The 135043-nt window shown below is 57.4% G+C and overlaps 7 protein-coding genes across 11 annotated transcripts; 5 read left to right on the top strand and 2 right to left on the bottom strand.

The window, feature by feature from the left end:
* Positions 1–50076: 50076 nt before the first annotated feature.
* On the top strand, positions 50077–52045 carry LOC133628959 (maestro heat-like repeat family member 5). Its single transcript, XM_062019462.1, has 6 exons — positions 50077–50245; positions 50650–50805; positions 50981–51082; positions 51376–51478; positions 51725–51778; positions 51866–52045. Exons 1-6 carry the CDS (start codon positions 50078–50080, stop codon positions 52000–52002), a joined length of 720 nt encoding a protein of 239 aa, XP_061875446.1. The 5' UTR covers position 50077; the 3' UTR covers positions 52003–52045.
* A 6097-nt stretch (positions 52046–58142) lies between these two features.
* LOC133628955 (uncharacterized) lies at positions 58143–65293 on the bottom strand. 5 transcript variants are annotated; one of them, XM_062019404.1, is made up of 12 exons: positions 64930–65293; positions 64651–64844; positions 61872–62059; positions 61399–61546; positions 61127–61314; positions 60901–60987; positions 60295–60409; positions 59358–59513; positions 59130–59231; positions 58884–58986; positions 58639–58695; positions 58143–58363 (listed from the first exon to the last, which is right to left on the bottom strand). In XM_062019404.1, the coding sequence occupies exons 3-9, from the start codon at positions 61910–61912 to the stop codon at positions 59175–59177; spliced, it is 792 nt and encodes a 263-aa protein (XP_061875388.1). In that variant the 5' UTR covers positions 61913–62059; positions 64651–64844; positions 64930–65293; the 3' UTR covers positions 58143–58363; positions 58639–58695; positions 58884–58986; positions 59130–59174. The 5 variants fall into 5 exon arrangements, with proteins under 5 accessions (XP_061875388.1, XP_061875389.1, XP_061875384.1 ...); XM_062019405.1 differs by lacking the exon at positions 64651–64844; XM_062019400.1 differs by lacking the exon at positions 64930–65293 and having other exon boundaries at positions 64781–64918.
* Positions 65294–65330: 37 nt separating this feature from the next.
* Positions 65331–69476, top strand: RPL27 (ribosomal protein L27). The gene is made up of 5 exons (XM_062017961.1): positions 65331–65410; positions 65529–65611; positions 65748–65917; positions 67773–67883; positions 69385–69476. Exons 2-5 carry the CDS (start codon positions 65531–65533, stop codon positions 69431–69433), a joined length of 411 nt encoding a protein of 136 aa, XP_061873945.1. The 5' UTR covers positions 65331–65410; positions 65529–65530; the 3' UTR covers positions 69434–69476.
* A 287-nt stretch (positions 69477–69763) lies between these two features.
* Positions 69764–73010, top strand: IFI35 (interferon induced protein 35). Its single transcript, XM_062017177.1, has 9 exons — positions 69764–69912; positions 69991–70086; positions 70224–70382; positions 70983–71096; positions 71392–71536; positions 71740–71873; positions 72059–72248; positions 72469–72575; positions 72751–73010. The coding sequence occupies exons 1-9, from the start codon at positions 69898–69900 to the stop codon at positions 72940–72942; spliced, it is 1152 nt and encodes a 383-aa protein (XP_061873161.1). The 5' UTR covers positions 69764–69897; the 3' UTR covers positions 72943–73010.
* On the top strand, positions 72967–82157 carry LOC133628700 (uncharacterized). The gene is made up of 6 exons (XM_062017175.1): positions 72967–73152; positions 74414–74594; positions 76647–76750; positions 77705–80539; positions 80795–81003; positions 81433–82157. The coding sequence occupies exons 1-6, from the start codon at positions 72967–72969 to the stop codon at positions 81500–81502; spliced, it is 3585 nt and encodes a 1194-aa protein (XP_061873159.1). The 3' UTR covers positions 81503–82157.
* Positions 82158–83108: 951 nt separating this feature from the next.
* Positions 83109–92260, bottom strand: VAT1 (vesicle amine transport 1). Its single transcript, XM_062017178.1, has 6 exons — positions 91904–92260; positions 90212–90419; positions 89711–89881; positions 89533–89622; positions 88383–88624; positions 83109–87335 (listed from the first exon to the last, which is right to left on the bottom strand). The coding sequence occupies exons 1-6, from the start codon at positions 92231–92233 to the stop codon at positions 87234–87236; spliced, it is 1143 nt and encodes a 380-aa protein (XP_061873162.1). The 5' UTR covers positions 92234–92260; the 3' UTR covers positions 83109–87233.
* Positions 92261–101113: 8853 nt separating this feature from the next.
* RND2 (Rho family GTPase 2) lies at positions 101114–123760 on the top strand. The gene is made up of 5 exons (XM_062017973.1): positions 101114–101268; positions 101376–101463; positions 116717–116826; positions 121312–121446; positions 122277–123760. Exons 1-5 carry the CDS (start codon positions 101167–101169, stop codon positions 122523–122525), a joined length of 684 nt encoding a protein of 227 aa, XP_061873957.1. The 5' UTR covers positions 101114–101166; the 3' UTR covers positions 122526–123760.
* The last annotated feature ends 11283 nt before the right edge of the window (positions 123761–135043 follow it).

Here is a 135043-nt window from a genome sequence, read left to right as displayed (position 1 = left end):
GAAGTACTTCCAATGAGCTGGGCAGAGCTGCAGCTTGCCTCAGGGAAACTCTGTCCTTTAATAAAGCTGCAACAACAGGCCCAAACCCACAACGTCCTTTAGACATGGATTCCCCGGTGCTTCCCCTGCTCTCCTGTGATATCTCCTATCATTCTTCTCCTGCAGAAGCACCAGAGGCATCCATTTCTGCTCAAATGGACACTATGTGAAGATTAAACCCGGTGTATCTTCCCTTGTCATGACACTGCCATTTATTTCTGTTTGCCGGTGTTCTGGTTTAGCAAGGAGCAGCTTTTGGCTTAGTAACAGGGGGAGCGAGTTGCACTGAAGACCCGGTAAAGAGTTTGCAGACTCTCCCCCCCGGCTCCTGGGTTCACACGCACCTCCGGCCCGGCTGGGCCAATCTGGCGCCTCTGCCAGCACTATTTAGGGGAGGGGAATTTGAAGTGCTGGTGGGAGGTGTCAGAGCGATACAAGGTGGAGGCGACCATGCGGGCCCTTCAGCCAGAGAAGGAGGAAGGAAGGAGAAGCAATAGACCAGAGACCCCTCTGCAAGCCGTGGCGAGAATGCAGCTGTGCCCCTGCAAGCTATGGAGACCCATGGCAGGACCGAGAGTTAACAGCAGCTCCGTGTGAGTGAGCTGGGACGGGCGAGGGACTGTGTGGGGAGACGGCCATGGCCCAGGCCGTGTTGGAGAGCCTGCGGGCCCAGAGCAGCCCCACACGAGAGGCAAAGAGGAGCTGCAGCCTTTGGGATAAGTGCGCGTTGGAGCAGCCCACGCAGGGCTGCCCTGTGTGTGAGTTACCCCAAGGACTTGCAGGGAGGATGGGTGCGGAGCCCACCTGTCCTGAGAGGAGGGACAATGGGCAGAAGCCATCGGGAATAGACTGCCTGAAACCCCCACTCCCCGCCCTGCCCACCCCCCAACTGTTCAAGGGGGGACGAGGTAAAAACCCCGGGATCAGGGCTCGGAGCCCGGGAAGAGGGGAGGTGTGGCAAGAAGGTGTTCTTCAAAAGGCTGGTCGGACTCTTCATTGTTGTATTCCTGTGTGTTGTTTGATCTTGGTTATGTTTTGGGTTTTGGGGGTATGTTTTAGTTGATGTTGCATTACATTATTTCCTGTTTTCTTCCCCAAACCCAGTAGCCTGCTCAGTTTTGTCCTGCACCTGAAGCGGCAATTAAGCTCTCCCTGCCCTTGAGTAATTCTCAGCCTCTTTGGTACTCCAGGCTAATCATGCTCTTTGTTCCCTGATGGGCCTAAACCACATCTCCTTAAGACTTTCCTTAAAAAATGGGTTTTTCATACAAGAGGGACTAGAAACTGAGCCAAGGCATCCTGCCTGAGAAACTGTGGAGAGCAGTTCCAAAGAAATACACCCACCCAGGAAAACAAAGACTGCAGCGTTTGGGAGTGTTTTGATTGGTTCACCTTTTCCTATCAAGAACTGTACAGCTGTGAGAACCCAGGCACTGGGCAGCTCTGTTACTGTAGCACAGACAGCGTACCAGATTTACCACAAAAAAAAACCCCAAAAAGCAATCTGGGGCCCATTTCCCTTCAGAAACGACCAGAATTCTCTACCTGGAAACACCAGGCGTTTCCAAACCTATTTGCAGCAGAAGCTGCCGTGAAAAACAAGAAAGGGAAAGATCTCAACCAGCATCTTTGTCAATGTTTTCAAGAACATTTTTAAGCAGATCCCAAAGTTGCCACTATGCCCCCATTTCGCTGCCCTTGCCCTCAGTTTAGACACTCCCTGGCCAAGTGAGGCTGCACTGCAGTTTGGAGTAGGCCACTGGGCAGACCAGCAGAGCCAAAGCTCCAGAAGACATCTGTCGTGATCGTTTCAGGCCTTTAGTGAAGCCCAGACATTTGTGTTGATCCGGTTGATGGAGAGCATGCTCTTTTAGACCAAGATGACACACGACACAAACAGTGTGTGTGTATGGGGGAGGAACAGATTTCCCCTGAAAGGAACTGAAGAACGAGAAATGAGAGTTTCATGGGAAATCAATGAGTCTTCCCGCTGGAATTTCATGTCATGGATTCTGCGGTTCCTTTGGAGGTCTCTCGTCAACCGTAGAAAGCTTGGCAAGTATTGAACTGCAGTTATGAATTGGAGGCCTCTTGTGTCCTCCTTTTTCCCAACAAATGTCACCACATTTCCATGGGGTTGTTGTGAGGTTTTTTTTCCCTGAACATGAAGATACCATGGAGCAGCAAAGCTCTTTCCAACTGCCCTGAGCAAAGGCCAGCGGGCTGGGGGTGAGCCAGAGCTCGGGATGGGGCAAAGCCAGAGGAAATGTCCCGCGCTGACCCCAGCGGGATTCCATGCCCTGAGGTGTCCTGCTCAGCAACACAAGGCAAGAGGAAGAAGTCAGTACATAGTCATTTGTCTTCCAAAGCACCTATGGACAGTCCTTCTTCCCAGGAAGGGACTGGGCAGCAGGAGTTGTAGAGAAGCACAGAAGGAAATCTTCTTGTTTCCTTTTACTGACACAGTCACACAGAGTGTCCCTCATGCTGCAGCCCACGTGTGGCCTCGGGCTCCATCGGTGCGGGTGGGCGCTGGGGCGGGAGAGGGACTGGGCACCAGCACCGGCTGTGAGCACAGCCGAAGGCTGCCCCTGTGCTCAGGGCCTAAAGCGCCACGTGCAGCACCCAGCCCCTCCTGCCCCTGCACACAGCCTGCGCCCGAGGCCCAGCAGCCCCATGCTGAGGGTCTCGCCCGTCTTCTGTGGCCACAGCAGCCCTCAGGCCCCGAGCCCCGGGGCAGCCCCGAGCCCAGAGGCAGAGCCGGTGTCCTGGCAACGGCTGCCCAGAGGGGAGCCAGAGCCCCGCACAGCCAATGGCAGTGAAGGAGGCGGACACAGCCGTGATTGACGTGTGAGCGGCAGCCAATCAGAGGCAGAATTGCTTCAGAGGAGGGCGGGCCCATGGCAGTGACAGCCAATCAGAGGCAGAATCACCTCAGAGGAGGGCGGGCCCAAGGCAGAGACAGCCAATCAGAGGCAGAATCACCTCAGAGGAGGGCGGGCCCAGTCCACAGCAGTGACAGCCAATCAGAGGCAGAATCACCTCAGAGGAGGACGGGCCCAGGGCAGTGACAGCCCAGCGCCAACTGGTAGCCAGTGTCTCAGGGCTACCAGGAGCCCTCATGGCCGACCAACAGCCCCTGCCCCAGTGACATGACCCTGCTCTGCAGCTGCTTAGCACGGCTGCAGCACCCAGCCTGCAGTGTCCGACAGGACAGCGACGGGACAGGGCAGGAGGAGCCCAGCGAGGAGCCAGCAAGTGCAGCCTGCGTCTTTCGCCGGCAGCCCCTGCCCTCCCCCCCCCTTGGCCTCATCCCGCAGGATGATTATGAAGCTCCTTGGCTGCTCCAGCATGGCCTGGCAGGGCGATGGGGCTGGCCAGGAGAGCAGCTCCTCACAGCAGCCCCAGAAGATGTTCCTGGTGCAGGCCCTGCAGTTGGGTGAGAGAGGGGCCCTGCTGCTCTGGGCAGGGCTGGGGCCGGGCAGCACACCAGGCTTGATGCCAGCAGCACGGTTCCCCGGCACGCTGGCAGAAGGGGGTCCCGTGGTGGCTGGGCACGGCACTGCCCGAATGCTGGGGCTGCTCAGGGCCTGGAGCTGGCCCCAGCACAGCCTGTCCCGAGGCAGGGGAGAACAGGGGACACCCAGCTGCTGCTGCGGGGCAGAGACTAGCTGCAGGCAGCGATGTTGTGGGACAGGGCCCTTTCCTGCCCTGACTACAGCCCTGCCTGCTTTTCTCCTTTCTTAGATGCCTCCTGGCTACCCGTGTACAGAGAGGAGCAGGAAACGCTGGACTTCATGTGGGGCTTTGTCAGCAGCCCAGGAGAGGTAAGTGCGGCCTTTGCCAGGGCAGGAGGCTGTGCCAGAGGCTGCTGCCGGGGGCTCTCCTGCTGGGCTGCCAGAGGCACGCTGGCTGGGCAGAGCTGCTTCTCCCAGCTCTCCCACCCAGCACTGCACGCCCAGCGCTCTGGGCCTGCTGACTCTGGGTGCCTCCCTCTCATGCTCCCTGCTTGTCTCTCTGCTGCCAGGATGAGGAACAGAAGGTGAAGTTCCTCGACAGCGTCCGCACCCTGTGCAGAAGTGCCAAGGCACGTGGCCTGACCCGGGGCCTGGATGTCTTGTGCAACAGCTGCAAGCTGGCAGAGAAAATCAAGGTGAAGGGACAGCCAGTGGCTCTGGGGAAGGGGGCAAGGACCCCTGGCCCTGGAAGCTTGTGAGCACAGCACTTGGGCAGGGTGAAGGGCTGGTGGCACTGGGTGCTGGCAGCTGCCCGGTCCCATTGCAGCTGTGCTCTGCAGGCACTGCTGAAAGAGGAGTCCTGGACCCAACTGCAGACAGCGGTGCGGCAGGAAGCCATGCTCGCCCTTGCCGAACTGAGGTACCTGCCCACCCGTCCTGGGGGGGCCCTTCCCCGCAGCTCCGTGTCTGCCTGCACCAGGCCTTAGGGTGCTGCTCCCAGCCCCAGCGTGACGACCGGCCCCACTCTCTCTCTCCTTTGCAGCTTGGTGCAGGGGGTGCCGGAGGACCAAAAGGAAAGCCTCCTCAACGCCTGCTTCAGGAGTGTCTTGAGGCTTCCTGCACAAGAGGAAATGCGGGACCTGGACACATCCCTCTACAACAAGGTGAGAGCTGAGTGAGCCATGGGAGCCCTCTGGGCTGCTCTGTGTCCACCCCATGCTGCGACAGGACCAGAGATGCGAGGCAGGGCAGGCTGGCTCTCGGCTTTGCTTTCCCACCCTCCTCCCTTCGGGCCCTTCCTGTAGGCTGGGCCACATCGTCTGCCCCTGGGGCTGTTCTGGGCACCGCCAGGCCCCGCTGGGCCTCCTGGGGGTGAGAGGAACAGCAGGGAACACTGCCACTACTCTCTGTCTCCCTTGCAGACCCTGGAGGCTATGGACACCATGCTGGAGACGATGTTGCGCAGCTGCTCTGCCTCCAGCCTCAGTAAGGAGCTGCAGACCATCTTCCAGGTCAGAGCTGTGCAAACGGGGGCCCTTCCCTGCCCTGGAGAGAAGGGATTGTCCTCTCTCAAGTGGATGGTCCCCACAGCAGTGCCATGGGACTGGGAGGGAGCGTGCTGCAGGCAGGGAGCCCACCTCCCTTGGGTAGCCTGGGGCTGCCCACCAGGCTCTTCTGCAGCACAGTGGCTGTAGAGGGTGGCGCCTGTCTACTTGCCTGGGCACAGACTTGCCCCGGGGGCACTTGTCCCAAACCTGCAAGGGAACCCAGGGGCAGGAAGCCCAGTACAGGCTTTGCTCGATATCTGAGGAAGCCTTGATGGGCTGTGCGTGTCCAGCCCAGGAGCTGAGCAGTGCTGCTTCTGCTGGAGGAGGTGTCTGCTCCCAGGGCACACCAGCAGCCTCTCTCTCTCTCTCTCTCTTTGCAGACGCTGCTGCCTTTCACCAGCTCCGACAGAGCTGCTGTGCGCCAGAGGACCGTGGGGCGGATCTATGTGCTGATCCAGTGGCTGGCCAACTCTTCTTTGCTGGAGGTAAGGACCAGGTTGTCGCCAGCCAGGCCATCTCCTGCTCCCTGCACCCTGGTGCAGCCTGCAGTTGAGAGGCGCCTGTGCAGCGGGGCTGGGCACAGGCCTGGGTGCTCCACCAGCCTCTGTGCTGAAGCAACAGCAGGTCTTGGCCTCTCCGTTTCCCATGGGCTTCTATCCCCAGCCCCCTTCCTCCTCGCCAGGAGCCAGTTCTTCCCCCAGTGCGTGCTGGGTGGCTGTGCCTCGGGAGCATGGCGGGAGCCCAGGCCTGGCAGCTCTCCCTGCGCAGGGCTGCTGCCCAGCCGAGCTGCTCTGAGAGACTCTGACTCTCCTGCATCCAGCCCTGGGCACGCCCTGGCTGGGGTTCAGGGCTTGAGTCGCAGGCAGGTGCCTGCCCTCAACCCTTCTTCTCCTTTGCCGCCCTTGCCCAGGCTGCTCAAAATGAGGACGGACGTGCCCCCTGCAGCAAGACCCAGATCCCAGTCCTTGGACAGCTGCTGGGACGTCTCCTCTTCCTCATGTCGCTCAGGGAAGAAGAGATCCGGCATCTGGCTTTGGAGGCTCTTTGCTTCCTGTTTATACTCAACTGTCAGCAAAAGCGTAAGAGGAGCTGTGGTGGGCTGCGTGCCTCCGCACACCCTGTGCCCATTTCAGCCTTTGTTGAGCTTGCTGCCGAGGCTGCTGCTGGGCCTTGGTGACTCTTTTGTGTTGGGCTTGCTTTTTAGGCATGGACCTGCCAGCAGGTAACACCAAGCTCCAAGAGGACTGGGCAGCTGAGGTCACCTCCTTGCGCTCTTCGCCCAGCATCAGTCACATCAGCAAGGTACTGGGCTGCTGGTCCCTTACTGAGATGCTCGTCCACGGCAGCAGCGGGGACGCGTGTGAGCAAAGGCATCCAGCATCAGTGGGGCTGACCTGGCCTCGCTGCCCCTGCTGAGAGGGTTTCTGCCGTCCCTCAACAGGGACAATGCCAGGGCTGCACTCCAGCGTCCCCGCAGCAGCTCCAGCCCTCTGGCCACCAGCACGCCCCAGCTTTCTGCAGCAGCAGCAGGGAGGGCACTCAGTGTGACATGTCTTCGCTCCCTTCCTTCTCCCATAGGCCTTTGGAAAATACCTCCAGCCTTCTGAGAAGTCTGACGTCTTCCTCGCCATCATCAATGTGCTGGGGAACGTGAACATCTATGAAAAGGAGCTGGGCAGCAGCGTACTGGATACGGCCCTGACAGTCCACGACTTCTGGCATGTGAATGTAAGTGGTCTGCGGCTGGACTGCCCTGCCCTTCAGCCCTGGCAGGCCTTGCTCCTTGCTCCCTTGCACCCAAAGCTGGATGTCTCGGGCACCTGAAGCCACCTGCAGGCAGCAGAGAGGGATTGGAAGGGCAGCCGAGGGAATGTCTGCACAGCAGCGACAGCATCCCCCTCCCCCGTGTCTCCTCCAGGTGCCAGAGATCGTCAGCTGCATCCACAAGAACCTGGGACGCATCCACACGGCACCAGCCCAACAGAGCCTGGACTCTCTGCTTCTGCACATGAATGACAGGAACCCCAAGGCTGTTGTCACGGCGCTGCTGGAGATGCCTGCATCAGGAGACAGGTACTGGCCCCAGCAGCTATGTTCCCTCCCCAGGGCAGAGGGGCTGGCAGACTCCCTGGCTGCCAGAGCCAGGCAGGAATACTGTGGGACAGCCCCTAGGAGTAGGGCCCTCCATTCCCCGACGCTTTCCAGCCCAGGATGGCATCCAAAAGTGGCCAAGCCAGCCCAGATCCCCGCCAGCACGCTCCTCCCAGCCTCACGGGGCACAAACCCCTCCTCAGCCTGCTCCTGCCACCTGCCCAGGCCACCCCGAGCCAGGGATAGGGGCTACGTGCCACGGGGCTGACCCGGGCCACGCTGCTGCGGCCAAGGCAGCCCTGCTGACGGCACGCTTGGCCTTGCAGCAGCAGCATGGCCATGTGGGAGGTGATATTCTCTGTCCCGCAGACTCTGCGGAAGGTTTTGAAGGAGCTCCACACCAGGCTCCGGAACCAGCAGTCCAGGCTCTTTGGCAGCACCTCAGACGACACCTGGATCGCTTGCTTGGCTGTGAGTTACCAGCGGAAGCCCCAGTGCCCTTGTCCTCGGGGGGAACCATGAGCTGCACGCGGCGGGGAGCCCCGCCAGCTCTGCCACTCTCTCCTCACTGGGCTTTTTTCAGCTGCTGGCAGAGGACCATTTCAAAGAGGCGGAGTTTGCTCCAATGTACAAGGCCTGGCTGTTCCTGCGGCACACCAGTAGCCCTGCTACTCTTGCACAACGTAATGGGTCAACTGAAGAAGAAGGAGGCTGGCCCCATCGCCGTGCAGCTGGCCAAGCAGCTCCTGCCCTTCTTTGCCGAGGTAAGGCCAATGTGGGAGCCTGAGCTCCCGCCGCAGATGGGCACCGGGCAGCCACTGCTGCCCTTCAGACCAGCCCTGCCAGCGGCACTCACGCCAGGGCCTTCTCCTCCCCTCAGCCTGTCTGTGGGGAGCTCTGCCCTCCCACGCCTGGTGCAGGCAGTGTAGGGCTTGTGGAGACTGGGAGAGCACACGGAGGCACGGGCATTGCCCGAGGGAAACCTGTCGAGGGGCCTTGGATGAGCCCGGGGCCGTTCAGCCCTGCAGCAGCTGCAGCTCTGGCGCTCAGCTCCCGGGCGCAGAATCCCACCCTGCAGCAGCTCCCCGCACACCAGCCGTGCTCACGCTTCCGCTCACGGTGGCCAGAGCAGCTGTTGCTCCAGTCCAACCGTGTTTCTCCCTCCCAGGGGCTGAGTCGGCTGAGAGAGCTCTCCATCAGCGTCTTCAGAGACCTGATGAAGATCGTGACAGGCAAGCACAAGAGCCAGATGAAGAAGAAAGTGCGAAGGGGCTTAGTCCCACTCCTCTTCAGCATGAGTGACCAAAGCCCTCCTGCCCCTGCACACAGCCTGCGCCCGAGGCCCAGCAGCCCCATGCTGAGGGTCTCGCCCGTCTGCTGTGGCCACAGCAGCCCTCAGGCCCCGAGCCCCGGGGCAGCCCCGAGCCCAGAGGCAGAGCTGGTGTCCTGGCAAGGGCAGCCCAGAGGGGAGCCAGAGCCCCGCACAGCCAATGGCAGTGAAGGAGGCGGACACAGCCGTGATTGACGTGTGAGCGGCAGCCAATCAGAGGCAGAATCACCTCAGAGGAGGGCGGGCCCAGGGCAGTGACAGCCAATCAGAGGCAGAATCACCTCAGAGGAGGGCGGGCCCAGTCCACAGCAGTGACAGCCAATCAGAGGCAGAATCACCTCAGAGGAGGACGGGCCCAGGGCAGTGACAGCCCAGCGCCAACTGGTAGCCAGTGTCTCAGGGCTACCAGGAGCCCTCATGGCCGACCAACAGCCCCTGCCCCAGTGACATGACCCTGCTCTGCAGCTGCTTAGCACGGCTGCAGCACCCAGCCTGCAGTGTCCGACAGGACAGCGACGGGACAGGGCAGGAGGAGCCCAGCGAGGAGCCAGCAAGTGCAGCCTGCGTCTTTCGCCGGCAGCCCCTGCCCTCCCCCCCCCTTGGCCTCATCCCGCAGGATGATTATGAAGCTCCTTGGCTGCTCCAGCATGGCCTGGCAGGGCGATGGGGCTGGCCAGGAGAGCAGCTCCTCACAGCAGCCCCAGAAGATGTTCCTGGTGCAGGCCCTGCAGTTGGGTGAGAGAGGGGCCCTGCTGCTCTGGGCAGGGCTGGGGCCGGGCAGCACACCAGGCTTGATGCCAGCAGCACGGTTCCCCGGCACGCTGGCAGAAGGGGGTCCCGTGGTGGCTGGGCACGGCACTGCCCGAATGCTGGGGCTGCTCAGGGCCTGGAGCTGGCCCCAGCACAGCCTGTCCCGAGGCAGGGGAGAACAGGGGACACCCAGCTGCTGCTGCGGGGCAGAGACTAGCTGCAGGCAGCGATGTTGTGGGACAGGGCCCTTTCCTGCCCTGACTACAGCCCTGCCTGCTTTTCTCCTTTCTTAGATGCCTCCTGGCTACCCGTGTACAGAGAGGAGCAGGAAACGCTGGACTTCATGTGGGGCTTTGTCAGCAGCCCAGGAGAGGTAAGTGCGGCCTTTGCCAGGGCAGGAGGCTGTGCCAGAGGCTGCTGCCGGGGGCTCTCCTGCTGGGCTGCCAGAGGCACGCTGGCTGGGCAGAGCTGCTTCTCCCAGCTCTCCCACCCAGCACTGCACGCCCAGCGCTCTGGGCCTGCTGACTCTGGGTGCCTCCCTCTCATGCTCCCTGCTTGTCTCTCTGCTGCCAGGATGAGGAACAGAAGGTGAAGTTCCTCGACAGCGTCCGCACCCTGTGCAGAAGTGCCAAGGCACGTGGCCTGACCCGGGGCCTGGATGTCTTGTGCAACAGCTGCAAGCTGGCAGAGAAAATCAAGGTGAAGGGACAGCCAGTGGCTCTGGGGAAGGGGGCAAGGACCCCTGGCCCTGGAAGCTTGTGAGCACAGCACTTGGGCAGGGTGAAGGGCTGGTGGCACTGGGTGCTGGCAGCTGCCCGGTCCCATTGCAGCTGTGCTCTGCAGGCACTGCTGAAAGAGGAGTCCTGGACCCAACTGCAGACAGCGGTGCGGCAGGAAGCCATGCTCGCCCTTGCCGAACTGAGGTACCTGCCCACCCGTCCTGGGGGGGCCCTTCCCCGCAGCTCCGTGTCTGCCTGCACCAGGCCTTAGGGTGCTGCTCCCAGCCCCAGCGTGACGACCGGCCCCACTCTCTCTCTCCTTTGCAGCTTGGTGCAGGGGGTGCCGGAGGACCAAAAGGAAAGCCTCCTGAAGGCCTGCTTCAGGAGTGTCTTGAGGCTTCCTGCACAAGAGGAAATGCGGGACCTGGACACATCCCTCTACAACAAGGTGAGAGCTGGGTGAGCCATGGGAGCCCTCTGGGCTGCTCTGTGTCCACCCCATGCTGCGACAGGACCAGAGATGCGAGGCAGGGCAGGCTGGCTCTCGGCTTTGCTTTCCCACCCTCCTCCCTTCGGGCCCTTCCTGTAGGCTGGGCCACATTGTCTGCTCCTGGGGCTCTTCTGGGCACCGCCAGGCCCCGCTGGGCCTCCTGGGGGTGAGAGGAACAGCAGGGAACACTGCCACTACTCTCTGTCTCCCTTGCAGACCCTGGAGGCTATGGACACCATGCTGGAGACGATGTTGCGCAGCTGCTCTGCCTCCAGCCTCAGTAAGGAGCTGCAGACCATCTTCCAGGTCAGAGCTGTGCAAACGGGGTCCCTTCCCTGCCCTGGAGAGAAGGGATTGTCCTCTCTCAAGTGGATGGTCCCCACAGCAGTGCCATGGGACTGGGAGGGAGCGTGCTGCAGGCAGGGAGCCCACCTCCCTTGGGTAGCCTGGGGCTGCCCACCAGGCTCTTCTGCAGCACAGTGGCTGTAGAGGGTGGCGCCTGTCTACTTGCCTGGGCACAGACTTGCCCCGGGGGCACTTGTCCCAAACCTGCAAGGGAACCCAGGGGCAGGAAGCCCAGTACAGGCTTTGCTCGATATCTGAGGAAGCCTTGATGGGCTGTGCGAGTCCAGCCCAGGAGCTGAGCAGTGCTGCTTCTGCTGGAGGAGGTGTCTGCTCCCAGGGCACACCAGCAGCCTCTCTCTCTCTCTCTCTCTCTTTGCAGACGCTGCTGCCTTTCACCAGCTCCGACAGAGCTGCTGTGCGCCAGAGGACCGTGGGGCGGATCTATGTGCTGATCCAGTGGCTGGCCAACTCTTCTTTGCTGGAGGTAAGGTCCAGGTTGTCGCCAGCCAGGCCATCTCCTGCTCCCTGCACCCTGGTGCAGCCTGCAGTTGAGAGGCGCCTGTGCAGCGAGCCTGGGTGCTCCGCCAGCCTCTGTGCTGAAGCAACAGCAGGTCTTGGCCTCTCCGTTTCCCATGGGCTTCTATCCCCAGCCCCCTTCCTCCTCGCCAGGAGCCAGTTCTTCCCCCAGTGCGTGCTGGGTGGCTGTGCCTCGGGAGCATGGCGGGAGCCCAGGCCTGGCAGCTCTCCCTGCGCAGGGCTGCTGCCCAGCCGAGCTGCTCTGAGAGACTCTGACTCTCCTGCATCCAGCCCTGGGCACGCCCTGGCTGGGGTTCAGGGCTTGAGTCGCAGGCAGGTGCCTGCCCTCAACCCTTCTTCTCCTTTGCCGCCCTTGCCCAGGCTGCTCAAAATGAGGACGGACGTGCCCCCTGCAGCAAGACCCAGATCCCAGTCCTTGGACAGCTGCTGGGACGTCTCCTCTTCCTCATGTCGCTCAGGGAAGAAGAGATCCGGCATCTGGCTTTGGAGGCTCTTTGCTTCCTGTTTATACTCAACTGTCAGCAAAAGCGTAAGAGGAGCTGTGGTGGGGCTGCGTGCCTCCGCACACCCTGTGCCCATTTCAGCCTTTGTTGAGCTTGCTGCCGAGGCTGCTGCTGGGCCTTGGTGACTCTTTTGTGTTGGGCTTGCTTTTTAGGCATGGACCTGCCAGCAGGTAACACCAAGCTCCAAGAGGACTGGGCAGCTGAGGTCACCTCCTTGCGCTCTTCGCCCAGCATCAGTCACATCAGCAAGGTACTGGGCTGCTGGTCCCTTACTGAGATGCTCGTCCACGGCAGCAGCGGGGACGCGTGTGAGCAAAGGCATCCAGCATCAGTGGGGCTGACCTGGCCTCGCTGCCCCTGCTGAGAGGGTTTCTGCCGTCCCTCAACAGGGACAATGCCAGGGCTGCACTCCAGCGTCCCCGCAGCAGCTCCAGCCCTCTGGCCACCAGCACGCCCCAGCTTTCTGCAGCAGCAGCAGGGAGGGCACTCAGTGTGACATGTCTTCGCTCCCTTCCTTCTCCCATAGGCCTTTGGAAAATACCTCCAGCCTTCTGAGAAGTCTGACGTCTTCCTCGCCATCATCAATGTGCTGGGGAACGTGAACATCTATGAAAAGGAGCTGGGCAGCAGCGTACTGGATACGGCCCTGACAGTCCACGACTTCTGGCATGTGAATGTAAGTGGTCTGCGGCTGGACTGCCCTGCCCTTCAGCCCTGGCAGGCCTTGCTCCTTGCTCCCTTGCACCCAAAGCTGGATGTCTCGGGCACCTGAAGCCACCTGCAGGCAGCAGAGAGGGATTGGAAGGGCAGCCGAGGGAATGTCTGCACAGCAGCGACAGCATCCCCCTCCCCCGTGTCTCCTCCAGGTGCCAGAGATCGTCAGCTGCATCCACAAGAACCTGGGACGCATCCACACGGCACCAGCCCAACAGAGCCTGGACTCTCTGCTTCTGCACATGAATGACAGGAACCCCAAGGCTGTTGTCACGGCGCTGCTGGAGATGCCTGCATCAGGAGACAGGTACTGGCCCCAGCAGCTATGTTCCCTCCCCAGGGCAGAGGGGCTGGCAGACTCCCTGGCTGCCAGAGCCAGGCAGGAATACTGTGGGACAGCCCCTAGGAGTAGGGCCCTCCATTCCCCGACGCTTTCCAGCCCAGGATGGCATCCAAAAGTGGCCAAGCCAGCCCAGATCCCCGCCAGCACGCTCCTCCCAGCCTCACGGGGCACAAACCCCTCCTCAGCCTGCTCCTGCCACCTGCCCAGGCCACCCCGAGCCATGGATAGGGGCTACGTGCCACGGGGCTGACCCGGGCCACGCTGCTGCGGCCAAGGCAGCCCTGCTGACGGCACGCTTGGCCTTGCAGCAGCAGCATGGCCATGTGGGAGGTGATATTCTCTGTCCCGCAGACTCTGCGGAAGGTTTTGAAGGAGCTCCACACCAGGCTCCGGAACCAGCAGTCCAGGCTCTTTGGCAGCACCTCAGACGACACCTGGATCGCTTGCTTGGCTGTGAGTTACCAGCGGAAGCCCCAGTGCCCTTGTCCTCGGGGGGAACCATGAGCTGCACGCGGCGGGGAGCCCCGCCAGCTCTGCCACTCTCTCCTCACTGGGCTTTTTTCAGCTGCTGGCAGAGGACCATTTCAAAGAGGCGGAGTTTGCTCCAATGTACAAGGCCTGGCTGTTCCTGCGGCACACCAGTAGCCCTGCTACTCTTGCACAACGTAATGGGTCAACTGAAGAAGAAGGAGGCTGGCCCCATCGCCGTGCAGCTGGCCAAGCAGCTCCTGCCCTTGTTTGCCGAGGTAAGGCCAATGTGGGAGCCTGAGCTCCCGCCGCAGATGGGCACCGGGCAGCCACTGCTGCCCTTCAGACCAGCCCTGCCAGCGGCACTCACGCCAGGGCCTTCTCCTCCCCTCAGCCTGTCTGTGGGGAGCTCTGCCCTCCCACGCCTGGTGCAGGCAGTGTAGGGCTTGTGGAGACTGGGAGAGCACACGGAGGCACGGGCATTGCCCGAGGGAAACCTGTCGAGGGGCCTTGGATGAGCCCGGGGCCGTTCAGCCCTGCAGCAGCTGCAGCTCTGGCGCTCAGCTCCCGGGCGCAGAATCCCACCCTGCAGCAGCTCCCCGCACACCAGCCGTGCTCACGCTTCCGCTGACGGTGGCCAGAGCAGCTGTTGCTCCAGTCCAACCGTGTTTCTCCCTCCCAGGGGCTGAGTCGGCTGAGAGAGCTCTCCATCAGCGTCTTCAGAGACCTGATGAAGATCGTGACAGGCAAGCACAAGAGCCAGATGAAGAAGAAAGTGCGAAGGGGCTTAGTCCCACTCCTCTTCAGCATGAGTGACCAAAGCCCTCCTGCCCCTGCACACAGCCTGCGCCCCAGGCCCAGCAGCCCCATGCTGAGGGTCTCGCCCGTCTGCTGTGGCCACAGCAGCCCTCAGGCCCCGAGCCCCGGGGCAGCCCCGAGCCCAGAGGCAGAGCTGGTGTCCTGGCAAGGGCAGCCCAGAGGGGAGCCAGAGCCCCGCACAGCCAATGGCAGTGAAGGAGGCGGACACAGCCGTGATTGACGTGTGAGCGGCAGCCAATCGGAGGCAGAATCACCTCAGAGGAGGGCGGGCCCAGGGCAGTGACAGCCAATCAGAGGCAGAATCACCTCAGAGGAGGGCGGGCCCAGTCCACAGCAGTGACAGCCAATCAGAGGCAGAATCACCTCAGAGGAGGACGGGCCCAGGGCAGTGACAGCCCAGCGCCAACTGGTAGCCAGTGTCTCAGGGCTACCAGGAGCCCTCATGGCCGACCAACAGCCCCTGCCCCAGTGACATGACCCTGCTCTGCAGCTGCTTAGCACGGCTGCAGCACCCAGCCTGCAGTGTCCGACAGGACAGCGACGGGACAGGGCAGGAGGAGCCCAGCGAGGAGCCAGCAAGTGCAGCCTGCGTCTTTCGCCGGCAGCCCCTGCCCTCCCCCCCCCTTGGCCTCATCCCGCAGGATGATTATGAAGCTCCTTGGCTGCTCCAGCATGGCCTGGCAGGGCGATGGGGCTGGCCAGGAGAGCAGCTCCTCACAGCAGCCCCAGAAGATGTTCCTGGTGCAGGCCCTGCAGTTGGGTGAGAGAGGGGCCCTGCTGCTCTGGGCAGGGCTGGGGCCGGGCAGCACACCAGGCTTGATGCCAGCAGCACGGTTCCCCGGCACGCTGGCAGAAGGGGGTCCCGTGGTGGCTGGGCACGGCACTGCCCGAATGCTGGGGCTGCTCAGGGCCTGGAGCTGGCCCCAGCACAGCCTGTCCCGAGGCAGGGGAGAACAGGGGATACCCAGCTGCTGCTGCGGGGCAGAGACTAGCTGCAGGCAGCGATGTTGTGGGACAGGGCCCTTTCCTGCCCTGACTACAGCCCTGCCTGCTTTTCTCCTTTCTTAGATGCCTCCTGGCTACCCGTGTACAGAGAGGAGCAGGAAACGCTGGACTTCATGTGGGGCTTTGTCAGCAGCCCAGGAGAGGTAAGTGCGGCCTTTGCCAGGGCAGGAGGCTGTGCCAGAGGCTGCTGCCGGGGGATCTCCTGCTGGGCTGCCAGAGGCACGCTGGCTGGGCAGAGCTGCTTCTCCCAGCTCTCCCACCCAGCACTGCACGCCCAGCGCTCTGGGCCTGCTGACTCTGGGTGCCTCCCTCTCATGCTCCCTGCTTGTCTCTCTGCTGCCAGGATGAGGAACAGAAGGTGAAGTTCCTCGACAGCGTCCGCACCCTGTGCAGAAGTGCCAAGGCACGTGGCCTGACCCGGGGCCTGGATGTCTTGTGCAACAGCTGCAAGCTGGCAGAGAAAATCAAGGTGAGGGGAGAGCCAGTGGCTCTGGGGAAGGGGGCAAGGACCCCTGGCCCTGGAAGCTTGTGAGCACAGCACTTGGGCAGGGTGAAGGGCTGGTGGCACTGGGTGCTGGCAGCTGCCCGGTCCCATTGCAGCTGTGCTCTGCAGGCGCTGCTGAAAGAGGAGTCCTGGACCCAACTGCAGACAGCGGTGTGGCAGGAAGCCATGCTCGCCCTTGCCGAACTGAGGTACCTGCCCACCCGTCCTGGGGGGGCCCTTCCCCGCAGCTCCGTGTCTGCCTGCACCAGGCCTTAGGGTGCTGCTCCCAGCCCCAGCGTGACGACCGGCCCCACTCTCTCTCTCCTTTGCAGCTTGGTGCAGGGGGTGCCGGAGGACCAAAAGGAAAGCCTCCTCAAGGCCTGCTTCAGGAGTGTCTTGAGGCTTCCTGCACAAGAGGAAATGCGGGACCTGGACACATCCCTCTACAACAACGTGAGAGCTGGGTAAGCCATGGGAGCCCTCTGGGCTGCTCTGTGTCCACCCCATGCTGCGACAGGACCAGAGATGCGAGGCAGGGCAGGCTGGCTCTCGGCTTTGCTTTCCCACCCTCCTCCCTTCGGGCCCTTCCTGTAGGCTGGGCCACATCGTCTGCCCCTGGGGCTGTTCTGGGCACCGCCAGGCCCCGCTGGGCCTCCTGGGGGTGAGAGGAACAGCAGGGAACACTGCCACTACTCTCTGTCTTCCTTGCAGACCCTGGAGGCTATGGACACCATGCTGGAGACGATGTTGCGCAGCTGCTCTGCCTCCAGCCTCAGTAAGGAGCTGCAGACCATCTTCCAGGTCAGAGCTGTGCAAACGGGGTCCCTTCCCTGCCCTGGAGAGAAGGGATTGTCCTCTCTCAAGTGGATGGTCCCCACAGCAGTGCCATGGGACTGGGAGGGAGCGTGCTGCAGGCAGGGAGCCCACCTCCCTTGGGTAGCCTGGGGCTGCCCACCAGGCTCTTCTGCAGCACAGTGGCTGTAGAGGGTGGCACCTGTCTACTTGCCTGGGCACAGACTTGCCCCGGGGGGACTTGTCCCAAACCTGCAAGGGAACCCAGGGGCAGGAAGCCCAGTACAGGCTTTGCTCGATATCTGAGGAAGCCTTGATGGGCTGTGCGAGTCCAGCCCAGGAGCTGAGCAGTGCTGCTTCTGCTGGAGGAGGTGTCTGCTCCCAGGGCACACCAGCAGCCTCTCTCTCTCTCTCTCCCTTTGCAGACGCTGCTGCCTTTCACCAGCTCCGACAGAGCTGCTGTGCGCCAGAGGACCGTGGGGCGGATCTATGTGCTGATCCAGTGGCTGGCCAACTCTTCTTTGCTGGAGGTAAGGACCAGGTTGTCACCAGCCAGGCCATCTCCTGCTCCCTGCACCCTGGTGCAGCCTGCAGTTGAGAGGCGCCTGTGCAGCGGGGCTGGGCACAGGCCTGGGTGCTCCGCCAGCCTCTGTGCTGAAGCAACAGCAGGTCTTGGCCTCTCCGTTTCCCATGGGCTTCTATCCCCAGCCCCCTTCCTCCTCGCCAGGAGCCAGTTCTTCCCCCAGTGCATGCTGGGTGGCTGTGCCTCGGGAGCATGGCGGGAGCCCAGGCCTGGCAGCTCTCCCTGCGCAGGGCTGCTGCCCAGCCGAGCTGCTCTGAGAGACTCTGACTCTCCTGCATCCAGCCCTGGGCACGCTCTGGCTGGGGATCAGGGCTTGAGTCGCAGGCAGGTGCCTGCCCTCAGCCCTTCTTCTCCTTTGCCGCCCTTGCCCAGGCCGCTCAAAATGAGGACGGACGTGCCCCCTGCAGCAAGACCCAGATCCCAGTCCTTGGACAGCTGCTGGGACGTCTCCTCTTCCTCATGTCGCTCAGGGAAGAAGAGACCCGGCATCTGGCTTTGGAGGCTCTTTGCTCCCTGTTTATACTCAACTGTCAGCAAAAGCGTAAGAGGAGCTGTGGTGGGGCTGTGTGCCTCCGCACACCCTGTGCCCATTTCAGCCTTTGTTGAGCTTGCTGCCGAGGCTGCTGCTGGGCCTTGGTGACTCTTTTGTGTTGGGCTTGCTTTTTAGGTATGGACCTGCCAGCAGGTAACACCAAGCTCCAAGAGGACTGGGCAGCTGAGGTCACCTCCTTGCGCTCTTCGCCCAGCATCAGTCACATCAGCAAGGTACTGGGCTGCTGGTCCCTTACTGAGATGCTCGTCCACGACAGCAGCGGGGACGCGTGTGAGCAAAGGCATCCAGCATCAGTGGGGCTGACCTGGCCTCGCTGCCCCTGCTGAGAGGGTTTCTGCCGTCCCTCAACAGGGACAATGCCAGGGCTGCACTCCAGCGTCCCCGCAGCAGCTCCAGCCCTCTGGCCACCAGCACGCCCCAGCTTTCTGCAGCAGCAGCAGGGAGGGCACTCAGTGTGACATGTCTTCGCTCCCTTCCTTCTCCCATAGGCCTTTGGAAAATACCTCCAGCCTTCTGAGAAGTCTGACGTCTTCCTCGCCATCATCAATGTGCTGGGGGACGTGAACATCTATGAAAAGGAGCTGGGCAGCAGCGTACTGGATGTGGCCCTGACAGTCCACGACTTCTGGCATGTGAATGTAAGTGGTCTGCGGCTGGACTGCCCTGCCCTTCAGCCCTGGCAGGCCTTGCTCCTTGCTCCCTTGCACCCAAAGCTGGATGTCTCGGGCACCTGAAGCCACCTGCAGGCAGCAGAGAGGGATTGGAAGGGCAGCCGAGGGAATGGCTGCACAGCAGCGACAGCATCCCCCTCCCCCGTGTCTCCTCCAGGTGCCAGAGATCGTCAGCTGCATCCACAAGAACCTGGGACGCATCCACACGGCACCAGCCCAACAGAGCCTGGACTCTCTGCTTCTGCACATGAATGACAGGAACCCCAAGGCTGTTGTCACGGCGCTGCTGGAGATGCCTGCATCAGGAGACAGGTACTGGCCCCGGCAGCTATGTTCCCTCCCCAGGGCAGAGGGGCTGGCAGACTCCCTGGCTGCCAGAGCCAGGCAGGAATACTGTGGGACAGCCCCTAGGAGTAGGGCCCTCCATTCCCCGACGCTTTCCAGCCCAGGATGGCATCCAAAAGTGGCCAAGCCAGCCCAGATCCCCGCCAGCACGCTCCTCCCAGCCTCACGGGGCACAAACCCCTCCTCAGCCTGCTCCTGCCACCTGCCCAGGCCACCCCGAGCCAGGGATAGGGGCTACGTGCCACGGGGCTGACCCGGGCCACGCTGCTGCGGCCAAGGCAGCCCTGCTGACGGCACGCTTGGCCTTGCAGCAGCAGCATGGCCATGTGGGAGGTGATATTCTCCATCCCGCAGACTCTGCGGAAGGTTTTGAAGGAGCTCCACACCAGGATCCGGAACCAGCAGTCCAGGCTCTTTGGCAGCACCTCAGACGACACCTGGATCGCTTGCTTGGCTGTGAGTTACCAGCGGAAGCCCCAGTGCCCTTGTCCTCGGGGGGAACCATGAGCTGCACGCGGCGGGGAGCCCCGCCAGCTCTGCCACTCTCTCCTCGCTGGGCTTTTTTCAGCTGCTGGCAGAGGACCATTTCAAAGAGGCGGAGTTTGCTCCAATGTACAAGGCCTGGCTGTTCCTGCGGCACACCAGTAGCCCTGCTACTCTTGCACAACGTAATGGGTCAACTGAAGAAGAAGGAGGCTGGCCCCATCGCCGTGCAGCTGGCCAAGCAGCTCCTGCCCTTCTTTGCCGAGGTAAGGCCAATGTGGGAGCCTAAGCTCCCGCCGCAGATGGGCACCGGGCAGCCACTGCTGCCCTTCAGACCAGCCCTGCCAGCGGCACTCACGCCAGGGTCTTCTCCTCCCCTCAGCCTGTCTGTGGGGAGCTCTGCCCTCCCACGCCTGGTGCAGGCAGTGTAGGGCTTGTGGAGACTGGGAGAGCACACGGAGGCACGGGCATTGCCCGAGGGAAACCTGTCGAGGGGCCTTGGATGAGCCCGGGGCCGTTCAGCCCTGCAGCAGCTGCAGCTCTGGCGCTCAGCTCCCGGCTGCAGAATCCCACCCTGCAGCAGCTCCCCGCACACCAGCCGTGCTCACGCTTCCGCTCACGGTGGCCAGAGCAGCTGTTGCTCCAGTCCAACCGTGTTTCTCCCTCCCAGGGGCTGAGTCGGCTGAGAGAGCTCTCCATCAGCGTCTTCAGAGACCTGATGAAGATCGTGACAGGCAAGCACAAGAGCCAGATGAAGAAGAAAGTGCGAAGGGGCTTAGTCCCACTCCTCTTCAGCATGAGTGACCAAAGCCCTCCTGCCCCTGCACACAGCCTGCGCCCGAGGCCCAGCAGCCCCATGCTGAGGGTCTCGCCCGTCTGCTGTGGCCACAGCAGCCCTCAGGCCCCGAGCCCCGGGGCAGCCCCGAGCCCAGAGGCAGAGCTGGTGTCCTGGCAAGGGCAGCCCAGAGGGGAGCCAGAGCCCCGCACAGCCAATGGCAGTGAAGGAGGCGGACACAGCCGTGATTGACGTGTGAGCGGCAGCCAATCAGAGGCAGAATCGCCTCAGAAAAGGGCGGGCCCAGGGCAGTGACAGCCAATCAGAGGCAGAATCACCTCAGAGGAGGGCGGGCCCAGTCCACAGCAGTGACAGCCAATCAGAGGCAGAATCACCTCAGAGGAGGACGGGCCCAGGGCAGTGACAGCCCAGCGCCAACTGGTAGCCAGTGTCTCAGGGCTACCAGGAGCCCTCATGGCCGACCAACAGCCCCTGCCCCAGTGACATGACCCTGCTCTGCAGCTGCTTAGCACGGCTGCAGCACCCAGCCTGCAGTGTCCGACAGGACAGAGACGGGACAGGGCAGGAGGAGCCCAGCGAGGAGCCAGCAAGTGCAGCCTGCGTCTTTCGCCGGCAGCCCCTGCCCTCCCCCCCCCTTGGCCTCATCCCGCAGGATGATTATGAAGCTCCTTGGCTGCTCCAGCATGGCCTGGCAGGGCGATGGGGCTGGCCAGGAGAGCAGCTCCTCACAGCAGCCCCAGAAGATGTTCCTGGTGCAGGCCCTGCAGTTGGGTGAGAGAGGGGCCCTGCTGCTCTGGGCAGGGCTGGGGCCGGGCAGTACACCAGGCTTGATGCCAGCAGCACGGTTCCCCGGCACGCTGGCAGAAGGGGGTCCCGTGGTGGCTGGGCACGGCACTGCCCGAATGCTGGGGCTGCTCAGGGCCTGGAGCTGGCCCCGGCACAGCCTGTCCCGAGGCAGGGGAGAACAGAGGGCACCCAGCTGCTGCTGCGGGGCACAGACTAGCTGCAGGCAGCGATGTCGTGGGACAGGGCCCTTTCCTGCCCTGACTACAGCCCTGCCTGCTTTTCTCCTTTCTTAGATGCCTCCTGGCTACCCGTGTACAGAGAGGAGCAGGAAACGTTGGACTTCATGTGGGGCTTTGTCAGCAGCCCAGGAGAGGTAAGTGCGGCCTTTGCCAGGGCAGGAGGCTGTGCCAGAGGCTGCTGCCGGGGGATCTCCTGCTGGGTTGCCAGAGGCACGCTGGCTGGGCAGAGCTGCTTCTCCCAGCTCTCCCACCCAGCACTGCACGCCCAGCGCTCTGGGCCTGCTGACTCTGGGTGCCTCCCTCTCATGCTCCCTGCTTGTCTCTCTGCTGCCAGGATGAGGAACAGAAGGTGAAGTTCCTCGACAGCGTCCGCACCCTGTGCAGAAGTGCCAAGGCACGTGGCCTGACCCGGGGCCTGGATGTCTTGTGCAACAGCTGCAAGCTGGCAGAGAAAATCAAGGTGAAGGGACAGCCAGTGGCTCTGGGGAAGGGGGCAAGGACCCCTGGCCCTGGAACCTTGTGAGCACAGCACTTGGGCAGGGTGAAGGGCTGGTGGCACTGGGTGCTGGCAGCTGCCAGGTCCCATCGCAGCTGTGCTCTGCAGGCGCTGCTGAAAGAGGAGTCCTGGACCCAACTGCAGACAGCGGTGCGGCAGAAAGCCATGCTCGCCCTTGCCGAGCTCAGGTACCTGCCCACCCGTCCTGGGGGGGCCCTTCCCCGCAGCTCCGTGTCTGCCTGCACCAGGCCTTAGGGTGCTGCTCCCAGCCCCAGCGTGACGACCGGCCCCACTCTCTCTCTCCTTTGCAGCTTGGTGCAGGGGGTGCCGGAGGACCAAAAGGAAAGCCTCCTCAAGGCCTGCTTCAGGAGTGTCTTGAGGCTTCCTGCACAAGAGGAAATGCGGGACCTGGACACATCCCTCTACAACAAGGTGAGAGCTGGGTGAGCCATGGGAGCCCTCTGGGCTGCTCTGTGTCCACCCCATGCTGCGACAGGACCAGAGATGCGAGGCAGGGCAGGCTGGCTCTCGGCTTTGCTTTTCCACCCTCCTCCCTTCGGGCCCTTCCTGTAGGATGGGCCACATCATCTGCCCCTGGGGCTCTTCTGGGCACCGCCGGGCCCCGCTGGGCCTCCTGGGGGTGAGAAGAACAGCAGGGAACACTGCCACTACTCTCTGTCTTCCTTGCAGACCCTGGAGGCTATGGACACCATGCTGGAGACGATGTTGCGCAGCTGCTCTGCCTCCAGCCTCAGTAAGGAGCTGCAGACCATCTTCCAGGTCAGAGCTGTGCAAACGGGGGCCCTTCCCTGCCCTGGAGAGAAGGGATTGTCCTCTCTCAAGTGGATGGTCCCCACAGCAGTGCCATGGGACTGGGAGGGAGCGTGCTGCAGGCAGGGAGCCCACCTCCCTTGGGTAGCCTGGGGCTGCCCACCAGGCTCTTCTGCAGCACAGTGGCTGTAGAGGGTGGCGCCTGTCTACTTGCCTGGGCACAGACTTGCCCCGGGGGCACCTGTCCCAAACCTGCAAGGGAACCCAGGGGCAGGAAGCCCAGTACAGGCTTTGCTCGATATCTGAGGAAGCCTTGATGGGCTGTGAGAGTCCAGCCCAGGAGCTGAGCAGTGCTGCTTCTGCTGGAGGAGGTGTCTGCTCCCAGGGCACACCAGCAGCCTCTCTCTCTCTCTCTCTCTTTGCAGACGCTGCTGCCTTTCATCAGCTCCAACAGAGCTGCTGTGCGCCGGAGGACCGTGGGGCGGATCTATGTGCTGATCCAGTGGCTGGCCAACTCTTCTTTGCTGGAGGTAAGGTCCAGGTTGTCGCCAGCCAGGCCATCTCCTGCTCCCTGCACCCTGGTGCAGCCTGCAGTTGAGAGGCGCCTGTGCAGCGAGCCTGGGTGCTCCGCCAGCCTCTGTGCTGAAGCAACAGCAGGTCTTGGCCTCTCCGTTTCCCATGGGCTTCTATCCCCAGCCCCCTTCCTCCTCGCCAGGAGCCAGTTCTTCCCCCAGTGCGTGCTGGGTGGCTGTGCCTCGGGAGCATGGCGGGAGCCCAGGCCTGGCAGCTCTCCCTGCGCAGGGCTGCTGCCCAGCCGAGCTGCTCTGAGAGACTCTGACTCTCCTGCATCCAGCCCTGGGCACGCTCTGGCTGGGGTTCAGGGCTTGAGTCGCAGGCAGGTGCCTGCCCTCAGCCCTTCTTCTCCTTTGCCGCCCTTGCCCAGGCTGCTCAAAATGAGGACGGACGTGCCCCCTGCAGCAAGACCCAGATCCCAGTCCTTGGACAGCTGCTGGGACGTCTCCTCTTCCTCATGTCGCTCAGGGAAGAAGAGACCCGGCATCTGGCTTTGGAGGCTCTTTGCTTCCTGTTTATACTCAACTGTCAGCAAAAGCGTAAGAGGAGCTGTGGTGGGCTGCGTGTCTCTGCACACCTGCATCAGCCTCTGTGCCCATTTCAGCCTTTGTTGAGCTTGCTGCCGAGGCTGCTGCTGGGCCTTGGTGACTCTTTTGTGTTGGGCTTGCTTTTTAGGCATGGACCTGCCAGCAGGTAACACCAAGCTCCAAGAGGACTGGGCAGCTGAGGTCACCTCCTTGCGCTCTTCGCCCAGCATCAGTAAATCAGCAAGGTACTGGGCTGCTGGTCCCTTACTGAGATGCTTGTCCACGGCAGCAGCGGGGACGCGTGTGAGCAAAGGCATCCAGCATCAGTGGGGCTGACCTGGCCTCGCTGCCCCTGCTGAGAGGGTTTCTGCCGTCCCTGAACAGGGAAAATGCCAGGGCTGCACTCCAGCGTCCCCGCAGCAGCTCCAGCCCTCTGGCCACCAGCACGCCCCAGCTTTCTGCAGCAGCAGCAGGGAGGGCACTCAGTGTGACATGTCTTCGCTCCCTTCCTTCTCCCATAGGCCTTTGGAAAATACCTCCAGCCTTCTGAGAAGTCTGACGTCTTCCTCGCCATCATCAATGTGCTGGGGGACGTGAACATCTATGAAAAGGAGCTGGGCAGCAGCGTACTGGATGCGGCCCTGACAGTCCACGACTTCTGGCATGTGAATGTAAGTGGTCTGCGGCTGGACTGCCCTGCCCTTCAGCCCTGGCAGGCCTTGCTCCTTGCTCCCTTGCACCCAAAGCTGGATGTCTCGGGCACCTGAAGCCACCTGCAGGCAGCAGAGAGGGACTGGAAGGGCAGCCGAGGGAATGGCTGCACAGCAGCGACAGCATCCCCCTCCCCCGTGTCTCCTCCAGGTGCCAGAGATCGTCAGCTGCATCCACAAGAACCGGGGACGCATCCACACGGCACCAGCCCGACAGAGCCTGGACTCTCTGCTTCTGCACATGACTGACAGGAACCCCAAGGCTGTTGTCACGGCGCTGCTGGAGATGCCTGCATCAGGAGACAGGTACTGGCCCCGGCGGCTATGTTCCCTCCCCAGGGCAGAGGGGCTGGCAGACTCCCTGGCTGCCAGAGCCAGGCAGGAATACTGTGGGACAGCCCCTAGGAGTAGGGCCCTCCATTCCCCGACGCTTTCCAGCCCAGGATGGCATCCAAAAGTGGCCAAGCCAGCCCAGATCCCCGCCAGCACGCTCCTCCCAGCCTCACGGGGCACAAACCCCTCCTCAGCCTGCTCCTGCCACCTGCCCAGGCCACCCCGAGCCAGGGATAGGGGCTACGTGCCACGGGGCTGACCCGGGCCACGCTGCTGCGGCCAATGCAGCCCTGCTGACGGCACGCTTGGCCTTGCAGCAGCAGCATGGCCATGTGGGAGGTGATATTCTCTGTCCCGCAGACTCTGCGGAAGGTTTTGAAGGAGCTCCACACCAGGCTCCGGAACCAGCAGTCCAGGCTCTTTGGCAGCACCTCAGACGACACCTGGATCGCTTGCTTGGCTGTGAGTTACCAGCGGAAGCCCCAGTGCCCTTGTCCTCGGGGGGAACCATGAGCTGCACGCGGCGGGGAGTCCCGCCAGCTCTGCCACTCTCTCCTCACTGGGCTTTTTTCAGCTGCTGGCAGAGGACCATTTCAAAGAGGCGGAGTTTGCTCCAATGTACAAGGCCTGGCTGTTCCTGCGGCACACCAGTAGCCCTGCTACTCTTGCACAACGTAATGGGTCAACTGAAGAAGAAGGAGGCTGGCCCCATCGCCGTGCAGCTGGCCGAGCAGCTCCTGCCCTTCTTTGCCGAGGTAAGGCCAACGTGGGAGCCTGAGCTCGCACCACAGATGGGCACCGGGCAGCCACTGCTGCCCTTCAGACCAGCCCTGCCAGCGGCACTCACGCCAGGGCCTTCTCCTCCCCTCAGCCTGTCTGTGGGGAGCTCTGCCCTCCCACGCCTGGTGCAGGCAGTGTAGGGCTTGTGGAGACTGGGAGAGCACACGGAGACACGGGCATTGCCCGAGGGAAACCTGTCGAGGGGCCTTGGATGAGCCCGGGGCCGTTCAGCCCTGCAGCAGCTGCAGCTCTGGCGCTCAGCTCCCGGGCGCAGAATCCCACCCTGCAGCAGCTCCCCGCACACCAGCCGTGCTAACGCTTCCGCTCACGGTGGCCAGAGCAGCTGTTGCTCCAGTCCAACCGTGTTTCTCCCTCCCAGGGGCTGAGTCGGCTGAGAGAGCTCTCCATCAGCGTCTTCAGAGACCTGATGAAGATCGTGACAGGCAAGCACAAGAGCCAGATGAAGAAGAAAGTGCGAAGGGGCTTAGTCCCACTCCTCTTCAGCATGAGTGACCAAAGCCCTCCTGCCCCTGCACACAGCCTGCGCCCGAGGCCCAGCAGCCCCATGCTGAGGGTCTCGCCCGTCTGCTGTGGCCACAGCAGCCCTCAGGCCCCCAGCCCCGGGGCAGCCCCGAGCCCAGAGGCAGAGCTGGTGTCCTGGCAAGGGCAGCCCAGAGGGGAGCCAGAGCCCCGCACAGCCAATGGCAGTGAAGGAGGCGGACACAGCCGTGATTGACGTGTGAGCGGCAGCCAATCGGAGGCAGAATCACCTCAGAGGAGGGCGGGCCCAGGGCAGTGACAGCCAATCAGAGGCAGAATCACCTCAGAGGAGGGCGGGCCCAGTCCACAGCAGTGACAGCCAATCAGAGGCAGAATCACCTCAGAGGAGGACGGGCCCAGGGCAGTGACAGCCCAGCGCCAACTGGTAGCCAGTGTCTCAGGGCTACCAGGAGCCCTCATGGCCGACCAACAGCCCCTGCCCCAGTGACATGACCCTGCTCTGCAGCTGCTTAGCACGGCTGCAGCACCCAGCCTGCAGTGTCCGACAGGACAGCGACGGGACAGGGCAGGAGGAGCCCAGCGAGGAGCCAGCAAGTGCAGCCTGCGTCTTTCGCCGGCAGCCCCTGCCCTCCCCCCCCCCTTGGCCTCATCCCGCAGGATGATTATGAAGCTCCTTGGCTGCTCCAGCATGGCCTGGCAGGGCGATGGGGCTGGCCAGGAGAGCAGCTCCTCACAGCAGCCCCAGAAGATGTTCCTGGTGCAGGCCCTGCAGTTGGGTGAGAGAGGGGCCCTGCTGCTCTGGGCAGGGCTGGGGCCGGGCAGCACACCAGGCTTGATGCCAGCAGCACGGTTCCCCGGCACGCTGGCAGAAGGGGGTCCCGTGGTGGCTGGGCACGGCACTGCCCGAATGCTGGGGCTGCTCAGGGCCTGGAGCTGGCCCCAGCACAGCCTGTCCCGAGGCAGGGGAGAACAGGGGACACCCAGCTGCTGCTGCGGGGCAGAGACTAGCTGCAGGCAGCGATGTCGTGGGACAGGGCCCTTTCCTGCCCTGACTACAGCCCTGCCTGCTTTTCTCCTTTCTTAGATGCCTCCTGGCTACCCGTGTACAGAGAGGAGCAGGAAACGCTGGACTTCATGTGGGGCTTTGTCAGCAGCCCAGGAGAGGTAAGTGCGGCCTTTGCCAGGGCAGGAGGCTGTGCCAGAGGCTGCTGCCAGGGGCTCTCCTGCTGGGCTGCCAGAGGCACGCTCTCCCAGCTCTCCCACCCAGCACTGCACGCCCAGCGCTCTGGGCCTGCTGACTCTGGGTGCCTCCCTCTCATGCTCCCTGCTTGTCTCTCTGCTGCCAGGATGAGGAACAGAAGGTGAAGTTCCTCGACAGCGTCCGCACCCTGTGCAGAAGTGCCAAGGCACGTGGCCTGACCCGGGGCCTGGATGTCTTGTGCAACAGCTGCAAGCTGGCAGAGAAAATCAAGGTGAAGGGACAGCCAGTGGCTCTGGGGAAGGGGGCAAGGACCCCTGGCCCTGGAAGCTTGTGAGCACAGCACTTGGGCAGGGTGAAGGGCTGGTGGCACTGGGTGCTGGCAGCTGCCCGGTCCCATTGCAGCTGTGCTCTGCAGGCACTGCTGAAAGAGGAGTCCTGGACCCAACTGCAGACAGCGGTGCGGCAGGAAGCCATGCTCGCCCTTGCCGAACTGAGGTACCTGCCCACCCGTCCTGGGGGGGCCCTTCCCCGCAGCTCCGTGTCTGCCTGCACCAGGCCTTAGGGTGCTGCTCCCAGCCCCAGCGTGACGACCGGCCCCACTCTCTCTCTCCTTTGCAGCTTGGTGCAGGTGGTGCCGGAGGACCAAAAGGAAAGCCTCCTCAAGGCCTGCTTCAGGAGTGTCTTGAGGCTTCCTGCACAAGAGGAAATGCGGGACCTGGACACATCCCTCTACAACAAGGTGAGAGCTGGGTGAGCCATGGGAGCCCTCTGGGCTGCTCTGTGTCCACCCCATGCTGCGACAGGACCAGAGATGCGAGGCAGGGCAGGCTGGCTCTCGGCTTTGCTTTCCCACCCTCCTCCCTTCGGGCCCTTCCTGTAGGATGGGCCACATCGTCTGCCCCTGGGGCTCTTCTGGGCACCGCCAGGCCCCGCTGGGCCTCCTGGGGGTGAGAGGAACAGCAGGGAACACTGCCACTACTCTCTGTCTCCCTTGCAGACCCTGGAGGCTATGGACACCATGCTGGAGACGATGTTGCGCAGCTGCTCTGCCTCCAGCCTCAGTAAGGAGCTGCAGACCATCTTCCAGGTCAGAGCTGTGCAAACGGGGTCCCTTCCCTGCCCTGGAGAGAAGGGATTGTCCTCTCTCAAGTGGATGGTCCCCACAGCAGTGCCATGGGACTGGGAGGGAGCGTGCTGCAGGCAGGGACCCACCTCCCTTGGGTAGCCTGGGGCTGCCCACCAGGCTCTTCTGCAGCACAGTGGCTGTAGAGGGTGGCACCTGTCTACTTGCCTGGGCACAGACTTGCCCCGCGGGGACTTGTCCCAAACCTGCAAGGGAACCCAGGGGCAGGAAGCCCAGTACAGGCTTTGCTCGATATCTGAGGAAGCCTTGATGGGCTGTGCGAGTCCAGCCCAGGAGCTGAGCAGTGCTGCTTCTGCTGGCGGAGGTGTCTGCTCCCAGGGCACACCAGCAGCCTCTCTCTCTCTTTGCAGACGCTGCTGCCTTTCACCAGCTCCAACAGAGCTGCTGTGCGCCAGAGGACCGTGGGGCGGATCTATGTGCTGATCCAGTGGCTGGCCAACTCTTCTTTGCTGGAGGTAAGGACCAGGTTGTCGCCAGCCAGGCCATCTCCTGCTCCCTGCACCCTGGTGCAGCCTGCAGTTGAGAGGCGCCTGTGCAGCGAGCCTGGGTGCTCCGCCAGCCTCTGTGCTGAAGCAACAGCAGGTCTTGGCCTCTCCGTTTCCCATGGGCTTCTATCCCCAGCCCCCTTCCTCCTCGCCAGGAGCCAGTTCTTCCCCCAGTGCGTGCTGGGTGGCTGTGCCTCGGGAGCATGGCGGGAGCCCAGGCCTGGCAGCTCTCCCTGCGCAGGGCTGCTGCCCAGCCGAGCTGCTCTGAGAGACTCTGACTCTCCTGCATCCAGCCCTGGGCACGCTCTGGCTGGGGTTCAGGGCTTGAGTCGCAGGCAGGTGCCTGCCCTCAGCCCTTCTTCTCCTTTGCCGCCCTTGCCCAGGCTGCTCAAAATGAGGACGGACGTGCCCCCTGCAGCAAGACCCAGATCCCAGTCCTTGGACAGCTGCTGGGACGTCTCCTCTTCCTCATGTCGCTCAGGGAAGAAGAGACCCGGCATCTGGCTTTGGAGGCTCTTTGCTTCCTGTTTATACTCAACTGTCAGCAAAAGCGTAAGAGGAGCTGTGGTGGGGCTGCGTGCCTCCGCACACCCTGTGCCCATTTCAGCCTTTGTTGAGCTTGCTGCCGAGGCTGCTGCTGGGCCTTGGTGACTCTTTTGTGTTGGGCTTGCTTTTTAGGCATGGACCTGCCAGCAGATAACACCAAGCTGCAAGAGGACTGGGCAGCTGAGGTCACCTCCTTGCGCTCTTCGCCCAGCATCAGTCACATCAGCAAGGTACTGGGCTGCTGGTCCCTTACTGAGATGCTTGTCCACGGCAGCAGCGGGGACGCGTGTGAGCAAAGGCATCCAGCATCAGTGGGGCTGACCTGGCCTCGCTGCCCCTGCTGAGAGGGTTTCTGCCGTCCCTCAACAGGGACAATGCCAGGGCTGCACTCCAGCGTCCCCGCAGCAGCTCCAGCCCTCTGGCCACCAGCACGCCCCAGCTTTCTGCAGCAGCAGCAGGGAGGGCACTCAGTGTGACATGTCTTCGCTCCCTTCCTTCTCCCATAGGCCTTTGGAAAATACCTCCAGCCTTCTGAGAAGTCTGACGTCTTCCTCGCCATCATCAATGTGCTGGGGGACGTGAACATCTATGAAAAGGAGCTGGGCAGCAGCGTACTGGATGCGGCCCTGACAGTCCACGACTTCTGGCATGTGAATGTAAGTGGTCTGCGGCTGGACTGCCCTGCCCTTCAGCCCTGGCAGGCCTTGCTCCTTGCTCCCTTGCACCCAAAGCTGGATGTCTCAGGCACCTGAAGCCACCTGCAGGCAGCAGAGAGGGACTGGAAGGGCAGCCGAGGGAATGGCTGCACAGCAGCGACAGCATCCCCCTCCCCCGTGTCTCCTCCAGGTGCCAGAGATCGTCAGCTGCATCCACAAGAACCTGGGACGCATCCACACGGCACCAGCCCGACAGAGCCTGGACTCTCTGCTCCTGCACATGACTGACAGGAACCCCAAGGCTGTTGTCACGGCGCTGCTGGAGATGCCTGCATCAGGAGACAGGTACTGGCCCCGGCAGCTATGTTCCCTCCCCAGGGCAGAGGGGCTGGCAGACTCCCTGGCTGCCAGAGCCAGGCAGGAATACTGTGGGACAGCCCCTAGGAGTAGGGCCCTCCATTCCCCGACGCTTTCCAGCCCAGGATGGCATCCAAAAGTGGCCAAGCCAGCCCAGATCCCCGCCAGCACGCTCTTCCCAGCCTCACGGGGCACAAACCCCTCCTCAGCCTGCTCCTGCCACCTGCCCAGGCCACCCCGAGCCAGGGATAGGGGCTACGTGCCACGGGGCTGACCCGGGCCACGCTGCTGCGGCCAAGGCAGCCCTGCTGACGGCACGCTTGGCCTTGCAGCAGCAGCATGGCCATGTGGGAGGTGATATTCTCTGTCCCGCAGACTCTGCGGAAGGTTTTGAAGGAGCTCCACACCAGGCTCCGGAACCAGCAGTCCAGGCTCTTTGGCAGCACCTCAGACGACACCTGGATCGCTTGCTTGGCTGTGAGTTACCAGCGGAAGCCCCAGTGCCCTTGTCCTCGGGGGGAACCATGAGCTGCACGCGGCGGGGAGCCACGCCAGCTCTGCTACTCTCTCCTCGCTGGGCTTTTTTCAGCTGCTGGCAGAGGACCATTTCAAAGAGGGGGAGTTTGCTCCAATGTACAAGGCCTGGCCGTTCCTGCGGCACACCAGCCTGACCGTGGCCTCCCTGGCGCTCACCGGCCTCATCACGCTGTCGGAGAGAGCAGAGATGGTGAGCGGGGCTACGGCCAAGGGGAGGCACGTGGGCAGCCGGGGGCTGGGCCGGAGAGTGAGGTGGTGACTTGGCCTTGGCTGGCGGTCAGGAGGCGGGATGACCGCTCCAAACGCCCTCTGGTCACGGTGGTGCCCGGGGGCTGCCCGGGGAGCTTCCCAGGCATGGAGCTCTTCACACCAAGAAAATGCTTTTTCTTGTCCAGGCCAGACAAATGCAGGCCTTGCTGCCAGACGTGATGCAGCTGCTGCGGGCTGCCAATGCAGAGCTCCGGGTGAAAGCCCTGCTGCTCTTGCACAAGGTAATGGGTCAACTGAAGAAGAAGGAGGCTGACCCCATCGCCGTGCAGCTGGCCGAGCAGCTCCTGCCCTTCTTTGCCGAGGTAAGCTCAACGTGGGAGCCTGAGCTCGCGCCGCAGATGGGCACCGGGCAGCCACTGCTGCCCTTCAGACCAGCCCTGCCAGCGGCACTCACGCCAGGGCCTTCTCCTCCCCTCAGCCTGTCTGTGGGGAGCTCTGCCCTCCCACGCCTGGTGCAGGCAGTGTAGGGCTTGTGGAGACTGGGAGAGCACACGGAGGCACGGGCATTGCCCGAGGGAAACCTGTCGAGGGGCCTTGGATGAGCCCGGGGCCGTTCAGCCCTGCAGCAGCTGCAGCTCTGGCGCTCAGCTCCCGGGCACAGAATCCCACCCTGCAGCAGCTCCCCGCACACCAGCCGTGCTCACGCTTCCGCTCACGGTGGCCAGAGCAGCTGTTGCTCCAGTCCAACCGTGTTTCTCCCTCCCAGGAGCTGAGCCGGCTGAGAGAGCTCTCCATCAGCGTCTTCAGAGACCTGATGAAGATCGTGACAGGCAAGCACAAGAGCCAGATGAAGAAGAAAGTGCGAAGGGGCTTAGTCCCACTCCTCTTCAGCATGAGCGACCAAAGCCAGAGGGTGGCCCAGGTAGGGGTTTCCAGGCCAGGCAGCGATGCAGGCAAGACAGCCTCTGATGTTTGGGCTGGGTATGCCCTGGCTTCCCAAAGGCAGGATGACCCCAGGAACAAACCCAAGCAAAGGGGGATGCTCGGTCCCTTCCCCAGGCCGGGAGCCCGTCTCCCAGCTTCTGCTCTTCTGCAGGCCTCTGGAGATGCCCTGGTCACGGCAGCAGAGCTCCTCAGGTGGAAAGGGCTCAGACGCCTGGTGCAGAGTGAGGAGACAGACAGGATTGGAGAGTTCTTGGTGAGGACGGCCCCCAAGCCCCAGGACCCGTGCTGGATGAGGGCTACCCCCTCCCCAGCTCTGGGCCGTGGGCTGTGCAGCTGTGCCTGGCCTGCCCTGCTGCAGCCTGGAGCCCACAGCCTGCAGTTACATTCTTAAGGGTGCCCTGTGTGCAGGAGCAGAGACCCTCGAGCTCCCTGCGGGAGGGAGGGAGGGGTCTCGGCAATGTGGGGGTACTGGCAGGAGGCTCCGCTCTGGGCAAGCAGAGAGACTGTGTCACGTGCCCAAACGCTTCTGTTCTCCCCAGCTGGTGAAGGACAAACGTGGGACTGAAGGGTACCTGAACCAGAGCCTGCCGTACCTGCAGGATCCTCAGGCCCCGTTGCGAGACGCGGCCGTCAGGTTCATCGGTGAGCCACAGCCCCCGCGGTCCCTCTTTCGGGAGCCCAGCCCCTGTCCCTGATGCTGTGCTGGTGGCCAGGAACCACCCTGGGCCGCTGGCCGTGGTGGCCGCCTTGCTCAGTGCCGGCCGCTGTGGTCCCTGGGCTTCCCCGGGGCCAGCCCTGGGACAGGACGGCAGGAGGGGCAGGAGGCCTGGGGCAGGGCCGGGAGCTGCGCTGCTGGCAGCGGGAGGTCTGACCATGCTCTGTGCCTAGGGCTCGCCGGACTGAGGGGCCAAAGCCAGGAGAAGATGTCTGAGGTCCACAGTGGTGAGTAGGGAGCAAGGTCTGGAGGGGATGCCTGGGGGCCTCTGCAGACACGGGCCTTCATCTGGGCTCTCTTGCTTCCGCTCACAGCTCTTCGTCGCGTGACTCTCGAAGCCAACGAACCCGCCATCCGGTCCCTGGCGCTTCAGACCAGCTTCAGCCTGAGCTCTGCGAGGGAGCCCTTGAGATCAAGAAGGAGGCTGGGAGTGCTGAAGTACTTCCAATGAGCTGGGCAGAGCTGCAGCTTGCCTCAGGGAAACTCTGTCCTTTAATAAAGCTGCAACAACAGGCCCAAACCCACAACGTCCTTTAGACATGGATTCCCCGGTGCTTCCCCTGCTCTCCTGTGATATCTCCTACCATTTTTCTCCTGCAGAAGCACCAGAGGCATCCATTTCTGCTCAAATGGACACTATGTGAAGATTAAACCCGGTGTATCTTCCCTTGTCATGACACTGCCATTTATTTCTGTTTGTCGGTGTTCTGGTTTAGCAAGGAGCAGCTTTTGGCTTAGTAACGGGGGGAGCGAGTTGCACTGAAGACCCGGTAAAGAGTTTGCAGACTCTCCCCCCCGGCTCCTGGGTTCACACGCACCTCCGGCCCGGCTGGGCCAATCTGGCGCCTCTGCCAGCACTATTTAGGGGAGGGGAATTTGAAGTGCTGGTGGGAGGTGTCAGAGCGATACAAGGTGGAGGCGACCATGCGGGCCCTTCAGCCAGAGAAGGAGGAAGGAAGGAGAAGCAATAGACCAGAGACCCCTCTGCAAGCCGTGGCGAGAATGCAGCTGTGCCCCTGCAAGCTATGGAGACCCATGGCAGGACCGAGAGTTAACAGCAGCTCCGTGTGAGTGAGCTGGGACGGGCGAGGGACTGTGTGGGGAGACGGCCATGGCCCAGGCCGTGTTGGAGAGCCTGCGGGCCCAGAGCAGCCCCACACGAGAGGCAAAGAGGAGCTGCAGCCTTTGGGATAAGTGCGCGTCGCAGCAGCCCACGCAGGGCTGCCCTGTGTGTGAGTTACCCCAAGGACTTGCAGGGAGGATGGGTGCGGAGCCCACCTGTCCTGAGAGGAGGGACAATGGGCAGAAGCCATCGGGAATAGACTGCCTGAAACCCCCACTCCCCGCCCCGCCCACCCCCCAACTGTTCAAGGGGGGACGAGGTAAAAACCCCGGGATCAGGGCTCGGAGCCCGGGAAGAGGGGAGGTGTGGCAAGAAGGTGTTCTTCAAAAGGCTGGTCGGACTCTTCATTGTTGTATTCCTGTGTGTTGTTTGATCTTGGTTATGTTTTGGGTTTTGGGGGTATGTTTTAGTTGATGTTGCATTACATTATTTCCTGCTTTCTTCCCCAAACCCAGTAGCCTGCTCTGTTTTGTCCTGCACCTGAAGCGGCAATTAAGCTCTCCCTGGCCTTGAGCAATTCTCAGCCTCTTTGGTACTCCAGGCTAGTCATGCTCTTTGTTCCCTGATGGGCCTAAACCACATCTCCTTAAGACTTTCCTTAAAAAATGGGTTTTTCATACAAGAGGGACTAGAAACTGAGCCAAGGCATCCTGCCTGAGAAACTGTGGAGAGCAGTTCTAAAGAAATACACCCACCCAGGAAAACAAAGACTGCAGCGTTTGGGAGTGTTTTGATTGGTTCACCTTTTCCTATCAAGAACTGTACAGCTGTGAGAACCCAGGCACTGGGCAGCTCTGTTACTGTAGCACAGACAGCGTACCAGATTTACCACAAAAAAAACCCCCAAAAAGCAATCTGGGGCCCATTTCCCTTCAGAAACGACCAGAATTCTCTACCTGGAAACACCAGGCGTTTCCAAACCTATTTGCAGCAGAAGCTGCCGTGAAAAACAAGAAAGGGAAAGATCTCAACCAGCATCTTTGTCAATGTTTTCAAGAATATTTTTAAGCAGATCCCAAAGTTGCCACTATGCCCCCATTTCGCTGCCCTTGCCCTCAGTTTAGACACTCCCTGGCCAAGCGAGGCTGCACTGCAGTTTGGAGTAGGCCACTGGGCAGACCAGCAGAGCCAAAGCTCCAGAAGACATCTGTCGTGATCGTTTCAGGCCTTTAGTGAAGTCCAGACATTTGTGTTGATCCGGTTGATGGAGAGCATGCTCTTTTAGACCAAGATGACACACGACACAAACAGTGTGTGTGTATGGGGGAGGAACAGATTTCCCCTGAAAGGAACTGAAGAACGAGAAATGAGAGTTTCATGGGAAATCAATGAGTCTTCCCGCTGGAATTTCATGTCATGGATTCTGCGGTTCCTTTGGAGGTCTCTCGTCAACCGTAGAAAGCTTGGCAAGTATTGAACTGCAGTTATGAATTGGAGGCCTCTTGTGTCCTCCTTTTTCCCAACAAATGTCACCACATTTCCATGGGGTTGTTGTGAGGTTTTTTTTCCCTGAACATGAAGATACCATGGAGCAGCAAAGCTCTTTCCAACTGCCCTGAGCAAAGGCCAGTGGGCTGGGGGTGAGCCAGAGCTCGGGATGGGGCAAAGCCAGAGGAAATGTCCCGCGCTGACCCCAGCGGGATTCCATGCCCTGAGGTGTCCTGCTCAGCAACACAAGGCAAGAGGAAGAAGTCAGTACATAGTCATTTGTCTTCCAAAGCACCTATGGACAGTCCTTCTTCCCAGGAAGGGACTGGGCAGCAGGAGTTGTAGAGAAGCACAGAAGGAAATCTTCTTGTTTCCTTTTACTGACACAGTCACACAGAGTGTCCCTCATGCTGCAGCCCACGTGTGGCCTCGGGCTCCATCGGTGCGGGTGGGCGCTGGGGCGGGAGAGGGACTGGGCACCAGCACCGGCTGTGAGCACAGCCGAAGGCTGCCCCTGTGCTCAGGGCCTAAAGCGCCACGTGCAGCACCCAGCCCCTCCTGTCCCTGCACACAGCCTGCGCCCGAGGCCCAGCAGCCCCATGCTGAGGGTCTCGCCCGTCTGCTGTGGCCACAGCAGCCCTCAGGCCCCGAGCCCCGGGGCAGCCCCGAGCCCAGAGGCAGAGCTGGTGTCCTGGCAACGGCTGCCCAGAGGGGAGCCAGAGCCCCGCACAGCCAATGGCAGTGAAGGAGGGGGACACAGCCGTGATTGACGTGTGAGCGGCAGCCAATCAGAGGCAGAATCACCTCAGAGGAGGGCGGGCCCAAGGCAGTGACAGCCAATCAGAGGCAGAATCACCTCAGAGGAGGACGGGCCCAGGGCAGTGACAGCCCAGCGCCAACTGGTAGCCAGTGTCTCAGGGCTACCAGGAGCCCTCATGGCCGACCAACAGCCCCTGCCCCAGTGACATGACCCTGCTCTGCAGCTGCTTAGCACGGCTGCAGCACCCAGCCTGCAGTGTCCGACAGGACAGCGACGGGACAGGGCAGGAGGAGCCCAGCGAGGAGCCAGCAAGTGCAGCCTGCGTCTTTCGCCAGCAGCCCCTGCCCTCCCCCCCCCTTGGCCTCATCCCGCAGGATGATTATGAAGCTCCTTGGCTGCTCCAGCATGGCCTGGCAGGGCGATGGGGCTGGCCAGGAGAGCAGCTCCTCACAGCAGCCCCAGAAGATGTTCCTGGTGCAGGCCCTGCAGTTGGGTGAGAGAGGGGCCCTGCTGCTCTGGGCAGGGCTGGGGCCGGGCAGCACACCAGGCTTGATGCCAGCAGCACGGTTCCCCGGCACGCTGGCAGAAGGGGGTCCCGTGGTGGCTGGGCACGGCACTGCCCGAATGCTGGGGCTGCTCAGGGCCTGGAGCTGGCCCCAGCACAGCCTGTCCCGAGGCAGGGGAGAACAGGGGACACCCAGCTGCTACTGCGGGGCACAGACTAGCTGCAGGCAGCGATGTCGTGGGACAGGGCCCTTTCCTGCCCTGACTACAGCCCTGCCTGCTTTTCTCCTTTCTTAGATGCCTCCTGGCTACCCGTGTACATAGAGGAGCAGGAAACGTTGGACTTCATCTGGGGCTTTGTCAGCAGCCCAGGAGAGGTAAGTGCGGCCTTTGCCAGGGCAGGAGGCTGTGCCAGAGGCTGCTGCCGGGGGCTCTCCTGCTGGGCTGCCAGAGGCACGCTGGCTGGGCAGAGCTGCTTCTCCCAGCTCTCCTACCCAGCACTGCACGCCCAGCGCTCTGCGCCTGCTGACTCTGGGTGCCTCCCTCTCATGCTCCCTGCTTGTCTCTCTGCTGCCAGGATGAGGAACAGAAGGTGAAGTTCCTCGACAGCGTCCGCACCCTGTGCAGAAGTGCCAAGGCACGTGGCCTGACCCGGGGCCTGGATGTCTTGTGCAACAGCTGCAAGCTGGCAGAGAAAATCAAGGTGAGGGGAGAGCCAGTGGCTCTGGGGAAGGGGGCAAGGACCCCTGGCCCTGGAAGCTTGTGAGCACAGCACTTGGGCAGGGTGAAGGGCTGGTGGCACTGGGTGCTGGCAGCTGCCCGGTCCCATTGCAGCTGTGCTCTGCAGGCGCTGCTGAAAGAGGAGTCCAGGACCCAACTGCAGACAGCGGTGCGGCAGGAAGCCATGCTCGCCCTTGCCGAACTGAGGTACCTGCCCACCCGTCCTGGGGGGGCCCTTCCCCGCAGCTCCGTGTCTGCCTGCACCAGGCCTTAGGGTGCTGCTCCCAGCCCCAGCGTGATGACCGGCCCCACTCTCTCTCTCCTTTGCAGCTTGGTGCAGGGGGTGCCGGAGGACCAAAAGGAAAGCCTCCTCAAGGCCTGCTTCAGGAGTGTCTTGAGGCTTCCTGCACAAGAGGAAATGCGGGACCTGGACACATCCCTCTACAACAAGGTGAGAGCTGGGTAAGCCATGGGAGCCCTCTGGGCTGCTCTGTGTCCACCCCATGCTGCGACAGGACCAGAGATGCGAGGCAGGGCAGGCTGGCTCTCGGCTTTGCTTTCCCACCCTCCTCCCTTCGGGCCGTTCCTGTAGGCTGGGCCACATCGTCTGCCCCTGGGGCTCTTCTGGGCACCGCCAGGCCCCGCTGGGCCTCCTGGGGGTGAGAGGAACAGCAGGGAACACTGCCACTACTCTCTGTCTTCCTTGCAGACCCTGGAGGCTATGGACACCATGCTGGAGACGATGTTGCGCAGCTGCTCTGCCTCCAGCCTCAGTAAGGAGCTGCAGACCATCTTCCAGGTCTGAGCTGTGCAAACGGGGGCCCTTCCCTGCCCTAGAGAGAAGGGATTGTCCTCTCTCAAGTGGATGGTCCCCACAGCAGTGCCATGGGACTGGGAGGGAGCGTGCTTCAGGCAGGGAGCCCACCTCCCTTGGGTAGCCTGGGGCTGCCCACCAGGCTCTTCTGCAGCACAGTGGCTGTAGAGGGTGGCGCCTGTCTACTTGCCTGGGCACAGACTTGCCCCGGGGGCACTTGTCCCAAACCTGCAAGGGAACCCAGGGGCAGGAAGCCCAGTACAGGCTTTGCTCGATATCTGAGGAAGCCTTGATGGGCTGTGCGAGTCCAGCCCAGGAGCTGAGCAGTGCTGCTTCTGCTGGAGGAGGTGTCTGCTCCCAGGGCACACCAGCAGCCTCTCTCTCTCTCTCTCTTTGCAGACGCTGCTGCCTTTCACCAGCTCCGACAGAGCTGCTGTGCGCCAGAGGACTGTGGGGCGCATCTATGTGCTGATCCAGTGGCTGGCCAACTCTTCTTTGCTGGAGGTAAGGACCAGGTTGTCACCAGCCAGGCCATCTCCTGCTCCCTGCACCCTGGTGCAGCCTGCAGTTGAGAGGCGCCTGTGCAGCGGGGCTGGGCACAGGCCTGGGTGCTCCGCCAGCCTCTGTGCTGAAGCAACAGCAGGTCTTGGCCTCTCCGTTTCCCATGGGCTTCTATCCCCAGCCCCCTTCCTCCTCGCCAGGAGCCAGTTCTTCCCCCAGTGCGTGCTGGGTGGCTGTGCCTCGGGAGCATGGCGGGAGCCCAGGCCTGGCAGCTCTCCCTGCGCAGGGCTGCTGCCCAGCCGAGCTGCTCTGAGAGACTCTGACTCTCCTGCATCCAGCCCTGGGCACGCTCTGGCTGGGGTTCAGGGCGTGAGTCGCAGGCAGGTGCCTGCCCTCAGCCCTTCTTCTCCTTTGCCGCCCTTGCCCAGGCCGCTCAAAATGAGGACGGACGTGCCCCCTGCAGCAAGACCCACATCCCAGTCCTTGGACAGCTGCTGGGACGTCTCCTCTTCCTCATGTCGCTCAGGGAAGAAGAGACCCGGCATCCGGCTTTGGAGGCTCTTTGCTCCCTGTTTATACTCAACTGTCAGCAAAAGCGTAAGAGAAGCTGTGGTGGGCTGCGTGCCTCCGCACACCTGCATCAGCCTCTATGCCCATTTCAGCCTTTGTTGAGCTTGCTGCCGAGGCTGCTGCTGGGCCTTGGTGACTCTTTTGTGTTGGGCTTGCTTTTTAGGCATGGACCTGCCAGCAGGTAACACCAAGCTCCAAGAGGACTGGGCAGCTGAGGTCACCTCCTTGCGCTCTTCGCCCAGCATCAGTCACATCAGCAAGGTACTGGGCTGCTGGTCCCTTACTGAGATGCTTGTCCACGGCAGCAGCGGGGACACGTGTGAGCAAAGGCATCCAGCATCAGTGGGGCTGACCTGGCCTCGCTGCCCCTGCTGAGAGGGTTTCTGCCGTCCCTCAACAGGGACAATGCCAGGGCTGCACTCCAGTGTCCCCGCAGCAGCGCCAGCCCTCTGGCCACCAGCACGCCCCAGCTTTCTGCAGCAGCAGCAGGGAGGGCACTCAGTGTGACATGTCTTCGCTCCCTTCCTTCTCCCATAGGCCTTTGGAAAATACCTCCAGCCTTCTGAGAAGTCTGACGTCTTCCTCGCCATCATCAATGTGCTGGGGGACGTGAACATCTATGAAAAGGAGCTGGGCAGCAGCGTACTGGATGCGGCCCTGACAGTCCACGACTTCTGGCATGTGAATGTAAGTGGTCTGCGGCTGGACTGCCCTGCCCTTCAGCCCTGGCAGGCCTTGCTCCTTGCTTGCACCCAAAGCTGGATGTCTCGGGCACCTGAAGCCACCTGCAGGCAGCAGAGAGGGACTGGAAGGGCAGCCGAGGGAATGGCTGCACAGCAGCGACAGCATCCCCCTCCCCCGTGTCTCCTCCAGGTGCCAGAGATCGTCAGCTGCATCCACAAGAACCTGGGACGCATCCACACGGCACCAGCCCGACAGAGCCTGAACTCTCTGCTCCTGCACATGACTGACAGGAACCCCAAGGCTGTTGTCACGGCGCTGCTGGAGATGCCTGCATCAGGAGACAGGTACTGGCCCCGGCAGCTATGTTCCCTCCCCAGGGCAGAGGGGCTGGCAGACTCCCTGGCTGCCAGAGCCAGGCAGGAATACTGTGGGACAGCCCCTAGGAGTAGGGCCCTCCATTCCCCGACGCTTTCCAGCCCAGGATGGCATCCAAAAGTGGCCAAGCCAGCCCAGATCCCCGCCAGCACGCTCCTCCCAGCCTCACGGGGCACAAACCCCTCCTCAGCCTGCTCCTGCCACCTGCCCAGGCCACCCCGAGCCAGGGATAGGGGCTACGTGCCACGGGGCTGACCCGGGCCACGCTGCTGCGGCCAAGGCAGCCCTGCTGATGGCACGCTTGGCCTTGCAGCAGCAGCATGGCCATGTGGGAGGTGATATTCTCTGTCCCGCAGACTCTGCGGAAGGTTTTGAAGGAGCTCCACACCAGGCTCCGGAACCAGCAGTCCAGGCTCTTTGGCAGCACCTCAGACGACACCTGGGTCGCTTGCTTGGCTGTGAGTTACCAGCGGAAGCCCCAGTGCCCTTGTCCTCGGGGGGGAACCATGAGCTGCACGCGGCGGGGAGCCCCACCAGCTCTGCCACTCTCTCCTCGCTGGGCTTTTTTCAGCTGCTGGCAGAGGACCATTTCAAAGAGGGGGAGTTTGCTCCAATGTACAAGGCCTGGCCGTTCCTGCGGCACACCAGCCTGACCGTGGCCTCCCTGGCGCTCACCGGCCTCATCACGCTGTCGGAGAGAGCAGAGATGGTGAGCGGGGCTACGGCCAAGGGGAGGTACGTGGGCAGCCGGGGGCTGGGCCGGAGAGTGAGGTGGTGACTTGGCCTTGGCTGGCGGTCAGGAGGCGGGATGACCGCTCCAAACGCCCTCTGGTCACGGTGGTGCCCGGGGGCTGCCCGGGGAGCTTCCCAGGCATGGAGCTCTTCACACCAAGAAAATGCTTTTTCTTGTCCAGGCCAGACAAATGCAGGCCTTGCTGCCAGACGTGATGCAGCTGCTGCGGGCTGCCCTGGCCTGCCCTGCTGCAGCCTGGAGCCCACAGCCTGCAGTTACATTCTTAAGGGTGCCCTGTGTGCAGGAGCAGAGACCCTCGAGCTCCCTGCGGGAGGGAGGGAGGGGTCTCGGCAATGTGGGGGTACTGGCAGAAGGCTCCTCTCTGGGCAAGCAGAGAGACTGTGTCACGTGCCCAAACGCTTCTGTTCTCCCCAGCTGGTGAAGGACAAACGTGGGACTGAAGGGTACCTGAACCAGAGCCTGCCGTACCTGCAGGATCCTCAGGCCCCGTTGCGAGAGGCGGCCGTCAGGTTCATCGGTGAGCCACAGCCCCCGCGGTCCCTCTTTCGGGAGCCCAGCCCCTGTCCCTGACGCTGTGCTGGTGGCCAGGAACCACCCTGGGCCGCTGGCCGTGGTGGCCGCCTTGCTCAGTGCCGGCCGCTGTGGTCCCTGGGCTTCCCCGGGGCCAGCCCTGGGACAGGACGGCAGGAGGGGCAGGAGGCCTGGGGCAGGGCCGGGAGCTGCGCTGCTGGCAGCGGGAGGTCTGACCACGCTCTGTGCCTAGGGCTCGCCGGACTGAGGGGCCAAAGCCAGGAGAAGATGTCTGAGGTCCACAGTGGTGAGTAGGGAGCAAGGTCTGGAGGGGATGCCTGGGGGCCTCTGCAGACACGGGCCTTCATCTGGGCTCTCTTGCTTCCGCTCACAGCTCTTCGTCGCGTGTCTCTCGAAGCCAACGAACCCGCCATCCGGTCCCTGGCGCTTCAGACCAGCTTCAGCCTGAGCTCTGCGAGGGAGCCCTTGAGATCAAGAAGGAGGCTGGGAGTGCTGAAGTACTTCCAATGAGCTGGGCAGAGCTGCAGCTTGCCTCAGGGAAACTCTGTCCTTTAATAAAGCTGCAACAACAGGCCCAAACCCACAACATCCTTTAGACGTGGATTCCCCGGTGCTTCCCCTGCTCTCCTGTGATATCTCCTACCATTTTTCTCCTGCAGAAGCACCAGAGGCATCCATTTCTGCTCAAATGGACACTATGTGAAGATTAAACCCGGTGTATCTTCCCTTGTCATGACACTGCCATTTATTTCTGTTTGTCGGTGTTCTGGTTTAGCAAGGAGCAGCTTTTGGCTTAGTAACAGGGGGAGCGAGTTGCACTGAAGGCCCGGTAAAGAGTTTGCAGACTCTCCCCCCCGGCTCCTGGGTTCACACGCACCTCCGGCCCGGCTGGGCCAATCTGGCGCCTCTGCCAGCACTATTTAGGGGAGGGGAATTTGAAGTGCTGGTGGGAGGTGTCAGAGCGATACAAGGTGGAGGCGACCATGCGGGCCCTTCAGCCAGAGAAGGAGGAAGGAAGGAGAAGCAATAGACCAGAGACCCCTCTGCAAGCCGTGGCGAGAATGCAGCTGTGCCCCTGCAAGCTATGGAGACCCATGGCAGGGCTGAGAGTTACCAGCAGCTCCGTGTGAGTGAGCTGGGACGGGCGAGGGACTGTGTGGGGAGACGGCCATGGCCCAGGCCGTGTTGGAGAGCCTGCGGGCCCAGAGCAGCCCCACACGAGAGGCAAAGAGGAGCTGCAGCCTTTGGGATAAGTGTGCGTCGGAGCAGCCCACGCAGGGCTGCCCTGTGTGTGAGTTACCCCAAGGACTTGCAGGGAGGATGGGTGCGGAGCCCACCTGTCCTGAGAGGAGGGACAATGGGCAGAAGCCATCGGGAATAGACTGCCTGAAACCCCCACTCCCCGCCCCGCCCACCCCCCAACTGTTCAAGGGGGGACGAGGTAAAAACCCCGGGATCAGGGCTCGGAGCCCGGGAAGAGGGGAGGTGTGGCAAGAAGGTGTTCTTCAAAAGGCTGGTCGGACTCTTCATTGTTGTATTCCTGTGTGTTGTTTGATCTTGGTTATGTTTTGGGTTTTGGGGGTATGTTTTAGTTGATGTTGCATTACATTATTTCCTGTTTTCTTCCCCAAACCCAGTAGCCTGCTCAGTTTTGTCCTGCACCTGAAGCGGCAATTAAGCTCTCCCTGGCCTTGAGCAATTCTCAGCCTCTTTGGTACTCCAGGCTAGTCATGCTCTTTGTTCCCTGATGGGCCTAAACCACATCTCCTTAAGACTTTCCTTAAAAAATGGGTTTTTCATACAAGAGGGACTAGAAACTGAGCCAAGGCATCCTGCCTGAGAAACTGTGGAGAGCAGTTCCAAAGAAATACACCCACCCAGGAAAACAAAGACTGCAGCGTTTGGGAGTGTTTTGATTGGTTCACCTTTTCCTATCAAGAACTGTACAGCTGTGAGAACCCAGGCACTGGGCAGCTCTGTTACTGTAGCACAGACAGCGTACCAGATTTACCACAAAAAAAACCCCCAAAAAGCAATCTGGGGCCCATTTCCCTTCAGAAACGACCAGAATTCTCTACCTGGAAACACCAGGCGTTTCCAAACCTATTTGCAGCAGAAGCTGCCGTGAAAAACAAGAAAGGGAAAGATCTCAACCAGCATCTTTGGCAATGTTTTCAAGAATATTTTTAAGCAGATCCCAAAGTTGCCACTATGCCCCCATTTCGCTGCCCTTGCCCTCAGTTTAGACACTCCCTGGCCAAGTGAGGCTGCACTGCAGTTTGGAGTAGGCCACTGGGCAGACCAGCAGAGCCAAAGCTCCAGAAGACATCTGTCGTGATCGTTTCAGGCCTTTAGTGAAGTCCAGACATTTGTGTTGATTCGGTTGATGGAGAGCATGCTCTTTTAGACCAAGATGACACACGACACAAACAGTGTGTGTGTATGGGGGAGGAACAGATTTCCCCTGAAAGGAACTGAAGAACGAGAAATGAGAGTTTCATGGGAAATCAATGAGTCTTCCCGCTGGAATTTCATGTCATGGATTCTGCGGTTCCTTTGGAGGTCTCTCGTCAACCGTAGAAAGCTTGGCAAGTATTGAACTGCAGTTATGAATTGGAGGCCTCTTGTGTCCTCCTTTTTCCCAACAAATGTCACCACATTTCCATGGGGTTGTTGTGAGGTTTTTTTTCCCTGAACATGAAGATACCATGGAGCAGCAAAGCTCTTTCCAACTGCCCTGAGCAAAGGCCAGTGGGCTGGGGGTGAGCCAGAGCTCGGGATGGGGCAAAGCCAGAGGAAATGTCCCGCGCTGACCCCAGCGGGATTCCATGCCCTGAGGTGTCCTGCTCAGCAACACAAGGCAAGAGGAAGAAGTCAGTACATAGTCATTTGTCTTCCAAAGCACCTATGGACAGTCCTTCTTCCCAGGAAGGGACTGGGCAGCAGGAGTTGTAGAGAAGCACAGAAGGAAATCTTCTTGTTTCCTTTTACTGACACAGTCACACAGAGTGTCCCTCATGCTGCAGCCCACGTGTGGCCTCGGGCTCCATCGGTGCGGGTGGGCGCTGGGGCGGGAGAGGGACTGGGCACCAGCACCGGCTGTGAGCACAGCCGAAGGCTGCCCCTGTGCTCAGGGCCTAAAGCGCCACGGGCAGCACCCAGCCCCTCCTGCCCCTGCACACAGCCTGCGCCCGAGGCCCAGCAGCCCCATGCTGAGGGTCTCGCCCGTCTGCTGTGGCCACAGCAGCCCTCAGGCCCCGAGCCCCGGGGCAGCCCCGAGCCCAGAGGCAGAGCCGGTGTCCTGGCAACGGCTGCCCAGAGGGGAGCCAGAGCCCCGCACAGCCAATGGCAGTGAAGGAGGGGGACACAGCCGTGATTGACGTGTGAGCGGCAGCCAATCAGAGGCAGAATCACCTCAGAGGAGGGCGGGCCCAGGGCAGTGACAGCCAATCAGAGGCAGAATCACCTCAGAGGAGGGCGGGCCCAGTCCACAGCAGTGACAGCCAATCAGAGGCAGAATCACCTCAGAGGAGGACGGGCCCAGGGCAGTGACAGCCCAGCGCCAACTGGTAGCCAGTGTCTCAGGGCTACCAGGAGCCCTCATGGCCGACCAACAGCCCCTGCCCCAGTGACATGACCCTGCTCTGCAGCTGCTTAGCACGGCTGCAGCACCCAGCCTGCAGTGTCCGACAGGACAGCGACGGGACAGGGCAGGAGGAGCCCAGCGAGGGGCCAGCAAGTGCAGCCTGCGTCTTTCGCCGGCAGCCCCTGCCCTCCCCCCCCCTTGGCCTCATCCCGCAGGATGATTATGAAGCTCCTTGGCTGCTCCAGCATGGCCTGGCAGGGCGATGGGGCTGGCCAGGAGAGCAGCTCCTCACAGCAGCCCCAGAAGATGTTCCTGGTGCAGGCCCTGCAGTTGGGTGAGAGAGGGGCCCTGCTGCTCTGGGCAGGGCTGGGGCCGGGCAGCACACCAGGCTTGATGCCAGCAGCACGGTTCCCCGGCACGCTGGCAGAAGGGGGTCCCGTGGTGGCTGGGCACGGCACTGCCCGAATGCTGGGGCTGCTCAGGGCCTGGAGCTGGCCCCAGCACAGCCTGTCCCGAGGCAGGGGAGAACAGGGGACACCCAGCTGCTGCTGCGGGGCAGAGACTAGCTGCAGGCAGCGATGTTGTGGGACAGGGCCCTTTCCTGCCCTGACTACAGCCCTGCCTGCTTTTCTCCTTTCTTAGATGCCTCCTGGCTACCCGTGTACAGAGAGGAGCAGGAAACGCTGGACTTCATGTGGGGCTTTGTCAGCAGCCCAGGAGAGGTAAGTGCGGCCTTTGCCAGGGCAGGAGGCTGTGCCAGAGGCTGCTGCTGGGGGCTCTCCTGCTGGGCTGCCAGAGGCACGCTGGCTGGGCAGAGCTGCTTCTCCCAGCTCTCCCACCCAGCACTGCACGCCCAGCGCTCTGGGCCTGCTGACTCTGGGTGCCTCCCTCTCATGCTCCCTGCTTGTCTCTCTGCTGCCAGGATGAGGAACAGAAGGTGAAGTTCCTCGACAGCGTCCGCACCCTGTGCAGAAGTGCCAAGGCACGTGGCCTGACCCGGGGCCTGGATGTCTTGTGCAACAGCTGCAAGCTGGCAGAGAAAATCAAGGTGAAGGGACAGCCAGTGGCTCTGGGGAAGGGGGCAAGGACCCCTGGCCCTGGAAGCTTGTGAGCACAGCACTTGGGCAGGGTGAAGGGCTGGTGGCACTGGGTGCTGGCAGCTGCCCGGTCCCATTGCAGCTGTGCTCTGCAGGCACTGCTGAAAGAGGAGTCCTGGACCCAACTGCAGACAGCGGTGCGGCAGGAAGCCATGCTCGCCCTTGCCGAACTGAGGTACCTGCCCACCCGTCCTGGGGGGGCCCTTCCCTGCAGCTCCGTGTCTGCCTGCACCAGGCCTTAGGGTGCTGCTCCCAGCCCCAGCGTGACGACCGGCCCCACTCTCTCTCTCCTTTGCAGCTTGGTGCAGGGGGTGCCGGAGGACCAAAAGGAAAGCCTCCTCAACGCCTGCTTCAGGAGTGTCTTGAGGCTTCCTGCACAAGAGGAAATGCGGGACCTGGACACATCCCTCTACAACAAGGTGAGAGCTGGGTGAGCCATGGGAGCCCTCTGGGCTGCTCTGTGTCCACCCTGATGAGACCAATCTGCCTGAAAGGGTAGAATGGCCCTCGAAAGGATTTGCCTGGTAAGGGTTAATCTTTTCTAAGGAAGCCTGCCTGAAAGGGTTGGCTCCTTAAACAAAGCCCCTAACTTAAGCAAAAACATCCTGTATACACAACAATGATAAAGACACCAGATGTCTTGTAGCCACGGAACATATATCACAAAAATGTAGTAAACAGTACCATAAATTTTGTAGATAACATTTGATTGATTTGTAGCATATAGAAAATATACGTACTCATATTGTTTGTTAACCTATACTGATGACCTTTGCGATATGTACTGACTATAAAAAGAGCATAAGAAGAAGCAATAAACTGTCACTTGCCCTAAGAGCAGTGGTCCGCCTGTCCTTCATCGTCCTGGAAAGAGCTGGTCTCTGACAGCACCCCATGCTGCGACAGGACCAGAGATGCGAGGCAGGGCAGGCTGGCTCTCGGCTTTGCTTTCCCACCCTCCTCCCTTCGGGCCCTTCCTGTAGGCTGGGCCACATCGTCTGCCCCTGGGGCTGTTCTGGGCACCGCCAGGCCCCGCTGGGCCTCCTGGGGGTGAGAGGAACAGCAGGGAACACTGCCACTACTCTCTGTCTCCCTTGCAGACCCTGGAGGCTATGGACACCATGCTGGAGACGATGTTGCGCAGCTGCTCTGCCTCCAGCCTCAGTAAGGAGCTGCAGACCATCTTCCAGGTCAGAGCTGTGCAAACGGGGTCCCTTCCCTGCCCTGGAGAGAAGGGATTGTCCTCTCTCAAGTGGATGGTCCCCACAGCAGTGCCATGGGACTGGGAGGGAGCGTGCTGCAGGCAGGGAGCCCACCTCCCTTGGGTAGCCTGGGGCTGCCCACCAGGCTCTTCTGCAGCACAGTGGCTGTAGAGCGTGGCGCCTGTCTACTTGCCTGGGCACAGACTTGCCCCGGGGGGACTTGTCCCAAACCTGCAAGGGAACCCAGGGGCAGGAAGCCCAGTACAGGCTTTGCTCGATATCTGAGGAAGCCTTGATGGGCTGTGCGAGTCCAGCCCAGGAGCTGAGCAGTGCTGCTTCTGCTGGCGGAGGTGTCTGCTCCCAGGGCACACCAGCAGCCTCTCTCTCTCTCTCTCCCTTTGCAGACGCTGCTGCCTTTCACCAGCTCCGACACAGCTGCTGTGCGCCAGAGGACCGTGGGGCGGATCTATGTGCTGATCCAGTGGCTGGCCAACTCTTCTTTGCTGGAGGTAAGGACCAGGTTGTCACCAGCCAGGCCATCTCCTGCTCCCTGCACCCTGGTGCAGCCTGCAGTTGAGAGGCGCCTGTGCAGCGGGGCTGGGCACAGGCCTGGGTGCTCCGCCAGCCTCTGTGCTGAAGCAACAGCAGGTCTTGGCCTCTCCGTTTCCCATGGGCTTCTATCCCCAGCCCCCTTCCTCCTCGCCAGGAGCCAGTTCTTCCCCCAGTGCGTGCTGGGTGGCTGTGCCTCGGGAGCATGGCGGGAGCCCAGGCCTGGCAGCTCTCCCTGCGCAGGGCTGCTGCCCAGCCGAGCTGCTCTGAGAGACTCTGACTCTCCTGCATCCAGCCCTGGGCACGCTCTGGCTGGGGTTCAGGGCGTGAGTCGCAGGCAGGTGCCTGCCCTCAGCCCTTCTTCTCCTTTGCCGCCCTTGCCCAGGCCGTTCAAAATGAGGACGGACGTGCCCCCTGCAGCAAGACCCAGATCCCAGTCCTTGGACAGCTGCTGGGACGTCTCCTCTTCCTCATGTCGCTCAGGGAAGAAGAGACCCGGCATCTGGCTTTGGAGGCTCTTTGCTTCCTGTTTATACTCAACTGTCAGCAAAAGCGTAAGAGGAGCTGTGGTGGGGCTGCGTGCCTCCGCACACCCTGTGCCCATTTCAGCCTTTGTTGAGCTTGCTGCCGAGGCTGCTGCTGGGCCTTGGTGACTCTTTTGTGTTGGGCTTGCTTTTTAGGCATGGACCTGCCAGCAGGTAACACCAAGCTGCAAGAGGACTGGGCAGCTGAGGTCACCTCCTTGCGCTCTTCGCCCAGCATCAGTCACATCAGCAAGGTACTGGGCTGCTGGTCCCTTACTGAGATGCTCGTCCACGGCAGCAGCGGGGATGCGTGTGAGCAAAGGCATCCAGCATCAGTGGGGCTGACCTGGCCTCGCTGCCCCTGCTGAGAGGGTTTCTGCCGTCCCTCAACAGGGACAATGCCAGGGCTGCACTCCAGCGTCCCCGCAGCAGCTCCAGCCCTCTGGCCACCAGCACGCCCCAGCTTTCTGCAGCAGCAGCAGGGAGGGCACTCAGTGTGACATGTCTTCGCTCCCTTCCTTCTCCCATAGGCCTTTGGAAAATACCTCCAGCCTTCTGAGAAGTCTGACGTCTTCCTCGCCATCATCAATGTGCTGGGGGACGTGAACATCTATGAAAAGGAGCTGGGCAGCAGCGTACTGGATGCGGCCCTGACAGTCCACGACTTCTGGCATGTGAATGTAAGTGGTCTGCGGCTGGACTGCCCTGCCCTTCAGCCCTGGCAGGCCTTGCTCCTTGCTCCCTTGCACCCAAAGCTGGATGTCTCGGGCACCTGAAGCCACCTGCAGGCAGCAGAGAGGGACTGGAAGGGCAGCCGAGGGAATGGCTGCACAGCAGCGACAGCATCCCCCTCCCCCGTGTCTCCTCCAGGTGCCAGAGATCGTCAGCTGCATCCACAAGAACCTGGGACGCATCCACACGGCACCAGCCCGACAGAGCCTGGACTCTCTGCTCCTGCACATGACTGACAGGAACCCCAAGGCTGTTGTCACGGCGCTGCTGGAGATGCCTGCATCAGGAGACAGGTACTGGCCCCGGCAGCTATGTTCCCTCCCCAGGGCAGAGGGGCTGGCAGACTCCCTGGCTGCCAGAGCCAGGCAGGAATACTGTGGGACAGCCCCTAGGAGTAGGGCCCTCCATTCCCCGACGCTTTCCAGCCCAGGATGGCATCCAAAAGTGGCCAAGCCAGCCCAGATCCCCGCCAGCACGCTCTTCCCAGCCTCACGGGGCACAAACCCCTCCTCAGCCTGCTCCTGCCACCTGCCCAGGCCACCCCGAGCCAGGGATAGGGGCTACGTGCCACGGGGCTGACCCGGGCCACGCTGCTGCGGCCAAGGCAGCCCTGCTGACGGCACGCTTGGCCTTGCAGCAGCAGCATGGCCATGTGGGAGGTGATATTCTCCATCCCGCAGACTCTGCTGAAGGTTTTGAAGGAGCTCCACACCAGGCTCCGGAACCAGCAGTCCAGGCTCTTTGGCAGCACCTCAGACGACACCTGGATCGCTTGCTTGGCTGTGAGTTACCAGCGGAAGCCCCAGTGCCCTTGTCCTCGGGGGGAACCATGAGCTGCACGCGGCGGGGAGCCCCGCCAGCTCTGCTACTCTCTCCTCGCTGGGCTTTTTTCAGCTGCTGGCAGAGGACCATTTCAAAGAGGGGGAGTTTGCTCCAATGTACAAGGCCTGGCCGTTCCTGCGGCACACCAGCCTGACCGTGGCCTCCCTGGCGCTCACCGGCCTCATCACGCTGTCGGAGAGAGCAGAGATGGTGAGCGGGGCTACGGCCAAGGGGAGCCACGTGGGCAGCCGGGGGCTGGGCCAGAGAGTGAGGTGGTGGCTTGGCCTTGGCTGGCGGTCAGGCGGCGGGATGACCGCTCCAAACGCCCTCTGGTCACGGTGGTGCCCGGGGACTGCCCGGGGAGCTTCCCAGGCATGGAGCTCTTCACACCAAGGAAATGCTTTTTCTTGTCCAGGCCAGACAAATGCAGGCCTTGCTGCCAGACGTGATGCAGCTGCTGCGGGCTGCCAATGCAGAGCTCCGGGTGAAAGCGCTGCTGCTCTTGCACAAGGTAATGGGTCAACTGAAGAAGAAGGAGGCTGGCCCCATCGCCGTGCAGCTGGCCGAGCAGCTCCTGCCCTTCTTTGTCGAGGTAAGGCCAACGTGGGAGCCTGAGCTCGCGCCGCAGATGGGCACCGGGCAGCCACTGCTGCCCTTCAGACCAGCCCTGCCAGCGGCACTCACGCCAGGGCCTTCTCCTCCCCTCAGCCTGTCTGTGGGCAGCTCTGCCCTCCCACGCCTGGTGCAGGCAGTGTAGGGCTTGTGGAGACTGGGAGAGCACACGGAGGCACGGGCATTGCCCGAGGGAGACCTCTCGAGGGGCCTTGGATGAGCCCGGGGCCGTTCAGCCCTGCAGCAGCTGCAGCTCTGGCGCTCAGCTCCCGGCTGCAGAATCCCACCCTGCAGCAGCTCCCCGCACACCAGCCGTGCTCACGCTTCCGCTCACGGTGGCCAGAGCAGCTGTTGCTCCAGTCCAACCGTGTTTCTCCCTCCCAGGGGCTGAGCCGGCTGAGAGAGCTCTCCATCAGCGTCTTCAGAGACCTGATGAAGATTGTGACAGGCAAGCACAAGAGCCAGATGAAGAAGAAAGTGCGAAGGGGCTTAGTCCCACTCCTCTTCAGTATGAGCGACCAAAGCCAGAGTGTGGCCCAGGTAGGGGTTTCCAGGCCAGGCAGCGATGCAGGCAAGACAGCCTCTGATGTTTGGGCTGGGTATGCCCTGGCTTCCCAAAGGCAGGATGACCCCAGGAACAAACCCAAGCAAAGGGGGATGCTCGGTCCCCATCCCCAGGCCGGGAGCCCATCTCCCAGCTTCTGCTCTTCTGCAGGCCTCTGGAGATGCCCTGGTCACGGCAGCAGAGCTCCTCAGGTGGAAAGGGCTCAGACGCCTGGTGCAGAGTGAGGAGACAGAGAGGATTGGAGAGTTCTTGGTGAGGACGGCCCCCAAGCCCCAGGACCCATGCTGGATGAGGGCTACCCCCTCCCCAGCTCTGGGCCGTGGGCTGTGCAGCTGTGCCTGGCCTGCCCTGCTGCAGCCTGGAGCCCACAGCCTGCAGCTACATCCTTAAGGGTGCCCTGTGTGCAGGAGCAGAATGTGAGCAGGAGCTCCCTGCAGGAGGGAGGGAGAGAGGGGTATCAGCAATGTGGGGGTACTGGCAGAAGGCTCCGCTCTGGGCAAGCAGAGTGACTGTGTCACGTGCCCAAACACTCCTGTTCTCCCCAGCTGGTGAAGGACAAACGTGGGACTGAAGGGTACCTGAACCAGAGCCTGCCGTACCTGCAGGATCCTCAGGCCCCGTTGCGAGAGGCGGCCGTCAGGTTCATCGGTGAGCCACAGCCCCCGCGGTCCCTCTTTCGGGAGCCCAGCCCCTGTCCCTGACGCTGTGCTGGTGGCCAGGAACCACCCTGGGCCGCTGGCCGTGGTGGCCGCCTTGCTCAGTGCCGGCCGCTGTGGTCCCTGGGCTTCCCCGGGGCCAGCCCTGGGACGGGACGGCAGGAGGGGCAGGAGGCCTGGGGCAGGGCCGGGAGCTGCGCTGCTGGCAGCGGGAGGTCTGACCATGCTCTGTGCCTAGGGCTCGCCGGACTGAGGGGCCAAAGCCAGGAGAAGATGTCTGAGGTCCACAGTGGTGAGTAGGGAGCAAGGTCTGGAGGGGATGCCTGGGGGGCTCTGCAGACACGGGCCTTCATCTGGGCTCTCTTGCTTCCGCTCACAGCTCTTCGTCGCGTGTCTCTTGAAGACAACGAACCCGCCATCCGGTCCCTGGCGCTTCAGACCAGCTTCAGCCTGAGCTCTGCGAGGGAGCAGTTGAGATCAAGATGGAGGCTGGGAGTGCTGAAGTACTTCCAATGAGCTGGGCAGAGCTGCAGCTTGCCTCAGGGAACCTCTGTCCTTTAATAAAGCTGCAACAACAGGCCCAAACCCACAACGTCTCTTAGACATGGATTCCCCGGTGCTTCCCCTGCTCTCCTGTGATATCTCCTATCATTCTTCTCCTGCAGAAGCAGCAGAGGCTGCCGCAAAGTTTTCGGCTCTTGGCCTGAAAAACCAGACTCGAAGTCTGCAACCCAGACTCTAAGTCTGAAAAACCCAGGCTCGAAGCCTGAAACCAGGCTCGAAGCCTGAAACCAGACTCAAAGTCTGAAACCAGACTCTAAGTCTGAAACACCCAGGCTCAAAGCCTGAAACACCCAGGCTTGAAGCCTGAACAACCAGCTCCAAGCCTACTTCATGCGGCGATCAACCCAGGGTCCGATTCTCAGCTGGGTGGGAAGAAATCAGTCCTACTCAATGTGAGTGACAGCAGAAATCTTCTTCTTTATTGAGAGCAGGCTCTAACTTATATACACAGCAGCTTCAAAGCTAGCTCAGCAACAGCAGCTAATAGATTACATTCTTATGTTCATCCTACTTGCGGTTTCAAGCTCCCTCACATTTTCCCATCTTGTTTTTCTCCGAAGTTGTTTTCCGCCTTGAACTGTTAGCTCGTTAGCTGAAAACAGCCTGACCTCGAAGGAGCAGAAAGCGGCCTGCTGTCTACATGACAGCAACTGCTTTAACCATGGCTCTGACTCTGGTCTTGATTGTGCATTAAATTCATATAACTAGAACTCAGATTGCCTTGCCCCATCGGGCCTAACATTATACCCTGGGATCCGTGTCCATTCTCCCTTAACCACTCCTCGACAAGAGCCATCCATTTCTGCTCAAATGGACACTATGTGAAGATTAAACCCGGTGTGTCTTCCCTTGTCATGACACTGCCATTTATTTCTGTTTGTCGGTGTTCTGGTTTAGCAAGGAGCAGCTTTTGGCTTAGTAACAGGGGGAGCGAGTTGCACTGAAGACCCGGTAAAGAGTTTGCAGACTCTCCCCCCCGGCTCCTGGGTTCACACGCACCTCCGGCCCGGCTGGGCCAATCTGGCGCCTCTGCCAGCACTATTTAGGGGAGGGGAATTTGAAGTGCTGGTGGGAGGTGTCAGAGCGATACAAGGTGGAGGCGACCATGCAGGCCCTTCAGCCAGAGAAGGAGGAAGGAAGGAGAAGCAATAGACCAGAGACCCCTCCGCAAGCCGTGGCGAGAATGAAGCTGTGCCCCTGCAACCTATGGAGACCCATGGCAGGACCGAGAGTTACCAGCAGCTCCGTGTGAGTGAGCCCGGACGGGCGAGGGACTGTGTGGGGAGACGGCCATGGCCCAGGCTGTGTTGGAGAGCCTGCGGGCCCAGAGCAGCCCCACACGAGAGGCAAAGAGGAGCTGCAGCCTTTGGGATAAGTGCGCGTCGCAGCAGCCCACGCAGGGCTGCCCTGTGTGTGAGTTACCCCAAGGACTTGCAGGGAGGATGGGTGCGGAGCCCACCTGTCCTGAGAGGAGGGACAATGGGCAGAAGCCATCGGGTATAGACTGCCTGAAACCCCCACTCCCCGCCCCGCCCACCCCCCAACTGTTCAAGGAGGGACGAGGTAAAGATCCCGGGAAGAGGGGAGGTGTGGCAAGAAGGTGTTCTTCAAAAGGCTGGTCGGACTCTTCATTGTTGTATTCCTGTGTGTTGTTTGATCTTGGTTATGTTTTGGGTTTTGGGGGTATGTTTTAGTTGATGTTGCATTACATTATTTCCTGCTTTCTTCCCCAAACCCAGTAGCCTGCTCTGTTTTGTCCTGCACCTGAAGTGGCAATTAAGCTCTCCCTGGCCTTGAGCAATTCTCAGCCTCTTTGGTACTCCAGGCTAGTCATGCTCTTTGTTCCCTGATGGGCCTAAACCACATCTCCTTAAGACTTTCCTTAAAAAATGGGTTTTTCATACAAGAGGGACTAGAAACTGAGCCAAGGCATCCTGCCTGAGAAACTGTGGAGAGCAGTTCCAAAGAAATACACCCACCCAGGAAAACAAAGACTGCAGCGTTTGGGAGTGTTTTGATCGGTTCACCTTTTCCTATCAAGAACTGTACAGCTGTGAGAACCCAGGCACTGGGCCGCTCTGTTACTGTAGCACAGACAGCGTACCAGATTTACCACAAAAAAAACCCCCAAAAAGCAATCTGGGGCCCATTTCCCTTCAGAAACGACCAGAATTCTCTACCTGGAAACACCAGGCGTTTCCAAACCTATTTGCAGCAGAAGCTGCCGTGAAAAACAAGAAAGGGAAAGATCTCAACCAGCATCTTTGGCAATGTTTTCAAGAATATTTTTAAGCAGATCCCAAAGTTGCCACTATGCCCCCATTTCGCTGCCCTTGCCCTCAGTTTAGACACTCCCTGGCCAAGTGAGGCTGCACTGCAGTTTGGAGTAGGCCACTGGGCAGACCAGCAGAGCCAAAGCTCCAGAAGACATCTGTCGTGATCGTTTCAGGCCTTTAGTGAAGCCCAGACATTTGTGTTGATCCGGTTGATGGAGAGCATGCTCTTTTAGACCAAGATGACACACGACACAAACAGTGTGTGTGTATGGGGGAGGAACAGATTTCCCCTGAAAGGAACTGAAGAACGAGAAATGAGAGTTTCATGGGAAATCAATGAGTCTTCCCGCTGGAATTTCATGTCATGGATTCTGCGGTTCCTTTGGAGGTCTCTCGTCAACCGTAGAAAGCTTGGCAAGTATTGAACTGCAGTTATGAATTGGAGGCCTCTTGTGTCCTCCTTTTTCCCAACAAATGTCACCACATTTCCATGGGGTTGTTGTGAGGTTTTTTTTCCCTGTACATGAGGATACCATTCAGACTTGGAAGTCAGTTTGTTGTTCTCCCCATGCACACAGATGCTTCCTTCAAGGACAAGTGGCTCTGTTTTCACTGCATCTGCAGGAACACAGTGTGCTGTGCTGCTGAGACAGATGCCCATCTGTGAGCAGATGCTGCTGCCAGGCAGCATTTCCATGTCAGGGGCCAGCAACTCCTGCGACTGACAGCTTCTACATCATGTGCACCTTGTACCTCTCAGCTTGTAGCCCTTAAGCCAGGTGGAGCTTTGAAATGCAAAGTGGAGAGGAGAATGAGAAGGGTGTTTGTGATGGGTTTGCAGACCTTTAAGCTCATCGAGTCCAACCCCTCACGCTGCCAGGCCCATCACTAAACTAAACCATCTCCCTCAGCACCTCATGTGGGCAGCTTTTGAGTATCTCCAGGGACGGGGACTCCACCACCTCCCTGGGCAGCCCTCTCCAGTGCTTCATAACCTCCTGCTTGGTAAAAAAGTTCTTCCTGATGTCCAATCTAAACCTCCCCTGGGGCAACTTGTGCCCATGTCCTCGTGGTGCCTTTGCAGAGCTGGGACAAGCCTCTCCCGCTGGGCTCATCGCCAGGGCTGCATCTGCAGGGGCTCTGAGGAGGGGCAAAGCTCCGTGCAGCTCGGCGCAGCCTTTTCTGGCGCCTGCGGGAGACGCCTGGGCTGGGAGGTGCCCAGAAGGGCCGTCCCTGGGGAAAGCAGGAGGGGAAAGCACGGCCCTGCCAGCGTTGCCAGTCCTTGCCAGCGGCCCTTGCTGGTGGGCTCGGGACCCTCCCAGTGGCCTCACTGGTGTTGGGGGAGGGTGTGGGGTGTCCAAAGGGGACCCAGAAGTGCCGCGGGAGGCAGCCGAAGGTTTGCGGCGGGTCTCCTCCCGCGACCGACCATCGGGCAGCCTCAGCGGAAAATGTGGGGAGGGGGCGGGCTGGTGTCATCCGCAACTGCTCCCCTGTGAAGCAAAGGGCTGGGGGAGGCGGGGCCGGGCTGCGGTCCGTGTCCCCTGAAAGCGCGGAGGAGGAGGAGCGTGGGCAGAGGCGACGGCCCGGCCCCTGTGCCCTCAGCCAAGATGGCGGCGGCGGCGTCACGTTCCCCGCGCGAGCGGAGCGCGGGCCCGGGGCGGCCGTTGCCGGGAGCGGGGAGGGGTCTGATGGTGCCCCGCGGACCCTGCCCCCGCTGCGAGGCCGCGGTGGCCCGGCTCGGGCGGCTTCGGCCTCTTGTCGCCTGCCCGGGGGTGGGGGCACGGGGAGGTGTCAGGAGCTTCTGAAAAGGGACCCGGGTGTGGTGAGAGCAGCCCCCGAAAAAGGACACAGGCGTCATGAGGCGCTAGAGATGGCTTCTTGGTGGAGTTTTGAGGGGAAATGTGCGGTTTTGGTGGCTGTGAGAAACGCTGACGTTGTTTTTGCAGAATTGGAAAAGAAATGAAGCCAAAGAATTGGGTTTTTCTTCTGTTACTCATTTCTGTACAGTATCAAGCAGTGACCAGGCCGTGTCCCTTTCTGTGTGGTGTCAGTGAACTGGCCCTGGGACTGTTACATTTCTGTGTAGTGACTGACATCTGTTTGTTTGAAGTGTTAATTAGAGTTTAAACCTTAACGACTGTGGGGGGAATTGACCATAGGATACAAAAAACAAACATCCTCTGGGGGGGGATTTTTAGGTGCCTGGAGAAGTTGTAAATCTTGGAGTAGCTAATCAATGGGGAAACAGGAGGGACCTTGAGGCTGGGATAGGGAATAAAAAGCCAAATATTGTATCTGTCGGGTGTGCCTACTAGCTAGGACACCCACTCTTGCAAGAAAGCTTAATAAAAGTGCTTCGCTGCAGAGTCTGACCTGAGCCTTTGGCCAGAAAGCTTGTTTTGTTTCTCACAGCGGCGGTTTGTTGGTGGAGTTTTTGGCAAAAGGTGGGGTTTTGTGGGAAAAAGTGGGATTTTGATTCAGGTTTGAGGGAAAAAAGCGGGGTTTTGATGGAGCTTTGGTGCAGAAGTGGGATTTTGACAGCATTTTGAAGGATAAAAGGGAGGCTTGGTGGAATTTGGGGGTGGGCAGCAGGGAGCTGGCCTAGGGACCCACCAACCACGAGTATGCTATGGACCATCGAAAGAGGTCTTGGAGTGCCACCAGAGCGGTTTAAGCCATATAAATGATGATTTGGACACTCAAGATAAGACGTGGACCCTAAATATGACCAGCTGGATCCTAGAAATGATGCTTTGGACCCTGAAAATGAGCCTCGGGACAGTAAAATGTCCAGGTCAAAAACTGAGGGGGAAGAGGGGTTGCAGGCCTGGGCCGGGGGCTGCTCGGCCCCATATGTGCCACACGGGGGCTGAACCTTTCTTGTCCCAACACAGGGATGCCCATGGGGTGAGGGGCGAACACTCGGCTGTACCAAGAGCTTCCTGGCGCCAGACGGCACTGACAGCAGCGCAGGAGGGCCCGGCCGCATCCCTGAGGTGGCCCAGCCTCTGCCCTTTGGTGCCCAGACAAGAAACAGCCAGGAAAGAATACAGATGCTTTGGTCCTCTCTTACTTGGCACTTTGGTGACTGCATCTGCACTCCTGTCGCCCCTCCTGGTGTCTGTCTTGGAGCAGGAGGCTCTCTTTGGAAAGCCTGTGTTTCTGCGCCCACCTCTGTGCTTCGGTGCTGCCCTGCAGTCTGGGTGTCTTCAGGCTGGAACATCAATCATCATCTCTGGGGCACCCAGCAAAGGAGGACGTGGAGCAGTTCAAGCAAGTCCAGAGGAGGCCAGGAAGGTGATCCGAGAGCTGGAGCACCACTCCTGGGAAGAGGGGCAGAGAGAGTTGGGGTTCTTCAGGAAAAGAGAAGTCTCTAGGGAGACCTTAGAGAAGCTGGGCTGAGATTCTGAGCAATGCCCAGTTCAGAGCTGTGTCCGCTCACGTTGGGTGCCTCGAGCTGCCACGGTTACGGGTGCACAAAGGGCACGAAGCACCTTCAGTGCGGTCGCGGCCAAACCCTGCACGGCCACGCTGAAGGCGCTGGGCCCCGTTCAGTGCCGCAGTGGTTTTGTCTGGGCCACGTTTTGGTAGGGAGGGGCTACAGGGGTGGCTTCTTTGAACAAAGAGCTGCCAGAAGCTTCTTCCCCTGTAGCTGCCAGGGCCAGGGCCAGTCAGTTGTAAGCTGGACCCACAGCTGACCCAGGCCTGGCCAATTAGTGACTGAGGTAACGCCTCTGTGGTGAAGGTGTTGGAGAAAGGGAACCACTGTGCAATGATACCAAAGAAAACTGCTGGCAGATGAAAGATTTTCCACAGAGCAGAGGGAAGATCTCTTTTTAATATTATCCTGGGCTGGGCTCTGCACAGGGCTCCAGCTCCCAGTCAGCCTTGGGTCCAGAGAGAAGACCGTCTGCTCCAGGCCCTGCTGAGCCGCTGTCGCAGGCTGAGTCTGGAGGAAGCTGCTCTTAGGCTGAGCTGGGTTTGAGATGCCAGGTTTGCGACCGAGGAGCTGCTGTCACTGGTCATGCGTTGAAGGGCTGCAGCAGAGGGGAGCAGAGCTGAGATCAGAGCCTGGCTTCACCCCAGAAATCCCTCCTGCCAGGGCCAGCCCTCCAGTTCTTCCCATGGCCTGCAGGGAGCAGGGGCCAAGGGGATGAGCCAGAAGGTGCTGCCCACGAGTACCCCACATGCCCCTGACATCTCTCTCTGCTCCGCCCACACTCTCTGCTCTCCCAGTGTGGGCCAGGGGTTGCAGCTCCCTGCCCAGAGCCTCTCTGCCAGTCCCCACTGACACCCCGTTGCCCTCACTCACCCTGATGGATGACCTGGAGCTGCTCCTCCTGATCCCTCAGGTGCTGTCCGGCCAGCCCTGGGAACACAGAGTCAGTCACAGCTGCCTCACAATGGCCCCACCAGCCCAGCCTCCAACTCCCCTACCCTTGGCAGGGCTGAGCCCAGGGTCTTCCCCAGGCACCGGGCACTCAGGGCTCCGCAGCCTCAGGGCCAGGGCTGGGGCCGAGCTGCAATGGGTCAGGGAGGGATGGGGCTGTGTCTCACCCAGGAACCTGATGGCCGCCTCTTGCATGGGCTGCTGCGTGCTGCAGAGGCACCACACAGCCTCCTGTGCATACAGCCCAGCTCTGCTGCTGAACTCTGAGAGCTGCAGAGGGAGAGGAGGCAAAGGGAAGGGTTGGTGCCGACTCTCCCCCTGGCCGCATGATCCCTGTGCCCGGGACAAGCTGCAGCAGCAGGCCGGGGTACAGCTTGCCCAGGCTGGGGCTGGGGCTTGGGGGCCATCCTTACCAGGTACTCGCCCACTACCCATGTCTGCCTCTTCTCCAGCAGCTGTCAGAGCCTCCTCTTCTTCAGGAAGGTGGCAGCTCCAAGCAGGGTTACCCGAGAGGCCTGCAGGGACACAGAGAAGGGAGATGGTACTGCTGCCCAGGGCACAGGACCTGCATCCCCTCACCTGGGCAAAGCTCAGGCCCCAGGTACCTTCCACAGGGACACAGGCAGGTCAGAGATTCTCACCTCTGCCACCTCCTGGCTCTCCTCATGCAGGAGGCAGAGCAGCAGGATCAGGCTCTGGTGCACCTGTGCCTTCAGCAGTTTCCTTCCCATTGGGTTGACCCCCTCCATCACACGCTGGAAGAGCTGAAGGGAGAGCAGCTGCACACGGCTGGTGTTCTGGTGGGAAGGAAGAGGGCAAGATCTCAGCGCTGGCTGCTGCCAGACCACATGGGCAGGGGTCTAAAAATGCACAGGGCACAAAGTTTCTTGGCAGCAGCCAGTGCCCAAGGTGGGAGGCACAAAGCCTGAGTGGCTGGAGCCTCTCAGCAAGCTCCAGAGTGACGGTGTTGATAATTGGGGTGGTGGTAGCCTTGAGCATCTCGCTGAGCAAAGAGAAGGTCATTTCAACCACCTCCTCATCTGCACCTTCCAGGAGCTCCGTGAGCCATCTCTGCAGGATCCACAATGTTTTGGCCCGCGTGCAACACGATGCTTGTGGTGAAGCCGTGAAAAGCTGCCCTGCCCAAACCACTGCAGAGGTTCAACCCCACGCTGCCGCCTCAGGATCCAGATGCCAAAGACCATCCCCAAAGGACTTGGGGAGGCCAGCAGGGAGGCAAGAGGGCTGGCAGCAGCTGCCAGAGCTCCGAAAACCCAGCCAAGCCCCAGCTACTGTGTCCCTCAGCATCCCTCACCCAGCCCCACACCCCCAGCACGGCTCCAGCCGGCTGCCCCCAGCTCTCCACCGAGGGCTTGTTGCAGAGGGCGATGAGGGTTCTGAGCACCAGGCACCGCATCAGGCTGCTCTCGCTCACCAGGTACCTTGGTGCCAGCTGCAGGAAGCAATTGTGCAATGCCCTCATGTCAGGGAAGGCCTGGAGCTGAAACACACCGAGCAGTGATGGGGGTGTCCAACTCCGACTGTGCTCCCCCCCATCTCAGCCCAGCCCAGGCTCACCTCAGCCAGGAACGCCATGGCAGGGAGCTCCCAGCACGGCTGCTCCCTGCTGAGCAGCTCCACCAGGCTCTGAGCAATGTCGTAGAGGAAGCTCTCCCCGATCCCATGCATCTCTCTGGCAGGAGAGAGTAAGGCACTGTTGACCCCAAACAGGGCAGGCAAACCTCTCCCAGGACTGTCTCACTGAGGGCTGGTCTTTCCCCAACAGCCCTCACCAGGAGGAAGGCAGTGCCCAAGACCAGCAGGCTCCTTTTGGTCATGAGAGGGGAAAAACACCCTTCCTGCCCCACAGCCTTCCCTTCTGAGGACACCCCTTTCCTGCCCATGGGGCAGTCGGCCCCCAGGTCTGTCTCTCACTCTCGATGCATCGTGCCCAGCCCCAGGACAGACCCCCTGTCCTGTGCCCTCAGCCCTGGCCCCACGGGACGGGATGCTGGTGCTTTGGGGGGGCGTCTGCTCCTGTGCACCCACCTCTGCCAGGCTTTTGCAGTCTGCTGGGCCAGCCCTCAGTGAAAAGCCCCTCTCAGCCACCACCAAAGGGACTGTGGAGGTGTCTTGTCTGTAGGGGAGAAATGGTGCGGGAAGCAGGGAGAAGGGGTCTCTCACCGGGCCAGCAGCCCCTTCATACAGAGGCGGGCCTCAGGGTTGAGGAGTCCTTCCCAGCCACCCTGTTCCTCGACTTGAAGCGCCACCCTATCATAGCGCAGGCAGCAGAACAGCTCTTTCAGGGTCTGCAATGCAAACCTGTGTGCAGAGCAAAGCCCAGGTCGTGCTGGGAGCCCTGGCCCCAGCTCCGGGCCATGGGCTGCATGACAGGACTGGCATAGGGCACCTGCTGGGAGCAGTGGGAAGGCAGTCTTCCTGCTGGTGTCCCTGCCAGAGGGTATCGAGGTCCTCAGGCAGCTCCTCTGTGCTGGAGAAGATTTGGAAGATCAGAGCCAGGAAGAGTTGGGGGAAATGATCACTCACGTTTATAAAGTACTCGGGCTTGCAGATGATCTCCAGCAGTGCCCTGGTTGCCTGCAGAAAAGAAAACACCCTGAGACAGTGCTCAGTGCCGATAGAGCCCCTTGCAGAGACTGAGCCCAGGGGCCAGGAACTCACAGCCAGGGCAAAGGCGTCCTTCCTGCCCCCATCAGAGGTGCACGTGCTGTGCAGGGGCCAGTCCTGCAGCACGAGGAGCAGCTCCCGCAGCACCTTCTCTGCTGTCTCGCCATTGGGGATGATCTCCCTCCAGATGGTTGCAGCATCTCTGTGGGCCCAGAGATCGGTGTTAGGGGGATTGCAGCCACAGCCCCATGGCCTGGGCAACCATGGGGTCTGGGGTCGGTCACCAGCCTGGCTTCTGCCCACTGCCCCTCGCCAGCAGCACCCAGCCGGCCTGTCCCGGCGGGCAGCCCACAGCCAAGCAATGCGGCCTCAAGGGGCAGAGAAGGAGCAGGGCAGTGGGCTCTGGGGCTGCACTGGCAAACAGAGGAGCTAGAAGCTCCTGCAAACCTCCATGTGCCTGGCAGCTCCATGGGACGGGCTCTACAGCCGGTGATCCCTGAGCTCTCAGGGCAGGTGGGCCCTGTTACCTGTTGCACGATGGAGCATGGTGCAAGAGGGTCACCACCATGTCATGGGGGTCCTGAAGATTCAGCTCCCAAAAGCTCTTGCCCAGCACATGCTTAGCAGACACTTTGCTGGGCCGCTCCGCTTCTGGCAGGTCCTGGTCTGGATCAGGCAGATTCAGGGGGCTGCTCCACTTCCACCAGGTTGCACTCTGGATGGGGCACAGAGCAAGCTCAGGCAGAGCTGAGGGGCTCTGGGGACGCTGACTCACATCTCTCTGGCCGCAGTCTGGGGCTGGGGGTGCCCAGGGCATGGAGCCAGGCCGTGGGGAACAGCCCCGTCCCTTCTTTCCCTGGGGATGTCCAGGGGGGAAGGGACAGGGCCCAGGTGGCTGCAGCCACCAGCGCTGGGGCCCAGCTCAGCAACTCACGGAGGGTGCTCCGTCACCCTCACACTGAAAGAGTTTTTTCTTCTGTTTAAGTGGAACTTTTTGTGTTGCAGCTTCATCCCATCACCCCTTGTCCTGTTATTATCTACTATGGAAAGAAGGGATGTCCCAACCTCCTGACACCCAGCCTTTAGATATTTATAAATAAGATCCCCCCTCAGTCTCCTCCAGACTAAACAGCCCCAGTTCCCGCAGCCTTTCCTCGTATGAAAGATGCTCCAGTCCCCTGATCATCTTGCTGGCCCTGCACTGGCCTCTCTCCAGCACTTCCCTGTCCCTCTTGAGCTGAGGAGCCCAGAACTGAACACAGGACTCCAGATGAGGCCTCACCAGGGCAGAGTAGAGGGGGAGAACCTCCCTTGACCTGCTGCCCACACTCTTCTTGATGCATCCCAGGATGCCATTGGCCTTCTTGGCCACAAGGGCACATTGCTGGCTCATGTTTAGCTTATTATCAGTCAGGACTCCCAGGTCTGTCTCCTGGAGCTGCTCTCCAGCAGGTCACCCCCAGCCTGTGCTGCTGCAGGGGCTTGTTCCTCCCCAGCTGCAGGACTCTGCCCTTGCCCTTGGTGACCCTCAGCAGGTTCCTCTGTGCCCAACTCTGCAGCTGGTTGAGATCTGGCTGCCTGGCAGCACAGCCTCTGGGCAATCAGCCAGTGCTCCCAGTTTGGTGCCAGCAGGGCACTTGCTGAGGGTCCCTCTGTGTCCTCACCCAGGTGCTTGATGAAGATGTTGAGCAAGACTGGCCCCAGACCCCATCCCTGTGCAACTCCACTGGCCACAGGCCTCCAGCTCCATCCTGTGCCATTGATCACCCTCCTCTGGGCTCTGTCATTCAGCAGCTCTGCATCCACCTCACCTCCACTCATTCCAGCCACACTGCCTGACCTTTCTGATTAGGGTGTTGTGGGAGACAGTGTCCAAAGCCTTGCTGGAGTCAAGGCAGATGACATCTGCTGCTCTCCCCTCATCCACCCAGCCGGTTATGCACTCATAGAAGGCATCAGGTTGGTCAAACAGGATTTCCCCTTGGTGAAGCCATGTTGCCGCCCCCTGAGAACCATCTTATCCTTCATATATTCAGTGATAACATTCAGGATGAGTTGTTCCATCACTTTTCCAGGGATGGAGGTGAGGCTGACCGGCCTGGAGTTTCCTGGGTCATTCTGCCTGCCCTTTTTGAAGACTGGAGTGACATTGGCCTTTCTCCAGTCCTCAGGCACTTCACCTGTCCTCCGTGAGTGTTCAAAAATTACAGAGAGAGGCTCAGCAATCACATCAGCCAGCTCCCTCAGCACTCTAGGATGCATCCCATCAGGACCCATTGACTTATGAGCCTTTAGCTTGGCCAACTGTGGGGCCTGAGCTATAATGAATGTTATGGAGTCAGTCAGAAACGGAGAAAGTCTGCAGCTTGTCTTTGAATTGCCTTCTGCAGCAAAAAAGGCCAGAAAGGAATGCCTATGTGATAGCTGCTTGAGCAAGGGGAAAACCAAAACTGCAGATTGTAACAGAAACAAGGTCAAAGCAAGAAGATAGGACAGAGCATTAAACTGAGCGTTGTTAGAAGACTGAACAGAGCATTCAATTTAGCATTGTGTGATTGCTTGTACTTGACTAATAAATTGTAACATATGCAACTAACAATAATAGAAACTTAACTAAATGTAAGGTAAGCATAGCCATAGTGTGAGAGAAAACTAACTGAAGGCCAAACAGACGGGGTGATATTTTAGACACAATAAGGCTGATGTTTTAAGCACAACAAGGCTGGTGTTTTTACACAATGAGGTTGGTGTTTAAGTTGTTACAAAAACGAAACTTTGAGGCCTTATGAATAGCACGTGATGCTTAGTATTAACTTTCTACCATGAACTGTAGCATGTACACAGCATTTGGAAAAGGTATATAAGTGACGATTATGTGACAATAAATTGGAGCTGATGCACATCAGATTGGTGTCTGGTCACTCCCGTTTCACGCAACAAAGAAGAAGAAGCCCTGCACAAAGAAAAAGAAACCCTGCAAGACGTCAAGTCTCTATCCTTCCTTGCTACCTCTCTCTTCCCTGCCCCCCATGGCATGGAGGATGGGAGTTGGGGTCAGTTTGTTACAGATGGACTTTGCTGCTGCTGCTGCTCAGGGAGAGGCCTCCTCACACTTCCCACTGCTGCACTGTGGGGTCCCTCCCACGGGAGACAGTCCCTCACCAACTGCTCCAGCGTGGCTCCTTCCCACGGGCTGCAGCTCCTCACCAACTGCTGCAGCCTGGGGCCTGCCACGGGGCAGCTCCTCACACCCTGCCCCAGCGTGGGTCATGCACGGGGAGAACAGTCCTTCAGGGACAGACTCACAGGGTCCCAAGTCCTGACAGCAAACCAGCTCTGGCCTGGGCTCCTCTCTGCCCACAGACACCCAGGTGCTGCCAGGAGCTGGCTCCAGGATGAGCTTCCCACGCAGTCCCAGCCTCCTTCAGGCACCCACCCGCTGCGGCGTGGGCTCCTCCACGGGCTGCCAGTGGGTCTGTGCTCCCTGGGGCCTCCCTGGGCTGCAGGGGCACAGCTGCCTCACCATGGGCTGCACCACAGGGCACAAGGGTCTAAGCTCCCTCCTCCCCCTCCTTCTGCACTGACCTTGGTGCCTGCGGGGATGTTCTCACACTCTCACTCCCTGGTGCTGCTGCAGTTCAGCAACTGCCCGGCAACTTCTTCTCCAACACATTAATCACAGAGGTGTTACCTCAGTCACTACCTGGCCAGGCCTGGGGCAGCCGTGGGTCCAGCTTAGCCCTGGCATCAGGCCTGGCGGCTGCAGGGGAAGCTTCTGGCAGCTCTTTGTTCGAAGAAGCCGCCCCTGTAGCCTCCCCACCGCTACCAAAACCTGTCCCGGGCAAAAGCAGAGCAGGGGGATCCCCGCGGGAGGGCCGCGGCCGCCGGTGCGTGCGGAGAGACGGGCCCGGGGCCGCCGCCACACCGCCTCCGCCCGTCGCCCGGCAACGATGGCGCCGCCCCTCTCCCCGCGCCGGGCGGAGCGGAAGTGACGTGTCGGACGCAGTGAAAGGTCGGCGGAGCGCGCGCCGTTTCCTTTTTCCGGTGTGTCGGCCATCGCGGATAGGTGAGTGTGGGCCGGGGTCCCGCGCGGCATCCGCCGCCATCCGCGGCGCCGGCGGGGTGGGGAGCGCGGGTGAGGCCGCCGCGGGCCCGGCCCTGAGCGCCGCTGTCTGTCTCCGCAGAGATGGGGAAGTTCATGAAGCCGGGGAAGGTGGTGCTGGTGCTGGCCGGCCGCTACTCGGGCCGTAAGGCCGTCATCGTGAAGGTGAGCGCGGGGCTGCGGGGGGCCGGCGGCGGAGCGGGGCGGGGGGTGACGGGGGATCGCTCAGGGCTGGGAGGGCGGCGGCAGATGGCGCGTCGCGGTGCCGTCGCCATCTCCGGCCGCGGTCGGTGCGTTTCAGAACATCGACGATGGCACCTCGGACCGGCCGTACAGCCACGCCTTGGTGGCGGGCATCGACCGCTACCCGCGGAAGGTGACCGCGGCCATGGGCAAGAAGAAGATCGCCAAGAGGTCCAAGATCAAGTCCTTCGTCAAAGTGTACAACTACAACCACTTGATGCCCACTCGGTGAGTGTGATGTCGCTCGGGATGCTGCCGGTGGGGCTGGTGTTACTGGAGTTTATCGTAGAATGGTGGGGGTTGGAAGGGACCTCCAGAGCTCATCCAGTCCAACACCCCTAAGCAGCTCCCACCTAGACCAGGTCACACAGGAACGGGTCCAGGTGAGTCTTAAAGACCTCCCAAGGAAGGAGCTTCCACACCCTCCTTGGGCAGCCAAGGCCAGAGCTCCCTCGCCTCGCACTGAAATAGTTTAAATGGAACTGTTTGCGTTTCAGCTTCATCCCATCACCCCTTGTCCTGTCACCAGATACAACAGACAAAAACTGCTGCCCCAACCTCCTGATACCCACCAGTTAGATATTTGTAACTATGAATGAGCTCCCCCCTCAGTCTCCTCCAGACTGACCAGTGCCAGGGCCCACAGCCTTTCCTCAGCAGGAACATGCTCCAGTGCCCTGAGCATCTTGCTGACCCTGTGCTGGCCTCTCTGCAGCACTTCCCTGTCCCTCTGCAGCTGGGGAGCCCACAACTGGACACAGGACTCCAGATGAGGCCTCAGCGGTTAAAAAGCTGGTGTTCCTTTTAGCAGCACTGGGTGCATGTGGAGTCTCTGCTATCACACACACTGACAAATGAAAGGACACTCTTTATTTACCTTCCAGAGGAATTAAGCAGTTGGCTCACTTTATGCACTGTGGCCTTACTAAAACTGTTTTGAAATTGTTTATCTGCTTGATCCCACAATTTGTACTCAAATCATAACTGTTTTGCTGTCCGTTCATCTGCTTCTCAGGCTGATGTCAAAGGCCTCCTGCTCACAGGTATCTGCACAACAAATGAGCAGCACTGGCACTTTTAAACACTTTCAACGTCTTGCTTGCAATTTTCTCATCATTTATCACTCAAGAGTCCAAATCATGCTTGTGTGAGGTAGCAAGGATAGAGACTTGGCATCTCTAAACAAGGAGGGATAGAACTCTTAAGGAATCTGAGGAAACGTCAACCAATGAGAAGTGTCTGAAGTCTGGTATCACTTGCAGGGCTGGTGGAGCCTCATCTGCTTCCAGCTCTTGTGTGCCTGCTCTGGTGAACACTGGGAGCCCTGGAGGTTCTGAATTACCTGACTGAACAGATGCTGTGAAAATAGGGACTTGGGAGAGTATGAGGGGGAAATATTAATGCATTTCTGGAACATGGCAGCTGGCTCTTCAGCCACACTCTCCTCCTTATCATGAAGTGACAGCAGATGGGCCTTTGAGACAATCCTGAGGGTCTGGGGTGCTGGTGGAGCTGCGGTGGTCTGGTGACGTTTCTTCCTGTCCCTTTGGGGCTCCTGCTGGCGTAGGCAGCCAAACACACCATGTTGGGTAGAGCCACTTGTCTACTGTGAACTGGTTCCTTTATGTATGAATTAAATGTCTCTCGATGCTTTGGTGGCTTATTTAAAGGGGAACTTTGTTAACACTTACAAGTACCTAAAGGGTGGATGTGACAGGGATCGGCTGACACGTTTTTCTGTAGGACAGGGAGTAACAGGCACAGGCTGGAACACAAGAAGTTACATTTAAACATTAAAAACTTTCAGTGCTGAGGTGAGGGAGCCCTGGCCCAGGCTGCCCAGGGAGGGTGTGGAGGCTCCTTCTCAGGAGGTTTCCAAGCCCACCTGAACGTGTTCCTCTGCCCCCTTACTGAGGCGAACCTGCTTTAGCAGGCAGATGGGCTGGGTGAGCTCTGCAGGATCCCTCCAACCCCCACCATTCTGTCACTTCCGGAACAGAGAATGCCTTTTGAGCTGTATTCCCTTACCCTGGTGCCCCACACCAGCTGCTGTTTCTTTCCAACCACGCTGCTCTCTGCCCAGGTATTCCGTCGATATCCCTCTGGACAAAACAGTGGTCAACAAGGACGTGTTCAGGGACCCTGCTCTGAAACGCAAAGCGAGACGTGAAGCCAAGGTGAAATTTGAGGAAAGGTGAGTTGGGAGCTCGTCTCTGCCATGGTGTCAGCACCCTTCCTAGGGCAAGGAATCAACACCATGGTGCTATGGCCTGGATGAGTCCCAGGTTGGATGGTTCTGCCCCGACTTCCTGGCATATGTTTTTGGTTGAGTGTTTTCCTTCTCCCTTCTGGTTGGTGTTTATTCAGCTGTTTGCTCATGGAGCTGGAGATGTGAGGCGGAGAACAGTTCACCAACAGCCGTAGTCCCAGGCTAATGTTTGTGACCATCTCCTGGCAACTCGGTGCCAGCTGATCTGCTGCCTGTTGCTGGGCTTAGCAGGACAGAGCAGTGCTGCTGCTTTGAGTGTGTTTGGGTTAACAGTCTGTCTTTCAGTGTTCTGCTCAGAAACTCTCTCAGCGGGTCTCATGAGCCACCCAGGGCCTTGACTGTAGTAAAGCTCTCTGCCCAGGAGGGTGAGCTGCTGTCTCATGGCTGTGCTCCACCTGAGGGGAAACTTAAGAGTTGGGCACAGAGGAACCTGCTGAGGGTCACCAAGGGCAAGGGCAGAGTCCTGCATCTGGGGAGGAACAAGCCCCTGCAGCAGCCCAGGCTGGGGGTGAGCTGCTGGAGAGCAGCTCCAGGAGACAGAGCTGGCACTGCTGGGGGAGAATCAACTGCCCATGAGCAGCAACGTGGCCTGGTGGGCAAGAAGCCAATGGCAGCCTGGGGGCATCCAGCAGAGTGTGGGCAGCAGGGCCAGGGAGCTTCTGCTCCCCTTTTCTCTGCTCTGCCACATGTGCTGAGGCCTCATCTGGAGTCCTGGGGCCAGTTGTGGGCTCCCCAGCTGCAGAGGGCCAGGGAAGTGCTGCAGAGAGGCCAGCACAGGGCCAGCAAGATGCTCAGGGCACTGGAGCATGTTCCTGCTGAGGAAACGCTGTGGGCCCTGGGGCTGGTCAGTCTGGTGGAGACTGAGGGGGGACCCTATAAATCCCTAAAGGCTGGGTGTTGAGAGAATGGGGCCAGTCTTTTTTCTGTAGCAACCAGTGACAAGACAAGGGGTAAGGGGCACATGCTGGAACAGTTCAACTGGAACGAGGAGAAACTCCTTTGGTGCTGAGGTGATGGAACCCAGGCTCAGGCTGCCCGGGGAGTGTGTGGAGGCTCATTGGGAGGTTTCTAAACCCCCCTGGACATGTTCCTGTGCCCCCTGAGCCAGGGGAACCTGCTTTAGCAGGGATTGGGTTGGAAGAGCTCTGCAGGGCCGTTTCACCCATTACTATTCTGGGCATCAGTGAAACCTTGTAGCGTGTGTCCTTCATGAGGTGGCATAATGAGGGAAAACTGGAAGCTGAGACTTGCTTAGCCTGGGGGTTTAGAAGCTTAAAGTGTGTCCAGTTGCAGCCTAGGCTGAAGCGAGGGAGTGAATTGCCTCTGAGAGAGCCGAGTGCTGTGTCCTGCTATGGAGGGAGCATGGGGGCAGCGTGGGGCTGCTACTACAGAGTGTTCTCTGACCCTTGTCTTCCTCTTCTTTCAGGTACAAGACAGGAAAGAATAAGTGGTTCTTCCAGAAGCTGCGATTCTGAAAGGTGTCACAAAGTCGCATCAATAAATGTTTATTAAAAACCATTTTTGTTTCCTCGTGTTTTTAAACAAAGCCTTGCAAGGCCCCTCTCTGTGTGCGGGGAGGGGGGGCGGTCCTGCTCCGGCTGTGGGTGCGGGCTGGGGAGGGCTGCGGGGCTGTCTCGGGCTCCGGCCGCGGGGCGGGGGCTGCTCCTTCCCCTTCCTGCTGCCGGAAGGGTGGTTTGTCTCATTCCTGCCCCGGCTGGAAGTCTCCTTCCCAGACCCTGTAACCTTGTGGCGGAGCGGCTGGGGGCGTTGCGGAGGCGGGACGGGGCGGAGACGGGCGGCGGGAGCGAAAGCGAAAGCGCCGGTCGGCAGTCGGCGGGTCCCGGAGGCCTCGGCGGGGGCAGCGGCGGCCCCGGGGCACGGTCCGAGCGGGCAGGGGGCTTCTGCCGCGGGGCCGGGGCTCCGGCGCGGCTGAGTGAAGATGGATTCGTTTGAGGTGAGGGGCTGAGCCGCGGGGGCTCCGCGCTAGCTCGGGGCTCGGTGGAGCTCCGCTGACAGCCTCTCCTGCTTTTAGGACTCCTTCATCTACCTGCCCCAGGCCGGGGACCCGGAGGGTGGCTCCGAGGAGATGACCCCCGAGCGCATCCAGCAGGAGGTCGAGCACTGCAAGGTGTGTCTGTGAGAGTGGCGGTGGGTCAGAGCCCGTGGCTGGGAGCCAGGAGGGGAGAGGAGGCAGCACCCCCGGGTTAGGGGAGCCAGGTCTGCAGTGTCTGCAGTATCTCAACAGCGTGATGGTTTCACTTGCAGGAAGTTTGTCGTGCTCTGGAGCAAGACAGTGTGGACTTACACAAGGCCAAGGGAGCTGTGGAGCAAAGGACACAAGAGCTGAGGAAAGAGCAAGAACTCCTTTGTAAAAAGTTTGAGCTACAGATGTCTTTAAAAAGAGACGAGGAGGCAAACTGCCAGGTTGGTGGTCAGAGGAATCGTCTTGGGCTTGGAAAAGTGGCCAGAGGGTGGTGGGGCTGCATCACCCGGCTCACTGCTCTGAGATCACTTTGCTCTGGACCTGATGGAGGTTTCACTACACTGGTTTCATCAGGCCTGTGCCGAGAAGTGAGCTGGTGCTGCAGCAGTGGAGGAAGTGACAGGACAAGGGGTAACGGACATAAGCTGGAACACAGGAAGTTCCACTTAAATACAAGGGAAAACTGGTTTGGTGCTGAGGTGAGGGAGCCCTGGCCCAGGCTGCCCAGGGGGGGTGTGGAGGCTCCTTCTCAGGAGGTTTCCAAACCCACCTGAACACGTTCCTGTGCTCCCTGATTGAGGGGAACCTGCTTTAGCAGGGGGTTGGGCTGGGTGAGCTCAGCAGGGCCCTTCCGACCCCCACCATTCTGAGATTCTGGAACTCTGGGATGCTCTGGAAGGCTGTAATCAAATGTGAGGAGCCAGGACAGGGCTACAGGCAGACAAGGCAGAAAAACAGTGCTGCTGTGCTTAAAACAGGGCGTGCTGCAGCCCCTTGCGTCCTGGTGCTTCCTCTACTGCCCTCTCTTTCTTTGCTTCCAGATGAACATCTTTTTAGCAAGGGAGGAGAACAACAAACTAAGGCAGGAGAAGGAGATGCTGGAAAAGAAACTGGAAGTAGTGAAGAAGAGGATTCCCTGGGAGGATCCACTGATGGTAATAGAGAGTGTGTGGGCACTCAGGTCTGCTGGCAAGGAGTGTGAGCCTGGCTGGGCACTCACTGTGTCTTGGCTGGCAGAGCTCCTGCTAGCTGGTGGCTCCTCTGCCAGGGCCAGAAGCTCCAGTTGTGGCTTTGGGACTCGAGGCAGAGCCAGAGTCTAGGAGAGAACCTGCTGAGGCTCTCCAGCTGTTTATTTGCAGCCATGAGCTTGTTTCTAGTCTGTGGATTGGCGGGGGCAGGCCGGGTATGCGGTCCAGTCTCCTCCAGTGCTGTTTGTGTACTTGAACCTAGATGATATCTGCCTTGCCAGAGAAGAAAATGGTGTTTAAGAGCCTTGTGTCAAACAAGGAGGACATGAACAAGCTGATACTCACCCCACTGATCCGCTACCCTCTGCCTGGGGGCTCGGCTCTCATCACCTTTGAGAAGGCAGAGGGTAAGAGCCAGAAAAGCACTTCCTCAACAGAGTGTCCTGATTTTGGAACCTGCCCTGTGTGACCTCTCTGGGCAAGGGCTCGGAGCTGTGTCCTCTCTGCTGGCATTGTATGGGATTCTGCCACCTCCCTAAATCATTAGCTGCCCCATGTGCTGAGAGCAGGCAGTCAAAATCCCCTGTGCTGGGATTCTCCCTGCTTGCAGTGGCCCAGAGGATCATAGAGATGAAGGAGCACGTGGTGGAGCTGAGCTGTGGGGATGAGCTGGAGGAGCTGGACCGGTGCAGAGTGCGAATGCAGGCAGCGCCCGTGGACATACTGCTGCCCTCTGCCGTGGAGGTGGGTCCCGAGGGCCTGCTGCTCTCCCAGAGCTGTGTCCAGCTCTGCCACTACCCAGACTTGCCTCTGCCAGGTCACTGGTGCCAGCCCAGCTCGGGGCATTAGTGCTGCAGCTCTGTGTGGCTCCCCTGAGCTCTGGGGACAGCACTTCCCTGGCACTGACCACCAGCTTGTGCCACCTGCAGATTGGGCTGAGTCAGAGCAACAGGAGCATCCTTGTATCTGACCTGCCCAACCTGGGCATCCCTGAGGAGTCACTGCTGGACAAGCTGGAGCTCTTCTTCAGCAAGACAAAGAATGGAGGTGGTGAGGTGGACAGGACAGAGTTCCTGGATGACTCTGGGCAGGTGATGCTGACCTTCGCACAGGAGGAAGGTGCGTGGGGTGTGCTGAGCTTGGGGAGGGGGCACACGTTATCTCCTGAGAGATGATGGGGCCGTGAGAAACAGGGAAGGCAGAGTGAGCCCAGGCTGTCCTGCTGGTGCGGGTGAGCTGGGGCTGGTCACTGCCAGCCTTGGTGCCTGTGCAAGGATGTAACCTCCCCTGAGGCTCTGCGGGGGCCTGGGTGGCTCAGGGCTTTCCTCTCTATCTGCAGTGGCAGAGCTGCTGATTTCCAGAGGACACATCCAGATGCAGATTGGCAAAACAAGCTACAACCTCAAAATATCTCCCTGCATAAGTGGAAACATCACTGACCTGCAGGTAAGGGCACGAACCCTGCACAGCAGGGTTGGGGGCTCCTGACGACCCTCTCCCCCTGCCGCCAGGCTGCCTGAGTGCAGGAGCCTCACTCCATCGCGCTCAGCAAGGAGGGGAATCGTCTCCTCTGCTGCCCACGGCGCGGGGCCGCTGCAGCTCAGCGCTGTCTCTTGCCCAGCTCCAGCCCTCCCGCTGCCCCAGGACCGTCCTGCTCTCCGGCATCCCCGACGTGCTGCCTGAGGAGGCCATGAGGGACACGCTGGAGATCCACTTCCAGAGGCCCAGCCGTGGCGGGGGGGAGGTGGACGCCCTCGCCTACGTGCCGGCGGGACGGGACGGGGTGGCTGTTTTCGCGGAGGACGCGGGTTAACCCCGGGCTGCCCGACGCGGGGGGATGCTCCGCGGGACCGTGAACATTAAACTCGGCATCTGCAGCCAGCGCCGTGTGTGTCGTGCTGGGGCCGGGAACGGGCTCCGTGAGCAGCGCGGCCGGGCCGGGGGGCGGCGCCGGCACAGGCGGGGCGGCCCCGCTTTCGCTTTCGCTTCCCGGAGGCGGTTGCAGGGCCGGAGCGGGACGCAGGTAGCGGGGCGGGGGGAGGGAGGGGGTCGGGGCTCGGGGGGAGGGCGGGCGGGACCCTGGGCCAGGCTGGGGGATCGGCCGGGGGACGGTGGGGACGGGACGGGACTGGACGGGGCGGGGGAGAGGGGGAGGCCCAGCCCCGCCGGTCGGAGCAGCAGCAGGGGGGGCCCAGCCCCGGTGGTCAGAGGGGGCAGCAGGGGGGTCCCAGCCCCGCCGGTGGGGAGGAGCAACAGCCAGGGGGGTCCAAACCCCATCAGTCAGGGACAGCAGCAGCAGGGGGGTCCCAGCCCCACCGGTTGGGGGGGGCAGCAGCAGCAGGATCCCAGCCTCGGTGATCTGGGGGGGATCAGAAAGGGGGGTCCCAGCCCCACCGGTCAGGGGGAGCAGCAGCAGGGAGGTCCCAACTCCGCTGGTCAGGGGGAGCAGCAGCAGCAGGGGAGTCCCAGCCCCCCTGGTCGGGGGGAGCAGCAGCAGGGGGGTCCGAGCCCCACCGGTGGGGAAGAGCAACAGCCAGGGGGGTCCCAACTCTACCGGTCGGGGGGGCAGCAGCAGGGGGGTCCCAGCCCCGCCGGTCAGGGGGGGCAGCAGCAGCAGGGGGGTCCCAGCCTCGGTGGTCGGGGGGGAGCAGCAAGGGGGGTCCCAGCCCCATCGATCGGGGGGGGCAGCAAGGGGGTCCGAGCCCCGCTGGTCACGGGGGACAGCAGCAGCAGGATCCCAGCCTCGCTGGTTGGGGGGATCAGCAAGGGGGGTCCCAGCCCCACCGATCAGGGGGATCAGCAAGGGGAGTCCGAGCCCCACTGGTCAGGGGGGTCAGCAGGGGGGTCCGAGCCCTGCCGGTCGGGGGGAGCAGCAGCAGCAGGGGGGTCCCAGCCTCGGTGGTCGGGGGGGAGCAGCAAGGGGGGTCCCAGCCCCATCGGTCGGGGGGGAGCAGCAAGGGGGGTCCCAGCCCCATCGGTCGGGGGGGGGGAGGAGGGGGGTCCGAGCCCCGCCGGTCGGGGGGATCAGCAGCAGCAGAGGGGTCCCAGCCCCACCGGTTGGGGGAAACAGCAGCAGTGGGGTCCCAGCCTCGCTGGTCGGGGGGATCAGCAAGGGGGGTCCCAGCCTCACCAGTCAGGGGGAGCAGCAGCAGGGAGGTCCCAACTCTGCCGGTCGGGGGGGCAGCAGGGGGGTCCCAGCCCCGCCGGTTGGAGGAGGCTGATGCCAGGGCTCCCGGGCGGCACGGCCCGATCCAGCTCCGCTCCCCGCCACCTCCTCCGCGCAGGCAATGTCGGGCCACACAGTGCGGGTGCGGGGCTTCCCCGCCGAGCTGCCTCCTGACAGGGTGGCCGACAAGCTGACCATCCACTTCCTGCGCTCCCGCAACGGCGGCGGGGAGATCGCCGATGTCCAGGTGCTGCCCGGTGCCCAGGCCTGTGCCCTCATCACCTTCGAGGCGTTGGAAGGTAACGGCAATGGAGAACCCCCCAAAAAAACGGCTGCGCTTGCAGCTGAACCCAGCCCGTGGGCTCTGCCTGCTCCTGAGCACCCAGTCACCTCCGCCCTTTGTGCTCAGGAGCTGCTGCCCTTCTGCCCCATGTCCCTGTGTGCTTGGGGCAGGGATGGAGCTGCTGCCCTCCTGCCCCATGTCCCTGCGTGCTTGGGGCAGGGATGGAGCTGCTGCCCTTCTGCCCATCTCCCTGCGTGCTTGTGGCAGGGATGGAGCTGCTGCCCTCCTGCCCCATGTCCCTGGGTGCTTGGGGCAGGGATGGAGCTGCTGCCCTCCTGCCCCATGTCCCTGTGTGCTTGAGGCAGGGGTGGAGCTGCTGCCCTCCTGCCCCATGTCCCTGTGTGCTTGGGGCAGGGGTGGAGCTGCTGCCCTCTTGCCCCATGTCCCTGTGTGCTTGGGGCAGGGATGGGGCTGCTGCCCTCCTGCCCCATGTCCCTGTGTGCTTGGGGCAGGGATGGAGCTGCTGCCCTCCTGCCCCATGTCCCTGTGTGCTTGGGGCAGGGATGGGGCTGCTGCCCTCCTGCCCCATGTCCCTGTGTGCTTGGGGCAGGGATGAGGCTGCTGCCCTCTTTTCCCATGTCCTCGTGTATTTGGGGCAGAGGTGGAGCTGCTGCCCTCCTGAAGAAGTTACTGCCCTCCTGCCCCATGTCCCTGTGTGCTTGGGGCAGGGATGGAGCTGCTGCCCTCCTGCCCCATGTCCCTGCGTGCTTGGGGCAGGGATGGAGCTGCTGCCCTTCTGCCCATGTCCCTGCGTGCTTGTGGCAGGGATGGAGCTGCTGCCCTCCTGCCCCATGTCCCTGGGTGCTTGGGGCAGGGATGGAGCTGCTGCCCTCCTGCCCCATGTCCCTGTGTGCTTGAGGCAGGGGTGGAGCTGCTGCCCTCCTGCCCCATGTCCCTGTGTGCTTGGGGCAGGGGTGGAGCTGCTGCCCTCTTGCCCCATGTCCCTGTGTGCTTGGGGCAGGGATGGGGCTGCTGCCCTCCTGCCCCATGTCCCTGTGTGCTTGGGGCAGGGATGGAGCTGCTGCCCTCCTGCCCCATGTCCCTGTGTGCTTGGGGCAGGGATGGAGCTGCTGCCCTCCTGCCCCATGTCCCTGTGTGCTTGGGACAGAGATGAGGCTGCTGCCCTCCTGCCCCATGTCCCTGTGTGCTTGGGGCAGGGATGAGGCTGCTGCCCTCTTTTCCCATGTCCTCGTGTATTTGGGGCAGAGGTGGAGCTGCTGCCCTCCTGAAGAAGTTACTGCCCTCCTGCCCCATGTCCCTGTGTGCTTGGGGCAGGGATGGAGCTGCTGCCCTCCTGCCCCATGTCCCTGTGTGCTTGGGGCAGGGATGGGGCTGCTGCCCTCCTGCCCCATGTCCCTGTGTGCTTGGGGCAGGGATGGAGCTGCTGCCCTCCTGCCCCATGTCCCTGTGTGCTTGGGACAGAGATGAGGCTGCTGCCCTCCTGCCCCATGTCCCTGTGTGCTTGGGGCAGGGATGAGGCTGCTGCCCTCTTTTCCCATGTCCTCGTGTATTTGGGGCAGAGGTGGAGCTGCTGCCCTCCTGAAGAAGTTACTGCCCTCCTGCCCCATGTCCCTGTGTGCTTGGGGCAGGGATGGAGCTGCTGCCCTCCTGCCCCATGTCCCTGTGTGCTTGGGGCAGGGATGAGGCTGCTGCCCTCCTGCCCCATGTCCCTGTGTGCTTGGGGCAGGGATGGAGCTGCTGCCCTCCTGCCCCATGTCCCTGTGTGCTTGGGGCAGGGATGAGGCTGCTGCCCTCTTTTCCCATGTCCTCGTGTATTTGGGGCAGAGGTGGAGCTGCTGCCCTCCTGAAGAAGTTACTGCCCTCCTGCCCCATGTCCCTGTGTGCTTGGGGCAGGAATGGAGCTGCTGCCCTCCTGCCCATGTCCCCACATGCTTGTGGCGGGGATGAGGCTGCTGCCCTTCTGCCCCTTGTCCCTGTGTGCTTGGGTCAGGGACAGAGCTGCTGCTCCAAAGGCTGACATGAGTGTCTGATGACTCTTCCCACTCAGTGGCCCAGAGGATCCTGAAGGCAAAGAATCACGTGTTGTCAATTGGAGGGAAGAAATACCCACTGGAAGTGACGGAGCACGTCGCAGAGCTGAGCCCTAACGAGGTAGTAAGGAGCAGACAGCTCCTGCCCACACAGCCATGACAGCCCCAGCTGGCTCTCTGGCCTGGCAGACACACTCAGGAAGGGAGGCCTCACTTTAATCTTAATTAGACTTAAAGCAAATCCATTTTAATTCATATTCAAATAAGGAATTATGGGGTGTTTCTCTGTGCCAACAGCACAGGGACAGCCAGGCAGCCTGTGTGCTCGTTTGTCTGGTGTTTGTGTCTGTCAAAGCAAAGAAGAATAGTCAGGCTGAGAGAAGAGACACCTTCCCCAGCCCATCTGGTGACACATGAGGGATCATGTCAATGCCTCTGCCATGTCATCAGCTGGGCACCATGTCATTAGCTGGACACATTATGTGTTGTTCCTCTCTCCTTCCCAGGAGAGCTTAAGGGACAGGCATGTTGGTGCCTAGGAGGCGCTGGAGAGTTCTTGCATCTTCCTCCAGATACAAGAGTGTGGCAGTAGTCCGGTCTCCTGTTTTTATGGCTAAGAACTGAAAGCAAAGGCAGTTAGCTTGGTACTGCAGACACTCTGCAAGCTCATGGTGCCAGACATCTTGAAGGTCTGCAGCTGAAGCTCTGGGAGAGCAAGAGGGCAGCTGCACTTCAGATGCAGAAGGGGTAGTGGATTTCTTGGCTTTGGGCTGTTTGCAGAGCTCCCAATGAGTAGAAGAGAGGCCACATCTCTATCATTTGCCCCTCACATCCCTTGCAGAAAGCTTTTTGACTCTGCATACAAGTTCTAAATGATGCTGGGGCTGGCTTGAGCTTTCAGTCCTGCCACATTTGAGGGCAGGATGCTGAGGGACAGAGCTGTCAGATCACGTCATCTCTCCTGCCATAACCATGCAGGGGTTGTGACAAGTGTCAGGGGCATTTGCTTCCTCCTTGCCTGAGAGGAGGGGATATTTTTGATCCTTGTGCTCACTCCCTTGCTGTCTCCTTGCAGATCTTTATACATGCTTACGTGATAGTTGACTATAGCAAGCTTCCTACTGGCAAAACCTTCCTGAGGGACTTGCACAAAGGCTACAGCAACGTGCAGTTCAATTTCGACTCCAGGAGCACACACTGCATGGTCAAGGGACCATTTACTGAGCTGCAGGCCTTCAGCAGGGACCTGCTGGGAAGCCTGAACCTCAAGAGCCAAGCTGCTGGAGAGATCCCCCCGCCAGCCTCCAGCCATGTGGCCAAAGAGATGGATGATCACCGGCAAGTGCTTGACTCTGCTGGGTCAGAGGGAGAGAGGGCAAAGCTGCCCAGTTGGGACCAGGTGTGTGAGAAGGCAGATAAAGTCCCATCACCTCGAGGCCCAGTGGATGGCGAAGCTGTGGAACACCTGGAGGACTTTTCCCTCGTGATGGACTCGGACATTTACTTGTACATGCAGAGGTTCTGTGCTGCCGAGTACCAAAGTGTCCTGCGCCAGCACCACGTGGACGTGGTGGATGTCAGCAGTGATGGCATCGCCACTCTGTACCTCCAGCCATCTGCAGATGTGTCTGGGGACGTGAGTGCCATGCAACAGGCCTACCTGGCCCTGCAGCAGCTTTACCAGCACCTGGAGGTGAGCTTACGCAAGGAGAAGATCGCCAAGAGAGAACTACAGATGGACAGCCAAGCCCTCAGGGCTCTGATACGTGAGCTGCATGATCTGTGTCCCCAGGTGCTCTGCCACGAGGATGAGAAGCAGCTTTATCTTATTGGGAACCTCATTGATGTGTCCCAGGCCAAGCAGTACCTTCAAGGTTTCAATGCCAAGAGAGGTGCTGACCGTGCAGCTGGTGCACTCAGCAGCACCCTGCCCCCACATCCAGCATCCACAGAGGCTGCTCTGCACAAGCCCAAAGCATCTGCGGACACCTCAGCCTCAAGGCTCAGCCCAGGCAGGTCAGAGCTGAAAGGTGAGCTCAAGCTAGCTGCCAACTTCAGTACTCTGAAAGCTGACAGGTCTCAGGCCAGCCAGGGCCCCCGGCTGAAGCGGGACTCTCAACCAGCGGGGCAAGCTCAGACTTGTGGGAAACCCTTCTCAGACACAGATGCTTTAGGTCCAAGTGACCCAACGGCACTGACCCCGCAGTACCAGCCTCGTGTCCCTACAACAGATGTGGGTTTGGGGTCAGCAAATGAGTCTCAGCAGAAGGACCCCAAGGAATGGGACCACGTGAAAGGTGGTGCCAAGCTTGCAAAGCACAAGGCCCTGTCTGCCTTGGGGGGCAAAGAGAGCAGCACTTGGCAGCATCCTGAGGACTCGAAAGGCTCAGGTCCCACCAGGCACCACACATTTAGTCCCTCTGACATGACAAGGACCTCTTCTGCTTTAGACTCCCAGCCCTCTGAATCCAGGCCTCTGCTGAGGCGTTCCAACAGCTTCTCCCTGCCGAGACCAAAGGAAAGCCCCAAGCCCCGAGGAGGAAGCAGGGTGAGTGAAGAAATGAGCCTGGACTCTCTGCAGTGGTCTTACCTGAAGGATGTTTGCCACACCGCTCTGGATGAGCTGTGCAGGGACAGAGGGGTGCAGATCTCAGAGCGTCGCTCCGGGGACTGCACGGTGCTGACGCTGCAGGCAGCAGACAGGAACAAGCTTTTCCAGGCTAAATGGAAAGTGGAAGCTCTGGTGCAGAAATGCCCTGACCTTGTGTATCAGAGTCTGAGCTATTCAGAGCTGGCTGTAGATGGGCCGGATGACAGTGCCGTGAGTGAACTGTGCAGCCTCTTGAAAGGATACACCCCCCAGGCTGGACTCAGCAAAGACAAGTACAAGCTCTGTATTGCCTGCCCCAAGGAGATGCTGCCAGGGGTGACTGAGGCCTTCCATGTGTTTTCTTCCAGGAGGCTTCGTGCCTTGAAGTCTTCATCCTTGTCTCCAGGAGCAGAGAGTACAAAGCACTCGAATGTCATCCATCCGAGCAGGAGCCAGGACACGGTGCTGGGTGCAGGCTTTCCCAGCAGCCTGGAGTCCCTGCAGATGGGCTTGCAGCACCTGAACATTGATGATAAGGAAGACCAGGCAGATATACCTAAGGCTGAGGAAAAGAGTCCTGCCAGCCCTTGGAGCTTCCAGCAGGCACTGAGGCAGGAGGAGGCTGATGGCCATGTGGATTCTAGGGCTGTGCAAGGAGGAAGCAGCCTCCTGAGCCCTAGTGTGATGGAGAAGCCAAGTCCTGCTGGTCTGAGGGAGCCCCAGGAACAACCAAAGACAAAACTGTCTGTGGGGGAGCCAGACATTGCTCGGCTAAAGCAGGTTTTGCCAGACAGATTCCAGTTTGCAAGAGACAAGAGCAGAGGAGGCCACACCGAAGCGATGGGGCAGCCACGCTCACCAGGCCCTGCTGCAGATGATGCCCCTCACTCCCTGTCCACTTGGCTCTACAAGGCTGGGGCTACTGAGCCACCTGAGCCTGCAGCCAAGCAGTCACCTGCAGCTGAGCTCAGGCCCCTGCTCCCAACGGGCAGGAGCAATGTGCAGGAGGAACCTGACCTGTCCCCACGGCAGCTGAGGGGCCCTGGCCTTGGAGAAGGAAGAAGCAAGACCCCTCTGGGCCAGTGTGATGCTTGCCAGGGCTCCGGTGTGACTTGCCAGGCACCCTGTGGTCACTCCTTGTGCAGAACATGCTTTGCAGGGGACAGTACACAGCCAGCCTGCTGCAGCTCCTCCTCAGTTGCCCGGAGCCGTAAGATCCTGGGGAAATTCAAGCTCTCCTCCCTGTCTCAGCCTCTGCCTGGCTACTATCGAGACCCAACGCTCCAGGTTGCCTACTACATCCCTGATGGTGTGCAAGGGGTAGGTACCCACCCTGGGGGCTTTCCCATCCCACTACAAGCCATGCAGTGGGTTCTGTCAGTGTGTCTGGGGAGCGCAGCTCCAGCCTTGTCGAGCTGTGGAAGGCAAAAAGCTTATGGTCTGTAGGTTTAGTTCAAAGTGAACCCATGAGGGCCACAGTTGTCTGTGTATTTTCAAGCTAGGCAGACTCTCAGAAGCCAGCTCTGAGGCACAGCACTCAGGTGGTTGTTTAAAATGCTTTCCTTCTCTTCTAAGGTCGGTGACCCCCACCCAGGACAGCCTTACAAAGGGGGGAAATTCTGTGCCTTCCTGCCTGACAACAGAGATGGGCAGAAGACAGCAATGCTGCTGAAGAAAGCCTTTGAGCGTGGGCTGACATTCCAGATCAAGTCCTACAATGGAGAGGAAAGAGTGACATGGGGCCTTATCCCACACAAAACCTCCTGGAATGGAGGCAAAGCCAGGTATGTCCCAGCTCATCCCAAGCTTCCAGGTGTGTGTGTGTGTGTGGGAGGGGGTGTTTTAGCAATCAGGGGAGGACAACCACAGGCTCCACCTCAACAAATCCTGGCCTGGATGGCTCTTCCAGGCTCCCACAGTGGCAGAGCTGGTGCCTCCCTTTGCTTCAGTGCTCACAAGACAGCTGTGATGGGATGTGGCAGACCAGCCCTGGCACCCTCCAGCTGGAGCTACAGCTCTTGCTCATCCCACGCCTGGGGACAGGAATTCTGGGCCCTGTTCACTTAGTGCTCTCCTGGCTCTTCTCATGACAGTGCACCAGCTGCCAGGGAGCTGGACTTCCACCCTCATCCCCTGTGCAAGGGCTGGCTCCAAAATAAACTGCTTTTAGCACCATCAGGAGGATTTACCCCACGTCCCTCTGTGTCCCACAGGAATGGATATCCAGATGCCAGCTATCTCCGGGAGGTTTGCACAGTGCTGAAGAACCTGGACATTGAGTGAGGCTCCGTGCCTGAATGGCCACAGCCCAGCCTTTTGCTTCACCTTCCTTTCCAGCTGACAAAACTGCAGCTTATCCCAGACAGCTCAGGAAAAAAAGCAGCCCGACAAGCTGCTGTGTCCCCAGAGGTAGGCAGAAATCTCCGTGTTAGTGGCAGCAGCACCTCCATCCCCTCTGTCCCACAAGCCTCAGCATGGACTAGAGCTTCCCAGCCCCTCCAACACCTCCTGGCCCTGTGTCATGTGTCAGCAGCCAGTGCCACAGCTTGTTGCACCCTCAGCTCCAGGCTGAGCCTCGCCGTGCCTTTCAGCAGCATAACCCAAAGCTGTGCAGGAACCTGCACGTAGTCCAGCCCCAGCTTCTGGGAGTCTCTTTTCTCTCTGGCCGCTACAGGCAGGTGTCAGCTCAGGCCAGAGCCTGTGCCAGAGCTGAGCTGTCATTAATTTCAGTGGTTCACTCAGCCGTGTCAGGCCTTGGGCAGACAGCCCCGAGCTCCAGCCACTCCCCAGCACCTGCTCTGGAGCCCACAGGCAGCCCAGGGGAGAGCATTAACAGCTTTTGGGGCCCAGAGCAGCTGCCTCCTATGAGAATATAGAGGCATGGGCAAGCTTATGGTGCAGAAACACAAATAAATAAGACTTAGTTGCACGTTTTTCAGTAGTGGTTGCTCGTGCTTTGTCTTAGCATCACCCTGGGCCCTCGCTTCAGTCCCAGCTGGCTCCAGAAGCACCCAGGCGCCAAGTGCAGAGCTTTGCAAACAGATATCACCATGGCTGCCCTCCACAACAGGGCCTTAGAAGATCAGTGCAACATTCAGGCGACAATTAACAGTTGTCCTGGAGACCAGAGGCCAGCTGAACATCAGCCAGCAGCATGCCCAGGTGGCCAAGAAGGCCAAGGGCATCCTGGCTTGTATCAGAACCAGAGTGACCAGCAGGAGCAGGGCAGGGATTGTCCCCTGTGCTGGGCCCTGGGGAGGCTGCAGCTCCAGGGCTGTGCTCAGTGCTGGGCCCCTCACTCACTGCCACAGGGACACTGAGGGGCTGCAGCGTGGCCAGAGAAGGGCAATAAGTTGGTGAAGGGTCTATAGAATGTCTTATGAGGAGTGGCTGAGGGAATGGAGGAGGCTGAGGAGCACACGAGCACTCTCTGCAACTACCTGAAGGAGAGTTTCAGTGAGGTGGGGGTCGGCCTCTTCTCTCCAGTAACAAATGCTAGAACACAAAATGGGCTCAAGTTGCACCAGGGGAGGTTTAGATTGGACATTAGGAAGAACTTTTTTTATCCTGAAAGGGTTTTTAAGCACTGGAATGGGCTCCCAGGGAGCTGGGGGAATCCCCATCCCTGGAGAGACTGAAAAGGTGCAGAGATGAGGTGCTGAGGGGTACGGGTTAGTTTATTGATGGCTGTGTGGGGTGAGGGGTTGGCCTCGATGATCTCAAAGGTCTTTTCCAACTGCAACAATTCTGTGATAGCATGATTCTCATCCTGGCAAAGGCAGAATTTACAAACTGAACCCTCCTCTGTCTGGAGAAGTGATAAAAATGCCCCAGAGGCCGAGCTGGGGTCCAAAGTTTCCCCCAAAAGACTGAGCAGCATAGGACTGAGGTTTTTGTTATGCTTTTAATTAACATTTGACACACATAAGGCATATGGTAACATTAGACAGAGGAGCATTACACAGTATAGTCATGTAAACAGCATTGGCACGTTTGCTTTCTGTCCAACTTGGTTACACGCACAAAGCAGAATACATTGTTTTTTAAACCAAAAGCCTTTTTTTTTTTGCCACCTGTCTGTAGGGTGGGTATCACTCACAGCACAGACCTGCAAATCAACACGACTCAAGACAGTACAGATCAGACCATATGTTGTAAAGAGGCTCAGAGCCTAATGCGTTTCACGTCACGCTCACGTGCTCCTTCCCAGCCACACTTTGCCATCACCAGGGACTTCATTAGGCAACAAGAGTGGTTTTACACCCACGATAGCAGCTGTAAGCGGGCCAGGATCCTGCACTGATTAAAGCCTGGAGCCCAGAATGCTTCTCACTTCTCCCTGGTCAATCGATTCTAGTTCGATACAGATGCCTGAAATGAAATGTACAGCTAAACTTCCCCGTCTCAAAGTACTTGGCCAAGGTCATGCTCCTCTGTGCCAGCTCCTGCCTCTTCCTGCAGCTAGTGTGCATCACAAGTGAGCTTGGGAGAAACCAAAGAGTCGAACCCATGACAAAAAGCTGCCTGGTGATAGCAAAGGAGTTGTGTTCTGCCTGGGGAAGGCGACTGCAGCAGTGAGAGGGGAGCAGCCCCAGCAGCGGGCAGGGCTGGGGATGCCTCTCCTCTGCTCATCCACTCCTTACTCACACTTTCCACTTGGACTCCTCATGGCACAACATTTGGGTCAGAGACAAGCAGTAAAATAAACATCAAGTTGCACTTCTGACAGCTGGAATGGCACACACAGTTTGAGCACAGGAATCCCCTGCTTCCTCAAGTAGCAGAACTGCCCTGAACAGTTAAATCAACACTGAGTGGAATGATATTTTTTTCATCCTAGGGTTTTTGTTTGCTTTGGTCCTTAGTATACAAACCTGCTGGTTAACTTTATTAAGACACTTGAAGTTGGTTTACAGAGGTTCCATACTCATTGGCCCATAAAATGTCCATTAGAAACCAAAACAGTAGGAAACTCCAAACCAAACCCCAACCACCTTAAGCAGAGCACTGGTCAGCAAGGCAGTGGGGAGCAAGGCTACATTTTATCTTGGGTTTTGTGTAGAAAACCTTGTTGCTACCAAGGGACACAAAACTAAGGGTGCTAAACTCTAACTGAGAGTGACTACTTTGTACTCCTGCCCTGATAAGGGCTTCAGGAATCTATAGCTAGAAGATACACCAGCAGCAACCCACAGAGTCAGGAGCTGGGGTTGTTTCCAGCCAGCCAAAGCTGAGGCAAGGACTGGCTGAAGCCAAAGAGATGCCCTGGGGCTCTACAACAGCTCCTGTGGCCTGGGGAGCACAGAACCATGAGGACAGCCCTGGAAAGGCTGCGATAGATGGGAAGGGAGCGTCTCATTCACAGTAAGCCAGACTACACCACCAGTGTTCACCAAACAGAGCAAGAGTCCTATCAGAAGGGTGTTTTTGGCAATACTTTTGAAAGGCCAGAATGGAAAAGGCTCTAGTGCCTTCCTAATCCTTACAGGCATGTAGAAGGCATTGAGATCCTGCTTTCAGTGGCATTACCACGAGGCAGCGTGAGAGGTGTGCACCAGGAAGCTGCCAGAGCCCTGCTCTGCTGCCTGCTCCAAGGCCATCCAAATAAGGCACTGAGCATGAACTTAGCCCAGAGTAACGCAAGGAAGAGGATGTTGTCATGAAACACAATTTGATAAGCTTTGCCCCTTTATGAGGGTGCAGGGCCTGAAGATGTGCAGGGCTGGGTGCCATTGGATCAAGGTGAAGTCCAAGTTCTCAGAGGAATGGGTCCAGACAAATTTCAGCAATTTAGAAAGTCTTTCTGTTGTCAGACCTGGCAAAATTAGCATTAGACACTGTTGGATTTAATCTAAATTAGCAGGACAGGGCAGGTTCAAAGGAGAAGTGGCAAGACTTTGGACTTGGAAAGGTGAAAAGTTGTGCTTGTGAGTTTCATCAGACAATGTTTATGAAGTCCACTTGTCAAGTGCAAGAAGTGGACTGACAAGGATCTGTGACAGGGCTCCAGCCCTCTTCTGAGAGTGTAAGGAGTGAGGTTGTTTTAACCCTTAAAAGTTTGCCAGGGTGAATCCCCTTGAAGCCTACATATTTCTAAAGAACCAGGGACTAAGCCCAAGCACCAGAAATACAAGCCACACTGACAAATAAGAGCCTCACTGGAGGCTAGAGCTGGCCCAGGAACAAGCCACACGCCTCATCTGCACAGGAACCCCCAGCCTTGCACAGTGCTTGGCTGCAGTCCAGTAGCAAAAGGGATTACAAACACAGAGCCCTTCACCAAGCAGGCGCCTGCCCTCCTTGGGATTTGGTTAAGCAGAGCTCCGAGCAGCAAGGTTTTGTTCCTGGAGCCTGAGCCCTTCTATGATGAGCAGGCTCTTCCTGGCACCCTCAGATTTCATATCCCCAATGAATCCTAAAAGCTCACAGCACCTAAAGTCCATGGCAGGGCCTCAAAGCGAGCACAACCACCACCACAGTTACTTGGTGCTGAAAAGAGGGTCTGGCAGGAAGGGGGGAACCCCCCAGGACATGAAGTGCTCACAGAACCAAGCTTGGGCTCTGCATAGCTACCTTCCAAAATGCACAGAAGAAATAAAAGAGGAAAATAAACAGAGTTCTGGTCTGGGAGAAGCACCCCAGGCAGCTCCTAAACCCTCGGTGATGGAAGAGAGCCCAAGGGTCACAAGACTTGCAGTTTCAGGGAAAGAAGAGTCAAGCCCTACTGCAGCGCTGAACCACAAGGTGAGAGCTGGTTTAAGTGGACATCCAACAAGAAGAGAATGGAAATCACGATTTAAACTACCCAAGATGCCCAGGCCAAGAAGACTGACACAGTGCTGGGCAGCTTACCACCTACACTGGTAACTTGGCAATAGCTTTACAGAGTGGTGTGCCACAGAGAGAGCCAGCCCAGGCTCCTGGGAAGCAGCTTACAGGGCTGCTGCTTGCAAGTTCCTTCCCAAACTGCACACAGGGCACAGCACAAAGCAAGCATTAACAGGGGCTTAATTTTGTTCCCATCTTGCTGAAGTCTGATTCAACACTGCAGCCCTTGGACATACAAACACGAGGGTGAAGTTTAGCCTTAACAATATCCACTCGGAGCCCAACATTAATAAAGCAGAAAGCCAACATCAATTTTTTTCCAGTCATCTGAGACACAGTCGAGTCCTTATGGTCTCTAAAAAAAAAAAAAACAACCCCAAACTTAATCAGACACAGTTTAGATCTCCCTGTACAGTTTGAAATCAGGAAACGGACAAGATCAAGTTACCTAATTGAAACTTTTTGACCTGTATTCAGACACGGCCCAGCCTGTCAGGTTATTTGCTGACTGCACACAGGAAGTGACTGCAAATGAAGTGCAATATGCCACAGACTCCAAAATGCCAAGATGGTTACTTACAGGGCAAAGAGAGCATGACCTGATACTATCTGACTGGTGTTAAGAGGCCTACGAAAGCAGAGGGGAAAGAGTGTGGTTAGTGTGAACACAAGAGTAAGCCCATGCTGGAATTAAACTAGGCAAGCTGTGTTTTCCCTCTGGGCTGTTGGGAAACAACCCAAGTTTGGCCCGTTCTCTTGCTCAACAAGCCTCTAAAAGGCGACAGCACAAGTGCTTCAAGCAGGGCTCAGCTTCTGTGGAGATACTTGGCAGCTGATGCAGGATGTTACATCTTGACTTTACAGTGATGGGCTATGCAGTCGTTAATCATCGACTGCCTGGAAGCTTCAGCTGCACTGCCAGATAAAAATAAGGTTAGTTTGGAAATGCAGTAAGGAAATAAGTGATTATAAAAATGTATGAAACAAACAGGCTTCAAAACAGAGAGCAGGAGGCCTATCTGGCAAAGGGTCAGTCACACTAAGAGCATGCAAACCTCAGCTGAACTTTAACCATGATGTTCTTGTACTGGTGAAGATGGAAGCTAACGATCTGCCCATTTCCAAGTCTCAAAGAGATCAGGGAGTTAAAAACCATGAATTCACAATCTACACACATCTCTTCTCCTTAGTTCTCCTCTTTTTTGGATTCTTCCTTGGGTGCTTCAGGAACCAGGATGACCTTTCCCACATTCTTCTTCTCTTGCATCTGCCTCATGGCGTCTGCCACCTGGAAGGAATAGGAATCCTGTGAAACCCACACTCACTATGCAGCAGAATCATGCCCTTCTTGTGCCCTCTGCTCCCCCTAGACCAGCCTGAGGGCTACCCAGGAGGCAGCTTTCCTGGCAGTCCAAGCAAATGTCCAGCATTCACATGCCTCTGCATAGAGACATCTTGGACAGAGTTGGGCAGCTACCCCCAGCCTGCCTATAAGAAACGGTCCAGGAGTTCACACAGACCAACTGTGACATACACCAGGATGCTCTGTCACACAAACTGTCGGAGAGTGATGTATGTCACTACAGCTTCCTTTCCAAACAGAGGACAGCACTGCAGACACCCAGCCAGAAGGACAATGCTTTTAGCATCCACACAGCCACAGAACAAAAGATGCACAGATGTTGATTGTTTCTAAGCAAAACAGCACCTGTGCCAGACCTGCAATCCATGGTGTTTTCCTTCAGCGCTTGCATCGAGCTAGTTCTCAGGTATCAACACAAACTGATTGCTACCAAAGTCCTTTGCTCCTCTGCAATAAGTCCTGGCCCAGCAAAGGATTTCCAAGGGAAGAACCCGACTCTGCCTGGACACATCGACGTAACGACACTGAGCACAGCAGAGCTGCTGAAGAACCTGCTGCTTCCCTCCAATAACCTCATTCTGCTTCACTGCCTGGGCTCTTTTTCACCCATGGAAGGGCAGCAGCAACCTTCCCAGCTGCCTGCTTAATTACAGGGTGCAGACTCCAGTCTGATGCACAACCCAGCCCCTCCATGGGCTGCTGCTGCCCAGGGAGCACAGCTGAGCACCTGCCCTGTTCCACAGGGATGCTGTCTGGCATTGCCCAGCTCTGTGCACCAGAGCGTAAGAGCCCAGACACTTTACTCACCCTTAATATCCTAAAATGAAACAGGCATGGGATGTCTGAGAACAGATGGTTAAACATTTGCAACAGTTCAGCCCCTGTGAACAAGGTGCTCACTCTGAACCAGAGCTCCCTGTGCAGGCAGTTTCTAGGTGCAGTAGTTTCTAGGTGCTGTTAGCTCAGACTCACCTGATCAAAGGGCCATACAGAGTCTATTTTGGGCTTGATTTTGCCTTGATTGTACAGGTTAACCAGCTTGGCTACAACACCCCGAACAAGCTCAACTTCTTCATCCAGATATCCAAGGTGGTAGCCACACACGGCTTTGTTATGGTGTAGGAGCTGCAAGGCATTGATGCTAAACTGGTTCCACCAAGTTTTAGCCATAGCCATGAGGTTCTTCTTCTGCCCAGTGAGCAGGTTTGCTACCCCTAGGAGGAAAACAAGACTCGGATGGAACCAACACGACACGACAGGCAGTGGGCAACCCAGGCAAGAGCTCAGACAACATGCAGGGTGACAGGCACTCACAGTGATGGAGGACAGAGGTGAGAGCTGGACCACGCCAGGATCTGCCCACTTGACCTTAAGTCGAGTCAGGTCCCTGCCTTGGCCTCAATATAGGCAGAATTTGGATTATTGGCACTCATATGTTGCAAAGATATAGAACAACTGCTCTTTTAGAAGGCAGCAGCAACACAGCTAGACTGAAAGTGCTAGTAAGAGAGTCAGCAAAGGGTAGGAGAGGGTTACAAGTGAGATCCAGCCAGGCTGGCAGGAGAGCACTGCCCTTCTCCTACAGACAGGCTTCTTCAGGGGAAGCCACAGGCTGCAAGCAGAAGCAGCACACTGGTGCAAGTGTCTGGAATCCCAGTGGGGGTTGTGCAAGGGCTTTGTCTACAGGACAAAAATCACAGTGTTTCAAGGCTGGGGAATGGAGAGATAAGTATTCAGTAGCCTCAAACCTCATCACCCACACATCCTCTAGAAAAAAAAAAGCAAGGCTCTATGAGTGCTGTCCCTTGAATCAGCCTAGACAAAACAGCTGTGCCAGCGTTCCTGGGAGGACATTCCAGCTTGCCCTGCAGGCACCAGCTTCATACTCCAAGAGAGATCTCACCACGGGAGGAAAGCACTTTGGAGCGTGTAACCAGAGCTCTCCCAGGACAAGGCAGAAATCTCCCTCCCCTCCATGCCTCACCCAGACAAAGCATCCTAAAAGGCCTTTGTGAAAAAACAGAGCTACACACAGTGATGGTCCCTCAAAGCTGTGTGCCTTGGGAACATTACCAGGAGCTGGGGTTTGAGCTCTCACCACACTACCACACGTGGCTCTCACCGTAAGTGATGACTTTGCCCATCGGCTTCAACAGATTAAATGCTTTGGTTGTATCGGATCCTCCCAGGGGGTCCAGGACGATGTCAACACCTGGAGGAAGGAACTGAAAGTCACTAGAAGTTTCTTTACACTTGAAAGACATACAGGGCAGTTGGAAAAGTCCTCCAGCACAAGGTACCTTTGGGAGAGACTTTCCGGACCTCCTCTGCGTAATCCATCGTTCTGTAGTCGATGGGGTGAGCGACTCCGCTCTCCTTCAGCGAGTCATGCTTGGAGGCGGATGCTGTGCCAAAAATCGTGACGTTCTCTACAGTCTTGCACAGCTGGATGGCAGCAGTTCCCACGCCACCTGAAAACCAGCAGTGAGAGACTTTGAAGCAAAGAGCCCCCGCAGGCAGAAAAGCCTATGGATAGGTAAATTATCCCTGGGGAAGGCAGGGAATAAAGGCTCTGCCTCAGGGAGGCTGATGCCTGGGATGCTGTGGAGAGGACCAAGCCCAGATGCTGGGAAAGAGGTTCAGCATTTGCTGGTGCTTGGTGCAGCATGAAGCCCACGGCTCTGGCAGGTGGTGTTTTGTCAGTCCAGCCCCATTCTGATCCCTTCCTCACCTGTGCCATCCGTTCAGGAGCCGCGCATTGAGGCTAAAAGCCTCAGCATGGGCTGGCAAGAACTGTTTACCTGCAGCCATGTGGATGAGGATGCTCTGGTTGGGTCTCAGGTTTCCAAAGTCAAACAGGATCATGTAGGCAGTGATGTAGTTGACAAGAAGAGCAGCTGCTTCTTCGAAGCTCATCCCTTCAGGCATCAGGAAGGTCTGACTGGATGGTACATTCACAACTTCTTGCCAGAGCCCTGACCTAGCCAGGACCATTACCTTATCACCAACCTGAAATCAGAGGACAGAGCAGCCTGAAACAATCCCCAGGCTAGCAGAAATCATCACACCCTGAGAAATCACAAGCTGTTTTCCATGCAGAGGTCTGCAGCATCCTTGGGCTCGGGTAGGAATCTGCAGCCTCTGCCCCCCTCATTGTGCAAACCACTGCACCTCTCATCACATCAGGGTGGCTGCAGGTGGCCCAGGCTCTGGCTTGCACCCAGTGTGCTGCTTGACTGCCAGGTGCCCAAACCAACAGACCCCCCCAGTGAGCTAAGGGAGACTGAGACCATGTCCTGCCCTCCCCACCCAAGCTGGCAGCAGGAGTCTGAACACCACAAAATCTTACTGTTGCCTCTCATGAGGATCATTTTGCCACCAGGCAGGAGGCTTGAAGAAATGTTTTAACAGGATCAACCCTGGAGGAGGCATGTCCAGCCTTAGGAAAACCTCTCAGCTCTAAGCCTCAGGCTTGAAGTCTGAGGCATCCTCCAAAATCTGCTTTTATCCCCCAGGAGGAGAAACATCTGCCCAGTGTGCAATGGGAAAGAGACCACAAAACAGCAGGCAGTCAAGGGGCAGAGAGCAGAGAGGCTGCTCTGGTGTGTGGGTTTGGCATTTACACTTGAATAAACCAAAATCTCCTCCTCCTGGGGAGAGAATCATCTTTGACACATTGAGATTTTCTTCGAGATCATTTGTTTTGTTAACTGTGCACCCAAGAACCATCTTAAAGCACCATCACGGTAACAGCCCTGAGACCCAAAGGTCTGGGGACATGCAGAGCCAACTCCTCTGTCCCTCTCAAGGTGTTAGAAATGCTGCAGGCATGGGTTCCCGGGCCATAAACCCGGCACCAAGAGCAACTAATCTGCTCATGCTCACACCTCACGGCTCTGAAGTGGCTCTGGACAATTCCGCAGCAGCTGGAGCCATTTCCTTCTGTATTCGTGCAGTGTAAGAGAACGGACACGAACACGTTCAAAAACAGCACGGTCACGCTTTAGCCCAACAGCCACCAAGAAGACAAACCGACGCACGCAAAACCACCGAGGAACACGACCCCAAACCCCAAAGATCTCGTCTCTGGGCGGGGGGAGCCGGCAGCCCCCTCACCGCTCCGGGATGAGCGCAGCCGGGGGCGCAGGAGGCTTGGCCCGGGCGGAGACAGCGCGGCCCCTTTGTCGACGGGCTTTGTCTGCTGCTGAGCCGCCGCGGAGCCTGCACGGGCGGGACCGCGGCGGCGGCTTCCAGGGGAAGGCGAAGGAAGGGGAAGGGGGCCGTGTCCCGTCGGAGGGACAGGGGAAGGCGAAGGAAGGGGAAGGGGGCCGTGTCCCGTCGGAGGGACAGGGGAAGGCGAAGGAAGGGGAAGGGGGCCGTGTCCCGTCGGAGGGACGGTGACCCGCGGGTTCGCTCGGTGCCCGGCGGGGCGCGGCCACCGCAGTGCGGCGGGGACGGGACGAAGCGAAGCGGGACACGGGGCTCTCTCTCACCTGCCGGTCGCTGACGCCTTCGCCGACGGCGCGGACGGTCCCGGCGCACTCCATGCCGGGGCAGACGGGAGGCGAAGGCAGGCGGTCGTACAGCCCCTGCCGCCCCATCAGGTCGGCGAAGTTGAGGCCGCAGGCGTGGACACGCACCGAGACCTCTCCGGGCTTCGGGTCGGCGCCGCGCCGCGTCTGCACCTTCACTTTCTCGTAGCCGCCGAAACCCGTCAGCACCAGCGCCCGGTGCTCGGCCGCTTCCCCGCCGCCGACGGGCGGCTCGGGGCCGGGGGTGTGCTCGGGGGCGGCGGCGGCGGCCGGGGCCGGCTCGGCGGACATGGCGGAGCAGAGCGGAGCGGCGGCGGCGGCTGCGGGCGCGGGGCGGCGGCGGGCGGGGAAAAGCCGGGGCGCGGGGCGCGGCCGGAGGGCGGGACGCGGGGCGGGACGGGCCGGCGCGGAGCGGGACCGCGGCCGCAGGAGCGGCGCTTGCCGGCTCCGCCTCCCGCCCCTCCGCGGGATCCCGGGAGATGCGCGGCCGCGGTCCCGTCGCAGCTCCGTCCCCGCGGCCGGTCCCGAGGGGCTTCTCCGGCTCCGCCGCCGAGGAGATGCTTCCCCCGGCGGGTGCGGAGCCGGTGCCGGGGAGAAAGGGGAGATCTGCCCGTGCACCCTCCGCGGGGCCGTTAATTAACGAGAGCTGCTTCGGGCCGCAGCCCTGGGGACGGCAGCTCGCCCGTGGTTCCCCGGCCACGCTGCAGTGCGTGGAGAGTCTCTCTTTCCTCCCCCCCCCCTATTTTTTTCCCTTCCCGTGGTAGATGATTCCTTTCAAGGAAGAAAACTGCTCACATCTTTTCTGGAGACACCTTTGAAACGGCTGTTTTGCTGGAATGTCATCTCGCTGAGTTACTGCTACAATTTAGTGTGAGTAACTGATGTCACATGGAGGGAGGTTTAATAAACATCTCTCTGCTCTTAGCCCTGAAATGGCTGCATGTAGCGGAGATGAGGCACGGACTGGCTCACAGACAAGAGGGAGGAGTAGAGCTCTAGTCCCTTGGCTAAAAACAAATAAACAAGGCAGGCTGTGCAGACAGATCGATGGATCCAGCCTCTGCTGCCTGTGAGGAAGCATCTGCCAGCAGACAGCAGCCCTCTCCATGAATTCACTGCTTGGATCTATGTCCAGCTCCCCCGTATCACACTTGCCACCGAGTCACACAAGTCAAGGAGCCCCTGAAAAACACTCATCCCCTAAAGAAGAAAGCAAAGACCACTCAAAAGATAACCAAAACGTGTAGTGGGGAGGTCGCTCCAGTACTCCAGAATTCCCAAGCCAAGCAAAACCTGGCACAAGGCCTGCTTTGGGCAGGGCACTCCCAACACTGCTGACAGCATCTGATGGAAGGCTCTGGCCAGCCCATGGATTAGCAAACGTTTCCAGGGCCTTTGTTTGTGACAGCAGTCCCACTCCTCAGGCGAATGCCGTCTGCTGCTCGAGGCCAGTGGGAGTTTTGCCTGAATGTGGCTTTGTGCTGCGGGGCTGTGCTCCAGGCTGAGCTGACCCTGGAGCCACGCAGGGAGGATGGTTGTGGCTGCTCAGGAAGCAAAGCACAAAGGCAGGAAAGCAGCCAGGAGGGCAGAGGCCTGGAGCAGGCTGCACATCATCTGGCTCAGCTGTGGTGCATGTTTATGGGTGTTTGGATGGCTGTAGTGGGAATAAGGAAGAGGCTTGTGTCCAGTTGCACAACAGGACCACAAGCCCAGCTTGGACAGCTATTTTACACCTCTACTTGCCATTGCTCAGCTCTGAGAAAAACAGATGTGCCTTTGTGATATCTGGGCATCTCCCATGCCCAAAATTAGGAAGAAGCAGTCAAAGCACAACCCCTTGTCTCCTACTGCTGTCTCTCCTAACATTTGTCTTATCCGTGGTTTATTTTCACTTCTCAGGGCTGTCGTGGTGGATGAAACATGCTTGCTGGGAGACAACCCCTATAGATGCCTGCATAAACAGATTATTCCCAAAGGCTCAGAGGTAGTGGGTTTGAGGAGTCAGACTCCTCTCCTGCTGGGCTTCTCCAGCTGTATGCAGCTCTAAGGCAGATCAGATAGGGGTATTTTTTTTTCCGTGGTGGCAGGTCTTTGATTGGGCAGGCTGCTCTTGCTGCCTTTGTCTCTTTTATACTCCTTGTTTAATCTTTCCTCCCCAGCTCAGTTCAGTAACAATTTCTCCGTAAATCTTACTTTACCCCATCTGGTTTATGTTCTGCTGTGGTCAGTTTTTTCCCCCACTGTATTTAAGCTGCAGGTTTAAGAGGGACAGTTCAGCCTAGTCGCTGGTCTGCCAGTGTGTTGGTGGGGGTGAAGTGCTGCTGTTTGTGGAGGGTGGGACGATGGGGGAGGTGCTAGTGCCTGTGCCAGGATGAGCATTCACATCTGGCACCCTGAGCTTGTAGCTCTGCCACCCCCAGCATGGCACAAGAGCTGGCTGCTGCTCACAGGGGATGGGACGCTGGTGTGGGCCAGGGAGGGAGGTGTTAGCTTTCCCACTGGAATTGGTGCTCACTCCTCCAGTTCATTTTCCAGCAAGCTCTCCAAATGTGGGCTTTCACTGCACAGAAGCATGCAGATGAGGCACTGAAGCCTTCTGAATCCCAGAATGGTGGGGGTTGGAAGGGATCTCTAGAGCTTACCCAGCTCAAGCCCTTCCTAAAACAGGTTCCCCTTGATCAGGGGTGGTGCAGGAATGTGTCCAGGTGGGTTTGGAAACCTCCTGAGAAGGAGCCTCCACACCCTGCCTGGGCAGCCTGGGCCAGGGCTGCCTCATCTCAGCACCAAAGGAGTTTCTCCTTGTGTTAAATGGAACTGTTTGTGTCCCAGTTTATGTCCATTTCCTCTTGCCCTGTCACTGGAGAGAACAGAAAAAAGTGTCACCCCATCCTCCTGCCACCCACCCTTCAGGTACTTCAGTGTTGATGAGACCCCTCCTCAGTCTCCTCTTCTCCAGACTGAACAGCCCCAGGGCCCACAGCCTTTCCTCAGCAGGAACATGCTCCAGTGCCCTGAGCATCTTGCTGTCCTCTCTGCAGCACTTCCCTGTCCCTCTGCAGCTGGGGAGCCCACAACTGGCCCCAGGACTCCAGATGAGGCCTCAGCAGGGCAGAGCAGAGAGGGGGAGGAGAACCTTCCTGAAACTGCTGCCCACACCCATCTTAACACATCCCAGGATGCCAATGGCTTGTGACTCACAGACAGAGATACGCACAGACCACTGAGGAAGCTGTTTTCACAATCTCTCTTTCAGACACTCAGCTTTCCATTAGCCCCACGCCTGCCCCTGAGCTCCCTGCTTGGTTTTGCACAGCCTCCTGCTGCTCCCCTTGATCCTCTGGCAGAAGGAGAGGAGGATGTGCCTGCAAGCAGGAACCGTGCCAGCCTGCCCTGCTCGGTTCTTTGTTCACTTCCCTCTCTTCTCCTCTCAAGGACACTGGAACAACAAACGGAGAGGAGATAAGAAACCCTGGCAGCAGTTTGCTGGTCATCAGTCTGCTGCCTGTGGGAGCTTGGCCTTGGCCTCAGGTCTCACCCAAGCTGGGTATCAGGAGAGCTCTGGAAGAGGCTGTGGGGCTGTGGTCGGACCCCACAGGGTACCAGGGCCCATAGTGATGTTTTCAGGGCTCTATATTTTGGCACCCTGGATTTACAGCAAGCGTTGACCTCAGCCCATCTGTCTGGGTTTGCTGGGAACTCGAGAGATAGATTCCTTCTGCCTCTGTTGTGCCTTTTCCTCACTTGTGTAAGCAGAGTGTTGAGATGCTCACAGAGGCAGACACAGATGAAGTCTCCCAGCTGCATCACAGGTACCAGGGATGCTGTGGATCCTGGATGACACCCTGCCTGTATCATAGTAAATTACATTTAGATGTGACAGGTAGAGCAGCGGGTGGAAGAGATCTGACACAACCCCTCAGACGTACCTGCCACTCAAAGCCACAGCTCCCTGCGCTGCTGTTTTGATCACAGAGACAATGGAGGCGATTGTCAAGTGGAAACTGATGCTCAGTGAACGTGCATCAGCGAACGTGAGTTCGCTCCTCATGGTGTGACAGCAGACTGAAGAAATCATCCCAGCACAGAGCATTGTTCCCACAAAGAACACCGCTTTAGCTGGGCTGAGGCTGCTCCAGCACCTTCTCCTGCACAAACCCAAAGAGCAGAGGCTGAGGAAGTGCAGCACAAGCAAGAGACGTGGCTGTTTTCCAGGTGTGCACTGAACAACATCCCACCATGTGCTCCTCTGGAGGCTGGCACCTTCTCTGCTGTGGTCCTGAGAGAAATCCTGTGAAATAAATCTTCCACCACAGCATCAATAATTTCCTGACAGTTATAGTCCCAACATTACAGGCTTTGCACATCCACATGCTGTGCACCCATTAGAAGCTGATTATTTGGTCAGCATGTCTTACCTTGCTGAAAACACACCAGCTTCCCCTCAGTGTGTGCCCGTCGTGGCTTTCAAGCAGCTGTTAACCACACAGCATGTGTGTGCACTGCAATGGGAAATGGTATTCTCTGCACCACTGAAAACTCTGCTGCTGCTGCTCAAGGGCCTCAGTTCTTGGTAAGTCCCTGTGTTTCTGTGCACCATCATTCCTGTGGCTCACCCCAGGCATGTGGGAGTTGTTTAGACTGGAGAAAAAGAAGGCTTAGAGGAGACTTTACCACTCTCTACAACTACCTGAAAGGAGGTTGTGGCAAGTTGGGAGTTGATCTCTTCTCCCAAGCAATGAGTGATAAGACAAGAGGAAATGGTCCTGAGCTGCCCCAGGGGAGGCTGAGGTTGGAGCTGAGGTTGGAGCTGAGGCAGAACTGTTTCCCTGAGAGGGGTGTCAGCCCCTGTGCCAGGCTGCCGGGGGAGCTGGGGGAGTGCCCAACCCTGCAGGGATCCCAAAGCTGTGGTCCTGAGGTGCTGAGGGGTTAGTGGTGAGCTGGGCAGGGTGAGGGCAGGGGCTGGACTCCAGGAGCTTAAAGGGCCTCTCTAACCAAAATTATTCTATGATCCTTGCAAGAAAAAGCAAGTATGGTACTGAAACACGAGACACAAGGTTAGGGCAACAGAGCCAGCACCAGCCCGTGGGAAGCCACATCCCTCAGACTTCAGCAGGGACATCCGCAACAGCCTGTAGGATGCTGCCTCACTGGCTTGGGCCCACTTAAAGGAAGACTTCAAAAGGAACACTCTTTTCCCTACTTCATATTCAGTATGTGTAACTGATGCTCAAAACTGAATGGAAAAGAAACTGAAGTAGTGAGGGTTCATCTCCGCTCGTTCCCTGCCCTCTCCATCTCCACCACTCTCCACGAACAAAGAAAGAACTGCAAAACTGAAAATATTCCATTTCCATGGGTGATTTCAAACGTGAAGGTGATGGAGATCACTCTTGCTGTTGGAGAAACCATTTGCACCCAGCACCTCTCCCAGGGAGCATCCTAGCCGGGCTGGTCCAGAGCCAGAACCAGAGCTGGGCTGGTGCTGGCAGCCCCAGCGGAGGGGATGTGATGGGAAGGACCGTGTGTGCTGCTGCAGTGCCTCCACCTAGAGCAGGGCGAGGGGAAGCTGCATTTCAAGTAGCTAGATCCAGCATGGGAGGGGACAGCTGTAGCAAGGAGGTTTCTGCACCCAAAGGGGACAGAATCAGCCATGTTCGTCCTCCCATCCTGACCCTCTTTGTGTGCCTTTGGTGCTGCAAGCCCCTGCCCCTCCGAGCAGCCTCCTGTTCCCTGCAGGAGAGCCACCACTCTGCAGCCAACCTGTGGAGTCCCCCAGACCCACCCCTCCACGCCTCTCCAGCTGGTGATGGGCCTGATGAATCCTAAGGAGAGGTCTCCTGAGAGAGAGAGCGAGAGGGTGGAAAAAAAGGGAGCTGCTCACCTCCAGAGCAGTGATGCAGAGGCTCCAGATCACTTTCCCTACACAGAGAAATCCGCAGCAGTAATTGAGGCATTGTGCCTCCTCAGCCTGGAACACACAATGCTCTGACTGCAGTCTTTCCAGCGGAAGCCTTGTCAGTTGAATGCCTCCTTGCTTTAATCCCTGAGATTGCTGAAGGATGCTGCTTTCATCTGATAGCATTTATGGACTGTTATAATGAGCTTTGGCTTGCTGAGATAAATTAAATTGCTCACCCAGAGGTGCAGACTTCATTAATGCCAGCAGCGAGTCAGATCAACGTTATTCCAGCGCAGAACGTAAACAGGCTGGACACATGAAAGAAGAGTTGGCTGGGATATTTCCCCCCCCCCCTTTCTTTCTTTTAACCTTCCTAATTGCTGTTTATTTGTATCTGTTTTTTTTTCTTTTCCTTTCTGCTGTGTGCATTCAAACTCTGCTGCTTGTCTACCTCTTCATCTTCCTAGGGGAAGCCTTCAAATAACACACCATTCAGGGCTGAATGATTTAACTGCTGTTGACAGTCAGAAATACTCTGCAGGTTTGCCTGGCAAGTTTCTAGCTCTCTCACGTGTCTGACAAGTCCAAAAAAAAAGGTACTGAAGAGTAAATCTGACGTGAAATTAAAAGCGTGTCCCTCGTTTCTGTCCCGGTTCTGACCGGTGGAAAGAAGGTGTTGCACACTGAGACAAACAGGTGCAGAGTTAACACTGCACACACCCTAAAACATCTGGAGAAAGTGTCACTGAGTAATGGGATGGGCGTGAGCTCTGTCTGGGTGACACGTACACCTCTCATGTGTGCAGAGGACAGGAGATTCTTCACTTACATTGACCCACTTCGGCACATCTGGAGGTCCAGAGCCTATGACTGGCTGCAGAGGACCAGACTTTGAGGCTCTGTGCAGGCACGAGAAGGAGACGTCACAGACTCCCAGGTTTCAGGCTCTGAGTGTCCTTTGCTACAGGTCAGTTTCTCTCAGTGCATTTCCTTAATACAGGTCCCCAGGATGTTTTCCAGTTCCTTTGTGCAGGAAATAACACGAACACAACACAACAAAGTTAATTTATAATAGCAATTAGCATCCCTGAGAGCAAGGGAGGATCTCACCACTGGAGAAGCCGTTCTCAGGAGCAAATGTGTGGGAGCCATCTGTCGCCTCACCAGACGTGGTGATAGTCACAGCACGTCTCTCTCTGCATCCTATTCTGAAAATTTACACCGTGACTGGAGGTTGCCCAACATATTTTGCAAGTGTTGCCTGCCAAAAGGTGCATTGCACCAAATGGGACCCGAGGCTCAGCAGTGACAGTGGCCCAGGTGGTCTCGAGCAAAAGGCACTCTCAGCTGCTCTCCTTCCCTGAGAGGAGTCAAATGAGGGCCTGGGGCGGTTTGCTACAGAAAGTTTCCTGTTTCCTCTGTGGTGGAGTCACCATATTCTGTTTGTTGGAAGCAATATCTAATTCCTATTGAGAAATACAGTGGAAGTCTTTCAGAAGAAGGGGTATGGCCAGGGAAATAGCCTGCTCCAGCTGACACCTATGGCCACCCAGCACTTCTTTACCCGCAGCAAACTTTTCTTTCCATTCCTCCTCATAAAAGCTGAGTGACATGCACACATATGAGAAGGCAAAAAAAAAACCCTACAGGGCTTACAAAACATGTCACAGTGCTGCACAAGCTCCTTTCCTCCGGGAGAGTGGAAGGAAACAAGCATGTGACAGTTACTCATCACTTTGCTTAAGGCAAGACTGGGAGGCACAGAGATGCTGCAGCAATGCACATCACAAAGCTTCTGAATGAGGAGTCGGCTGAGAACAGTTTCCTGCCCCATGTAACGCAGGAGTCAGGCCGGGTGAGGACCTGAGCTGTGCTACTGCGATTCCAGGACATTCCAGGACAGCCTCACCCCCTCAGCTCTAAGTTCTTGTCTGGTATGTGATGACTAGGGGGGACCCAAATTCTCCTTAACCAGCTGAATGAGCTGAGGATACACCTTCAGCCCCACTTGCACTTAGCCCCTGCCCCAGGGGTGCATCTCAACACACAGGACCTGTGTGGCTCATGCTGTCAGCCACCTCTCTAAAGCACACACTGGCACATCCCAGCCGGTGCTTTGGCTGGCAGGCTCAGCAGAAAGCAAAGCAGCACTCAGAGCCACTGAGTTACCTATGTGCCTGGCACCACATCTCTTCTCTTTCCTCACCCCCACATCATGCACAGCACCAATATTTATACATGAAAAACGGCTGTGATTTCAGCGAAAACAAACTGCCCCCTCAGCCCATTAATAAATCCAGTTTCACCGCCAAAACATTTTAATTCCTTCTCCTCCAGACTTGCTTTGTCTCCAGCGTCCCTGTTTTTTGCTGTGTTTTGTGACAGACAGCTTATCTTTGAGAGATGGAAGTTTGCCATCACAATAAATCCTCCTGCAGTGTGGCCAGCAAAATGTTAGCAGCGGAGGAGCCTTTCCCTTTTCAGTAATTCTGCCAATTAAAATCCCTGCCTGCGATTTATAGACGCATTGTGTGCAGTCGGAGAAGGGGGAAATGGAGAGCAGGAATTGCTGCCCTCTTTGCAGAAGGCTGTGCATCCAGGCTAGGGGTGGTGCAGCCCCTCCAGAAGAGGGTTCTCCTGCCCTCCCCAGTACAACTCGATCACGGCCATCTGAGATGTGGGACTCAAAACCCGCGGAGAGATGGCTGAAATGCAGAGTGCTCTCATTTCTGCCAAAACCCGGGGGAACAAGCCCCGTTCTCCCGGCAGTGCCCGGGCTGGAAGGTGCCGGTGGGAAGGGAAGGGGCGGGGGGGCATCTCCGTGCGGGGCACTGCGGGTCGCCGTCTCTGCCGCCGCTCTGCAGCTCTGCCCCTCCCGCACTCCCCGGCAGCGCGGTGCAGCCTCTGACCGCCCCGGGCCTCCGGACCGACCCCTCTTGCCGCGATGCAGTGGGAGGTGCCGGGCACAGGGGCCGGAGGGCAGCGGGAGCCGGGGCTGGGGGCGCGGGGGAAGCGGCCGGGCGGCGGCAGCCCCCGGCGGGGCCGCGGCCGGTGCCGGGTGAGGTCCCGCTCCGTCGCCCGCGCCGTGTCCGCGGGAGGCTGGCGACAAACGGCGGCTGCCGGCGGGGAGGACGCTCCGAGGGGGCGGCGGGGGGCGGCTCCCGGGGCCGCGGGCCGGCAGGAGGCGGCGGGGGCGGCCGCGGCGGCGGGGCCCTGCCCAGCGCCGGCTCCGCTCCGCGCCTGGTTGGTGCCGTCGGGGCCGGGGGCGCGGCCAGGCCGGGGCCGTCCCGGTAAAGCGGCGGCGCGGGCGGAGTGGCCCCGCATCATGGAGGGGCACCTGGCTCGTTGCAAGATCGTGGTGGTGGGGGACACGCAGTGCGGCAAAACCGCGCTGCTGCACGTCTTCGCCAAGGACTGCTACCCCGAGGTGCGGCGGCGGGCGGGGGGCCGGTTTGGGGGCTGCGGGCGGGCTCGGCGGGGCTGAGCTGGGCTGGACTGGGCTCACCTTCTGCTCTCCCCTCCGTCCTTCCCCAGAGCTACGTGCCCACCGTCTTCGAGAACTACACGGCCAGCTTCGAGATCGACAAGCAGCGCACCGAGCTCAACATGTGGGATACCTCAGGTGAGTCTCGGGGGAGGGATGCGGGGAGCGACGGGGCCGGGGCTGCTCCTTCCTCCGCTAGAGGCTCTTCCCTTCCACGAAGCCCCCGGGCCGGGGCTGGTGCAGCGGTTCCGGACCCTGAGGCTGCACCCGGAGCTTCGGCACCCTGCGAACTCCCGTCCGGGTGCCGGGCAGCGCCTTCGCTGCTCCGAGGGGTCTCCAGGTCTCGCAGCGCTGCGGGTTCTGGTTTCGTCTCAGTGCAGCTCCCCCCCCTCCCCGGGACTGGCTCTGCACTGATTTTGAGCGCTGCGCTTGCCTTGGAGCGATTCCCTCGCTGCCTGAGTAGGGAGCTGCCGGGGTGCGGCAAAAGCAGCTCTGGGGTGCGAGGTGAGGCCGGGTAGGAGCGGGGCAGAGGGAAGGTGCAGCGTGAGAAAGGAGACCTCACCTTGGAGAGGAATGCGCTGTGGGAACACGCTGTCCTTTCATCACTCTCTGCTACAGACCGTCAGGGCTTCTTTGGTCGTTTGGGGTTTTGTCTCTTTTTTTTTGTTTGTTTGTTTGGTTTGGTTTTGCCTCTTTGTGTCCTCGTTTGTGATTCTGCCTGAAGCTGTAGGCACAGCTGTCCCAGCCCACCGAGCCCCTTCCCACACTTCATGGTGCCTTTCCGTGGAGGTGCAGGTCACAAGTGAAGTTCTTGATAAAAATATTGGCATCCAGCAAAGTTCATGTGCCCCTTCAAATTTACCTCTGCAAACCCTTTTTTTGGACTGCTCTGGAAGCACGGTGCAGCTGAATGCTGTGTGCTGTTGGCGTATGTACGCCACAGGCTTGCTGATGCTCTTTCCCCATAATTTATGGTGTCCTTGTGCTGTCCAAGAGTAAATTAAAATGTGACCTAGGATTTACTTTGCTCTTGTACACTCTAATTTCGTGCTGTAATTTTACATCCATCAAATTACAGCTGTAGGACTGGCACAGCTCTACCTAAAGAGGTGGCTTTACTCAGTCTTGGACTAATGTTTGTTGAGTCTGCTCTGGACCTTCCTGACACAGGAGGACCTTGCTTTTTGCTGCTTTTTATTCCCTGGGACAAAAAAAAAGGGAGCCTTTTGCTTTGCTTGCATGCTCTGTGCTGTGATGTGAGCCAGAGGGATGCTGGCTCTTAGGGCAGCTCTTAGTGCTAGAGCCGTGGCTGATGTGTTGGCTCTGAGCGTGTGACTGTGAGCTGGGCTTGAAGCACACAAGGGTGACTGTGCCATGGCAGTCATTGCGTGGTGGATGCTGCTGGGCTGGTGTGTCAGCATGAGGTCTCTCAAACCTGGCAACAGCAAAACCATCCTGGTTGACCCAGGGGGGGAACCTTCCCTGCAGAGGATTCCCTGGAGCTGCTCCTACAGGGTGAGTCTGGATCGTGGTGTGCTGGGAGTGAGGGGTGGCAGACCCAAGCCTCAGCTTGGGCACCCCTGTGGCTGCAAAAAGGGGCTGGGTGGGGTGTCTTTGTTAGGCATTGAATGGTTTGCTCTGGGTGTCTGCATCTGCCATAAAGAACTTCACCCTTTTGGGGGTTGTGGAAGCACATTTCATTGACCTTCTGCTTTTTAGGAAGTCTCCAGAATGTTTGGCTTCGATCTTAACAAACCTTTAAAAGAAAAGGACGTGATAAAAAGTCTTCAAAGCTGTGTACATGTGTCTGATAACCTGCATCCCATTCTACCGTGCATTCATTTGTACCCTTTTCAACAAAAGAGAGAACTTTTGTCCAATGTTTCTCTCTTTCGCCAAGAGGAAATAGCCTTTGATTCTTTCTCCCTTCTCCCTGTCAAAAATGTAAGACCTTTCCTGGCACCTTTGTTGTAGACAGAGTTTGCTAGGTAGTTTTCCAGATAAATCCCCTGCTGTCGCAGCTCTGATTTGAAATACACAGGAGCTAGTTCTTCCATAAACAGTCCTGCAAACCAATACAGAGCAATTTTCCCTGGTAATCAAACTTATATTTTTACCTGCAGACTGCAAGCTGTTGTTGAATTTCCACTGCCCTTTGGAGACACTTGTGAACAGGAGCTTTGCTAAGAGAAGTTTTGCACAATAATGAATTGAACCAGCTGAGCTGGAGGCATTGAGAGTGGCTATTTGCCCTCCTCATGCAGGGTGACAGGCACTGGGGTGCATTTTCCCTTGTCCCTGTGCTACCTCTTGTCTATTTTAAACAGCTTTGCATTCAGAGGTTTATTGTTCATGATAAATTCCATCCCAGCAAGAGCGGGAAGGGATGTGCTGGGAAATTGCTCCCCTCCTCCTGTCAAGATCACCCTTTGTATTTTAAACACTCGCCATCTCTTAGATAAGTGATTAGAACCGACAGTCTGCTCCAGAAATCAGAAGAGAGACTTGGCCAGAGGAGCTGACAATCGATTTATTAATAATTCTCTTTCTTTTTTAAATTCCCCCTGGCCCTGTAGTTAATTGTGAAAGTTGCTGGAGACTCTCGAAGCTGCACAGGGTGAGCTGGGCATTGTCCAGCAATGGGTGTTGAAGCAAGAGCAGTCTGACTGGAAAACTCCCTTTATTGACACTGAGCACGGCCGTGACCTGCCTGGCCACCCAGTCCTGTTGATAATCTCTGTACAAGCTGGGATCTTGGTCTGCTCCCTGGGGCTTTGTAGTACCGGCTATAAGAAGAAGTGTGTTGGGAAATGCAGCCTTTCAGGCTGAATTTGCCCCTCCTGCTAAGTGGCAAGTGCAGGCTATGACGTTAGCAGCTGGCAGGCAGGCAATCTGGCGACAGACGTAATGCCATAGGGTGGACAGAAGTGATGGAGGACAGAAGTGATGGAGAACTGAATGGCTCCAAAATTGTATTGGGACCTCTAATTTCCTTTACGTGTTTTCTAACCCTTTGTCCATTGATTAGAGGTTTCTTTCTGAAGCACTGAGAAGCCTTCATGAGGATGAAATCTGTGCCACTCAGACAGGGCACACTCGAGGACTTGGCACTGTCTTATACCTAAGAACCTACCAGGGAGAAAAGTGAACCAAGTTTGAGCTTGGTCCCTTGTCTGTCATCTACAGCTGCTGCTTGTATTTCATGCTTCTGTCCCACCTCTGGACAAACTTTGAGAGTGAAATTGCTTCAGGTGCCCTTTTAAAGCATGGCAGGGATGTCCCATCCCTCCTGCCTCCTGAAACAGCTACATGGAGTTTCCTAAACCCTCCATTAAAAAGCAGTTTGATATCTTTATGTGTGAGGGAAGAGGGGCAGAGCCAGCCTACCATACTGGGTGGACACAGCTCCAGGGACATAGCCCTAGCACCTCTGCTTGTGACCCACACAGAGGACGTGGTACTTTGCTGCTCTTTGTGTTGCCATTCTGGCAAATTCTTTCTTTCTTTGCTTCCTGTTGGCCAAATGTGCTTGGCACAGGAACAACTTCTCTGCATAGCGTCGGTATCTTATGGCAGGGGGGAAACTCCTGTTCGACAGGATGCCTGATGGCTTGGGAATGCAATTTCCAGAGGGCTGGGTGCCTCCCAGCCCCGTTGGGAAGGCGCTTTCTTCCCCGTGGAGGAAGGGCAGATGGTTTTGGGATCACTAGCAATGCTTTGCAAACAGTGGGCGAGTTTCATTTCCATGCTTCAGAGGTGTGAAAGGGAGTGCAATTACCAGGAGGTGTGCACCAGGCAGGGAGGCTTCCTGAGGAAGTAGGGGAGCTGTATTCCCTCTGGGATCTGGGAGTGTCTGTGGGTCTGCCCTGCTTTGGAAGGTCTCACACCTGCAGTGGAGATACTGTGGAATTACAGAATCATTTAGGTTGGACGATACCTTTAAGATCGAGTCCCAGCCCTGGCCTCACCCTGCCCAGCCCACCACTACCCCACAGCCCTCAGCACCTCAGCTCCACGGCTTTGGGATCCCTCCAGGGCTGGGCACTCCCCCAGCTCCCTGGGCAGCCTGGCACAGGGGCTGACACCCCTCTCAGGGAAACAGTTCTGCCTCAGCTCCAATCTCAGCCTCCTCTGCGGCAACTGGAGGCAGTTTCCTCTTGTCCTATCCCTCATTGCTTTGGAGAAGAGACTGACCTCCACCTTGTTACAGCCTCCCATCAAGGGAGTTGCAGAGAGTGCTCCTGTCTCCTCTCAGCCTCCTCTTCTACAAGGTGAATATCTCCAGCTCACTCAGCTGCTCCTCATCAGACTTGTTTTCTAGACCCTTGCCCAGCCTTGTTGCCTGTGTCTAGCAGGTCTTCCATGCCCTGCTCAGCAGGTCTCTGTCAGTGAGCATGTTCAGTGCCACCTGAGCTCCTTCCCAGGGACTGTCCATTGGCTTATTCCTGTGGTGAATGACCAGGGCGCTGCCAGGGGAACCCCATGCCCACACCTCTGGACTGGCCCAGCTTTTTACTGATCCTGCCCACTGCCCTGACACCTTGCAGAGCCAGCACCTCCCCAGTGCTGGGCACTATCAGGAGAGAGATGGGCTCAGGCCATGCCGGTGCCTATTGCCTTGGTAAGTGCTGTAGCATCAGTCCTGGCCAGTCTGAGACTTTGCCCTGAGCCTGGGTGGAGGGGAGAAACTACTCTGTACACGGCAGCCTGGGCTCAGGTCTTTGCTTTTGGTTCACTCTCCTGTCATGCTGGGACTCTCTGCCTGCCTTCTGTGACTGAGGCCGCTAAGAGATACAGGCAGAGCAGTGATGTGACCTCAGGCATTTTGTCTGCATGGTGCATCTTTTGCTGTTGCAGATCTTGGTGCAGAGCAGAGCTGCCCGTTTCTGTTAACAACATCTGTGCCTGTGGCTCCAGGGGTGGCCCAGACCTGGCACTGGGCTTTACACATGATCATTGCCACCTTGTAGAGCTGCTGGAGAGGACTTTTCTGTCCTTTGTGGACCAGCTGCTGAGAGCTGCAGTGTCTACCACAACCTGTGACGTTGCGAAGGCTGGTGCCCACAGGCTCAGCAGTACCACTTTGCCCCTCTCTGTGCTGCAGCTCACAACAGGGGAGTTGCACAGCTGCCAGTCCTTCTTCAGGGCTTCTGTCTCTTAAGCAGATGTGCTTTTGAGACAAGAATAACATTGTGAGTTGCAAATCCCTCTCCTCCTCCCTCTTTGCCTGTGCTCTGCAAACAGTCTGCCTTGGTACGGGCCTGTGTGGGAACCTAAGGGCTGCGATAACAGATCCTTCTTTAGGGGAACTGCTGAGGAATGTTGATGAGATTAGAGAGCTCAAAGGGGCCAAGTTTAGCGATGGCATCTCCATGGATGCGGTAGCTGGCTGTGCCTGGATTCCCAGCCTGCAGTCCCAAGACTGCCATGACTGCCTCTTCCAAAGTGCAAGAGCAAGTCTTGGGAACCTGAGTTCAATGTCACTTGCACTCTGAGGCAGAGGAAACAAAAATATGGAGCTGCCCTTTCCGTACTAAAATAGCTCCTCCCATGCTCCCTGTTGAGGCTGGGAGCCCGAAACCAGCATACTTGTGTTCTGCCTCAGCACAAATACATAGTTAAGCCTAAAAATATGAGCAGCTGGGTCACATTCTCAAGCGGGTCAGTAACCAGTCGGACAGAGGTTTAAAGAGTTGCAGCAGAAACAACAGCAGAAATGCTTATGCTGGAGTGGGTGGAGGATGGACCTGAGGAGACATGACACGACGTGACAGTCCCTGTGAGGCTTGTCTCGTTGTGCTGCGCATGGTGTGGGGGTTCTGCAATGCTGTGTGGCTCAGGGGTAGAGTTTGCTTCTCCTGCAGCTCCCTACAGCAAGAGCAGCGTGTCCATGGCTGCATCTGTCCCTTCTCCTGTACAGACCCGTGAGGCTCAGCCTCTGTGGGGCTGCAGGATGTCACAGGGGGTGCTGGGGAAGAATGGTGCCATTAATGACAACCAGATGACTCTGTTGGCTGCTGTGACCTTGTAGGCAAGGAAGGGCTTTCTGTGGGGTATATTTAGTCCTGACTCTGATGCGGACCCTGTTCCCACAGCAAGGAGGTGATCTGCTCCCTCTGTGGGCAAGGACAGCCCATGAGCCAGAACATGAGCCAGCCGTGTGCCCAGGTGGCCAGAAAGGCCAGGGGCATCCTGGCTTGTATCAGAAATAGTATGGCCAGCAGGAGCAGGGCAGGGATTGTCCCCTGTGCTGGGCCCTGGGGAGGCTGCAGCTCCAGGGCTGTGCTCAGTGCTGGGCCCCTCACTCACTGCCACAGGGACACTGAGGGGCTGCAGCGTGGCCAGGGCCGGGCACAGAGCTGGGGAAGGGGCTGGAGCACAAGGGAGAGGCTGAGGGAATGGAGGTGTTGAGCCTGGAGAAGAGGAGGCTGAGGGCAGACAGGAGCACTCTCTGCAGCTCCCTGATAGGAGGCTGAGGGGAGCAGCAGTGACCATCTTTGCTCCCAAGTCACAAACAACAGGAGGAGAAGAAACGGCCTCAAGTTGTCCCAGGGGAGGTTGAGATTGGAGCTAGGCAGAACTGTTTCCCTGAGAGGGGTGTTAGCCCCTGTGCCAGGCTGCCCAAGGAGCTGTGGGGGAGTGCCCAGCCCTGGAGGGATCCCAAAGCCGTGGGGCTGAGGTGCTGGGGGCTGTGGGTTAGTGGTGGGCTGGGCAGGGTGAGGCCAGGGCTGGGACTGCAGCAGCTTCAAGGGCTTTTCCTACCTCATTCTATGATCCTTGCAAGAAAAAGCAAGCATGGTACTGAAACACAGCAAGGCACAAGAGTAGGGCAACAAAGCCCAAAATCGTCACCTGCACGCAGCCCATGGGAAGCCACATCCCTCAGATGGTCTTTTCCAACCAACCAATTTGATGATTTTCTGCTCTCCTCATTTCTTCTGTCAATCTGTCAGTTCTTCGGTCCTTCCCAATGGAGCTTTCAGACATTTTCACACATTTGACACAAGCAGAAGCTCCTTATTGAGACAGTCTCATCAGCAGACCTGCAGAAACTCCCTTGAGCAGGCTCATCATGCCCTGACCTCTGCCTGGGATAACTTGCCATTCTAATAGCCCTCACCCAGCATGGTGCCAAGGGTGCCCTTCTCGCCCCATCAAACAGTGCTGCTGTGCTTTGGGATGGCTGATGGGGGATGGCAGGAGGCTCTACAGGAGAGAAAGCTCTGAAGGAGCTGGTTGGAGTGTGCCCCAGGCCCTGTGCATGTGGTGAGGACATGGATGCAGCTTTCCTTTTGCCCTAGATTTTGAAGATAAAATCTCCACTCAGTTGAAACTCCACAAGTGTACAGGCCCAGCCTTCCCTGTGGGGAGAAACCTTATCTGGTAGGTGAGGAGGAATCTGCTGCTTATGCACAGCAAACCTGAAATGTGCAACGTTGCATAAAGGTAATTGTGTTCTGCTCAGCCCTCTGTGTTTCCCCAAAGCTAGGGCTCATGCTGGCTCTTCTGTGGGAATGTGTTGCCACTCCTAGTCCTTGTTGTACCCCATAAAAAGGATGAGAGGCAGGTTGTGGCAATGCCAACTGCCCTTGCAACGTGGCAAGAGTGCCAAGAAGGGGCTTCTGGCTCCCATTTGTCTCCCTTGTCAGCTGCCACGGGTGTGATTTCCAGCATCAATGAGCTACTCAGGCTGCCTCTGCAGCCCCAGCCCTCCTGCACCAGAAACTCAGTGATGTTCCTTGAGAGATGCCGGCAGGGATTTCTTTAAGCAGCTTCTAGAGCTGCCAGAGCTTGCCAGAGCAAGCTCCACCAAACCCCTGTGAGCAGTGTGAGACAGGGCACAGGATCTGGATAAGGCAGGAGCACCAGGGATTCCTTTGCTGGTCAATCCAGCAGAACAGCTTTCTCCTGAGTGACAGGTTTCCAGTAATAAGATCTGGAGAAAGGCCCAGAAATGCCACCTCAGCCTGTGCAAATACCATTCCCTTCATCCTGAAGGTGTGCCAGCTGGGTTGTGTTGTAACTTACTCGTTTTTGTACGTGCATCGTAAGAGCTGGGAGCAGAGGTTAATTGTCCCACTTGATTAGCTGTTGTTACATAGAATCCTGGCATGGTGGGGCTGAGTAGCCCCAGGGCCCACAGCCTTTCCTCAGCAGGAACATGCTCCAGTGCCCTGAGCATCTTGCTGGCCCTGTGCTGGCCTCTCTGCAGCACTTCCCTGTCCCTCTGCAGCTGGGGAGCCCACAACTGGACACAATACACTTTCTGGATAATTGCATGTTCCTTGCCATAGACGAGTTTCCTCCTTTCCTACACTTCAGGGGTTTGCAGTGATGTTGCACAAGCAAGAGAAATGTCATGATCCAGCCATGAGAGGTGCCAGGGCCCATGGCTGAGATATGTTTGATGTCCTTTAGAGGGCTGTACTAGGAGTAGCTGCAGTAGCATCAGTGCACTGGTGGGATGCTTCATCTCTCCTTGTTTTGCTCACTTTCTCTCTGGCAGTCAGGGTTTTGTGTCAAGACAACCCTCTGCTTGTCAGGGTCACTCCCCACTCTAAGGCTCTGTCATACCATAACTTCTGAGGAAAAAATTGTGACCTTCTCTTGGATTAGACCTTTCTGAGGCCTCTGCTGGAAGGATGCCGGGATCCCCTTGTGTGACAAAGCCTGCATGGAGGGGTTTGGGTGAGAAGATGCAGGGGATGTGCTCATTAAAGCTCTGCTCTTTAGGCTGTGATGGGAATGGCCTCAGAAAGAAACCACAGCTCTCTGCCTGGCTGTGGTGTTGCAGTGGGCAGAGCCAGGAAACCCTGAGCAGCACAAGGCACCTTGGTGCTGGCATTTCAGATAGGTCTTTGCCTTAGATTGGAACCTGACACAACAGGGTGCTCTGTTTGACTCTAATTTGCACTTAGTGCCACTCACTTTAATCTCTAATGTCACTAATTGATGCTTCTTTCATCGTCCTGACCCCGGAGTTGTTGGGTCTGAGCTTTGGACCCTGGCACTGCCAGAGCCCCTCTGGGTCTGTCACCAGGGCTTTAAATCCTGTCTGCCATTTGTCACTCTTCAGGCCCGGGCTCTAATGAGCACTGTATTAGTGTCAGAAACGTGGTGGCTTTTCTTTGGTGTCAATGGGACCTGCATTATCCTCCTTTTCCAGACAATAATCAGCCAGATGGGGTCAGAGATCCTTAACCTGCTTCTGAGCCCTGTCCGAGCAGGGGCCTGCAGGGTGCTCAGGATTATTGCTGCAGTTTATCAGTCTTCAGACAACAACAACAACAACAAATTCCTCTGATTTCTTTTCAGGAGAGAGGGTCTGATTTCACACTGGGAGGGTGAAGTCGGTCTCTGAACTCAAGATGGTTCAGGTCATTGTCTCCCCGATGGATGTGCAGCTGTTGCAATGGCTTATTTCCTGGCCTCCTGTTTTATAAAGCCCATCAGCACTAATGATGGAGGGAATGAGGAGGGCATTTGCATACTCTGGTCTGTCATATGCCAGGCACACTGAGCTAGTTGCCTTCTGCCTTTATAAAGGCAACCAAAGTCTTTAAGGCAGGGACTTGTGTCTGTGGGGTTTACCATGCTCATGGCTCCTCGAAATGGGAGATCCTCCCTGAGGAGCAATTTGCTGTGGAGTCCTCTGTTCCTGGGCTCTTGGAGGAGATGTCTTGGGGAGTCTTGCCAGCAGGATGCTCCCTCAGTAACCCCGGGGAGCTTGCTGGAACCATGTCACAGGCCATGGTGGAGGAGGTGGCCACGAGTGATACGTCAGCATGGGCAGTTTTATCCTGGCAAATGGAGTTCTGAGCCTGTTGTGGGCTCAGATGGAGACATTACTCTTACATGGTCAAGCTAAGTTGATCAAAAGGACCAGGGAAGAAAAAAGTTCCTCACCACTCTGTCCCCAGGAAGATAAAAAGACTAGGCATGACCTTTGGGGCTGTTTAACTGCTGCTCTCCAGTGTTCCCTGAGGCTGAATTCCTCTTCGTTCTCCACTGTAAACTCTCCCATTGTTTCTCTGGGCTGATTTCCCCTTTTCTAGCAACGGGAAATATTTTAGGGTGACTCTGTGCCCTCTGGTTGCATCTGCAGAGGAAACGGCAGCTCTGGCCTGTCCTGGATGTCTCAAAGCAGCGGAGATTTTTGCAGGCTCACCATGGGGACTGGCCTCGCCTCTGTCTGGGACAGCTGCCACTTCTGGCCTTTCATTCAGAGCCAGGTTTTTCAATCCAGTGTTTTTATGTTTTTCCCCTTGCTGGGCCCTGGGAGGAGACAATGCCTGGGCTGTTACAGGGGATCTGTGCCTTTATCATGCAAATGGCTGCCTGCTCTGGGAGAGCCCCTGCAAAGCCTTACCCTAAGCTTGGCTTGCCTGGTGGAGCTGGGTGAGGGGCAGGGGTGAGGGGCACTCAGCTGGCATGGTCAGAAGCCTCCATTGCTGTTGCAGACCTTTTCTCCAGCTGCAGCTTTCTGCATGGCTGCAGTCCACTCCAGGAGCAGCAGTGTGGGTTGTTCCCTGCCCAGCACCTCTGTGAATTGCACAGAGGTTTCATTTTCAGTCTTAAAGGGGTGAGATAAATAATTTTTGTTATCATTGTTACACTTTCTGTCATCACCTCTCCTGGCAGAGGAAGGGCTGATCGTGAAAGCCCTTGTGTTCACTGGCACCTCATGTAATATTAACCAGGTCTGCAGGGCTCTTGTGGGGAAAGGATGCAGTGATTGAACATCAGCATCCTGCTCCCACACTAGACCTCTGCTGTTGCTGCTGTGCAGAGGAAGCCCTGCCTGGCCTGGAGAGGTAAGAAGACAGCTCAAAGCCACATCTCTGCATCCCCTTTGCCTCTAGTAAGCTCACTGCCCCTAGTAAGCAGTTTCTGAGATCACAGAGTCATTTTGGTTAGCAGCTCCAAAGGGAAGTGCTCAGCCTCTGTCTTGGGAAGTGCTGAAGGGGTGGTGAAGCTCAGTGAAAGGTGATCTGGACTCCTGAATGTAGTCTCCTCATGTCTGATGCTGGCTGAGAGGTGGTACAAGCTTCTTGCTGTGCACAGGGAGATGATGCTGAGGCACTCCTTGTGCACCTTGGTCCTGCTTTTACAGCTTTGTCCTCTGGCTGAAGGCAGGTGGGTTGGGGGGGTTGTCTGCAAAGAAGACAACCTCTGTAGTCTCTGAAGGCTGCTGCTCCTCTGGCACTGTTGCATGGCAAGGTAACCCAAAGCTCCTGGGACTTGTGGGTGCAGCGCTCCAGAAAGCCAGGATAAATTTCTGCCTCATTCTGTGAAGGATGTTCTTGGCTGTCCCTGCAGAAAGCAGCCTGTGCCACAGTGCTGCTGGCTCTGTGGGGAAAGTTTGCAGTGAGCCCTCTGAGACAAGTGCAACGCTGAAAAATTTAGGTCTTGGCAGTGCTGGGCTGGGTTTCCAGCCAGAGCTGGCTGGGGTTGCAGGAGCCCCTCACAGAGCACATGATGGCTCTGCATGCATATTTGCTTTCCTGGTTTCCAATGTGCTATTGTTGGGTGGAGGGTGCCCATGTGAGGAGGCTCATTATCTCTGGGAACAGCTAATAAGGAACAAATGAAGATTAACGCTGTGTTGGTACAGATGGAGCAGCACATTTCAGTCCCCTGCCCGACTCATGGTGCCAGGCATTTTGTGGGGCTGCCAGCTGATAAGAAAGAGGAACTGCTCATGGCTGCATCCTCCCCTGAATTTCAGACAACTGTGTGGATTTTAATTTTAAGCTGGTTTTTTGGCTCTCTCCAGCTTTCTCTCTCGCTAATCATGAACAGATGCACATAGGTCCTGTTTCCTGCAAAACTGGGGTGCCAAGTGAAGGAATGACTCATGCAGTGAAGGAAAGCAGGGTCTGCTGACACATGAGCCTTTGGAAGTGCCAGACTATGGGTCTCTGGGGTGTCTTGCTGGAGTATCTGTAAGGTGTCAAGTGCTAAAAGAAGGATCTGGAGCTGAAGGAACTGAGGCTTTTGTGGTTTATTTGTTTGGCTCTTTTTAATTGTCATAATCAGTGAGAAAGCAACAGATGCAAAAAAGAGAAGAATAATCCGCTAAACATAATTTCCTGATTGAATGGAGACATCTCTAAAGAAAGCTGGAGATGATTGGAGGTCGGCAGCTTGCTTGCCCAGGTGGGCAGCACAGACCATTAGTCTCCGTCAGTCTCCTGAGGTGGAGCAGAGGCTTCTGCAGCTGAGGTCATGAGCACTGGCTGTTACTCACTGCCAGAGCAGCTGATGAGTTCAACTAACAGCTAAAGTGGTAGGAAATGAGGTATCAGAAAATGATGTTCTTGACCTAGTGTATCCCTTCCATCAGATTCTCCTGCCAGCACTGGAGTTTTTCCACTTGTGGTCTCAGGGGGTGAGAGTGGGATTCCTGTCTCTGGGGTGGGGATCACAGAGTCAACCACAGGATGGTGAGGGATGGGAAGGGCCCTGCAGAGCTCATCCAGCCCAATCCTCTGCTAAAGCAGGTTCCCCTTGCTCAGGCGGCACAGGAACGTGTCCAGGTGGGTTTGGAAACCTCCCAGGAAGGAGCCTCCACACCCTCCCTGGGCAGCCACGGCCTGGGCTCCCTCAGCTCAACACCAAAGGAGTTTATTCTCCTGTTCCAGTGGCACTTTGGATGTTCCAGCTTGTTGCCCTTGCCATTTGTCCTGTCACTGGCCACTGCAGGGAAGAGACTGGCCCCATCCTGTCGACACTCACCCTTTAGGTACTTGTAAGCATTAGTAGTGTCCCCCCTCAGTCACCATGAGGATGGTGATGGTTCTGTGGGACACATGGGTGCTGTAGGCTCTGCACCGAGAAGCTGGTTGGCTGCTGAGGGGAGCAGCAGGTTGCTATGATACAGTTTGCTGTGGCAATGTCTGTGCTGAATGGAGCCAAAAAACACCTCTACAGAAGGAGCATTCCTGGGCTGGGAGGGGTCAGGTTTATCTGCAGTGTTTATGTAAAGGCGAGGACCTGCGGGGAAGGATGTGTGTGGGAACGCTTTCCTGCAGCGAGGGCTGGGGGCCCTGTCTGCAGGCACATACCCTTATGTGCACAGGGTGGGTGAGAGGGCATGGCTCAGAGAAAGGATCCAGCAAATCCAGGCATGCAGATCAGTGCTGGATCTCCCATCCCATCTCGTCCACCCACACCAGGCGTGAGACTGAGAACTCAGTTCAAAGGGGAGCTCAGCACCACTAAGCCTCCGAAAGTGGCCTCATTCTCAGCAGGAACTGGGTCACCTCGTGCTGTTGGAGCATGGAGGAAGCACTTCACTGGTGCCAGTGGTCAACTGATTCAGCTTGAGCCCGAAGTGAGGTCAGAAATCTCAATGCCTGGGACTCAGGGTTATCCTGGCTCACTGTGTGTGCCAGCCTGCATTCCCTGTGCCCAGAGCTGCCCAAGGCACTGCAGGGTCTGGCTCCTTTCCATGCAGGGAACATGACTTTCCCTCTAGGAAGGGGGTTGAGCTCTGCAGAGCTCAGGGTCTGTTTTTTTTTTTCTCTGCTGGATCCCAACTGCTTCTCTTCCCATTGACTTTGCAGGGACAGAGACCAAATGAGCAGCATCTCTCACTGAAGGGAGCAGAAGTGCAGGTGGCTGCTCCTGAGGGCTGGCACCAGCACCGCTGTCTGTAAGAGATGGAGATGCTTGTAGCTGGTTTTGCCACAAATCCAAGTGCCCACTGAATCCCAGAGTGCCTCCATGAGAGCCAGGGGGGGCTGCATGGGCTGCTGGTTGGAGGTTCCAGTGGTGACTGCTGTCAGTATCTTGCTGTGAGATGGTGTCAAGGGGAGAGTAGGTGGCCAGTCGACGGGAGTTGGTAAAGGTTTGGGAAGACAACACGTCTCAGTTCTCAGCCAGCCCTTGTGGGCTCTGGGCAGAGAAAGGAGTGGTCACAGCTCTTGTGGGCTCTGGGTAGAGGAAGGGGTGGTCACAGCCAGGTCTGCTCTCCTGTCTGAGTCTTGCAGAGGGATGTAGGGTGCAGAGCTGTGCTGGGGGGGATGCTGTACCCACTCTGTGCTGTCAGCTCCTGTGCAGACAAGAGCCAAGACTGGAACCCCTGTGGAAAATCGTCCTGTTCTCCTCTCACACATATCCCAGGCAGATTCCCATCCTCCTGGAAACATAAGCTACCGCCATCCATAATTCATCAGGTGCTGAACTTCATCAAGGAGGCACCTGACACCGAGGCTGGGTCCTGCACCCTCCTCCCCGGGTGGGAAAGTGCTGGGTCTGGGTGTCCCGAGGGGCTGTGGCAGGATGCACGTCCGGTTCCCTTGGCCTGGGGGTGGGTGATCATTCTTTTGGAGGAGGCAGATTCAACAAGGGCTCTGGTGTCTCTGCTTCCCCTTTTCATAAATAAACATCTGCTTCTCATCCCTCCAGGAAGTTTAAGCCATTGTAAAAGCCAAATATAAAACTGAAACGGTGTTTTTAAGTAGCAGTGAGCTGATAGCTCCATTGCTGTTTGCTGAGGCATCTACAGCTCCACACAGAATGCACTTCAAATGAAAAGCAGTGTGGGGACGGTGACTTTAGTGCCTGAAATTCATACTGAAGGGGTGTGTGTGTGTGTGTGTGTGTGTGCTGAAGAAGCCATGCAGGATTCAGGCTGGGCTCTCTGCCTACTCACTGAGAAATCCTGCAGAATACAGAATCATCCTCTCCAAATTTGTAGCGTGTTCACCAAATCCTGTCACATCTTTTATGTACCAAAGAGAATCTGTCTGACTTTTTCCAGCACACATCCAGAGCAAAAGGCAATTCTTTTTTTTGCCTGTCATAAATTCTCACAGTCTGTGTGAGCAAACTCTCCTGTATAAAGATAGCAGGAGAGGATGGAAAATAGCAGCAGCATTCCCTGTCTCCTCTCAGCCACACCTTTCCACCATTAGTACAGCAACTGCATGATAAGTAATAGGGTAGAGATGTGAGTGGCAAAGGGAGGCACGTGCTAGTGCTCAGCAGTGTCACAGCTCCAAGCTCCCTTTTCTGCAGTCAGTCAGCAGCACAAGGTCCACATCTCTTACTTGCCAGAGGCTTACTAAGGAGGGAGAGGGATGGAAAACTTGCATTCATTTCCACTCTGCAAAGGGATGAAGCCTCTGACTTCCGTGGCTAAATGAAGGGACCAGACTCTCTGCAAACCAAACTCTGCTGGAACCTGATGGTGCCTGGTCACAAGTTTGGATCAGCATCCTTTATCAGCAGCAGAGCAGTTTGCATCATGTGGCAATGTCTCCAGTTCTTACTGGGATTAATTATCTCTTGGCCTGGCAGAGGGGCCTGGGGAGGATGGGGTGGTGGCAAGCAGTCAGTGGGGTGAGACTTCTGCTCACTACTCTCCTCCTTCCCATCTCTACAGGCTCAGCCTATTACGATAACGTCCGTCCCTTGGCCTACCCTGACTCAGATGCTGTGCTCATCTGCTTCGACATCAGCCGCCCGGAGACCCTGGACAGTGTGCTCAAGAAGGTGTGTACCCATTGGGCTGGTGGGGTGGGTGCTCTGCAGCAGCACACAGAGCTGCCCTGGGGTCCCTGCTCCCTGGGGCTAAAAGCTCTGACCCTGTAGCAAAGCCTTGTGTGCTCAGATGAGGATGGTCAGCTGCTGCCCATCCTCATGTGGGCTGTGCAGAAAACAAGATGTTTCCATTTGAAAGGAGCCCAGGGAACAGTGTAGCCCATGGCAGCCTTGCAGCATGTGTCTGGGGTTCTGTGTGTGGACATACAAAGGTGAGGACAGAGAGAAATGCAGGGCATTTGTTTTGCTCTTCGTGAAGAGCTCGGAAAGTCTTGTGCACCTCTCATTGGCACAACCATGAGTGAGAGTGCTGTGGATTGCCTGCAGCAGTGGAGAAGTGGCCCCTGAGCCTGTTTCCGTGCAAGCAGAGAGCTCAGTTTTTTTGGCTCTCCTCTCAGTTCCGCATCTGCACAGTGAGGAAAACAACAATCGGTTTCCTAGAGCTTGACAATGAGAACTGCAAAGCTGTGAATGAATAGAACGATCTGGCACAATGCCACTGGACTGATGGTAGGCAGGGCCCTGGACACCATCAGTCCTGGCAGAGCTGGCTGGCCACGCTCTTCGTTAGCAGCTAGAGAACAGCTACCTGCAGATTAGCAGCTTTCAACAAAGCAGATCTTTCTAGCTGGCAAGTCCCAGAGAGCTTCAGAGAGGATCTGATGTGGAGCATCACTGACTCCTTCCCGGCCAGCCATGCTCTGGGCAAGTAGGTGGCACTCAGGTTCCCATGAGTCGTCATTAGTCCTGCAGCTTGTGATGCTGCTCAGGGGAGAGGGGAAATGACCTCCTGGCTACTCTAATCACTTGGTCCTGGCTGTTCCATGCTTCCTTCCCTGGAATCCAGGGAACTGTGGTGGCAGTGAGCTCTCACCACTGTAAAGCTGCAGAGAGCTTGCTGGTGGCTGCATCCTGTCCCAGAGACAAGACTTGGCTGGCATCCCCTTTGTGAAGCTCTTTGAGACACTGAGGTGTCAAAAGCACTCCAGAATAGTGACTCCTGTGGCTGTTCTCCCCAGTGAGCCCCAGGCTGCCAGCGCTGGACTGGCCACTGTCTGAACGAGTCACATTGTACTGGCTGCCCTCATGGCCTCTCCACGTTTTGCCAAATCTTGTGCTGAAGCAAGTGCCTCTTACTCAGCTGCTGGGAGGGCTGAGAAGTGGGTCTGTGTCTCAGAAGTGTCCTGGTGAGGGAATAAAGACCTTTCAGATAACTTGGTCAATGGCTCAGTATTCCCTTCCAAAGCAGGTCCCGGGTACTGGGTGGAGGGAAGTGTGTTTCATATAGGCTGAAAGAATTCCCTGCTCAGCTTGAGGAGTCAGCAGAATCCCAACAGTGCAAAGCAAATTGCTTACACCTTAATGAGATGCAAACCCAACAATAATTACCTGGGTTTGGGGTTTATTTCTGTCTCTCTGCACTCTCTTCCTGTGAGTCTGCACCGCTCAGTGCATGGTCTTCCCCGTGCAGCCTCACAGATGCTTCGAGCACTGTTGGGCAATGTCTTTTTGATATGGTGACTTAAAATAAACCCTGAATCACAGGAGATTTCTTTAAGTGCCTCTGAGTACATGCCTTGTTTCCTTTGCTGCAGTCTTGCAGGCTATGGAGGCAAGGAAAATTTCTAAGGCACCATAAAGTTGAAATGGGTTTTAGCTTTTGATATCAGGCGAATAAGGAAAATAACACTCCCTATTTAAGCCTCGGGCAAGAAATGCTAATTCAGCAGATGAAGTCTGTATTATTGCTGCCCTTCTGGCTGCCTGTACAGCTGAAGGAAAGGAGCCATCTGAGAGAATGCAAACCAGCATCACTTCGTTTCTTACAAAGCAGGTTTGTGTGGGGTGGTGCTTTCATTCTGACAAGTCTTGATAGAGCAACAAATCCTGCGAGAAGAGAGTTGCACCTCTCTCCGTACACCAGAGAGCCCTCTGTCATTGCAGGCAGCTGTGACCTCGTCCTGGTAAGAGCAGACCTTGTAGTTCAATTCCCTTTGAAGGTTTTTATCCTTCAGGTAAATGGGTCTGCTTGAATTCCAGCTCCAAAAGAACTGCATCCTCCTCCTTCTCCTCCTCGTGTGGTTGTGTCAGCCCTTGATGCTGCGCAGCTGTGACACCAGAAATCTCCCACTGACCAGATCCTGGGATGTATGTGAGTCCTGGTGGACAAGTGTCCTTGGCAGGGAACGGAGAGGTCTTGCTGAAGATACTTGAACCCGTCTCCTAGTGGGAAAATACATTTTTGGTCTGATGTTAGTCTAATGAAACTCAGGTCATTCTTGGCACCTCCACACCAGGTTATGGACACCAGGCTGTGGGCTTGGTTTTCATTCCCCTTCTAAGTGCCCAGGGCATAATCTGAACCATTGCTTAGTGTACCAGGAAATTGCTAATTCCAGGTGACATGTTTAGCCAGAGATAATCTCTGTTTATCACCTGCCTCCTGCTTCAGAAGCGTTGGGGCTGTACATGTCTGCCCTGGGGGAGGTCACGGGTGAAGGTTTTATTTACTGCTGCAGACACTTAGCTGCACATTGGGCATCCAGTTTTTGGAGCTCTGAAAGGGGCCATTAGTGTGAAGGAAGTGGCTATTTACCCTGGCCTTCTCCTTCTATTGCTTCCTTTCTTTCTTTCTTTCTTTCCATGGCTATAGCTATACTCTGAATGTCTTCATGTCTTTAACACGTGTTTCCCAATGATAAACAAATAAGTGTGTTGTGCAAAGAGGTCCCTCCTACCTGTGCTTCAAAAGGTCCAGCAAAGGTGACCTTTGGAGTTGTCAGATCTGTGCACCAGACTGTGTGGTCATTATTTTTCCACAGCCATACCCCTGAGTGGTCTCTCGTGGCCTGCCACAGGGGACTGCAGCTTAGCTTTAACAGGTTTACAGGGCATATCTGGAACAAGTGAGCATAAAATTATTTGAGAGGCACTCAGCCCATTCCTGTCTTTGCCTGTGGCAGTCATTAAAGTGCCCTGATGAGCTAATCAGGCTCTGAGCAGCTGTGATGCCCTGCTTGGAGAAGCCACATGCACCAGAGTGCATGGTCTTAGCCTCTGAAGTCTGCTTTCCAAATCTGATCCCATTAGAGCCTCATGTTATATTCAGAACACTGAAAGCTGGCTGTCCCTGTGTTTCCCATCTTCAGCGCAGACTCCAGAGCTGCTCTCAACCTGTGTCCTCACTGAGAGCCCTTGGTGACACAGGCCATTGCCTGTGCCCCTTCCCCTCTTCCTGAAGTCTGGGCAATGCAGCAGGGCCAAAACCAGCCTCAGTGTTGGCACCGCAGGTCTGAGGCAAGAGACCTAAAAGCGATGTTGCAGTGGCTACCAGCAGCAGTCTCAGTACCCTGACTGGTCCAGGTTTGGGTCCTGTGTAGAGGTGGCTTGGCCATGGGTGCTGATGATCAAGAGGTGTTGGTACCCTGAGCTGCCCCAGTGGTCATTCCTCTGTAGGAGAGACAAGTGCTGTTTGCTGGTGGGAGCAGGAGAAGCCACGCCCCAGGCTCGTGGGCTCTGCCATGGTGGTGAGGCATGGAGGATGATGCTGTCTGGTGGGAACTCAATGGCACAACTCTCCTGGCCTATCTCCATCTCCAGAGCTGGGGATATCTCGCATGGAGCTCTTGGCCTGGTTGGAAAGAGGCTGGGAGTAACAAGCTGAATCCCTGTGGTTGCCTTTGTTGTTCTAACCATGACCCTTTCACAGACTGCCTGCTGCCAAAATTAACTTGACATGGTGGTGCTGCTCAGCCCCTTAAAATATCATAGGATCCCAGAATGGTGGGGGCTGGAAGGGCCCTCTAGAGCTCATCCAGCCCAACCCCTTGCTAAAGCAGGTTCCCCTCGATCAGGGGGCACAGGAACGTGTCCAGGTGGGTTTGGAAACCTCTCAAGCAGGAGCCTCCACACCCTCCCCGTGCCAGGGATCCCTCACTCCCACACCAAGTAAGTTTTTCCTTGTATCTAAGTGGAACCTTTTGTGGTCCAGCTCATGCCATTACCCCTTGTCCTGTAACTGGAGGCAGGAAAAAGTGTCACCCCATCCTCCTGACACCTGCCCTTTAGGTACTTATTCTAAGTGTTAATGAGCTCCCCCTTCAGCCTTCTCTTCTCCAGCCTGACCAGCCCCAGGGCCCACAGCCTTTCCTCAGCAGGAACATGCTCCAGTGCCCTGAGCATCTTGCTGGCCCTGTGCTGGCCTCTCTGCAGCACTTCCCTGTCCCTCTGCAGCTGGGGAGCCCACAACTGGCCCCAGGACTCCAGATGAGGCCTCAGCAGATACGGAAGAGCAGAAGGGGAGCAGAACCTCCCTCGCCATGCTGCCCACACTCTTCATAATACACCCCAGGATACCATTGGCCTTTTTGGCCATGAAGGCAAGTATCTTGTACACCAACAGTCCCCAGCAACTTGTCCCTCTTGTCTCCTCTGCAGTGGCAAGGGGAGACTCAGGAGTTCTGCCCCAATGCGAAGATTGTGCTGGTTGGCTGCAAGCTGGACATGAGGACGGACCTGAACACGCTGCGGGAGCTGTCTAAGCAGCGCCTCATCCCCGTGACACACGAGCAGGTGTGTGCCAGCAGCAATACCCCTGAGGCTCAGGGAGGTGAGGGTGAGGTGGGGACTGTTCTGCAGGACCTATTAGTACAAGGAAGCTCAGCTGCAAATGACCCCAGGTCTTGATCTGAAGCTGGTTTGATCTTGGCTGGTGGGCTCTGAGCTGCTCATGCTTACAACACTCTTGTTACCCAGCTCTCATAGACCTTGACTTATTCTTGATGCTCTGCTGAACAGCCTCCTGGTTACTAGGTGAAGAAGTCTGTCCTCAAAGGTGGTGGAGATGCCTGATTTGCCAGGTTGGGCTGGCTAAGGGGCATGTTGTTCTGCATCTTCTAGTTCAGTGCAGCTCTTTTTGCTCTGAGTGACCCTCCTGCTCGGATTCTGTATTGGGCCAACACTGTGGGGGGACACAAACCCCAGCTGGGGGATCTGAGAGGCTGATGCTGTGGACCCAGCAGTATCTGCAGGCTGTCCTGGAGACCTAGTCTCTGTGGTGCTTTGGGTTGCTCCCTGCCTGGCTCTGGTTGTACACTGGTGACTGTCCTGGTGTGAGGAGCTGCCCAGACCCTCAGCTGCAGCAGTGGCACCACGTTAGTGAGAAAGCACAAGAGATTCAGGGTCCATCCTGGCAGTACTGTCTTCAGGAGAGCCCACCCTCACCTCTGCTGCTCTCACAGATGCCTGTGCTTCATTTACAGAGGTGATGAGCAGATGTGGTGCGAGCTGGTTCCCAGCGTGGGAGGGCACAGGTAGGGCAGTGACATGTGAGGATGCTCCTTTGCAGGGCTCCGGTGCCTTGACCTTTCTTCCCTCTTCCTCCCACCCTGTCTGGGTTGCAGGGCAGCGCGCTGGCACGGCAGATCGGGGCAGTGGCCTATGCAGAGTGCTCCTCCAAGGTCTCAGAGAACAGCGTGAGGGATGTGTTTCACGTGACCACGCTCGCCTCGGTCAACAGGGTGCACAAGAACTTGAAGCGCAGCAACTCCAAACGGGGACTGAAGAGGGCATCACAGATGCCTGGCAGGACGGACTTACTGACCGACACAGAGATCAGGAAAGACCGAGCCAAGAGCTGCTCCATCATGTGAAAAACAGGCTGTAAATTATGTGTGTGTGTTGTCCGTTTTGTACAGTAACTGAGCTGAGCCAAGGGCATGGTGCAGGCTGCAGGAGCCAGCCCGCCTTTCCAAAGCCTTTCTCTCAGTCTCTAGGGCTGAGCCAAGGTCCCAGCTGCAAACTGGGGGGGTGCATGAATTGCTCCCCTCACTGTGGAGACTTTTGGGTTGGCTGCTGCTGTGTGGATTGTGTGGATTGCTTAGGGTGAAGGAGCCTCTTGGCAGAGGAGTATTTGGGTGCTGGAAAGTCTGTGAGTGGGTGAATCAAAGGGAGTGATCCTCTGTGTTGTTTGACACTCTCGTGCTCACAGCCCAGGCTGTGGGCAGCTGTGCACACACGGTGTGAGGTGGTGGTGGGATGCGTGGGGCCTGGGCTGGAGGGTGGGAGATGGGTACAATTGCTGTCAGCAGAGTGCAATCAGGAGAAGCTGTTCTCCCAATCTTTCTTTAGAAGAGAAATGATGTTTGAGGTGGTGCTGCCTTCAGCTAAGCTGGACAGCAAGTCGCCATGGAAGGTGTAGAGCTGGGCCAGGGCTGGGAGGGAAGGCACCCTGGGAAGGAACCTTAACCTGATGAGACAGCATGGAAATCCACTTCTTGTGAGCAAAACAGACAGGAGGCTCTTTACGTGGTACTTTGGGTACTTGAACCCCATTTGACATGCAGCGGAGTGGATCTGTCTCCAAGGGAGAGGTCTATCCCAGTAGATGCATCCTGAGAATTGTGGTTCCCTTCAGCAAGCAAATGCTAGTCGGGAGCTTGTGTCCCAGTTGCTGACAGCCTGGTTTACTCCTCAGGCTGCTCCTTGCCATGGGCAGCTGCGCTTTCTGAGGCACGTGGCTTCCCAAAAAGCAGACTGCAATAACTACCCATATCCTGCTCTCCACCCATTTCCAGCTGCAGATTGTGTTGCATGGTGCTGTGTTTGTCTGGTATGGATAACCAAAAAGGGGATATGTATATCTGTACTCTGTCTTTACTGTGGCAATGGGAGAGAAGGGGCTCCCTGCTTCTCTTACCCTATACTGTACAGCCTCCTCCCAACACCTCCCATTGCTTCTGCTGCTGCCCTCTCTAAATGCCTTTGACTACAGTGTTAGCCTTGACTTAATATCACATAGACACTTTAAGGAAAAGAAAAAGAATCTGCTCCATTGCCAGATCCAGCTGTGTCAGTGGGCTACAGAAAACAAATAAACGTCATTGGGAAACGCATCGTGCTTGACTCTGTTTGTGTTCAACAGTCAAACCAGACATCCTCTCAAAATGTCTTACACCCTCACTTCTATTTGTGTCCTGATGTAGCTCTCCAGCTCTTGAAATACACTCACACGTTACATTTGAGTGAGAAACGCAGAGGACCTGGCTGAGTGTATTCATTTTGGAGCTGAGAGACCTGCCTTGAATAACCTCTCACTCCATCCTGAAGCCTTAAATGCTGGGGAGCATTTGCAGGTTGTCTGTGCCCAACCCACCAGCCTGAGCTGACATCAGCTGCCCCTATCCTCACCCCAGCAGTCAGAGAAGAGAGCTTTTGGCTTAACATTTTGTGTGCCTGCTCTCCCACCCAGGTCTCAGACTTCAGCTGCATCACAAAGGCTATTTGGGGAACTAGAGCAGCTGAGTTACCAGCACAAGGAAAGCTCAAGCAGTGACTGAATGCTGTTGTGTTGGGTGCAGGTTGCAAGAGCATGAAAATGCCCATCTGCAGTCTAGGAGGAAAGTAACTTGAGCAAGGCACTATGCCAAGAGCAGCCTTGAGCATCACAATGGTTTTCTCTCACTCTGCAGGGTCCCCAGAGCCTTTGCAAACATTAGTGAGCAAACCCATGTCCCTTCTTGGACAGTGGCAATCTGTGGCTCACGAGTGTCACTACCAGGTCCTCCTCATTTCTTCTCATCATCCTCATGTAATAAAATCACACTTCCTTCTTTTCATGTAAGCACCACAGTATTTGGCAAGGACATCTCTCTTTTTCTATCATCTAGCATCCTTTCAGCTTCTAAATTTAATCTGTTAGTCTACAAATGCAGTTTCTGGTCCACTGGTTGGTTTAAATTTCCAGTGGCTCTGTATTAACATGTCAGCTCACCCTACAAGCAAATCTCCAGGAGTTGGCAAACCTGAGCTGTGCCACGTGTAGGTATGTGAAAGAATGGGCTGTTGCTACAGGAGGTGACTGTAAACCTCACTGAGACATCACCTGAATGCCTCATGCAGTGCTACAGGCTGAGGGAAGTGGAAAGCTGTCCTGCTGAAGAGGACCTGAGGGAGTTGGTTGACAACAGCTGAACAGGAGCCAGCAGCGTGCCGAGGTGGCAAAAGAGGCCAAGGGCATCCTGACTTATACCAGAAACAGTGTGGCAGCAGGAGCGGGGCTGTGATTGTCCCCTGTGCTGGGCCCTGGGGAGGCTGCAGCTCCAGGGCTGTGCTCAGTGCTGGGCCCCTCACTCACTGCCACAGGGACACTGAGGGGCTGCAGCGTGGCCAGAGCCGGGCACAGAGCTGGGGAAGGGGCTGGAGCACAAGGGAGGGGCTGAGGGAATGGGGGTGTTGAGCCTGGAGAAGAGGAGCCTGAGGGGACACAGCAGCACTCTGCAGCTCCCTGACAGGAGGCTGAGGGGAGGAGCAGTGACCATCTTTGCTCCCAAGTCACAAGCAACAGGAGGAGAAGAAACAGCCTCAGGTTGCCCCAGGGGAGGTTGAGGCTGGAGCTGAGGCAGAACTGTGTCCCTGAGAGGGTTGTCAGCCCCTGTGCCAGGCTGCCCAGGGAGCTGGGGCAGTGCCCAGCCCTGGAGGGATCCCAAAGCCGTGGAGCTGAGGTGCTGAGGGCTGTGGGTTAGTGGTGAGCTGGGCAGGGTGAGGGCAGGGCTGGGACTGCAGCAGCTTCAAGAGCTTTTCCAACTAAAACAATTCTATGATTCCTGTACCCTCCCTCTCCTGCAGAGAGAGGCAAGAGAAACCAGCAAGGGCTGTAAAGGCACCGCAGGTGTCGGGCTTTTCAACCAAAGTGGAGATAAGCAGGAGAGGCAATGGCTGAGGTGTATGACAGACCAAACAGAGTTTGGGTGGAGGAGAGAATACCCCAGTTATCTTCACAGTGAGCTGGGAAGCAGCAGGATCGAAATACCAGGCACTGGATGCTTGCCCTCCGTTGCTAGTGGCTGCAGCAGCACCATCATCTCTCCCTCGCTGCCTTTGCTGATGGGTTGTGCAGAGCTGCTCCTCTGGAGACAGGCTGGAGCTGCCTGGCAGCTCCCCACAACGCTGTCCTGTCTTCTTGGGTCATTGGTGCAGAAAGATATCTCATCCCCCAGCAGCCCTGGCTGTTAGCTCTGCTGTGACCACCGTGGTGCTGCCCTTGCTGCTGCTGCTGCTTTTCTTTTTGAACACTGAACTTCGCAGGCTCTTGCTGCTTAAACAGCCCTCGGGGATGGACTGTAGCTGTGTAAAGACACACATCCCAGCAGCAGCTCTGGAAGAACAGTCAGCATTAATGACAGCCAAAACCTCTCAAGAGACTAAGGCAAATGAAGCAGCCTCCAAGACCATTTGTCATGAAATATCTGAGCTGGAACCTTGGGTGGGGTGAAGTGAAGATGTTAAAGCCCATGGGGTAGGCCTTTTTTAGGCCTTTCTTGCAGGCATGTGAGCATTTCTGCTGCTGCTCATGGCTCGGGTACAGAACCCAGGACAGCTGAAGGTATTTTAGGGTGCTGATCCCTAAGGAAGTGGCTTCCAGGAGGATGGAGCATGGCAGTCCTGCAGTGTCAGTGCATTCACTACATCCACCTGCCTCTGCCTGGTACCTGACATCTCTCTCAACACTTGGAGCATGTGCTATGTAAGCTGCCAGGAGCATCTTAATGTGGGAGCAGGGCTTTCCTCGTGGCTGCCTTCGAAGGGGCAGCCTGACACACTCCCATCTGAGAGGTGCAGAGGGGCAGGAGGCTGCAACTGTCAAACCCAGAGAAGACTAGTACAGCCCAAGGATGCCTGGTAATATGTGCACAAAGCCATGAGAGAAGAGAAATGCTGCTCAGTGAAGGCAGATGCCAGAAGGCACAGGAAGCTCTGGGCTCAGCTTTGCCTTTTAGAAAAAGCTAGGAAAAGGTGTGAGGGGAAAGCTACAGCTAAAGGTGTGCAGTGCCTGGGGAAGAGAGCTGCTCAGGTAGGTTTGTGGTGCCAGCAGACCCATCCCACACATACATGGCAGCTGAGCAGACCTGCATGTCCCCAGCCATTCCCACCAGCAGAAAGCTGTGAGCATCAGAGCCCTGCAGAAACGATCAGCTTGGTGCTGAAAGCCCAGACAGATGGGTTTAGCTGCCACAGCCCAAGCTGGGGCCCTGGGGTCAAGGTTAAGAGACCCAGGACCAGATGCAAACTGACATTCATGAAAAGCTCCCCCCGGCACCCTTGGCAATGTGCTGAGATATGGCTGGGTCAGTGCAGACAAGCCGAGCTTTATAGATCAAAAGCAAAAGGCAGGAAAGAGCCTGACCTGTGTGAGTCAGCAGTGGGGGTGGGAGGGCAGAGGGTGGTGAGAGATGGCAATAATCACAGCTTTCACACTGCAGCCTCTCTCTTCTCACAGTCACAGAGAAATGCAGGGAGCCGAGGATGCTGCTGGTCCTTCTGACCTGGTGGCAAGCAGTCAATACTCTGCTGTGACCTCTCCTGTTTATCTGGTGCCTATTTACCCTCTAAGTGGGAGAGATCAGCCAGGGCAAATGTGGAGCTGCAGGGCAGGAGGAATCAGGCAAGACAGCACATACGGGGCATTTTTCTGAGAGCCTTGAGCCCCTTCCCTCCCTCAGTGCTGCTGTTGTCTGCAGGGACCATGGGCTTAGGGTTGTGTTTTCAGAGCAGGGTGAGTGCCTGCATGTGTAAAACTGGACAGAGGGGATTAATCTTGCTGACTGTCCATACAGCTGTTGCCCCTGTGCTTTGCCTCATCTCAGAGTGGGGAGGAGAGAAGAAGCAGCCACCACAGCACTGCTGTGGCTCAGTCTGAGCAGCAACAAATAGAGGCTCACTTCTTCAGGTTCTAAGTGGTGGTGGTGCTCTGACATGTGTTGCATCCTCTGTGAGCAGTGAGACAAAGAGACAACATGATGCTTCCCAGGATCTGTCCTGAGGGATGTCAACTGAGAGACTGAGGCTGTGCAGGGCACTTTCCCCTCCCCAAAGGCTTTAAACACACTCATTGCCGAAGTGTTTGTGCAACAGACCAGGCTAAACCTCCCAAAATAAACCTCCCAGAGCATACCTTGAGACACGGGGGCTTCAGCATCACTCAGTTCAGTTTGCAGAGCTGTTCCTACCACGCTGGTGTAGGCATGTTGGCTTACAGTACAGCCAAGGCTGGAGACAACAGATGAAGACTTGCAGCTCAGAAGTAGTGGGCTGCATGAATGAGATCTGTTCCAGTCAGGGAAATCTACAGTACTCACTCCCACAAGATCCCCCAAAGTAAGGGAAAGAGGACACCAAACTCAAAATTGCCTCTACAAAGAGGCAGCTGTATCCCATGTGATCTTCCCTCTGCCTCCCACAAGCCACATTCAGGTGACACCTCCCGGGCACATTCAGCATTCAGCCCTGCAGTGCCAGAAAAGCAGCTGGTGTCTGGGGCTGCACAGAAGTGACAAGATCTTTCTTGAAAGCTTCTGGTTGTGTTTTTGTGAGTTCATGTATTTCGTGTACTGAAGGGGAATGCCCTTGTTATCCCCCTCCCCACTCTTCAGTAGAGCCCTAGCTAGCTGGAAGCCCGGGGTATGAAAGTGATAGTGGAATGAAAGTCATTTGTCCCCAGCTGCTTCTAGAACAGCCAAAAAAAAAACACTAAAGCAAAGAAAAAAATCCAACAAGACACCAACAAAAAACCAGAGCTCCACTGCAGATCTTCCTGGAGCACAGTTAGGCTCAGAAACATGCAGCTTGCAAGAAGCTTGTGAAAACCAACATGTAGATGCTGCCACTGCTGAACTGAACCCGAAACGTGCATCTGCCACGCTCGTGTCCAACCCTGGCAACAACTGTCTCAAGCTCTCTTTGAAGGCTTGAGCTCATGACTTCAGAGTGGGATTGGATTCAGGGCAAATGTGTCCCCATCCCCTTCTCTCCCCATCCTGAGAGGACTGTAAGGGTTGCTCTTTGCAGTCACCATTCAGCATGCAGCTTAATATTCTGGCACTTGCTTCTCCACCAGCTTGTTGCCTATAAAGAGTATTTGGGCTCCCACAGTGGTTCATTTAAACAGGGTTTTCAAAGGAGTCCCTCTCCCTCGCTCTCCTCAACAGAGGAATAAACAAGATAAAACAGGAAGCAAAATCAAAAGAAACAGAGAAAAGGCAGAAAAAGAGAAAAAGAAATCTGAAGGAGGAAAGGAGAGCCACAGAACAGAGCAAAGAAAACCATTGCTGGGTCCCTGCTTCTCCAAACCAAGCCAGCAGCCTGCCTGGGAACAATTCGTGAGGTTTGGGTTTTATATATAAGGGAGCAGATGGAAAAGTAGACAATGAAAGTGGATTGGGTGGGTTTTTTTCCCCCTTTTCAGCATGGGAACAGCTGTAAGGGAGCTGCTGAAATGAATGGCAGGTAATTCTGGAATGAAGGCAGCGATACCTTTGTGTGAGGGATGGAACAGTGGCCCTCACTAGTAGTGGTCAGAGCTCCAGGCACCACGTTTCTGTTAAAAAGCCGTGGGTAACTCAGTAAGTGAGGACAAGCTGGTGCACTAGCTGCATGAGACAGCTGCATCTTGCAGCATGGGATTCCAATGCCCAGCTTCTGCAGCCAGGAGAAACAGCCACGGGCCTCATCTCAGTACTGGCTGCCTGACAGATGCATGGAAGGCATCCTCTCCCTTCATCTGAGTCTGAAAGGAGGGTCCAGCATACGAGAGGAGAGCAGGGACTGGATGCACAGTGAGCTGGGAACATCACACTCAGGTGTGGATGGGGCTCAGCTTAGGAGACGGGATACCCTGGACTCCTGTGTCACTAACAGAGGGAATTGGGTTCCCTGAAAGAATGGCTGTCATAGAAAGACAGAATCATTTTGTTTGGGAAAGCCCTTGAAGGTGCTGCAGTTCCAGCCCTGCCCTCACCCTGCCCAGCCCACCACTGACCCACGGCCCTCAGCAGCTCAGCCCCATGGTTTGGGACCCCTCCAGGGCTGGGCACTGCCCCAGCTCCCTGGGCAGCCTGGCACAGGGGCTGACACCCCTCTCAGGGAAACAGTTCTGCCTCAGCTCCAGCCTCAACCTCCCCTGGGGCAACCTGAGGCTGTTTCTTCTCCTCCTGTTGCTTGTGACTTGGGAGCAAAGATGGTCACTGCTCCTCCCCTCAGCCTCCTGTCAGAGAGCTGCACAGAGGGCTCCTGTGTCCCCTCAGCCTTCTCCAGGCTCAACATCCCCATTCCCTCAGCCCCTTCCCCAGCTCAGTGCCCGGCTCTGGCCACGCTGCAGCCCCTCAATGTCCCTGTGGCAGTGAGTGAGGGGCCCAGCACTGAGCACAGCCCTGGAGCTGCAGCCTCCCCAGGGCCCAGCACAGGGGACAATCCCTGCCCTGCTCCTGCTGCCACCCCACTGCTGAGCCCAGCCAGGATGCCCTTGGCCTTCTTGGAAAGCTACTGTAAAGGAGACTTTAATGGTAAGTCACAGCCCAGAGAGCTCCTGGTTCACTGGGAGCGCTGGACCTTGCGAAAAGTGCCTCTAATTACATGGTGTGAACTCTCTGCTCTCTCTAGACTGCCTGAAAGCTTCACACTGTGCGTGCCCTTTCTGGCATGGTGCAAATCTCCCTCACAGGGACACAACAGAAGGAGTGAGCTTCCAGAGCTCACTGCAGGACACCAGCTACCCGAGAGCGTCCTGACACGCATGGGCTGCCTTCAGCAGATGAGTCAGCACAGAAGAGAGACAAACAAAAACAAGCAGATGGAAGAAGTGGAACTACCACATGAAAGACATAGTTAAATGAGGAGGACTTGAGGCCTCTCATTAGTGGCTGCAGAGAAATTAATGAGCAACAGTGGCAGTGCAGGTGTCCTGCCTAAAAAAGCCTTCCTCATGCATAGGGTATGATGAGCAGCTGACTGGGACAGACGGCTCCTTCAGCCTGGATCATGACAGAAAACGTTCTGCTCCTGAGCGTTGCAGCTTGATAACTCTCCTAAAGCCCCAGGTCTCTCCCCAGGAAGGTGCCTCACCACAAGCTGCAGCTTCTGAGGAAGGGGTAGGCAATGCCTCACTGGGAGAGGGTATGTCCTGGGGAAGACCAGGTCTGACACCCCTGGGCTGGGGTTCAGCAGAGGGGCAACTCAGGTGACCGAGGGAATCACAGCTTGGAGAACTGGCAGAGGAGCTGCTTCTGGATCCCACGCTGCCTTGATTAACTGCAATAATTGCAGGACCACAGAAGAATGGGTGCTTCTTGGCAGCCTGCATTAGTAAGCCACGTCCTTGGCTGCCTGCCTATCTCCACAGGAGGTCTGTTTTGGTTGTGGTGATTTCTGGGTAGCCGCAGTATCTAGGAGTGTATTAGCTTCCTCACAAAGCATGTTTACACTCTGTGTATGTAATACTCTCATTACACTTGTCATCAGGATCTTACCACAGGGAACAGCCACATCTCTGGAAAATAAGGGTAGTTAGGTCTTCTAAAGAAAAGGCAAGATCTTGCCTGTGGGAGAGAGCATCCTCACTGACAAATGTCCCATAACTTAGTATCCCATTATTAACAACATTTGAGAGGTAAATGGATTCTTTCTTCCTCTTTACTAATCCATATTACCTTATATCACTGAGAATCAATATTGATCTCTGGGATTTTCACAGTCCCAAGATGAATTTGTGTGTGTATCTGTATAACATGGAAACAAAGGCTTCTCCCCAAAGCAGCCCCTTTTATAAATGTATAGAGACTTAGAGGGGTTTTAACCTCTGTTAACAGAACCCTGAGATTCTTATCTTTCTTGCTGGAGCTGGGTGAATGTTCTCTGTCGGTGTCTTCTGTGTCAGGATAGAGATGGATGCTTTAACTTGTTCTTAGAGCTGTTGGAACACGAGTAAGTCAAAGGTCTTGAATGCTGCCAAACAAAGGAGGGGAGATTCAGCACATACTGATAAATGAAGGAGTTGTGTGGAGAAAATCCAATTTCAGGTCACAAGCAGGTGTATGGTAGAGCCAGGAAAAGAAACTCCCTCCCCCAGAGTCAGCCCTTCCCAATCTAGCACAACACCCTGGGGCTCCTCACTCCTGCATACAGCTGAGTCCCCTGATTGTGTGCCCAAACTCCAGCAGCTGTAAGGATGTAGCCAGGCAAGGCAGACTGGGACTGAGGAATATCAGCCTGATAAGTGGTGGTGTTTGTGTGGGAGAACTGAGCTCTGCTTGGCAAACTGCAGATGTTCTTTGGAGCCCAGATACCAAGTGCTGGGGTGGCACTGCTCCTCCTGCCTCACTTCTGCAGAGCTGGGAGCCCCCGAGGCTTTGCCTCACCCAGGGGCAGCCCTAGAACTTGGCCATGGCACTCACAAGTTCCCAGGGCACAGTGTGTTGCTTCTGTCATCTTATGATGTAAGACTGGAAGGTATATAAATAGTTATTTCTTGAAAGTAATGGGCAGCCTGATGTGAGAAAGGTGGTGGCACAGAGCTGCTTTGGTCCCTCTCGGAGTCCATCCCCCTGAAGCTGAGAACAGGCTTCCAGTCTGAGGGGGACATAGGGAAGTTGATGAGCAAAGGCTGCTGAGTTATCTCACACACTGAGAAGAGCACATTTGTGTCTGCTGGATTCATTCACAGCAGCACTATTGTCTGCAGCCCTGAAGCCCAGACTGCTGTAGCTAATTAGCATGGGGAAATCAGCATTCTTGCTCTACCCCTAATGTCACCCAGGCAAGGGCGACACACAGTCAAACAGCTTCCCAATGCTGTCCCTGCCCCCAAAGAGGAATGGGGTCTTTTCTCTCAGCATTTGTGCAGGGTTTCTTTGATTTCTATCCCTGATACAACACAGGAGCTCCTTATGCATGCTGGAAGCAGGTTGATGAGAACAAGCTGTTGGTGCATCACTGACAGAGCATCACAAAGCAGCAGAGCTGCTCCCTAGGCACTTGACCCAGAAAACACACTGCAGCAACCAATACAAATGGGGAAACTCTAGCCCTCATTTTCCCTTTGTCTGTCCACTCCTGTTGACACCCAAACTCTTATTGGACCTCTGAGAGGCTGCTATAGCCTGCCCAAATATGTTTCTCTTTTATCCTGACTGCAGTCTGCATATTTGGCTTCTACTGGGAATTCAGAGATCTCAAAAGAATTGATGAAGCATCCCATCGCCTATGTAAGTTTCCCATTCGATTCAGAAGCTGTCAAGGTCACAAGAAAAGTGCATCTGCATGTTTCTGTGTGATTTCTCCTTCCTAGAAAGGCTGAAAACAGAGAATGTAGGAAGAAAAGGGGTTTGTTTCCTTCTGGAAAGAGAAGCTCCTAAACCCCCACAAACCACTAAGCAGCTTGCATCTCCATTTAAGCATTAAACTGGTATTTTATCTAACTCTGACCCCCTCCATTAACACAGACTTTCTGAAGCTCTCTTTACCAATCACCTCCACTCACAAGGGCCCAAAAAGACCTTGAAGGAGGAGATGTGGCAGCTCCCAGAGGACCTGTGCTGAATGCCATTGATTTAATAAGTCAGAGCAGCCGCGAGACATTTTAATTGCAAAGTCAAGTGATAGAGATTCTGTTAGAAACTCAAACAACAGGGTTCTGACGGGTTTACAAATGTTTTGATTGTCATCATCTGAGTTCCAGACAAGTCTGGGCTGCATCTTAAGTTTTCTGTCTAAAACAGAGTGGGGTTGGGGTTTTTGTTAGGAATCCCCAGAGACAGCAGCCTGGTAGGTTTTTTTTCCATTGAAAAGCAACAGAAACCAGCCACCTTGTCTGTGCTTCTGCCTGTGAGGCTTCTGCACCAAGAGATGAGATGCATCATATCCACAGGCTGTTTCCCAGCAGTATCTTCTTTGCTGTTCACAAGCTTTTAAAGTATCATTCTTTTACCAGAATCCCCAAGAGACTCCCAATATTGTTCAGAGTAATAGAAAACTATTTTTATCTTACAGAAAAACATAGGTGTTATGAACAATTGACAAAGAGGTGTTTTGATCCATCTAGTTCAAACTAGTGGGGGAAAAAAAAAGCTCATAAGAACAGTTAAGAGTATATTCCTGACACATAAAAACCAAACGTCCTAACAACCTGTCAGCTGATATGGAAAGGAGAAACCTGTAATTCTGGTTGACAGCCACAGCCTGACTTCTTATTAGGAAGCCCTGGTATTTTCCTTCAATATTAAAGGCCTACAATGCACATTGCACATCTAAATCTGCCTCTAAGTAAAGAGGAAGATAGGGATTCCAAAGAAAAAGAGTTAAATCATTGGATTAAACACCAGAGGTATCATTAAGTCTGACATAACGTGGAAACTGAAAACAATTATTGGATGATAAAGGCAAGGTGTGTGAGGAAAGACATTACTGGGAAAGACAGGTCTGGAAATCATTTTAGACTGTACCATAGTGGGAATGTTTTTCTCACGTGAGATTTCACTGTTTCTCTAGGCTTTGGGAGAGGTGATACTGTTAAGATACTGATTCAGCAGTTGGGGCTTGGTAAAAGAAGGATGATGCCTCTCTCATTTTCACCAGGGTTACCTGTTTTAAACAGCTCTGGATGCTCGCTGAAATAAATTACAAATGTAACCAGTTCTTTGACGTGGAGATTAAGTTAATGCAGAGCCACATTCCACAGCACTAATGGGTTTTATCTGCAGGGCCTCAGTTACTTGATAATTTCTTGCACGGCAACATTTTTCTGGCTCACTTCTCGAATGTGAATTCAAGTGTTGGAGCAGCTCTTGAGCTGCCACACATGCTCAGATTCACTCCCCGTCTGTACACTCGGTGCAATGGCCAAGTCATTGTGTGGGATTTCAGTTTGGCCCCAAAAGGCACAGAAGTGATTTCTCCAGTGGAAAACTAAAAAAAGCAACTGTCCAGAGCTTAGCCTGGGTGGGAGTGAGTGTGATGTTAAAGGTTTCCTTTGATAAGCCTACACTACTCTGCTTGGAAGCCCCCTGAGATCTCTTCTGTGAAGTTCATCACCAAGACACCGAGAACAAGCCCACTCTGGGCTTCATCAGGACTCCAAGCTTTCCTCAGGGCTGAGTTTATGGTCTGTGTAATCAGCTCAAGGAGCTCTTTACTTCTGGTGGAAAATGCTGATTTATGCCAAAGGAAAACAGCATGAGGTAAAAGGTTCTTTGAGCTGTCTAAACCCTGTCTTGGTTCTCATGTTGTTTGGGGCACTGAGGTCCTCCCCAGGACCTGACTCTGCCACCCAGCCCAGCAAGAGACAGCCTCTGTGTCTAAATGACGAGCAGCTACTCAAGTCCAGCTGCAGGGAGATGGGGCA

The sequence above is a fragment of the Colius striatus genome, chromosome Z, assembly GCF_028858725.1.
Source record: "Colius striatus isolate bColStr4 chromosome Z, bColStr4.1.hap1, whole genome shotgun sequence".
In the NCBI taxonomy this organism is placed as follows: Eukaryota; Metazoa; Chordata; class Aves; order Coliiformes; family Coliidae; genus Colius; species Colius striatus.
This window is presented reverse-complemented; position numbering and strand designations above follow the sequence as displayed.

Excerpts from the sequence above, each read along its gene's own strand:
- LOC133628959 (XM_062019462.1), top strand. The coding sequence starts at position 50,078 with ATGCAGGCCTTGCTGCCAGACGTGATGCAGCTGCTGCGGGCTGCCAAT. Across the intron at positions 50,246-50,649 it reads TCCTGCCCTTCTTTGTCGAG|GGGCTGAGCCGGCTGAGAGA; the intron begins GTAAGGCCAACG and ends TCTCCCTCCCAG. Across the intron at positions 51,779-51,865 it reads GATGTCTGAGGTCCACAGTG|CTCTTCGTCGCGTGTCTCTT; the intron begins GTGAGTAGGGAG and ends TTCCGCTCACAG.
- LOC133628955 (XM_062019400.1), bottom strand. The coding sequence starts at position 64,870 with ATGGTGAGGCAGCTGTGCCCCTGCAGCCCAGGGAGGCCCCAGGGAGCA. Across the intron at positions 60,988-61,126 it reads CTTCCCACTGCTCCCAGCAG|GGTGGCGCTTCAAGTCGAGG; the intron begins GTGCCCTATGCC and ends GCGCTATGATAG. Across the intron at positions 60,410-60,900 it reads ATGAAGGGGCTGCTGGCCCG|AGAGATGCATGGGATCGGGG; the intron begins GTGAGAGACCCC and ends CTCTCCTGCCAG.
- RPL27 (XM_062017961.1), top strand. The coding sequence starts at position 65,531 with ATGGGGAAGTTCATGAAGCCGGGGAAGGTGGTGCTGGTGCTGGCCGGC. Across the intron at positions 65,918-67,772 it reads AACCACTTGATGCCCACTCG|GTATTCCGTCGATATCCCTC; the intron begins GTGAGTGTGATG and ends CTCTCTGCCCAG. Across the intron at positions 67,884-69,384 it reads AAGGTGAAATTTGAGGAAAG|GTACAAGACAGGAAAGAATA; the intron begins GTGAGTTGGGAG and ends CTCTTCTTTCAG.
- IFI35 (XM_062017177.1), top strand. Across the intron at positions 71,874-72,058 it reads TGCTGCCCTCTGCCGTGGAG|ATTGGGCTGAGTCAGAGCAA; the intron begins GTGGGTCCCGAG and ends TGCCACCTGCAG. Across the intron at positions 72,576-72,750 it reads GAAACATCACTGACCTGCAG|CTCCAGCCCTCCCGCTGCCC; the intron begins GTAAGGGCACGA and ends TCTCTTGCCCAG.
- LOC133628700 (XM_062017175.1), top strand. The coding sequence starts at position 72,967 with ATGCTCCGCGGGACCGTGAACATTAAACTCGGCATCTGCAGCCAGCGC. Across the intron at positions 73,153-74,413 it reads AGGGCCGGAGCGGGACGCAG|GCAATGTCGGGCCACACAGT; the intron begins GTAGCGGGGCGG and ends TCCTCCGCGCAG. Across the intron at positions 80,540-80,794 it reads TCCCTGATGGTGTGCAAGGG|GTCGGTGACCCCCACCCAGG; the intron begins GTAGGTACCCAC and ends TTCTCTTCTAAG.
- VAT1 (XM_062017178.1), bottom strand. The coding sequence starts at position 92,233 with ATGTCCGCCGAGCCGGCCCCGGCCGCCGCCGCCGCCCCCGAGCACACC. Across the intron at positions 89,882-90,211 it reads CCTCATCCACATGGCTGCAG|GTGGCGTGGGAACTGCTGCC; the intron begins GTAAACAGTTCT and ends GCTGGTTTTCAG. Across the intron at positions 89,623-89,710 it reads CCGGAAAGTCTCTCCCAAAG|GTGTTGACATCGTCCTGGAC; the intron begins GTACCTTGTGCT and ends TCCTTCCTCCAG.
- RND2 (XM_062017973.1), top strand. The coding sequence starts at position 101,167 with ATGGAGGGGCACCTGGCTCGTTGCAAGATCGTGGTGGTGGGGGACACG. Across the intron at positions 101,269-101,375 it reads CCAAGGACTGCTACCCCGAG|AGCTACGTGCCCACCGTCTT; the intron begins GTGCGGCGGCGG and ends GTCCTTCCCCAG. Across the intron at positions 101,464-116,716 it reads CAACATGTGGGATACCTCAG|GCTCAGCCTATTACGATAAC; the intron begins GTGAGTCTCGGG and ends CCATCTCTACAG.